General features: G+C 46.3%; 1 protein-coding gene across 3 annotated transcripts; it reads right to left on the bottom strand.

The window, feature by feature from the left end:
* Positions 1–54,596: 54,596 nt before the first annotated feature.
* On the bottom strand, positions 54,597–96,347 carry LOC142765567 (uncharacterized). Of its 3 annotated transcripts, none has more exons than XM_075866738.1 (10): positions 96,077–96,347; positions 92,692–92,789; positions 87,759–87,819; positions 80,393–80,499; positions 75,857–75,920; positions 72,837–72,944; positions 62,898–63,004; positions 61,926–61,992; positions 57,268–57,435; positions 54,597–54,967 (listed from the first exon to the last, which is right to left on the bottom strand). In XM_075866738.1, exons 1-10 carry the CDS (start codon positions 96,087–96,089, stop codon positions 54,894–54,896), a joined length of 867 nt encoding a protein of 288 aa, XP_075722853.1. In that variant the 5' UTR covers positions 96,090–96,347; the 3' UTR covers positions 54,597–54,893. The 3 variants fall into 3 exon arrangements, with proteins under 3 accessions (XP_075722853.1, XP_075722852.1, XP_075722855.1); XM_075866737.1 differs by having other exon boundaries at positions 80,393–80,502; positions 96,077–96,342; XM_075866740.1 differs by lacking the exon at positions 72,837–72,944 and having other exon boundaries at positions 80,393–80,502; positions 96,077–96,343.
* Positions 96,348–110,902: the final 14,555 nt, after the last annotated feature.

Genomic DNA, 110,902 nt, shown 5'->3' with positions numbered 1-110,902 from the left:
AGATGCACACTGCAATTTGTCATGTTTCGATAACACAACCTAACCTTTGTTATTCAATAGCGCAGCTGTTAAAGCATCTCGCTGCGCTCGCTAGTGCAAAGACAAACTGAGCCCACACGTGCTCGCTTAGTACTCATCAGCTGCATCGCTGCTACAACACGTGTGGCAATTTGTTCTGCCGCGAATTGCAATTACAACGATGGACCACTCCTTGAGTCGTCCATCGTAGTAATGAGTGGAGTGAAGGTTACGCGACTAAATATCGCGTAACGGCACATTAGAGTTGTCACGTGACTAAAATCATGTGACATCACGTAAAAGTTGCCGCATAACTAAAAACTGTGAAACATGTTCATTTACTTGACAAAAGTGTAACCATTCCACCAATACGTAATAACTATGTGTGTCTGAAGCTCACCCAAGGTTACACAACTCGTCACGTGAGTGATATCGCGAAACATGCCATAACAGCTGCTCGCGTGACCTATAACGATGTATCATTACAACTTCTAGTAGGGGAGCAAAAACTACATTACAACTGGCCACGTGACATTTTCAAGCCAAGAAGCACGCCACAGCTTGTAACTCCATTAAAATTATATTATGATGTAACAGCTAGACATGTCACAGTATCCTACAAAACCCGGCAAAATGTATAGGCAAACCAAAACATTAGTACTATAAGCAAAACCTTAGCATGCTTAGGAAAAGCCTGGTGACATTAGCAAAAACTCTGAAAAAGCAAGGTCTAACACTAGCTCCCCTGTTCATTTCTGCATTGCGCCATTGGCGAAATCTTCTGTTATATTTACTCTCATGACAAATAAGTTTGTCATGAGAGTCTTTATTACGCATAAAAATACGCAATACGTCGATTCCAGAGTCTTTTTTTTTCAACTGCTTCTGGCTTTTTGTTGTCAGTTTTTATTACAGAAATCAACAAAACGATCAAAATACAGCTTATTCAAATACAGCAACAAACGACAATAACGGGTTAATGATACCACAAAATTTGAAGCTATAATTTTAAGGAAAGCTAGCTTATGAAGCTACCAATTATCGAATACATGTCTTTGAAAGTATATTATGCGACGTTACCTTTTTTTTCAAACAAAACAATATTGGGCCTTAATGATCATCAGTCTCACTGCTATAGGCTGCAACTGACGTGCACCATTTGATGATCAAGTACTCACACTCGCCGCACCAACACCACAGGCGATGCTGCATAACCCGGATGCGGCACAATTACGTCATTAGGAAGTACTTATTACGATGTCCTAGCAGTAGTCTTGTTGATACATAAAAGACAGTAATGAAAACACCATGCAACACATCATTTGGTAGAGAATCATCACGCAGCATCACTTTGCCTCTCTGCCTTCGATGGCTTAATCGAGTTTCTCCAGGCTCTTGTATCCCGCTTTCGAAGAGTCTAATGCCCGTACTGTTGCCCCTCCTCCTTCTGCGCCTGACACATCTTTCTGCTCCTTCAATGCACGCAGAGTATCAAGTACCTCATCATCTTCCTTGAGCATCGTTTCACAATTACTGTTTGCTTTTGTCTCTTCATTTATATTCTCTTTTCTTGATTTACTCTTCTTCGTTCCCTTGCCATGTCTTCATACCTCTGCCATACTTCGCCATTCGGTGGCAGTTGCTCATGGGCAATGTCCACTGGAGCTTCCTCTGGCTTCGATTTCTTCTATCTTATGTCGACTGAAGCTTCTTCCTTCCTTTCACATTCTTTAACGTCGAGTACAACTTTCACCGATTTCATTTTCTCTTGTTTTATGCTTACTGGAACCTTTTCCGCCTTAACTTCATCGTCTTCAACGTTTAATATAACCACTTCTTTTTTTATTATCTCATTTTGAGAATTCTCATAATCATCATCATCAGCCTGACTACGTCCACTGCAGGGCAAAGGCCTCTCCCATACCCGGTCTTGTGCTTATACCCGGTCTAGTGCTTGCTGCTACCGTGTTATACCTCCAAACTTTTCAATCTAATAGGCCCACCTAACTTTGTTATACAAGCATATTTTATATTAGGACAAAAGAAGAAAATTGTGCTCAAGGTCACGCGGCGTGCGTGACGTATTTTTTTCGCCCCTGCCATCCCTCTCTGCTTAGCTTCCAGCGCTTTCATTGAGACGAGAGAAGAGAGAGCGCGTTTGCAGCGTGCGACAAATATTTGTAACTCCGCTCGTGCTGCACAGATTCTCAAAATGTTTGCGGAGTTGAATTCGTGAGACATTAGGCTCTCTCAGTGAATACTTTCCATGGTTACAAAGTGTTTAAGCGTCCTTCAAAGGTCGTCGGTGAGCGTGGTACGATCCGCGCACGCTCATCTCGTGATCGGGGTGGTTTGTAGGCCTTGTGATGGCGTTACAGTTTTCGAGAGTGCGAAGGTCGCTTTGTTCGCGACAGCAGCTTCATTTGCGAAACAAGCGTGCTACTCTTACGCAAAGAAGCAAGGGCAGCGGTAACTGTGGCAGTTGACTATCGCGCTCGCCCGTGTACCTATATTTATATATGTGTGCAGGGTAAAGAACCCCACGCAGTCAAAGTTTTCGGAGCCCTCTTCTGCAGCGTCACTCATAATCATACCATACTTTTTTAATGTACTCTCTGAAGCCCCAGGTAATATTGTAAGTTTGTGCTCATCCTGTGTATACATACATATGTTCCCCCTTCGTGCATCTTTCTTTGCGTTTAAGTAGCACGCTCTGGGTGTAGAGCTGTGACAGTCAATTCCACTTGGGTGTAGAGCTGTGACAGTTGCTAATTCACGCTTATCCTGTGTATGTTCTTTTCGTGCGACCTTTCTGCTTGAGAAGTGACCTACAGGTTTCGAGCTACTTGCCATTCTTTGCATGGCATTGCAATGTTTTGCTATGGCAATTTTTTTTTAACTTTGTGGCAACAAAATGACCGATGAAAGGTCGACAACATCGGTAAAGGCATGTTAGACTTTCTTGTTTTACCGGTTCCTATGCCAGAGGGATCAGTCATGTTTTTTTTTATTTTCTTTACTCGAAACAAGCAAAATCATTAAAACGAGCAGTGGATGCACTTCTGGCTTAACATTTGATTCTTTCGGTGCAAGAATTGAAGCTGATTGATAGTAGAATGATTATAAATTTATTTACACTCATATTACCTGCAGTTACTGAAACTCACATAAAAATATATTCTTTTATTTTCTTTTTCACAATGTAATACTAAGTGCCTTAAAATCACGCTATGTGAATTTGATGCACTTGCACAGAAAGCATCCGAAGGGGATGTGTGCTTCCATTCATAGTTGAAAATATTTTCGCTGTACAAATAAAGCGATTTCAAAGCTGCCTTTTGCATTACAGTCACATTTTTACTATAATTAAAATTATGCTCAAGCTTGGCAAAATCATTGAATTCCCTTTTTTTCAGACTTACTCATGGAAGTCGCACCACTTTTATCAGGCTTGTCCCGCATTATTTGCTTGTCATCTCAGCAGCATCTGGCGACTCTGTTGCAGGGTTAATGATGCATTACATATACGTCATTCATTGCGACATTTCGTCCTGACATGGTATATTTCATCGCGTCATTTCATCCCAACATTGTCGTTGGTTGTAAGAATGAGTTGAATTGTGTTCTGCAAGAAATGTTCCTCAGCAGAATTCCAACTTTGATCCGGCCTCAGATTATCTTGCCCGCTTCGGAACGCATATAAAACTCGTGTTGGTATTAAATAAGAGGCGAAAAAAAAGAGTACCGGCTGCGATGCACGGTATTGATAGAGACCAAGATGTATTGCTCTCGTTCATCTAGTAGAAAGAAGGTCGCCACGTAAAAAACTGATTCGTAATTTTTCATCATGAGAAGGTCGAACACATGCTACAGCCGTAGAATGCCTTTTCCTTAACAAAACCAGCAGGTGACACTCCGTAAAAAATAAAGTTCTCTTTAAAGATGTCGCTGGTATTGCAGCGTGTGGGCTTGGACTTATACATTAAGTCCCATGAAATAATCAACGATTATTTTTATGCATTACGCTCATTCAGATTACTTTTATAAACATATAAATAGGACGGTGATAGAAACAATTCATCGAAACGTTTGTATGAATGAAGTGCATTGTTTTTCACGGCACTATCAAGGAGCACTGACAGGAATTTGGCGTCCAGATTGTTTTTCTTGATATAGGTAGCTGCCGACTACGTTATCACGGCTGCAAAGCTGGCTTGCTCGAGCGCACGACATTAAAATATTTCGAGACGTTTTTATAGCACCCAGACGCAGTTTTGGTTTTCGAGAGCACCCGGTGATTTGGGGCCTTGTGTGTTTTCTGTGTAAACATAGCTGACTACGCAAGCACAGAAAAAAAAATAAAAACAGCATGCGTCTTAGCACTGCGTTCGCCACTTTTTTTCCAATTAGGGCTCCCTCACAATCGTTGTAAATATACGAGAAACCCCCAAAAATACACTGCCGGGGCCAGGACACCAGCTTTTGTAGTCCCGCGACAGGCAGTCTTCTGTTAACGCGACAGCATTAACGAGCTCGTTTCGCAGAAATTCTGATGTCGGCGTCAGCGTCCTTTGATGTGGGTGAAAAATCATCATCCTATGCGTGACCGAAAAATCTAGAACAATGCAAATAAAATAAAAAAATAATAACAACTTCCGTTCAAGAGTGTGGAACGAACCTGGGTTGTTTGGGCCCGACCTTGAATCGAGACGGGGTTGTTAGCATGGCAAGTGGATGTTCTACCATACGGCCATGTCTCTGCTTGTGAGAACAATATAAATACCTTCCCCTGCTTGGAAATACAGTGAAAGTAGTCTTCATGCCTCCCAAACACACGCGTCCTCTATACGTGCTTCATAATACAACGTGAAATAATCCAGTAATAATGCGTGGTGCCAGCTTCTATTGCCAACAGGCGTCATAATATGTCATTGTCATAATGGCTTCATGGTTGAAAGCCAGTACCCCACTACAGAATGCATACATGTTAATGAGCCTTTTCACTTAGGACTCCGTAGTGGGTGCAGGGCAAATTCGAAATGGTTTTATGCACCAAGTGCATGAAACCATTTCCGAGTGGTTTCATGCACCAAGTGCATGAAACGCACTCAGAACAGAATGTCACTATCGCGTTCAACTCCGAAAGGCAAAGCTTTAGGGACCCCTAATTTTTTTTTCGATTGAAAGGTCCGCTAGGACAGATGGCTCGCGATGATAATAGCATGAACCAGAATGAGTATTGCTGGCTCGCAATGATAATAGCATGAAGCAGGATGAGTATTAGATACTCCAGCCGCAACGCTTTGCTACGCTTACGAATATATTACACTGTGTGACTGTCAATTCTGCATTGCACACATAACTTTAGAAGCTGTATCAATAGGAACGTACAAAACCACTATAATTGCACATTTAAGAACTTGTCACTATGGATGAGTGAGTGAGTGAGTGGGACAATTTTATCTGGTCCACCAATAGTAAACGCAACGTCACCTGGCTAGGCCCGTACGAAGACAGCCAGGCTAAACCTGACCGTCTTTGCGCGAGCCCTCTGGACAGCCAGAATTTCAGAGGTCACGCCCTGGGCCTTGATGGGTTTCTTCATTTCCCCTTGTTCAAACGAGGGTGTGGCAGAGGACATGGCAGAGGACAACAGGACATGCTCTAAGTTAGCATAACCACAATAGAGGGGGCATGGGAACCATTCGGGGTATAATGTGTGCAGTGCCGCAGGGCTCGGATAGGTAAGGTAGTCTCAAGAGTGACTGCTTCGGCACTGCACAACAAGGAGTGTGGATAATGTTTGAACATCTTCTTGTACGTGCAGAACGCTCGGGTCACCCAACATATGACGCGTTACCCGGCCACCGTCAGGTCAACCTCGTGCAGCTGAGTGTGCCTACTCGTTTGGATTGAGTGGTGCATTCTCAATGATTCCAAAGTGAGCGGGTAAACAGACCTATGAGTGATTTTTCAGGTTTTTGGTTTTTTAAACAATCGGTAGGGCCTCTGGAGCTGTCATATCCACCTTAAATGCTTTGATAGCAGCCTTGGAGTCGAAATAAATTGTGTGGTGTACACTATCTGTCAATACAAAGGCAATGACAACTTGCTCCGCAACGCTGGAAATAGAAGTAAAGATGGTAGCACAGCTGATTACTTTCTATTCACAGTTGAGCACCCCTGAGGTGTATTGTGTTTTTAAGCGCATGCGAATCAGCATCTAAGAAACAGGCTTGTTCCTTGTCCAAGCACGCACTGGCGAACAATTTCTTCCCCAAAATCTAATAAAGAAACGATACAGCGCGTACAAGCTTGTGGATCCATTGGAACACGTGTATGCGCTGCCATCTTGCGAGTATCCGCAAAACAAGTACCAAAATGGCTTTCCAGAACATCCAAATGAATGTAATGAATGTTTGAAAGCAATATATTAGGAGGTTTTTATCTAAATAACTAGAACTCAGCGAAAATGAAGTGGGAACTACTAGTTCTACTGCCCCACAAAAGGTTAAGAGGTCAAATATTGTAGATGTTTGTGCCACTGAATTCAATTGATCTTTCCCCGTATACACTACAATACTTTGATGAGATGAGGTTGCCATTTAGATCACGTCCAGTTTGTTGGTGATAAGGTAGACAGAAAGGGCAAAACAAAAGATGGAAAAAATAGGGTCATTGTGCCGTGGAAGCCCAAAAGTCGGGCTGTTAATTTATAATTTTTTTTTCTGTAGCGACACCGATGTAACTCGAACACCCGAGGCATAAATAAGGCCACCTTTAAACATTTTTGTGTGTGTGTCGAAATTAATGGCGTAAAGGTCACCGCTACATTACGAAAGGGACGCTCGTAGCATCTATGCATTCATCCAGCTATGCGCATTCGCGCCTCTGTGCGATGGCACCGAGCAGCGTCTGCGTGCAATGATATAGCAAAGCCTCCGTGATTGACACGTTGCCAGAGCCGATCGTGGAGGTCATGGTTTAGGTACAGTACCTTGGGTGCCATGTTGCGGCGTGTAGTTAAAGTGTGTTGACTTCTTGGCAGCCTTGCCTAAACTAAGACAAACAGTATTATTGAATATCTGCCATTCACTTTCTCAAGGCAAGCAAAACCGAACAACCACCCAACAGGCTCATTTTACCTGCGTTAAATTGTGGCACCGTTTTTTTGTGTGTGTTTGTGTGAAAATTTTGGGCAGAGTGTCAAAAGTTCTACGTAAGCATAACAATTTATTCGATGCTAGCAGGCAACACACTTGTTACAGAGCCTTCTGTATAAGAGGGAAGCGTAATTTAATCGAAACGGGTTTAGTCGCCATATTCGTGCTGACTAGTAGTTGATAACGTGGATAGCTCATTGTTGGTGCGATTCGTCGAGTGCTGCTGTTGGCGTTTCGGGCCCGTTTCCTCGTTTTGCGAGGGATGCATCAGTGCGTAAGCCTTCCGTGACGAAGGTTGCCAGTCAGCCTTGACGGATGTGGTTTTTCTGCGAAGTAAAAGCACGAAAGTTGATAAGCCTATACTTCATCAGCAACTGATATAAACACATGTGTTAGCAATATTCATTCCTGGTCAAAGTTTATACCACTCCATCAAATGTTTTATTGGGAATTCTACAAGATACAAAGTTGTTCAGAGCTTACTTTTCTGTGCACTGCTTGTGACACAGCTTGGTTCTGTGACACGAAGTTTCTCAACTCTCTAATGTATCCTACAGCCTCGGATGGGGATACATGGCTTGAACGTGTTTCAGCCATTACCAGTTCTTTGTCACACTCATGTTCTTAAGTTTTCGGACAAACCGTATAAACAATTCCCAAATATGAGAGGACTGGGTGGGTACTGAAGAGTGTCTCTCACACTTCGGCTTTGCCTCGGTGGTGCTGCACGCACGAGCGATGTTTCCCCGCCTCCGATTTATGGAAGGTTTGGGGGTGGTACGCATCGGCTATGCCAGTGTGGAGAGTGCAAACATTATTTGATTTTTAGAATGAGTTTGAGTCCACGGATATAATTCGTTAAACTAAATGATTGACTATTCATAAAATGGCTTAGCTGGAAGATTTTTGCGTCCACCACATATGAAGAACACCAGGGATTTTTTTCATAAGTACGTTATTCTAGAATATTAGTTAAGCTGACGCTCTTACTAGTGAGAGTTCACTGCATGTGATAATAAGTTGCGATTTGACCTCTCACCACCTCACTTTTTTCTCGCCATCATTTCTCTTTTCCACCCATGGTTGTCCTACGCCTAGCTATGCTCGCCTTTTTTTATAACAACGAAGCAGTTATCAATAGCAGTAAGGCTGATAGCAGTGACTGGAGAATTAAAAGCTGGACTATAGTTCACAACTGCGCTTGAGCTTTTTTGACAAAACAGCACAACAACGACGTGCACGTTGATTGATTGATTGATTGATTTGTGGAATTTAACGCCCCAAAACCACCATATGATTATGAGAGACGCCGTAGTGGAGGGCTCTGGAAATTTAGACCACCTGGGGTTCTTTAACGTGCACCCAAATCTGAGCACACGGGCCTACAACATTTCCGCATCCATCGGAAAAACAACGTGCACGTAAGCGAAAAGATGTGCAAACGGCAGCGCTGACTCTCAACTAGTTGAATGTTTTCAATAAACATTCAGTTGCCAGTCAGCGCAGGGGTTCATCCCGCTTTTTCACTTTCGTCCGCGTCGTCTTCAAGTAAGTTGAAGGCCGTAAGACGTTCGTTAAGAAGACGCCCCTGTTTCCCTGTGCCTGTGCTAAAACAGCCAAGCCACCGCCGAGCCGCAGCCATAGCAACGGGTACAGTTCCTTACACGTGACACAGAGACAGCGATTTCAACACATGTGTAGTCTTAATGCTTTGAGCGTATTCTGCATCCATGGTTGCTGCTTATTCGGTCAAGCAAGCTTTTTTTCTCATCGCCGCCGGAGCTTTGATTACCGTGCTACACCATGACCAGAAGCAGTTCAACCAGCCTCGCTGTGCCAGGCTTTGCGAAGTTCAATGCAAACTTATCAAAACTTGTGAATGTAATTATTAGCTCGTCATAATGAACAAATTTAGCGCACCTTCGAATTCCTTCGAAGAACACACTCACGTTCAAACAACCATCCACTCAGGAATAGAACCCACACAGGAGCGCTGTGTGTGGGGTGTGTTCCCAAGTGGATGCGAGTGTCAATATGAGTGCGTTTTTCGAGATAATTCTAAGTTGTTTACTGGTTGTTTACAGGTACTTTACTTTTCGCACACACTTTTGAACTTGACTAAAGCTGCGAGGACAAGCGCGCTAAGAGGGATAGTGACGAAGCTTGCTGGAAAGGCTGAACTATTCAAATATGCACCAAGAGCTAGGTGTAGTGAGGAGGCATGGTGGGAAGGCTGAACCAATAAGAAGCGCGCTAAGAGGTGTATTAATGAGGCTTGGTGGAAAGGCTGAACGAATAAGAAGTACGCTATGAAGTGAAGTAATGAGGCTCGGGGGAAAAAGTGAACCAAAAGGAATTAAGTGCACTAAGAGGGGTAGTGAGGAAGCTTGGTGGGAAGGCTGAGCCAATAAGAAGTGTGCAATAAAACTTGTAGCTGGGCGAGTTGGTTCATAATACTGGGTAAACTGGTGTGCGCACAAAAAAACAGACAAACGACAGCAGAGAAGAGACAGGGACAAGCGCAAAAGAAGTGTGCTAAGGGGTGTACTAACGAGGACCGTTGGAAAGTGTGAACTAATAAGAAATACGCTAAGCGGGTTAGTGTCGAGCCTCGGTGGAAAGATTGAAACAAAAAGAACTGCGCTAAGTGGGGTAAGAACAAAGGCTGAACCAATAAGGAGTGCACTAAGAGCGGCAATGACGAGCTTCAGTGGGAAAGGTGAACCAATAAGAAGTGCGCTAAGAGGGCCAGTGACGAGACTGAGTAAAAAAAAATAAATCAAATTGAGGCACACAAATATGCGGAAAGGTAAGCCTCATGAACATGGGGCGCATATAGACCTCACTCTATATAGAGCTCGCACTATATGCTCACTCTATATAGAGCTCGCAAAGCAGAGCTCACTGCACTCATTTTTTTTATTGTGCTCTGTCATTCATGCTGTTTTGTTTCAGATGCTTATATAAGAGCGTGTACGGGCGTCGTGGCAGGCACAAATCAGCAGAGGACTCACTTAGCCTCCAGCGATATGGCAGCACTGGCGGCGTTCTTGTCGCGGTGGCTGACCACCAGGAGAAGCAGTATAGTAATGAGTAGACTGCCTAGCATGAGACCTCCACCGACCACCGCGGTCAGCATGTGGTCTCTGTGGCAGAACGCCGCGTCTTCCACCGGCTGACGGCGGCCGGACGTCTTCGCAATCTTATCAGGAGCAGCGCGGACGGCGCCTCCGCCATCCGCACGTGTCACCGGTGGCTCGACCACGGCGCGTTTCTCGTATACTGCCCGCTGCTTCCCTGTAAAGAGTGGAAATAGAAGTAGTGCATTATCTGTGCTTTTAACTTAAACTGCCCACCTTTACAAACTAGACCTTTTGAAACTATTTTGGGCAATTTATCAATAATAGCATCAACCTTATCAAAGAGAAAGAAAAAATGAAGATTTATTCTGCGAACTTCGTACCTGAAGACCAGTGAGGTCAACCGCATGGACCTTCCGCTAGCGGCCCAACTTGCATGTGCCTTCGTCCCATATTTTTTAATGCGATCATATGGACACTCTCGGCTGGATTTCGCCGCCGGCGTAGACGTGGGCGTCGGCGTCGATGTCATGCACTGTATATGTATACGTATATATATATATGAAAACGCAAGAAAGAAAAACTCAGAGAAAAAAAGACTTCGGTGCGCGGAATCAAGCGTGGGATCTCCGTATCGTGAATGCGAGGCGTTAACCACTGAGCCACCGAGGGTGTTTTTTTTTTTTTTTGAAGAGTCTCATGCTCTACGGACTGAGCATGAGCCACCGAGGGGTACCTCCTAGGTGGCTATTTATACGGGACAAGCTATTTATATGTACAACTTACGGCTCTTGGCGGGTATATCGGGGGAAGGGGGGGACTATCGTGTTTTCATTATTATCAGCAAGATAGCGCAATGATCGCGCGGCAGCTCTCATCTCTTACGCGTACTTCGGCCCGCGGAGAGGAGGAGAGTGGACGATCTCTCGCACGCCTTTATCTCCCGGTGCGGAGGATCATACGCCTTGGCTGACGTTGGGCTTACACTGGAATGATTCTGTTGTTGTTACGGGGCGCACAAAGGTCACTGCAATCGTTGCACAGACTCCGTTTGCGAAAAGGGAGCGCTTTTCAGAAACAGCGAAGTAACAACTTAGACACTTATTCGCATTCCTTTGTACCTGTGAGTACGATTCGCGTACCATTTGTGCGTGAAAAGCGCGGGTCATGTTTCGATCTGCTTGCCATTCTGCACGTCTCCTTCCAATCTGTTGTTATAACGTGCATTTCTTTGCCTTTGCGACAAAGATGTGACATTTTTTGTAGCATGAACTACACTGGCCAAGGTTGAGCAGTTTCGCCTGGCTTATCGAAAGCCGCGCTGCGCATGGCCGAGGAGCAGTGAAGCCACACGGCGTTCAGCTGGTGTGCCGGGGAGGGCCTGGAAGGTGCTGGAGGGACGCGACAGTAATAAAGTGGTTCTTGCCTTGTGTTACGCACCGGCGCGCTGCGACGGATAAATAGGTACGCGTGCTCAAGTCTTAATAGTTTTCGTTTTTTTCGAGTATATTTCCTTGTAAAGCCAGTAAATTCTTGAGTTGAGTTGCCCTGTACACATTATAATTAGGTATATTTAGGGGCTAGGTGATATTTTATATGCAACTTTCTTACAACGCTGAAAGAGACCAACTGCGCCAACACAAAAGAAAGTGGCTTTTTTAAAGTCACACATGTGTACTTCGCCGGAGTAGTATGTTTTTCTTGTGTTTTTGTAGATTTATAGACTATCTCACATCCTATGGTTAGCTACTTAGTTGAGGTTTAAGGCGTATAGTATCTGGTGTACATATTCATGTATGTCATTCAAAATAAGGGACAAGTTGGAAGTCATCAGTCATATTCGTAGGTTCTTTGTCTTATCGTCTACCCGTACACTGTACGCAAAGTTTAACTTACCAACAGGCGGCTCCGCTAACACACCGGAGGCGGCCGCTTGTTTGTGAACCGGGCCAGCTTCGCAGGTACAAACGTGCGAATCCCCCCGCGTCGACTCTGCCTGGTCTATCTCCGTGTCGGTTCCGGTGGAAGTGGTCGTCTTCGCTCGTCGCTCCCGGTAAGCGCATCGGCAGCAAGTGGTCCTGGCTGTTAGACGAACATCTGCTATACGCCGTCAGATAGGTTTCGAGCAAAAGCGTCAAGAAACAAATCATACCCCGCCCCCTCCCATACCTAACACCAGCGCGCATCCACGTACGCCAGCCGTTAAGTTCAAGTTACCTATCCTCAAGCACCAACTGTAACGATTCAAGCCTCATTTTTTTGCCAGCCTGACGAAGCTTGAACGTCCAGCGCCACGTTAATGCTGCCATCGCGAGTGATTCGCAATGTCTGGACAATCTGTAACCTGAGTCTCAACAAAAGTCCTGTCTTTTATTGTATAAACGTGCTGAAACGGGGTGTTGAACCAGCAGGAGTTGACTCGGCGAACGAAAGCTTTATTGAGTTGAAGGGCTAACTGAACGCAAGCCTGCGATCACAGCAGTCTTCTTCCTTTTTTTATATTCGAGCTCCATGCCCACTTCCCTCGTTACAATCCCCCCCCCCCCCGGGCGATGAGGGAGCCATCCTGGCGACCTAAGGGCAGGTGTACACAGAAGGGTCATGGTATGGCTTCAGCCGAGAGATGTGTACAATTTCTCGTCTCCGACGGCGCTTGTCCGGAGATGCATCCAGGGGTTTGACTATGTAGTTGACAGGGGATGTTTGGCATACAACTTCATAAGGGCCATGGTACCTGGACGAAAGCTTGTGGGAGAGTCCAGGAGGAGTAGAAGGAATCCATAACCACACCAGTGAGTTCGGAGCAAAGCTCATAGGCGTGGTTGACGCGTCGTGGCGACGTTTTCGGTGCGTCTGGTCATGTGACGTGAACGCACGAGAGAGCTTCCGACATTCTTCAGCGTGTGCTGCTGCTCGAGAAATGGTAGTCATCTCTGAAGGGTCCTGTCGATAAGGAAGAATAGTATCCATTTTTGATGATAGCTCGCGTCCATAAAGAAGAAAGAAAGGCGAAAATCCAGTGGTGCTTTGCGTTGCAGTGTTGAAAGCATATGTCATAAAAGGCAGTATGCTATCCCAATTTGACTGGTCAGATGAAGCGTACTTGGCCAGCATATCCCCAAGTGTACGATTAAAACGCTCTGTCATCCCATTAGCTTGCGGATGATAGGCTGTGGTAGTGCGGCGTATGATGCGACACTCGCTCAACAACGCTTTAATGGCATCGGAGAGAAAAACGCGGCCGTGGTCGCTTAGTAACTCTCGAGGTGCTCCATGTCTTAAAACCAGGTTTTGCAGTATAAAACATGCAACGTCTTTGTGGTAGCAGAAGGTAACGCAGCTGTTTCAGCGTACCGCGTTAGGTGGTCGATAGCGAAAATGACCCAGCGGTTGCTACTCGAAGTATAGGGAAGCGGACCGTAAAGGTCGATTCCGACACGATCGAAAGCTCGTTCTGGACATGGCAACGGCTGCAAGGGACCCGTGGCACGCTGAGTGGGCATTTTGCGTCACTGGCACGTAAGGCAAGACCTTACGTAACGGCGAACGAAACAGTACATACCGTGCCAGTTGTACCGCAGCTGAAAGCGAGTGTATGTTTTTAACACACCAGCGTGGCCACATTGCGGATGAACGTGGAACGTGGCACAGATGTCAGAGCGCAGATGTCGGGGAATGACGAGCAACCACTTACGACCCATCGAACTGTAGTTTCGGCGGTAAAGCAGGTTATCCCGAATAGCGAAGTGTCTTGCTTGACGGCTAAGCGTCCTGGAAACTGGAGCGGGCGTCCGGTTTGAGAGCAAGTCCAAAAGAGAAGAAATCCAAGCATCTTTGCGTTGCTGGGAAGGAGTGTCCAAAATGCTGATGGCCAAGGCAGCACTGGTGGATATAGGCTAGCCGAAAGGCCCTGAAGCTAATGGCGAACGTGACAGGGCATCGGCGTCGGAATGCTTACGGCCAGAACGGTAGATAACACGAATATCGAACTCCTGTAACCGCAATGTCCAACGAGCGAGCCGACCATTAGGATCTTTTAGTGAAGATAACCAGCAAAGCGCATGGTGGTCTGTTACAATATCAAACGGTCGTCCATATAAATAAGGCTGAAATTTTCCGATTGCCCGAATAATGGCAAGGCACTCCTTTTCAGTTACACTGTAATTCTTCTCGGCTTTACTGAGGGTGCGGCTGGCATAGGCAACGACGTACTCGTCAAAGCCATCCTTGCGTTGGGCCAGTATATCCCCTAGCCCGACACCACTAGCGTCTGTATGAAGCTCCTTTGTAGCAGACGGATCGAAATGTCGGAGTATGGGAGGTGTGGTGAGGAGCCGTCAGAGTTCCTGAAATGCGTCATCACACGCCTGCGACCACGCTGACAAATCAGAACTTCCGGCAAGAAGATTGGTCAAGGGGGCGTTAATGGAGGCAAAATTGCGGACATAGCCCCGGAAGTAAGAACATAGGCCGATGAAGCTTCGAAGCTCTTTGATGGTGGTTGGCTTTGGGAACGCCGCGACTGCCTTAAGTTTCGTAGGGTTCGGGACAATGCCGTTCTTAGAAACTACATGGCCGAGAATCACAAGCTTGCGAGCGCCGAAGTGGCATTTCTTTTAGTTAAGTTGAAGTCCCGCCGTGGAAAGGCACGTAAGAACTTTCTCGAGGCGGCTGAGGTGGGTCGCAAAGTCGCTTGAAAATACCACAATGTTGTCCAAATAACAGAGGCATGTTTTCCATTTCAGACCTCGCAAGATGGTATCCATCATCCTTTCGAAAGTGGCAGGCGCATTGCAGTGGCCAAAGGGCATAACGGTGAATACATATAGTCCATCCGGTGTTACAAGGGCTGTCTTCGGGCGGTCACCCTCTGCCATGGGCACCTGCCAGTAGCCGAAGCATAAATCTAACGAAGAACAGAACTCTGCACCTTGTAGGCAGTCCAGAGGATCATCGATGCGCGGCAGAGGGTATACGTCTTTGCGCGTTATCTTGTTGAGTCGTCGGTAGTCAACGCAGAACCAGATGGATCCGTCTTTTTAGAGGCGAAGCTCCTTAGGGCGTGGGCTGTGCGTCCCCTGTAGCCTGTATGTAGCCACCTCTAGTTTAGTTCTTGCAGTGTTCACTAGATGGCGGTACCGTCCCCTGTATGTAGCCACCTCTAGTTTAGTTCTTGCAGTGTTCACTAGATGGCGGTACCATCTCCTGTATTTAGCCACCTCTCGTTTAGTTCATGTAGTGTTTAGTAGATGGTGCTACTTGTAGCTGATGATGAAAAGATGCAAGATGTTATAAACTAGAAAGCGGTACTTGTAGTTGATGAAAGACGCGAGATCTTATAAAATAAGAATGATGTCACATATGGCGCGTGTCATTGGTTGAAGGCAATCGTTCGATTTAGTGAGGTGACGTACGCTAGGGGGAGCTTTGTAATAAAATCCGTTCGCTGTTGGCGCGCGCTCGGAGTCGCCGGATGGATAAGGCTGCACAGCGGAGAGAGCGCAAGGCGGCAGCAGCGCGCGCTCGCAGACAGAATTCCGATGTGCGAGCGCGCGAGGCAGAAGCGCTCCGTGAAGCTGCGCGACGCCGCCGCCAAGATCCTGCCGTGCGTGAAAAAGAGGCTGCAGCGGCGCGACGCCGCCACCAAGATCCTGCCGTACGTGAAAGAGAGGCTGCAGCGGCGCGACGCCGCCGCCAAGATCCTGCCGTACGTGAAAAAGAGGCCGCAGCGGCACGGCTGCGGCGTGAACAGGACCTGCCGAATGCCACACAACGGGAAGCGGCGAGAAAGCGTGCGTATCGACAGGCGAACCCCGAAGCGAGAGTTCGAGAGGCTTCTGCAAAACGCGCCAAGAAAGAACACGAAGGTGCCGACGCGCGTTTCAAGCTCGACTTCCTGGACGTTTCGTTTGGCCATAGCTGTGGTGTGTGTGACAGACTGTGGTTTTCGAACAGTCTAGTCACGATATCTTCCATCAAGAACGACCAGGCTCGGGGTAATGCCATTGCCGTGCTTCGGCGCGAGTTCCCCGCCGACGACGGCGGCAGCAGCAGTGGCGGTGACTACAATGTTTGCTCGAGCTGCAAGAATTCGCTAGTGGCGGGAAAGGTGCCTCCAATGAGCGTATCTTATGGCTACACGTACCCACCCAAACCGGATCACTTGCCGCCTCTGAACCCCGTTGAGGAACGACTGATCGCTCCTCGTCTACCGTTCATGAGCATAAGGCGGTTGACGCACAGAAGCGGACAGTACGGCATCAAGGGGCAAGTGGTTAACGTTCCGATAAACGTCCCCAACACGGTTCAATGCCTACCTCGGAACGTTCCGGACGACGTGGTCATCGACGTTCATCTCAAGGGCCGGCTCGTGTGCAAACCGTCGTATAAGAAAGGTCTCGTTAAGAAACGTAACATCCACGAGTGGCTCAAACACCTCGAGCATTCTCCGTTATACAAGTACCTCAAAATCAAAATTGTTTGGAGCCGCCTCGCGAACGTGCAAGACGACGGTGACGTGGATGACGACGAGATCGAGCCGGCGCCGGAGGTTACCGACCTGGAAGAACCTATGCAGGCGGCGATTGCACTCAACGCAATGGCGCATACCATAATCTTTGACGACAGAGCCTGCGTCATCCCTAACTGCGTCAACAGCGGCGGCGACGTTGCGGCGGAATCTGTGGCGGGAAAGGTGGCGCATTCTTCAGCTGATGAAATAGGTCTAATCGAAGGTACGCACAGTCTCCACGTGGCACCCGGTGAAGGGCAGACTCCCATCTCTCTGCTCTTTGACGAGTATGCCGAAGAGTTGTCGTTTCCTCAAATATACCTCGGTATACCTCGTAGAATCACCGGACCCAGACCGACCCCCTTCACAAAGGCGAGTAGCGAGATTCGTCGTACCGATCGTCGCGGAATGTGCCCCGATCACGTCTTCTACATGGCCATGAAGGTCATGCGTCACAACGTTGCCAGCAAGACCATGACGTTCAGGACCAACGCAATCACCAGTGCGATTACGCGGCAGCAACTTGAGAATGCACATTTCATGGATGAAGTCCTCAACCGAGATCTCGGCTTCATGAGAGGCATACCAAACACCGTACAATACTGGCAAGATCGAAGAAAGGAACTCTTCGCCATGATTCGCCAGTTGGGTAAGCCTCACGCATTTCTCACGCTCTCTGCCGCGGAACTGCACTGGGACAGACTCATCGAAACGTTGGAGCGCTTGCGAGTGGGTCCCGAAGGGGTGGCACGAGCCTTGGAAGAATTGAATTCCATGCAACGCGTCGAACTGGTCAATAACGACCCAGTTGCGTGTGCAATTTACACCCATCGAATCTTCACTGTGATTCTCAACATACTCAAAGATAACAGATGCTCCCCGTTCAAGCCCTATGTTGTGGTAGACTTCTTCAAGCGGGTCGAATTCCAACAGCGTGGTAGCGCACACATTCACACCATTCTGTGGCTCGATAACGCCCCGCAAGAGTAAATGTCTGGCAACATGCCGCGCACGCTGGAAATGGTCGAATCGTTGCTCACGCTCGACACAGACCTTCTAAAGAGACCCAGGACCCAGCTGCACGCTCATACCCACACTTGCTATAAGCGGGGACGCACCAAGTGCCGTTTCGGAGCACCGTTCATGCCCAGTAATGACACTAGGATTGTAGTCCGCTTTCCTCCGACCGAGGACGAGGCCGAGAAGGCACATCGTCAGAAACTCAAGCAACGGTACGAAAAGATGCACGACGCTTTGGAGAGGGGATCGTTCGTCTCGTTGGAAGACTTTCTCGCCACCTTCGACGTTCGGTCCGACGCAGAATACATGGACATTTTGAGAGCCGGATTTACCCGTCCCTGCGTTCTACATCGTCGCACCCCGGCGCAAAAAATGGTCAATCCCTTCAACCCCTGGATCGCCAAGGTCCTAGATTCCAACATGGATCTTCAAGTGATCCTAGACCACTACGCCTGTGCAACGTATGTCGTCGATTACGTCAACAAGGCGGATCGCGGCATGTCCAACCTACACAAGGCCGTAATGCAAATTCTAGAAGAAAAGCCAGAAATGGAATACTCTGCCATCGTACGCTCTCTGGGAGTGACCATGCTCAAAGGGGTCGAAATGTCGGCGCAAGAGGCGGCCTGGTTCCTCTTGGGTCAGGAAATGTCGGAAAAGAGCCGTGAGGTCGTCTACATACCCACGTGCTACCCAGAGGAACGAGTGCGCGTACGCAAGACCAACGAGGAATTGGCAAACGTTGGCGCCTTGTCCACCGACGTCTGGAAGCTCAACATCGTCCAGAGGTACGAGGCAGGCCGCCCGAAATGGAAGACGCTTGCCTTGCCGACTTTGCAAGCAAGTACAAACGCGGATACGATCTTCGCGAGCACCCCATCATCATCCGCTACCGCCATTACAGTGCCGCAGATCAACCGGAGGATTACATGAGAGAGCAGGTCCTCCTTTACGTACCGTTCAGGAACGAGGCTGTCGACGTTCTCGATCATAACAAATACCTCGAGACGTTCGAGGCCAACAAAGACCTGATTGCTACCAAACATCGCTAATACAACATCGGCAACGACGACGACATCGTGGCTCAGTTGATTGAAGAGCACAGGATACAGCAGCAACGAGAAGAAGATGCGGCCGCCGTTGACGCCGCGGTCGTTGCCGCCGTTCCCGCCGACGAAGACGCCGACCTCTTGCCCAACGAAGACCTGATGCGTGCCGTCAAAGACACCAGTCCTTGTGCTGCCGTGCGCAAAAGGCAAGACGTCATGGATAGAGAGGAATATACCAGACTCATGCGCATGACGAATGCGGAGCAGTGCGAGTTGCTCCGAGAAATCATCCACAGGCAAACGACACTCGGAGCACTTCCGTTGCGCGTCTTCTTGACAGGACCTGCGGGATGCGGTAAAACGTTTGTCCTAAAGCTCGTCATGGACGTTTACAACCGCTATAACGATAATGCAGGTCCATACAATGCATTCGTCATTTGCGCGAGCACGGGAAAGGCGGCCGTGGCTGTAGGCGGAACCACCGTGCACTCTGCCTTCAAGCTCACTCGCAACAAGAAGGACCTCGGATTGGGCGACAGCGCACTGAATACCTTTCGAGTTGCTTTCCGTTACGTCAAGTGCATCATCGTTGACGAGGTTAGCATGCTGTCGTCTGATAACCTCAATGCCATCGATTGTCGCCTCAAGCAAATCACCCAAAAGCTAGACGAACCCTTCGGAGGCCTCGACGTCATCATGTGCGGTGATTTGCGCCAGTTACCACCCGTCCGCGCAAACGAGGTGTACAAGAGGTGCAGAAAAGCGGTTGGGCTCTTCGGGGCCACAATCAAATGGCACTACCTCGATTACTTTCCGCTCGTCCAAGTCGTCAGACAATCTGATGCCTCCTTCTCGGCTCTGCTCACAAAGATTGGAGACGGACGAGCACTTCAGGACGATGAGGTCCGACTACTCGAGAGCTGCCTCGTCACCACAGAAGAAGTCTTGGTTCGTGCGTCCTCGGCGATACGACTCTTCTACTCCAACGAAGAGGTCAACAAATTCAATACTTTCATTGCACAGCGAGGAGGAGGAGAAGTCGTTTCACTGCAAACCGAAGATACCTACCTGGTGTGCGCCAACCAAGACGCTCTAAAGAAGGCAATCGCAAAAGTTGAGAAAATGTCACACACCGAGTTTGCAAACCTCCCTCGCGAAATTCTCATCGTCCTCGGCAAACCGTACATGATTACCACCAACATTGACGTCATAGACGGTCTCATCAATCGGGCTGTTGGCATTCTCAAGGTGTGCGAGAGAGCGGTAAACGACGGCGACTTGCCGAAACGCCTCTGGTTACACTTTGACGACGCCACAACCACGGGTACGCTTACTCGTCTTCGGTCCAAGCGAATGGTGAACGAGGCCAAGCGGAGTGGTCACGTCATCGACGCCTTCTGGGTCCCCATCGAACCTCGTGTTACCACCCTAACCTTGGATCGCAAGACTGGCGTTGCCTGCAAGAGAAGGCAGTTCCCCCTCGTTCAGGCCAGTGCCATTACGGTCCACAAGTCCCAAGGGGGAACGTACTCGTCAATTGTCTATGAATATAATAAAAGGCACCCCCAGAAGTTGGTGTACGTCGCGCTCAGCCGCTGCACCAACGTAAATAACCTGTACCTCACCAATGCAAAAAGAGACCAGCGGTTCTACCATAAAGACAAGAACGAGGACACGGCGATGCCGAACGAGTTTCAACGTCTAGGCCGACATCGATTACCGACCGTGACGCAGCAGTATCAGCGATCTCTGCGAGAAGACGTTGACTCTTCCAACGAGTTTACCATTGCCCTCCTCAACGTTCGCTCTCTCAATGCCCACGCCCTTGACATAGAAAGGGACCCCATACTGACCGCAGTCGACGTGCTGTGCTTCACCGAGACGTGGAACGTGACGAGATTGTTCATCAAAGGATACGTTCCCGTCGTGTGTACCGATGAATCAGAACGTCCTGCAGGTGGTGTCGCCATCTACGTGAGGCAAACGGAAACGGCTGAAGATCTCAGACTACCACTCACGAGTCAAAGCCAAAACGGAGTATATGCAGCCATCAAACTCTTTGACTCTGGAATTGTCCTCATGACCATGTACCTCGCACCCAACTTGTCGACCAGGAACATCAAGACATTCATAGACACTGCGTTACGAAATTATGAGAACAAATACAAGAATGGACCATTTGTACTACTTGGAGACTTTAACGTGGCTATCATAGACAATAATTGGCTTATCCAACATATGGCTTCTAGATATGCACTCAGACGTACATCGTTTGACCATATGAAACCTACCACAATCCGAGGAACATGCATAGACCTAGTATTTGCAAATTGCCCACTGAAACCCATACAGGAACCGCTTTCCCTTCATTTCACAGACCATAAAGCCGTCATAATGAAGGGACATCGCAAGCCATCCATCGTCTAAGAACAAATAAAAGTTGATTTGTGTATATACACACACAGCGTTTCTCACGTCTTTACATGATGATCGACTGGGCGAATTACACGGAAGATTCACAGTTTACCGATGAATCCCTCCGGAGCTTCGCCCATTCATCATCATTCACCCCGTGAATATGCCGTAATTTTTTTTCTTGACGAGAACAACCGGTGAAGCCCGGGGACTGTTTGAGGGCTTGATGATGCCACGTTTCAACATGTCGTCCACTTGTTCATTGATGACACGGCGTTCAGCAGATGACACACGGTATGGACGCTGTTTTAGCGGGGCTTGTTGACCGGTGTCAATACGGTGAACGACCGCGGAGGTTCGGCCCAAGCCAGACTGGTCACGATCGAATGAAGAGCGAAAGCGGAGTAGAAGATTTATGATCTCTTCGCGCTGAGTTGGTGTGAGCTCAGAGTCGATGGCATCCGAGAATACGTCGAGAACATCATTAGGCGTGTTGGTAGGAGTGACAGCACAAATTGGGAGCGAAACCGTAGAATCGGGTATAGTAGCCGGAAGAATGCACTCGTAAGGTTCGTAGCTTCCCAGGCATTCTCCACATAGTAGGGATGACGGGCTGTCCGAGGGATTGCACACATAAATGGCAGCGTGACCGTTGCGAAAAACGACGACGGCCAACGGAAGCATGATATTTCGACGGCACGCAGATGGGATCGATGGCATAAACAACACAGGCGATTTCGGGGGGGGGGGGAGGCACACGACACCGAGACAACAACAGCTGAAAAAGGCGCAATGTCAACGTCAGAAGCAGCAAACACTCTACACGAAGCGCCATCATTGGGGTCATTGCACGGCACAGATAATGCGAGTTCGGAACGAGCACAGTCGACCAAAGCAGAATTTGATGAAAGAAAGTCCCATCCAAGGATAACGTCATGCGAAGAACGGAATAAAACTACAAATGAGACGACGTACATCGCACCTTGAATGACGACTCGTGCAGTGCACAAAGCTGAAGGCTGAATATGATGGGACGTAGCTGTCTGCAAAGATAGGTCGGTAAGTTGCGTGGTCACTTTCTTCAAGTTTCGGCACAGTTTCTTGCTAATTACATATAAGGCAGCTCGAGTGTCAACAAGCGCGTGCACTTTAATGCCATCAATATAGACTTCGATTTCGTTCGGGGGACAGCAGTTAGGCCTTGAAATTTTCACTGCCAACGCAGTTCTTGCTTCCGGAACTGCGCCCGTCGGTTTTCCCCTTGCGGTGGGCTGTTGCGACGTAACATTGGAGAAATAGATCTGCGACGAGGAGAAGGCGAACGGCTTGAGCCGGATGGGCGGTGACCGGTACATACGTCTAGAGGTGGATCGGCAGGAACGGGATATCGCGGCTGAGTGGGCATGTAGTGTGAGGCCCCTGCAATGTCATGAGAAGGGAAGCTGCGACGGTGGCAGTGACGAGCTATGTGGCCTGGGATGCCACATGAAAAATATATTGGCCGATTATCCGGAGTGCGTCATTGGCTGACGGTAGCGGCACTTGTCGCCGAATAAGGTACCGGAAATGGTCGTGCAGGCGGCGGCTTCATATAAACGTTTCGAGTTGTTTCGTATACAGCCGTAGACGGGACAGTCAACGAGCGGGCAGGTGGCGTCGACGAATAAACGTGGCGAGTTGCTTCGTAGATAGCCGTAGACGATGGAGCGCGTGGCCGAGCAACAGCGGCTGCATATGTTAGTGGTGCGGTAACAGATGATGGAGCCTGAGCTGGCAGCAATGCTTCGGCAACTTGCGATTCAATGACCTGGCGAAGCGAAGGCGATAAGGATGCCATCAGCTCGGTAGTTCTGGTGATCTCCTCGCGTATGAATTGCTTTATGAGTGGCATTAAACCAGAGTGGTCGGCAGTGTCATGGCGATAGTCGAGGAATGAGAGGTTCGCAGTGTCTTGAGCAGCGCAACGTGTGGAAGCACGTTGCCTACGCAGCTCATCATAACTTTGGCAGAGCTGAATCACCTCGGCGACTGTCTGGGGACACTTCGCAGCAAGCATTTGGAATGCACTGTCGTCGATTCCTTTCATTATCTTTTTTACCTTGCCTGCCTCATCCAGAGTCGGGTTGACGAGCTTGCAGAGGAAGAGCACATCTTCGATGTAGCTCGTGAAAGTCTCATCTGTTCTCTGTACTCTGCCACGCAAGCGCTGTTCAGCACGAAGGCGGCGGACAGCAGAACGTCCAAAGAATTCCGTGAGGGTTTTGGCCAATTTCGATCAGGTACTGAAATCACATTGATGATTCCTGTACCATAGTTCCGCCACGTCGGTCAGGTAAAAATTCACATTTGTGAGCTTATCGGCTGCGTTCCACTTATTTTACGCGCTAACCAGTTCATACTCGGCAATCCAGTTGTCCACATCTTGGTCCTCTGTGCCATCAAATATGGGGGGGGGGGGGGGGTCGCGCTGCCGGAGAGCGCCAGCGCAGAAGACAGGTAGGGGTGCGAGATCTGGAGTGGCGGCCTGAGATGGTCCCGGATCAGTCATCGCAGAAGGTGGTTGGAGTGTGCGGCTACGAAGTTTCAGGGTGAGGACCAGATGTACCCAGCACCTCCACCACTTGAAACGGGGTGTTGAACCAGCAGGAGTTGACTCGGCGAACGAAAGCTTTATTGAGTTCAAGGGCTAACTGAACGCAAGCCTGCAATCACAGCAAGTCTTCTTCCTTTTCTATATTCGAGCTCCGTGCCCACTGCTCTCGTTACAGTGCTAATGATTGCTAATGTGTTTCATGAAAAGCGGTCGTTAGGGTAATGTTATGAAATAAAATGTATATGCGTAGTTACCAAAAGTGAAAGCTTGATATCTCGACCGCAAAACATAAGCACGAGAATATGGCTCATGCTCACATGACGGTCACTGAAATCACCGGGCATACATGTAAATTCTTCTTGCACGGTTTTGATGGATCTGTCATCAAAGACGCTGATATTGATACCCAATCACTGTGCAGTTGGCTGAGTTCGGACACTCTGAAGGCGCCATGTGTAAGCAAATAGACTATATAAATCATAGAAGGCTGATCTGCGTATGCTATTACAAATAATCAAAGCAGCACCATCACAGGCTTTGAAAAAAATGCGCTGAGGTAACTTGGGTATATACCATCTTCAAATGCCAGAATGGGCTCGAGCCTAAAAGCCTTTCAATATTTTTTTTGTTCTACAACCATCCGTCACATTTCGTTGTACTTCGATGTCATGATAATGCCATATAAAGAACTAGCAACGTGCAATACAGGACCCTTGAAAAGATCAAAGAAAACTGGAAAATAAAACTTTGTGTGTGTTCTTTTTTTTCAAGTCACTTCCTAAAATGAAGCTCCACTCAACATCACCTGATGGGACTGTCTAAAAAGCCTAATAAAATTTTTCTGCTTCCAGCTGACGTTATGCGGCAGCTGTATACGTTAAGGGCCTGTACACGCGCTATCCGCACACCGCACGTAGCGGGACACCTGCCGCACGCAAGCGGAGGGTGAAAGGAATCGCGTCAATATGAGTAATGAAGTGTGAATAAATATGAGTAATAAACCTTTATTAACGCGACTCTTCATATTAACGCGATTCGTTAGAACAATTCCTGACATCAAGCCTGCCTGAAGTCCAGTTTGCAAAGGATTTCCAAGCACCGAAGTGACCCAGTGGTAGAATACTGGGCTTCCAGGATGGGGTTCCGGGTTGGAACCCCTCTGTGTTCTTGGCGTGTTTTTTTTGTTTATTCTTGCGATAGTCGTTATGGACACCGGCGGCGGCGGTAAACAACTACGATGCACACGCTACCAGCGTTGTCATCTTAAAACATCTTTCACTGTGAAATAATATACCATAGCTTTGTTGGTCTGCTACTATTCTGGCTCATATTTTTCCTAGAGTAATTCACAGCGGGACACAGCGGTCGTCATTCGAGAGATGAGGCCAAGCGCGAATCTCCCGAATCAGGGGTCATCTTTCGAAACACCGAACGAGAAAGCGTGCGATATGCAAGTTCTTTTGTTTTTCAGTAATGCTAAACGTGCACCATGTTACATTAACACATACAACGCTCGCCTTGGTTCGTCCTCTTTTCAGCTGCACTTGTGGCGATGCGACCCTTCCCTGTGACCGGAAAGAGCCGGATCACGAACGAATCAGTGGCTCGAGCCGGAGTAATTCTTCCGGGACTGGTACAGACGACTTCCTGATGTGAAGAACAGGTGTAACGAGCTGTTGTATGCGATACTTTTTTAACACACTCACTATGCTTACTCATAGACCCACGTATTGTAATTAAACATGGATGTGCAAAAATGTCCTTATGTAGCAAAACTGTTACTCGAAATACTTTTTTTTTTCACAGTCACGTGCAGAAAACAGTAAGGAGCTTAACCCTCCGCCATAATTCTTCGTCTTTGAGCTGTGCTTTGCTCGAGAAAGCCTTAATAGGATGAAGTAGACATAAGAAGTTGTGGGAACGCTATTGTTAACCGCACCATTCCCCCCCCCCTCCACTGAATAAAGCCTGCGCACCCGCTTGAATGTCACGATATCAATGGTCAAAATTAGTGCATGGTCCCCTAACACAGCTTGCCTTCTTATCCCGCCTCCTTTCATGCGCGTAAAACCACAAAATTTCATTGACGCCGTGCACAGCCACGCTTAAAAGCACTGACCTGCGGCGTACTTAGCATCTCAAGTTAAAATCTTTTTGTTCCATCATGTTTGCTGGTTTCTATAAAAAGGTGGCGATCTCGTCAAACGGCATACTACACCGGCTTTAATATCGCTGCCTTTACCTTCTCGTCCCAAAAAGGAAATACGCTATCGAACTTCGCTAATCTAAATGGCGCATCCTAATGGTCACTCTTCTGCGCGACATATTTGAAATATTTCCCTGTAGCCCTTACTGATTGATTGATTGATTGATATGTGGCGGTTAACGTCCCAAAACCACCATATGATTATGAGAGACACTGTAGTGGAGGGCTCCGGAAATTTCGACCACCTGGGGCTCTTTAACGTACATCCAAATCTGAGCACACGGGCCTACAACATTTCCGCCTCCATGGGCAATGCAGCCGCCGCAGCCGGGATTCAAACCCGCGACCTGCGGGTCAGCCGCCGAGTACCTTAGCTACTAGACCACCACAGCGGGGCCAGTAGCCTTTACTGTCAAACGTGCTGTTATGTATAGACTTCTGATATGTGACCACTTCAAAGTACCTTGGAAGGTCTAGCGTTCACTTTAGGACCGCTTTCTTCAGACACGCTCGCTGGCAGCTTCGCTTTCATCGCAGTGCTCGACGCCTGCTGCCCGGGGTTGTTCAGGCGCACCACAATGCTCTCCTGCGAGTAGATGCGGGTCTTCTCGGGCTCCTTAGACTGTTGTTCCCCTCGACTCGGCATTTTCACCACCACCGGCGCCGGTACGACAGGAACGGCTGCTTCGACGGGGACGACAGGGACGACCACATCACAAGGAGCAGAGGTTTCTTGCGTGAAACCGCTGTACATGGCGGGATTTGTTTTTTACTTTCCAGATTTATGGAACAGTTTGTGGACGTCCGTGTGGTTGCAGGATCTGCGGAGGTTCTGTAACGACCATTAATTTACGCTGTAGAAAATTGCCTGCGAGATTCGCGGTGTTGATTGATTGATATGTGGGGCTTAACGTCCTAAAACCACCATATGATTATGAGAGACGCCGTATTAGAGGGCTCCGGAAATTGCGACCACCTGGGGTTCTTTACCGTGCACCCAAATCTGAGCACACGAGCCTCCAACATTTCCGTCTCCACCGAAAATGCAGCCGCCACAGCCGGGATTTGATCCTGTGACCTACGGGTCGGCAGCCGAGTACCTTAGCCACTAGACAACCGTGGCGGGACATTGCGGTGTTGATTTGGTACCAATATGAATACATGGTAACAGGGGAGAAAAACGTCATTGATCCCTCTTTTTTAGGAATCGGTATAAAACGAAAGTTAAACATGTCCTCGCAGATGTGTTTGAGCAGTCATAGTGCATTGTTTCGCCACAAAGCCGAATGAAGGATTTCTGCAGTAACAAATTGCACTGTCACGCAAAGGAAGGCGAGCAGCTCGAAACTTGCAGCCCACACCTCAAGCAGAAAGCACGCATTAAATGAGCTTACACAAGATGAGCACGGACAAAAAATTGTTACAGCTCGACACTTCAATCACGATTCTAAAACAAAAAAGAAAGACGCATAAAGTGAACGCACAGATATACACAGGACGAGAGTGGACAAACAACTTTCACATTTATTACTTCGTGTGTGAGCAGCACGCTTTTTTTGTAAACGCGGCCGTGGCAACGAGCGAAGTGACATTCGTACTCTTTATAACTACTGTAACTTTAAAAAAACGTATGGTGGAAACACAACAGAAAGCACCTGAATCCCGAGATAAGCGCGCGCGTGAGTGAGCTATTACGCTAGACAACATCAATACGCACTTCACCCACGTTATGTGGAGGCGCGCGCACAGCTACCCGCAAAGTGATGCGGCACTACGATCTTTATAGGTAGCCTTCATGTGCACGCCATTTCCGGCACGCACGTGAAGGCTCCCTTAGAGTTACTGTAAAAGCTACATTTAAGGAGCTACTTAAAGGTAGCATAACATCTAGGCTCTTGATCCAATCTTTAGAGCGCTCTTGCCCAACGCGCACCTGTCATGCCATCTAGCTAGAGTTGCCGAAAATGCGCTGAAGTTGCCAAGGTCTGAGGACAGCCAGTGGTACATGATATATATAAATTGCTTGCCGTTAAGATGTTCGACAAAGGTTGCGGTGTGGAATAGTGGTGGGGCACGAGGTCGCTGGTTCGATGCTATACCACGAGGGGCCTTTCCTTCTTGTTTTTTTTTTATCCGTTAATAAATATTTCACTTCAAATCCCTGACGGAAATGCGTCACGGAGCCATGGTGGACCACGGCATAAAACACTTTCGCATTAAAAATAACAAGGGGAGATTATATTATGCCGATATAAAATCAGGTTACATATCTAAACATACAGATCACATACACAAAAACAACGCCATACCGGGACAGGATTACCCTGTACGCGAATTTGTTTTCAAGTGTGATATGATACTGAATATGTAATTTTTTTTCATGTTTGTAAACATCTTCTGTAACGCCTCCTGGCAAAGCGAGGTTATGTATGAATAAAGAGTAAAAAAAATACCACTTCCTTAAAAACACAAGTTTCAACAAAACGAGTAACATGACCCCGTCGACTGTCAGCGATAAAATCAAGTATATTTTAGGCGTTCGCAGGTGCCCGCAATTATTGTGTATATGAAGAATACGGCATTATATTTAAAACAAAGTTGTACCCTACCGAGAAACTAGCCGTACTTTGGGTAGAGTATTAGGTCGTTTTCTTTTTGTCGATGCTGCATCTCTTCCTCTTCTTCGCTGGCGCAGGCTAGCCATGACACTACACCATGTTCATTGGCTGTGCTCGGGTGCTTTTACTCTCGCGTAGAAAACCACTGCCATTGCGATGTTATCAATCTGGACGTTAATTATTAGTAACATTACGGAAATGAAAAAAGACACGCTGCAGGTGTCCATACAATTGTTAAAGTAATCAATCGCTATTTCGCATTATGCTCACAGATATCACGTCGAAGTACTACAGTGCGCTAAGCGTATGCACAACCCTTGGGCACGTACAAGAATAAAAATCTAGCGTGTGGATGTATCGCGCACTTTATGAAGCACGCGGCTAAAAGAGTCTATGGCTGACTTCCAACTCAGCTCACCGCCGTGCAGGAACGTCGAACTGATTCAGTCGTGGTACTGGTAGCAAGCACAAAACAGTGGCAATGCAAGAGCGAGGAACTTGAACCCACATGCACAGTACACATCGGTCATTCCAGAGATGCCACATGACGAGAAAATCACGCTTAGGCCACAACCACGGCGCTTACCTCTCAGTTCAAGCCCAGTACGTTCCTTCCTACTTGCTTGCTTCTCCTGACATTGCTCTTGCCCACTACGCAAGTCATGAAGCGGTGATGATGATCAAAACTTTATTACTCCCAAAAGAGGGGACCGGCCGAGAGGTCAGTTACGCTGCGGGAATTTAAACAGTAATGACGATGATCAATGACGGACCAATTCTTTATAGTTTTCTTTAGTCGAAATATTGTACCGTACGCCACCGGCCCCAGCGAAGGGATTTTATATGAGGACTATTTAGGTAACGAACACGCACAGCAGGATGACTCAATAATCGTTGCCCGACAAGTATCAGCATGCAAAAGACTTACGCTAAGAAAGAAAAGCGAGAATGAAACTAAAAGTGAAAGCGCGTAGAAACTATCATCAGAAGTAGAGCAACTGCACTGATGAAGAAACATAGGGCTAAATGCGAATATACAGGGGGTTTCAAGAAATGTGTCCAACAAGTAAAAATTACATAAAGGAGGTATCTGCGTGCTACTTTCGTAGTTGCCTTTCTTGTGACAGAAAGCATCTTTAGATGCGGGCAAACAATAAGTAATGCGGTAATTATAGAAATTACCACAACTAACCTTTCAACCAGTGCTGATAGCCAGTCCAGTCAATTCGGTGAATTCAAGTCTTACCTACAAATAGTTCATAGCAACTTAAAATGGCGTATCGGGACTGCGCAATACTTCTTGTAAATAATGAAACCTTAGCGAAGGAATCTCTGCGCTAACAAGCATCCGACGAGGGTGTCCACTAAGCCCTCCACTTTTTGCAATATATACCTTCAGCCCTTTTGCTTGACTGTTACCAAGAACAAAAATATTAAAAGGTTCACACTACAAATGATCGAAGTGAAGGTACTTGTGTGCGTGGACGACATAGTCGAATTCTGTGAAAATCGAGAAAGTGTCCAGGAATTTGTTCGAGCCGCAAAAGCACACTGCAATTAAGCAGTCAGGATCTGAAATAAACTGGGAATAAACCATCGGTATATTGCATGGAAACTGAGATCTAATGCCGGCTCACTGCTCTTCAGCCCGGCGGATGAAGACACCTGTAAAGTATTCAGGAGTGCCGTTGCAGCACTATAAAGACAGCACAGATTCTCGGCTAGAGGAAACCGAAAAAAAAGCCAATGCACAAATCAATGCAATATGATATAGGCAGGACACCGCACCGTCTTGCAGCGGCAAACTATTGCTCATACCATATTTACAAGTTTGTTTATTTTTTTCTTCGCTGCGCGTAAGCACGATATCATTATTTCTCTCTGAACAACATTTGAATGCGCCAACGCGAAATTCAATACTGCTTTGTTTCACTCATTGCAGAATATACTGCCAGCAAAAATGCTCCGCAGACACTTAAGCATGTTATAATAAAACGCAATTTATTAGAGCAAGGAATCTCGCACGTGAATTCTAGTTCGATCCCTTCGTCTTTAAACACGCTTATAATGTGTTTACATTTTTTTCAGCGCGCGACTTGTCCATAAAAGTTTTAAACATTCTGTAGTTGTAACACTTCTGTGCAGTCTTGTATCAACGACCCAATCAAACCGCGATGGTAATAAAAACCACAGCACTTTATAGGTTGTCCTTCGTTGAATAACTATTAATGCAGTGTTCCAGCTCAGATCCCTCACGATAGCATGTTTTGACCACATGTATCGGTATGCAACAACTCGCATGCTGCTCATCCTCTACATCCATCCAGTGAGACATACACTGACTGCGTTATTCATTTCGCATTTCATGCGTAGATATAAATGCAGGTGCGTTCGGACCCTATTCAACAAGCGGCGGCATGTTTCTTTCGTATTGTGCTCTCACGGCGCCAACGAGCAGCAGGCGGAGGACGGGCCGGTTCTCTCGACGTACCAACTTTTCCCATCGTGCTCCGCGCCCCCGCGGGGCAATGTGGGATTGCTTGAAAAATGTCTAGCAGCCAACGCGTCAATCTTAAATTGATAAGCGGCATCACGCTATCTCAAACTTGATTTCATACCTGCGTTCTAACGGCGCTCCTTCAACAGATACAACGGGCATTATGTTGCAATCCGAAAGGTGCTGCAAAGTGTTGTTTAGTGCTCTACCTGATGACCATAGTGACGAATGCAAAGGCAATTTTGTTTCTCTCTTAAGCCCATTGACAGAATATGATTGCGCATTCATTAGCCCCGTTACGTTGGAAGAAATGAAGTAGCCCATTCATCAACCAGCTTGTCAAAATCCCCTGGCCCTGATGGGATTCCTGCTGATTTTTACAAATCCTATAAAATGACTCAAAGTTCCATTTTGCTGGATATAATTAGGAAAAGTTACGACATCAAGACTATCATGTGGTCCCTTCGCAAAAGTCATAGTCTTCTCATTCCGAAAAGTTCTGAAAAAGAATAGCTTCGTCCTGTTGAAGGCTATACTAGGCCAATAGTATTGTCAAACGCTGACTACATTTTTTCGCTAAAGTATTATCAAATCGATTACAGTTGGTGATGCCAATACTAATTGTTCCTTAACATACGAGGAATTATGGGTCACTCCATACAAACAAACAAACACATACATCGCTCGAACACTTCTTCAGTATTGCTAGAGTCATCAAGGACCGCTTGCTATGCTGAAAGTAGACCTTGCCAAAGCTTTTAAGCAAACCAATCATTCCTTTCTCTTTTTCCATCTGGAGCACTCTAATGTAGGCTCTGTTGTGTTGGAAGGTGCTACACTTTGTTAAAATGACTGTTCAGCGCAGCTAATAGGCCTCTTCCTAGTCCGAACAGCACTTCAAGTGGAGGTTGCCGAAATCAAAACTGGTAACTGTTGGACTCCAGGTCAATTTGGGATGGCTTCTTATAGGTCCTATATATATAAATGTAAAATCGAAGGCCTAATATCACATCGGCATGTATAATGATAACCAAACATTCTGATCATAATAACAATCTTCCTACATGGATTGACTTAGAATTGCACAAGCATTTGGATTATCGACTATTCTAATAGGGTGGGAAAACGAAAAATATCTATCAAGAGTCTTGGACCTATTATTTCCAATTGAACTTTCCCAATAAAGTTCAGGGTCCCAAGTGGTTTTAGCCGATTCCATTGGGGGCCAATTGATATGGTCAATTCAACCAAGTGACTTTTTCTTACTGTGTCGGTCTACCAAGAAGGGCAAATGGGCTAGCGTTCCAATTGAACGCTTGAGGGCACCCCCCCTGACACCTATTAGATAATGGGTCACACCAACTGGAGCCAGTTAAGGCCAATTACATTTCCCAATTAGTAATAACTTTTTTACAGGGGGAAACTGGGGAAAATCTCCTGGGCTGTTGCACGGAAGGTGGCCTTCAACGCCATGCCATTTTGCAAATGCGCGCTGGACGAAAGCGCCGACAAGGTACCTTTGTGTGCCCCTAAAATGTTGCAGAAACAGCGACGACTATTGGCCGAGCCAAACCAAATAAACAAAACAAAACAGGCAAGTGAAAAAGCACCAAGATGTCTGTTTTTGCTACAGCATTCAAAATGCTTTTCATCAATAAGCTGTGGTAAGTGATGCAGGTATCCAGAATGAACGTGCAAAGGCTGCACAAAGTGTTCGCGGTATTTATATTAGGCTCAGATTGGAAAAGGTGCAGCCGGACCAATTTGTTCAGGCGCGGAAGGACGAGGGCCTATAGGCTTAGCACACCTTTTTGTAAAACAGTTGGTAAATCAATTCTTGTTCTTCCGAGATGTCAGTGATCCTTTTCTCCGTACAGTACGCCAACTCAGGTTGGGAAACACTTTACCACATTTCGTTGTCAATACAGATAATGGTATGCCAGGGAAATTGCGTGGCTAACTCAAGGAAGTGTTAAATAGTGTACGTTTCCTGCTGTTTCGTTTCACTATTGATTACTTATCAAGAGTGAGAACAAAAGAACTGTACAAAGATGTATGTGACGTGGTTTTTGCAATGCCATTGTAGAGTTTAATATACAGCGGAATACCGGGACAAAGTGTACTGAAGCGAGTGAAATACATGCAGGTACCTACAGGGGTGAAACCACCAGAACACTATCAGTACATACATTCACAGAACGAGGCTGTTAAACACCATAGAGATCACTGATCACAGTGCTTGATATGCAAGAAGCCTGAAACAATAGATCATGTTTTTCTACACTGTTGGGAAGGGATATATTTTTGGGACGCTTTAAAAAAACATAAAAGAAGAAGTTTCCACTGGATTCACGCGGGATCAGGTATCTGGCGATACAGAATGACGATGGAATTCCATTTTACCTCGCGATGTTGACTGACTTCCACTGTATATGGCGTGCACGAATGGCTGGATACCACTACAACCCGGGTGCTAAGCCAGCAAGAATATATTTCAGGCAAAATCATGTTTGCTTTCATTTAGATGGCAAAAATACAGGAGTGCGTGCCAGAATGGCTGCCGAGTTAGAACGTCTGGCAGCCTTGAAGGAATTTTAGGTAGACAATACCAGTCCAAGTGGAACTGATCGCATTTTTTTTGTGTGTAAAAAGTATATTTATATATTTTGTAACATGTGCTTGTGTACATTGTCTCAGATCATCAACAAAAAAGTAACAGTGGCTGAGAGTTTACGCCTTCGTTTCATAGCTGGGAGGTCGGTGGTTCGAATCCAGCTCCATATTTGAACTTATACATAGTTACAGTCCTTAAAATAATTTTTTCTCAAAATTTCTTCCCGCTCCACCTGATGGTGATTTGCCGACTCACCTGGGTTCGCATATCGTCATGTCGTCGCCAGGTGGACCACGACAGGGTTTCAATACAAAACTTTATCGGGAAAAAGGCCAAGTGTGAGATTTGAACCTCCGACCTCCTGCTTTAAAATGAACACTTCACCTCTCACCTACTGCTACATTCTGCCAGTAAAGCTATAAAGTTAGGCTTAACCTTCACCTTGTAGATCTTTCGAATCTGATAACCACATATGACCTTCAATAAAACGCATCGATTTACCCATCTATGTGGCGTTTCTTTTCAATTTTATTGAAGGTTATTCGTCGTTGTCAGTTTCAAAAGATGTTAAAGGCAAAGGCGCAAAGTAACTTTATAGCTTGTGTGCCAGTGTGTGAAAGTGGCTGAGAGACAACGTCTTCGTTGCATAACCGGGAAGTCAGTGGTTCGAATCCAGCTGTCATGTACGGTTCTATTTATATTTTGTAAAAGTCTTTATTATGTTATTTTTCTCAAGTATCGTCACGCCGCGCTCCACCTGGTGGCAACTTGGCAACTCACGTGGGCTCCCATTTCACCAAGTCGCCACCAGGTGCACTGCGACAGCTTCAAAACTTAAAATTTTATTGATAAAAAAGCCGACAGTGAGATTCGAACCACCGACCTTCCAGCTTTAAAACAAACACTTGACCTCTCAGCTACTGCTACGTGCTGACAGCGGAGCTATAAAGTTAGGCTGAACCTTCGCCTTATAGATCTTTGGAAACTGATAACCACACATGGCCTTCAATAACACGCATCAATTAACCCATAAAAGTGGCCTTTCTTTTCAATTTTATGGAATGTTAGAAGGGCAAGAGTGGGGGCTAGTTGGTTGAACATTGTTGAGACTCACACCGCGCTGGAATTAAACACACAAATAAAAGACACACTGAAGCACAGGTAGGACACACACGAGCGCGAACTAACAACTGTTTATTCGATGGAAATGTGACACACACATATATAGGTTGAAAGGAGAGAAAAAGAAGAAAAAGAAAGAGCGTGAACATGCGCACTGCCCACCAAGATAAAGCGCCCATCAGTGCTAATCAAATCCAGCCTTGTCAACTATCTAAAATGTCTACGTAAAAAAGTATATTCATTGTTTGACAAATGAATAGATGGCACACTAACACATTTGTCCTCACCAAACCTGCGCATCATGAAAGCTTCAATGATTTCTCTTTCCCTTTTGTCTTCTGATCTGGATAAAACAATGGTCTTTTCAAAGTTCGGCTTACAATGACACTTCATGCAATGGGTAGCTAAGTTACTGGGGTGACTGATTTGCTTGCAGTTATAATCATGCTCGCGTAAACGTGAGTTAAGGCACCTACCAGTTTGCCCAACGTACCAATTTCCGCAAGGCAAAGGAGTACCATATACAACATTTGTTTCACATGGAACAAATTTGTTAACATGCCTAACCGAACATATGTGGTTGTTCCCTTGGTTGCCGCTGTTTACTTGGTGACAAAGCGAAATTAATTTGTGAGGTGCCGTAAAGGTCATGGGTATGCCATGCCTACTTGCAATTTTTTTCAGTCCATGCGAAATGCCGTGAACGTAAGGCATAACAATAGGCCTCTCCTCTGGCTTCTCTTTTATTCCTACGTTCGTGTTGTGCGTGCTGCCGATGGTTTTTAAAAGCCTCTCGGCCAAGGCTGTGATTAAGGCATCAGGGTAATCACTGTCCCTAAGTCTATCAATCTGCTTCATCAAACTACGTGCAACCATGTGGTCACACGACTTTTGGCAGCTGTTTAACATGCACGCATATGCAACACTTCTTTTCACAAGCTTGGAGTGACCCGAGCTGTAGCTTAACAAACTTTTATCACCTCTAACGTCATATTCCCAGCACATGTGTCCCTCACCTTGCGAAATCATGATGTCTAAAAACTTTATGCCAGAACTTGTGGGCAACTCGTAAGTGAAATCAAGACCACGAAATGTTGTTTTAAACATCGCGACAAAAACTTCGGGTTTTATGTTGGCACATTTCGACCTAGGGAAACATAATAAAAAATCATCAACGTAGCGGAAACATGCCACAACGCCGTACCCTTGCAATCGGGGTTGCAATTCACGATCTCCTTTCGCCATGTACAAATTCGATAAGATCGGCGCCAAGCACGAGCCGATGCAGATACCGTCGTTCTGAACAAAAATGGATCCATTGAATTCCACGTACAATGACTGAAGGTAAAGGCGCAGCAAATCCAAAAAACTACGAACACTAATCCCACACTCGTTTTGAAATCTAACAACCCCGTAAGTGTCAATGCCTTCCTGCACCGTAGTAATGGCCTCAGTTTGTGGGATGTTGTAGTACATGTCCTTGACGTCTATAGATATGCACGTCACTGATTGTCCCTTCTTTAGGAATTCAATAATACCGTTTGAGTTGCTCACCCCAAAAGGGTCTTCCACTGCGATGAGTTCCAACATTCCTTTGAGAAATCTAGCTAAAATGTGCTGCCAAGTACCTTTATCTTCCACGATCATCCGGAAGGGATTGTCTTGCTTGTGCGTTTTGGTAGTGAAGAAGGGTCTCAATGCGGTCCCGTTGCAACCCTTAAGGTCCTTTTCCAGCTTCTGTAGTCCCAGTCGCCTACACAAGCTAACGGCTTTTTTGTGAACATTCTGCAACGATGCGCCATCGAGATCCACTATTGAGAAGTTCTTTTCAACCGCTTCTCTAGCCTTAACCAGGTGTCGGTCTACCGCCATAACTACAAACCTTCCCGTCTTGTCCGACAATTGTAGCGTCAAATTTTGGTCTTTTAAAAATTTTACCACGTTTTTCACATTCTCGCCTCTCGGTCTGCGCAAAGGGTGTTTGTTGACACACTTGATGCCCTCTACAATGCAAGCATTCTTCACATCTTCTGGAACCCTGCGTGCCACGTCGTGAACGAAGCTCAAAAGTTTTGAAGGTTTGCAACAAGGTTGTATCGCAAATTTTGGACCTTTGTCAAGAATGGACCGTACCTCTTGTGGTAGCTCTACATCAGAAACGTTGATGTGCCCTGTCGATGCGACACTGGGTGACTTCCTCCTATTCCTGGGAAGCGACGCGAAGTGTGTGTCCTACCTGTGCTTCAGTGTGTCTTTTATTTGTGTGTTTAATTCCAGCGCGGTGTGAGTCTCAATTATGGAATGTTATTCGTGGTTATCAGTTTCAGAAGATCAAAAAGGCGAAGATTCAGAGTAACACTGTAGCTTCATTGCCAGTAGGTGACAGTGGCTGAGAGGCTACGTCTTTGTTTCATAACTGGGAGGTCAATTGTTCGAATCCAGCAGTCGTGAACATATGAATTTATATTTTGTGAAAGTCCTTACTATATTTCTCAAGTGGTGTTGCGCTAAACTTGGTGGTGGCTTGGCGACTCACCTGGGTTCTCATTTAACCACGTCGCCCTCAGGTGGAGCGCGACAGAGCTTCAGAAGACTAAACTTTATTAGTAAAAAAGCCGACAGCGAGATTCGAACCACCAACCTCCCGGCTTGAAAACAAACACTGAACTTCTCGCCTACTGCTACATGCTGCCAGCGGAGCTATAAAGTTAGGCTGAACTTTTGCCTTGTAGATCTTTCGGAACTAATAACCACATATTGTAACGGGTGCAAGAGAAGAAAAGTCAAAAACTAGTTTATTATGGGCGAACTTGTGGCCTGAAAATTATGTGCGAAAAGATGGAAGAGCCCGCTAGAGCGTTCCAAAACAAAAACTGTTCATCTGCCAACGCACCTTCTTCTTCTTCGCCGCTCCAACTCACACTGACTCGTGCCCGTGAACAAGAGGCATGAGTCGTGCAGCCCCAAGCAAGAGTGCGGACAAGACTGTGGACGCTGATTCTTCATAATGTCGGATATTGTAAACAGTCTCTGTGGCATTAGTCCCTCTTTGAAATACGCATCGTCCCGATGCGCGATGGAGGGAGGCAAACAGAGAAAGGGGGCGTTTTCATTCCCTCTCATAATAGGGCTTCATACGAACGACGTGCACGACTTCTGCGCTGTTTTGCCGCTTTGAACAGATTTTCCATCGGCGATGACTTCGTAGTTGAGGTCACTAATTCATCGGAGAACCTTATAGGGGCCAAAGTATCGACAAAGAACATTTTCTGATAGGCCTCGGCGTCGGAGTGGTGTCCATATTGACACTCGCTTGCCTAGGTAGTACTGAACTTTTCTGCGGCGCAGGTTGTAGAGGCTTGCGTCCTTGTTTTGCTGTTGATGTATTCGATGTCGTGCAAACTGGCGCGCTTCTTCAGCCCTTTGCAGAAAGTCAGGTTCAGATGGCTCGTAATTGTCGTTGTCTACTGGCAACATGGCATCGAGTGTCGTAGTGACAGTGCTACCTTAGACCAGCTGAAATGGTGTGACGCGGATGGTCTCCTGCACTGCCGTATTGTAGGCAAAAGTTGCGTATGGCAAGATTTCGTCCAACAATTTATGCTCAATGTCAACGTACATCGACAGCATGTCAGCGATGGTGCGGTTCAGGCGTTCTGTCAACCCGTTGGTTTGGGGATGGTATGCAGTGGTCTTCCTATGGCTGGTGTTAGTCATTGTCATTAAGGACTGCATCAAATCAGCCTTGAACGCTGCTTTTCGATCGGTAATCACGTCGAGTGAGGCTCCATGGCGAAGAACAATATTCTGAACGAAAAACTTCGCGACTTCCGTTGCCATTCCTCTCTCAAGGCAGCCAGTTTCAGCGTATCGTGTCAAATAGTCAGTCGCAACTATTATCCAGCTTTTTCCTGATGCCGACATTGGAAACGGTCCGAGGAGGTCTATTCCAACCTGTTGTAATGGAGACGCAGGTTGCTCTACAGGCTTGAGAAGGCCGGCCGTCTTGAGGGGTGGTGTTTTTCGCCTTTGACACTCGCGACATGGCTTGACGTAATGCTTTACGGACGCTAGCAACTTGGGTCAGTAGTATTTCTGATGAATTTTGGCGAAAGTTCGACTCGCGCCCAAGTGACCCGCAGACCGTTCATCATGACAGGCTTCTAAGACTTCATGCTTCATGGCTGATGGTACAACGAGTAAGAACTTCTCCTTGTTGTGTTCAAAATTCCTCTTGTAAAGTACATTATCTCACAGGCAGAATGAGGATAACCCTCTCTTAAATACGCGAGGAACTTGTTCGTCATGCCCTTCGAGATACTTTATAAATGGGAGCTGTTCCATGTCAGCCCGTTGATGTTCGGCGATTTTTGAGGTTTTCATCACAAAAAGGAGTGGGAAGTCCTCTTCTTCTGAAAGTCGAGTGAACTGGTGAACGTGATAAGCAGTCAGCATCATCCTGCTTTCTGCCAGACCTATATACGACCGTAATGTCATACTCTTGGAGCCTGAGACTCCATCTCGCAAGCCGTCCCGATGGGTCTTTTAAGCTCGCCAGCCAATAAAGTGAGTGGTGATCGCTGACGGCACGGAACGGCCTGCCATAGAGGTATGGCCTGAAATTGCTGGTTGCACATATGACTGCCAAGCACTCTTTTTTGGTTGCAGAGTAGTTTCTTTCCGCTTTTATGAGGGTGCGGCTAGCATATGCTATCACTTTCTCTTCTCTATTTTGCCATTGCACCAGAACCACACCTAGGCCAAGATTGCTGGAATCTGTATGAATTACCGTATCTGCGGTTTCGTCAAAGTGGGCCAGGATAGGTGGAGCTTGCAAACATTTCTTTAGTTCGTTGAACGCACTGTCTTGTTCAGTGCACCAAATAAATGGCACGTCCTGTTTTGTGAGTCTTGTTAGAGGTTCGGCAATTTTCGCGAAATTTTTCACAAACCACCTATAATAAGCACATAAACCCAAAAATCGGAGTACCTCCTTCTTGTCTTTTGGCTTGGAAAACAGCCCCACGGCCACAGTCTTCTCCGGGTCCGGGCCAACACCTTGAGTGCTGATTGCATGATCAAAGAAACGAAGCTTCTCGAATCCAAACTGGCATTTTTCCGGTTTAATCGTCAAGTCAGCTGACTGGATAGCCTGAAGTACGGAACGTAGTTGCTCTACATGCTGTTCAAACGTTGCTGAAAACACCACAACGTCGTCCAGGTAGACTAAGCACGACTGCCGTTTGAGGCCTGAAAGGACGCTGTCCATCATGCGCTGGAATGTTGCAGGCGCTTAACAGAGGCCGAATGGGAGTGCTTTAAACTCATATAGACCATCCGGGGTTACGAAAGCAGTCTTTTCACGGTCCCTTTCGTCCACTTCAATTTGCCAATAACCGTTTTTTAAATCCAATGAAGAGAAATACCTTGCGTGGCGTGGCCGATCCAACGTATCATCAATACGCGGCAAAGGATACACATCCCGCTTAGTGACGCTGTTCAGCTTTCTGTAATCAACGCAGAATCTCAGCATGTTGTCCTTTTTCCTCACAAGGACTACAGGCGACGCCCATGGACTATTAAATGGCTGTATGTCATCATCCTCTAGTATCTCTTTCACTTGGCTCGTTATGATCTCCCGTTCCTTCGGCGATACTCTGTACGGATTTCGGTGTACCGGCCTTGTAGCTTCATCTGTTATAATTCTGTGTTTAACAACCTGGGTCTGCCGCACTTTTGACGAGGCAGAGAAACATCCAGTGAAGTCTCTTAGGAGGTCTTGAATGATTTTCTTCTCGGCTGGGGATAGATTTTGGCTGATTGCAACTCTTGCCACGACATCGGGCGCAGGTTCCGAAGTAGGTGGCCCTGACACCAGACCACATAAGTCCGTCACTGTTTGAAAACCGTGCAGAAAGGCGATAGCAGTGTCCTTTGCAACGTGCTGAATTTCGTTTCCGAAGTTCGTGAGCAATACATCAGCACATCCACCACGTAATTGAATAATGCCTCGAGCTACACAAATGCCTTTCTTGAGAAGTAGTTTGATGTTTGCATCCGCTATACCTTCAGAATCAACGAATGTTTCATTTCTTACACCGACTATTACGCTGCATCGTGGCGGCCTGTAACATCACAATCTATAACACGTAATGCAGTGTATTCTGGCTCATTTGTGCCTATGGCCAGTTTGGTCGAAAAAGAGACACTAGAATTCTGCAAGTCGATTATAGCTCCGTTTGCTAGCAGAAAATTCATTCCGAATGTTAAATCTTTAGAGCATTCCGGAAGTACGACAAAGTCAGCAACGTAAGTAGCGCCTTGAATTCCGATTCGTGCGGTACATCTTCCCACAAGTGTGATGAGATGACCCCCAGCCGTGCGTATCTGGGGTCCACTCAGAGGTGTCAGGACTTTCTTTAAATCCTCTGCGGCAGCGTAACTGACAACCGAATAAACAGCACCTGTGTCAACTAAAACGGTAAATTCACACCCGTCTACGGTAACGCGTAAGTCTGAAGAAATTTTGTCTTTACCTAACTTAGTTGTAGTGTTCCGCTCGTCGTTGCTGCACTGGGACCTTGACGGAGGATCTTCAGCTGGCCGTACACCAGCGGCCTTTCCTCCATAGGTCGCTGGCTTCAGTTTTCCTGATGGGGACTGCTTGAACGACGGTGTGTTGAGGTTGAAGGTGGAGAAGGTGAACTAAATCATTGAGGGCTTGGCGATCGATAGCGAACAGGCGCTGGTGGTCTAGGCTGATGCTGGAAACCGGCAGTTGAAAACAGATGGCCAGACAAGTTTTATTCAATTTCAACGGGTCTTTCGCCAGTTCAGCGGCATGGCGCGTTCGGAGAAAACCCACGGAGACCAACTCGTCGATATGGGCACATTCTGTACAGGTGTGCAGCTTCGCCGCAGTGAAAACAGAGAGGCGTCCTGTCGGGTGTGCGCCACGCGTCGCTTTTTGGTGGCCTCGAATTAGCTGGATAGTTTGAGCCACGCGAAGCAGGTCGGTAGCCACTGGGAGCTGCAAACGAAGCAGTATGCACGGCAGGCTGGCGTACGGCATCGGCGTAAGTCGGTACGGGGCGTTTCTGCAATTGCTGTTCAAGTCGAACAGGTTGCGCCTCGGGTTCGGCTTGAAGAATGGCGTGGCGAACTTCATCTCTGATCATGGTAGTCAGAGACGAAACTGGCGTTGCGACTTGTCGGGGCAGCAGCTTCTGGAGCTCTTTCTTCACAATGGATCGCACCATTTTCCTCAATGCTTCGCTGCTGCTTCCCAGGTTTGCTGAGATGACATTCAAAGGAACACTACTCATGTCATGATTGTAGTGACGGGAGCGCTGCTGCAATGACCGCTCAATGGGGGTGGCTTCGTTGCGGAATTCAGCAACGGTACGAGGTGGGCTGCGTACCAAATCAGCAAATAACTCCTGTTTGACACCTCGCATCAAGTGACGCAGCTTTTTCTCTTCGTTCATGTTCGGGTCAGCATGTTTAAAAAGGCGGAGCTTGTCCTCAATATACATGCCAACGCTTACGTTCGTGCGCCGGTTTCTGGACTGTAGAGCGTTCTCCGCCTTCTCCCGACGATCAGTGCTGCCATATGTAGCTCCTATTTGTCGTCGGAATTCTTCCCATGTCGGTATGAACGCTTCGTGGTTTTCATACCACGTCCTCGCTGCATCCTCCAATGCGAAGTACACGCGACGCAGTTTCCTTGCTTCATCCCAGCCGTTGGTTTTCGCAACCCGCTCGAGGTGTTCTAACCAATCCTCCACATCCTCGAACGTGTCGCCGTGGAAGGGCTCAGGCAAGCATGGTGGGGACAGAATAAGTTCCAATGATGTCACCTGGTAAGCCATCGTTCCGTTGTCTGTGGACGCTGCTTGTGTTGCTGGAGCACTGGGGAGGAGTGCGAATTCAGGCGTTTCTCCTCGGAGGTGGCGGCTTGAACGCTGGTGTACCGGAGCCAGTTCGCCAGGTTCCAATCGTTGAGGATCGGGGCTTCGCTCTCTTGCGCCAAGGGGGCTTCCAATCATACCCAGCACCGTCCACCAGAATGTAACGGGTGCAAGAGAGGAAAAGTCAAAAACTAGTTTATTATGGGTGAACTTGTGCCCTGAAAACTATGTGCGAAAAGATGGAAGAGTCCGCTAGAGCGTTCCAAAACAAAAACTGTCTTGTCTTGTTTCCTAGGAAATCTTGGCTCATACTGTTTATCTGCCAACGCACCTTCTTCTTCTTCGCCGCTCCGACTCACACTGACTCGTGCCTGTGAACAAGAGGCATGATTCGTGCGGCCCCAAGCAAGAGTGCGGACAAGACTGAGGACGTTGATTCTTCATTATGTCGGATATTGTAAACAGTCTCTTTGGCAATATGACCTTCAATAAAACGCATTGATTTACCCATTTATGTGGCGTTTCTTTTCATTTTTATTGACAGTAATTCGTGGTTATCAGATCCAGAAGAACTAAAAGGCGAAATCTCAGAGTAACACTTTAGCTTGATTGCCAGTATGTGACAGTGGCTGAGAGGCTACGTCTTCGTATGATGACCGGGACATGGGTGGTTCAAATTGAGCTGTCATGGACATTTGAACTTTTATCTCGTAGGAGTCCTTAAAATATTATTTTTCTCGAGTTTTGTCACGCTTCACATGGTGGCAACTTGGCGACTCACTTGGGTTCTCATTTTTTATATTCACCACCAGGTGTTGCGCGACAGATCTTCAAAACATAAAACTTCTTTAGTAATAGGCCGACAATGAGATTCGAACCACTGACCTCCCGGTATTAGAAACGAACACCTGACCCCTCAGCTACTGTCACATGCTGACAGTTAAGCTGCAATGTTAGGCTGTACCTTCGCCTTGCAGATCTTTCGAAAGCCACACCTACGTATCATAATCGTCAGCATCATCATCATCATCATCATCATCATCATCAGTGTAACTACGCCCACTGCAGGAAAAAATCTTCTCTCATGATCTGCCAATCAACCCGGTCTTGTGCTTGCCGTTGCCACGTTAAATCCGCGCACTTTTTAATATCATCGGCCCCTAACTTTCTGTCTCCCCTTTGTTCGTTTGCCTTCTATGGCAATACAGTCAGTTACCCTTAATGACCTGTGGTTATTCTGCTTACGTGTGTGTCCAGCTCATGTCCATTTGTTTTTCTTGATTTCAATTATGATATTTTTAACACTGGGTTGTTCTCTTCTCTCTTCAGATTACACTTATCTTAACTCCTAAAGGCTAAGTTTTGTAGGGTCCTCTCATTTTTCCTTACTGACTCTCTTCATTGGGCTCTGCGTGCATGCTTGCTTTCTTGTTTTCTCACAGGCAGTTCGCAGGTTTTCTAACTAATTAGCAGAGTGTGTGGATCAAGCCTCCACTTCATAACAGGCGTCAGACCGCAATGTACATCACGGGCTTCGGGACTTCATCCTGTTTGAAACTTCTTGTTGCAGAACTGCTGACGCGTATGCGCAGCACTCGGCCCTTTCCTGTCTCTCATTGTTTCCTGGTTTGCCGCAGTGCACGTTCACAGAAGCCGTCCTCTATATCACCATGATGAAATAACTGTGCAAAACGTATCAGTGTCCATACTCACCACAGATAGTACAGCGAAATTTTTTTGAGTGCTTCCAGTCAACAGCTTTTATTTGATAGCCTCAGCTCGTGTTTTTCGAACTATTTTTTAAAATCCTACTAGATGTTATGGCATTAAGTATAGGTTGTTAGTAATGAAACCTTGTCTAGGCTACTAAATAAACCATGCAAAAGAATGGCAAATTGGGCGAGTTGGTAAAGATCTATCATGTTACTGCGCAAAAACGAGCAGAAACAACAAATAATAGAAGGCAGAAACAGGCGCAGACTATCAACTGAAGCTTTATTGCAAGAACAAGGCAACATGAAGGATAGCGTAAAAAGTAAGGGAGGACAAAGTTAAAGGGAAAAAAAGCAAGAGGAACCCATTCCAACAATAAAACCCGGGCTACATCAACCGTAGCACGCCCGTAATACAAGACAGAGGTAACTTAGCTCTTTTCCATGTCAAGCGACCGAGAGAACACTGACGCAAGGCTCGGATTACTTCCGAATGCGCACAGCCTCAATTAGTCCACGCAGTTTGAATATTTTAACGGAATAATGCAGAAGTGTCCCTAAGTAGCGATGCACAGCCACATCTTACAGTGGCCTTTCAGATAATTATAATGTTGCCTAAGTCTATCGTTCAGACAACGTCTAGTTTGGCCCACGTACACACGATTTTAAGACAGTGGAACTGAGTGAGCAACACTGGTGATACCCCGTGGCAAAGTAGACACGTCGGTCTTCGCAGATCAATTGGATAACTTGTCCCTAGAATAAAATAATACTTAGACGTCATATCATGATGCAATCTTTTTTTTAAGTGGAGGGTGAGCCAAGCACATTTAGAAAAATAGCAAATTTATTGCGCTGCACTTTCTCTGCCATGTGGCATCCATAACTGGCACCTTTTTTTTAATTTTCCTAACCAGCATCCTGCACCTTTTAACATAACATCCCGTGGGAAGCCTCCTTCTTTCAGTTTTCCCTTTAATCGGCCGAAAAAACTGGTTTCAAGTAAATGAGTGCAGGGTTTCTGATGCGCAGATCTGAAACAACAGAGAGTAATGGGATCACTTTTTATTAGTTTTGGTATCGCCCGATTCGTACTTCCCGCCACAATGGTCTAGAAGCTAAGGCACTCGGCTGTTGACCTGCAGGTTACGGGATAGGATCACGGCTAAGGCGGCTGCATTTTCAATGAAGCCGAAATCGCTCGAGGCCCATGTAGGTAGATTTAGGTGCACGTTAAAGAACACCAAGGGGCCGAACTTTCTGGAGCCCTCCAACTACGCTGCCTCTCATAACCTTAGGGTACATTTGGGACGTTTAACCCCAACACTTTAATCCCCAATCAAGGTTACCGACACTTGGTACATTCTACTCGGGTGTATTTCATCACGCAACCTAGACAGTCACAAACACACTTCACCTGGAAGATGAGAAAATCTTGTGCAACGCAAAACATTTATTAGATCAAATTAGGTACAGACTATTAATATCCAGCTCATATTATACAACTACCCCGACAACGGTCATAACTGAGCATCTTGTCCTTCAAGGGCATCTCTCCTGCGTCACGCGAAGCACCGCTGGCCATTCCTCTTCTTGGCTTCAACGCCCCGCAGGTTCTTGTAGTCGTCATTCCACATGCATTTCATCAAGCAACATTGACAGCGAGCAGAGCGATCCATTTTCGTACTGCGCTTCCGCAAAGTCTCACCCTTTTGAATACTTGCGCGCCAAGATGCTATCGTGCACGCGTCGTATAGCAGCACAAAACGACATTGTCCTTCTGCCCTAAACTTGCAAGTGTAAAAGTGTTGTGGCGATCGAACACCGCTGATGAAAATGGCTAGCTTGGCGTGTGTACGCAGACAGCCGACGCGCTCACGATCGGGGTGTACTTTCCGGTCGTGGTCTAAGCAGACAAGAGCCTCGGCATCTTCCTATGTTCCAGCGTTCTCACTGCAAGAGAGCAATCGGAATTGTCTTCTTGGGAACTGTCTGATAACCTCGTTGTCGGGCAAGGTGGTGGCCGGTCCGGGGTTTGCGACACGCGCAGCGTGTAGCGTCTTGATCGACGGTAGTCGTTTGCAGGTGGTGTCCGTTCTCTCTCGCCTTGACATCAACGGCCCATGAAAGCAACAGTGATCCCGCGATGAGTTGGTCGTCTGCGCAGGAGTCTTAAGGATGCCGGGTCTAATGCCTGGTCGTAGAGACCAAAAAGGCACGCCTTTCAGCGAGATTGTCTCTCTCAGTCCACCTTGTCGTAGAGTGCACAGACAAGGAGATAAGCTGCCGTGGACAGTGACGTGCTTGATCTGAGACAGCCAGTCGACAGCGCGAATATCCCTGTACGGTGTCAGAGGCGCGTGCTACAGACCGGCCCTGCATTTATAAAGGAAGCGAAGGAGCTCAAAAAACTGGTCCTTTACCCTAGCCTTGTTCCGTAGCAACTATAACAGTTCTTGCCTTCAGTTGGCAAGTATTACGCCAGACGCTATGGTAGTAAGTCCCCGCACTTAGCTGGTTGGAACCGACGCGGCACTGGGTCATTGGTCGGCAGCATCCAAGGAGCCTGGGACGTTGCGGGAGTCGTCCATCGCGTGCACCCATCTTTGAGTTGCATTATTCAATGCGCGCGATGGAGACAAAAATGAAACTTGCAGGCGGGGAATGGCTCTTGCTTGGCTGCTTGAGCGGAGCGCGAGTATTTCGTAAGACGACGGTTTTGAGCAGCTCTTACAACGTCCTTTGAACTTCTCCTTGCAGCTGGAAGTGTGGACTGAACACGAACGCGGGCTTCGGCAAGCTCCCGTCGTACTGCGACAAGTACAACGCAGTCCCAATAGGCGACAGCGAGTGAATATAAAAACTTCAAGCATTGATCCTTTTGTCGGGACTGCAATAGAAAAGCCCCTTGAGATTTTATAAATGACGTATTGAACAACTGGGGGCCATTTCAAGAAAATGTAAACCGCACAGCCTTTCGCTAGATTTTTTTCAAGTGTGGAAATTTTGACGTTGATGTGCGAGTTCCGTATTATAGAAGCGTATTCAAGCTTAGCCCTGATCCGGTGTTGATAAGCTGAAACCGTTTTTTTCAAGAGCCTCAAACGAGCTTTATATAACGGACCGCAGTGAGGAAATTTATACCTGCAGAGCTATGTGAAGAAGTGGGAAAATGTCAGTTGACGTTGCGGTTTGAAACGCTCTCTTTTATATATCTCCTATTTGGGCTATTTCGAAAGGCTATTCGGCGTCAGGTTTCCTGAAGCATATCGATACCGATCTGCACAATGACTCAAATCTGGATGCCGATTCTCATGTATGGAAATTTCGCTCCACAGTAATTATTCAAGGCAAGGTGACCGCGTCGAGTGCACCACAATAAAAGAAAGCTTAACACCAGGCCAGTCGGTGTAGCTTATTCTCACAAAGAGTTCCTTATTCTAATGGGCGAGAAAATAATTCGAGGACCATTCAAAGGTGTCACGAACAGTCACAATGTCTTCAGAATTCGTTCGACTCGCGCGTCCTTTATAGAATATCTCTTTAGGGGCAGTCATCCATATCTATTATGAATAGCTGCATCACGTTTCTTTTTTTAACGGAGCTGTCCCCCATCACCATGGGCATCAGCTTGTCCTCGTGGTGCACGCGAATGCGTGCCACAAGGCGTTCCATTTCACTTCGCCGTCATCTTGCATATCGACGTACGATCCACCTGCTTTAGGTCATCGATGACTTCAAGCTAGCCATTTACGTAGAGCCCTTACGTCGAGGCCTCCAGAAGACACTTGAAAACCCTGGTGAGCGCCACGAGCCAGCCGTATTCTTTATGCCATCGTTCTGGCCAGGCCTACGTGGAAGACGCCATTCTCCCCCGGCAAGTTTCATTCACCAATTACGTATCCAGTGCCCATGCTGAGATTATCGTCGAGTAATAATTCGCCATGAAGATTAGCAACCATAAAGGAATAATGCTGCCGGATTCTAGGCTTCTGAGATGTTCGCACCTATGTATACGACGCCACATGATTTGTGATGCAGTCGGAGCTCCCTTCCGGCGTGTCGCACAGTGCTTCTGTGAACGACCAGCCTCTACTGTGGCTGCGAGGGCGATGTGTCAGGCAGTTTTGGAAATCGACCAAGATACTGGACGCCGCTCAATTTGTCAACCGTCTCGAGCCGTCGCCGTCGTGCCAAAAGAGGTAAAGAAACTGAACGGAAGACCAACCAGACTGCACGTCCAGGGTACCCGGATTATGCAACGTGGAAGAATGCCAGGGACATTGTATTCTGACTCCACACACACCTCTAAGGAATCAGTGTGTCCAAGCGTACGAAGACTTCCAACAGGCCGTTCCGATCCAAGCCTCTGGTGCAGCAAGGGAGAGCGTCGCTTTCACCTGCTACAACGCGCGCGTCGTGGATTTCGCAACCTGCACGTCTTCGAGACGGCGGAACAGAACGCGAGCCACCAGACATACCCAAAATCCCTCCTCCTTGCCTGGCAACTGTTGTCGGATGAAGCTAAGGTGGCATTTTATACTGGTAATCTGCGGCTGTTCAGGGAGGAGAGAAATGTGGAATGACGCACGTGCACGCTGACAGGCTACAGGCCCGCTCCGCAATGAGTCGGTCACCAGAAGAAGGACGTCCAAGCCATGGGTACTCGTCAGACAAGACGATGACCTCTTGAGGACTTTATCCTGGCTTGCTTCCGATGTCATTGGGAAATTCATTTCTGGACTGTATTGACGTAGTTCAGCGGCGTTCAGTGGTCCAACACGAACCACGACCGGTCGGGACGTTTTACGCATTTATTGTGATGGACGTAGCTATGATTGTGACAGTGCGATTTATCGCTGGCGTTCTTTCGTCATTTCGTAGATGTATTAAATGTATTGTGAGGCGTACAAGTCTTTAATTTTGCCAGCCGCATGCACAATTTTAGGTGTCGCTTACACAAAAGGCCAAGTGCAGTTGTTAATATATAACAATGTACATCTGGCAATCTGTGCCGCGAAGATAAAGAGCAAAGCAAACGCCTACACTTGTAAAGGAGAAAAAAGCGCGGAACCACCACCTTAAAAGGGTTTGAGAAGCTGGTTTAAAGAGCGTGAGCTGCAAAGTGTAAACAAGCCACATTCTTGTGCAACAAAATATAGTTCTGTTTGATGCTGGAATTCAATTGAATGTTAAGAAAACTGCGCTTCTTTGAGAAGTGCTAAGTTGCAGCAATACGCGATACGCAAATCACGACTCGCACGTAGATCATGAGCATGTCTTTGCGTCAGTAAATGTTAATTATTGTGATGATCCCACTTCGATCCGAACTCGGGCCAACCTCGGGCGTGCCACTTGTCCAGGCCTATAAACGGTGAAATTCCAATCAATATCGCCTTAGTCATCTGACTTTAAAGAGAAGGTGTGAGCTATATCTTGTCCCTACTATTCAGATTAGCCACTTGTTCAGCGATGCGTGCTAAGCCTTGTAACAGAAAATCTGAATATGCTTGAAAAAAAAAATGCAAGACAGACACCTACACCTTACTGTCGATACATGAGGACGCAAATATAACGCAAAGACAAGCGTTGGTTTAAAACTTGGCAGCCACACGGCTCACGACGGCGACATTGTAAATAAAAAAAAACTCCCAAGCATTTCCCCGAGGGTGAACATGGTTAAGTGCGAATACACGGGGTGATGCTATGAGGGGTATTTATTAATTCGCACTATTATATTTATTAATCACACTATGGTGCCTTTATGGTGTAATGGTTCCTGGGAATCGCAATTGATCACACGGGGGAGTTTACGTTAACTCACTGGCGAATGCCAACGGATTTTAACTTTACTCCCCCTCACGACCCGCTCTCGACGGGAGACTGAGAGAGAAAGCGGGCGCGAGAGAGAGAGGGGTGCACGCGCAGCTGCAGCAAGTGAGGAGAGCGGAGGAGCGAGCGAAGGGGGAGGGGGTATAAGGCGCGTTACTGACACCGATATCAGCATCGCGTCCGTGGCTTATTCGGTAGAGCGTCGCGCTGCGGCCCGCCAAGTCCTCTTTCTTTTAAAGATAGAGAGAAGACTGCGGACGCCGCCGACGGCGGTGGATGGTTTGGGGTCGCTTACAAAGTGTATTCACACTTAAAACAGTACATTTTTTTTCCGCTAGTTAGATCTCTTCAGGTCACAGATAACTGCAAATAAATAGGTTAATAATAATAAATTCAGTGCACTATGCTGACAGTTTTGGTAGAGCAGATAGAGTTTTTGCCAGATATAGTAATTTTGAATACTTCCAGCCAACAACTCAGCGTCAACCATAACTGTTCAGCCGTTCTTCAACGATGCCATAGGTCGTATTTTATTAGCAGAGGTCACATAACATTAGGCTTGAGGGTCATTCCTGTACCTTTTGTTTTGCGACCTTATGTTGCGTTATTTTTAGTACCTAATACCGGTCCAGATTTGAATAGCGAAGTGTTCATTTTCCTCTTCTGCTCCTTTTTTTCCTCCTCTCATTGCTTACACCAAATCAGGGCATTGACCGAGTAGTACATGAAATTTTTGTAGTATATTACTCGCATAAGTTACTACTAAAAAAGTAATGAATTTAAGTATAAAATATTAGTAATGAACTAATTAAAGAATCAAGAATTCAGCTAGATATTCTTTTATAGATACTGATGAATTTCTCAATGGTAAATAAAACATCTCTGTTACTGTAGCCCAGAGTAAAGGAACCGAAAACGAAGAATAACCTATTCTGATACTTTCAGACCCACAGAATTCGAAGAGGTGGTCTTTTCGTCAATGCCGTGAACCGAGAAGATAGGATGAAGAGGTGCCTCTATTCTTGAGAAACTGTCAATGCAGGGTCTGATAAGCTTTTTCTGAATGTCAGTGTGCGGAAGCTTGCGATTGTGATGTAGGATGTAAGCGAGAAAACCCAAATGATTACACCAAATGCGTCTAAAGAATCGGCTCTTTTATTAGACAACAAACTTTTGTGGCCCGATGCTCAAAATAAATGCATACATTGAAGGTCTCCGGGAACTAGTATATTAAAGAGCTGTAGTAGAAGCATTCCACCTGATGTGTTGAGAAGAAAGTGCACAGAAGTAATGAGTCAGTGATAATTGCAATTACTGTAATTGAACTATTTATATCTTTTGTATATTTACTACTAGGGCCATAAATTCTGCTATAACGATGATCTCTTTTCTCATTGCCTAATTGGCTTTAGGCCAGGCCTATCTACGCAGGATGCTATGAAAATCATTAAGACTCATACTTTAGATAATCATACCAGAGACACAAGGGCAATCCTTGGCTTGGATATAAAAAAAGCATTTGATAATGTCCATCATGATTCTATTTTGGATGCGATCTCTAGTTTCAACCTAGGTTCCTCATTTCATGCGTTTGTCAGATCTTTCCCGAGTGGTTGAAAAACCATACTTAAAGTTGGAGATCTAGAATTGGATGCACAAGTGCTGGGAAATAGGGGCACCCTGCAGGGATCTGTTCTATCACCTTTACTTTTTAACATCGTCATGGCTGGTCTCTCGAGGCAGCTTTCTGGAATTTCAGATGTTGGCCACAATTTATGCCAATGTTATCACCATTTGGTGTAGAGGAGGAAGTTACGGCACTGTAGAGGCTGCCCTGCTAGAGGCCATCGACACAACTGGGAGTTTTCTGGAGGAACCAGGCCTTTCCTGCTCTCCGGAAAAATCTGAGCTTCTTCTTTATAACCCAGTCAGGAAGGGCCGTTGACCGCGAGGCTGGGTGCCGCCCCTAAGGGGAGACATCCACCTTCGTACCAAAAGTGGATGATCAATCCCCAAAGTCGCTTCCATTCGGATCTTAGGTATGATGCTAGAAGCAACGGGCACCAATAACATCACAATTCAAAGGTTGGCAAAAAAGATAGACAGTGTTATTATGCTCATAAGGCCGGTGGCTAATCAAAGGGCAGGACTATCAGAGGACAACTGGGTCAGGCTTATACATGCTTTTCTGCTGTGTCATTTTGCATATGTGGCAGCAATGCATGTTTAGAAGAGACTGGAAAAGAACAAGCTTAATGCAAAGATAAGGAGAGCGGAAAATAAGGCCCTTGGGCTCCTCAGCTACACCCACACTGATCGTGTCCTGCAGTTGGGAATTATGACATAATGCATTGGAAGAAATCGCGGAAGCACGAGGAAGAGCACAGGTAATTGGGCTGTCTGTCTCAAAAGCGGAGGGGATGATTCTCGCAGATATGGGTATTCCACCAGCTCGGATTGAGGCTCTGTACCAAAGGTTGACGAGGAATCAGAAGGAGAACATCATTGTCGCGCCTGCTCCGCGGAACATGCATCCACAACGAAATGTTGGAAGGAGGAGAGCACGTGCTCGGGCCCTTCTCCGCCAAGTAGCGGATCTCGACGGTGTGCCTGTTTCGTAGACGCGGTGCAATATGATGACCAGAGCGACCAATTCAGGGTAGTGGCAATCAACCACAAAGGGGTGACAATTATAGCGGCGTCGGTATGCATCGAAACTGCCTATGCGGCCGTGTAGGTTGCCATTGCCTTGGCTCTGTTAGATTAGCGTCATGAACATATATGTAGCGATTCTAGAGCTGCCATTCGTGCCTTCAGTGTTGGAACTGTGTGCAATAAGGCCAAAAAAATACTCGCTAGGTCTTGGCCTTATGTCCCATCGTACATCGTAGGAGCGGCCCGACGTGTGCTGGGCCTAGGACGCAGGCCTTTGGACTTCCCAATAAAGTTTTACCAAACCATAGAGGAATAAAATCAGGCACTCGTAATAAAGGCCACTCGAGATCAGGGCGAAATATTCCTCTGCCAGCTCTTTCCTCACATTGCGATGCGTCTGTTGCAGTAACCGCATTCTTAGGATTATTTAGGCATTCTTGTAACAGTGCATTTGAAATGCCGCGTAGTAACAATTATGCAAGAATGAATTGATGGGTGGATGGATGAAAAAATTTATTGACGTTCTGAAGGACTCCACCCTCATTTTATAGGGGCAGCTTGAACTCGAACTGAAGGTTCACCAGTTGCTCGCGCATGAACTATGGTCGGGTGGTTGAGACATTTTAGGTGGTATGCGGTTAGGTGCAAGCAATGATTGACAGTTTACATCAACCAAGAAATGGGGAGTACAGCCATGGGTAATTTTAACGCGTGAGCATCAAGAAAAATTGTTTCGCTCTTATAACCTCGAAAAGCCAGGAACCCATGGGCAGACCGTTGACAGGAGAATATCACTACATTATTTTAAATTTTTGCGAACCTTGCAATCTTGAGGGCTCAACCCAAGAAGTGGGGGAAGGGAGTTGACATTGCGGTTGGATGCCTTGACGCCTGCATTTGCACGCATTGGGGACACTGCACTGCAGCAATACTTCACCCTCTTCACCCCCCCATAGTACACCCAGCATTATACAAGATAGGGCACGCCTGTGGTGGCAATGATGAAATCTCATAACACATCGTGGTGCCAAAACGCATATTACAAGAATAGTCCGTGACCCTTGGAAGATAAATATCAAAGGGGACACTTGCAAAGGGTGTCTCCCTTAGCCTAAAATCAAGGAGAGTCATGGTAGGAAGCTACCATGACTCCTTATGAGGAACAAGACAAAAAGCTGGATGCCACTAATGCCACAGAAGCTTAATTGAATAAACATTCCATAAAATTGCATGGCTATTATTATGATATAAAATCTAAAGTTAACTAGTAGAGCGACCCACAAATGGTGAGACATCTTTTTTTCAGCTTTACAAGTTTCGAAGCTCAAGGAGTGCTTTATTATGGTAGGACGACTATGCAAGTCAGTAAAGGTAAATTTCTCAATCTGACGAGCACTGGGATTACGCCGACGTTGCATAAACTTTTATTGCATCATTAACTATGCAAATCAGAAAAGGAGATTTCACTCAAAATAAGGTTGACAGTCACTCAAAGTAAGGTTGACAGATCTTTTAGAAAGGGAGAAGACTTTGGACATATCATCCGCATAGGTGATCTTCAATTTGGACACAGTATGCTGCTTAGTTTTTAAACACTTTATTTACACTCTGTATTGGTATGTCCTTACAGCTAAAGTTCACAGCAAAGTGTTCGTCAGAGGCACTTAAAAGGTAAGGAGGCAGACACAGCATACAATCCAAGCTACCAGATTATATTTTCTTTGGTGCAGAATGCTTGGAGCCCCAATTATGTGCTGCCTCTCACATAAAAGATAAAAAAAAACGACTTGAAAGCAGTGCACTCTGGACATAGGTCAGTTGACCAGGCACAGACGTGGGCAGACAGTCGCAGATTGAAGGCACGGACGTGGAACTTGCTCAGTCCAGAGGCACACACTGAAGTACGCTTTGTGGGACAGGCTTGTCGATTGCCTCCAGGTCCACAAAGTCATCTGTGGAAATCATGGATGAGAATGAGCACATACCAAGAAAATTTTACTCGCAGCTTTGAATCGAGGCTACATTAGAGTTTAGTCATCTCGGGGTGCCATGGTTTATAATGAGGTGTCCTATACAGTCAGCTGCATTATATCTCCTTCAGGCACAATGTCTACCTTTCAGAACAAGACATTTCCATGAAAAAGCAATAAAAACATGATTTGGACTCACTTAACCCTCACCAAAATCGGAGAGATTTCACTTGTCTTCAACACGCACGTATTTTTGAAGAAACTAAGCTTTTCTGAAGACATACTCATCATTGCTGAGTGGCTCAACGTGTTATACTCACAGTTGATACCACTAATAGCAAATGACACATGTACTATTTAAAGTCCGACTACTTCTAAATAAACATATCTTGTTACGTCGCATTTCCATGTACTTACTAAAAAGAATAATTTTATGGTGTGCTTCGCAATATGGTGTGCCTCACAATTAAAGCACAAAAGTTTGACAAGACAACGCATAACAATTCACACCTTGTAGTGACAATGCATGAGGGACAACTTACACCCGCGTTATCGCCACCGTAACCTTTTATTTAGGCATTTCTGCTCATTTAGGAGTTTCTGCGCTGTAACACACAATGTGACACTTTCTATAGTATCACACCCCTATATAATGCCACTGACCTCGTGACCATAGTAATCATGTCATTCTGTTGGAATGTGAATGCATTATTCTGGCTTCAAAGACACAGTTGCAGAGGACCAGATTCTAGTACTAGATGCCTTTGATCTCATGAGATTACAATGAACAGGCAGCTTATTGTGATAAAAACAGAGACATGCACATGTAGGTATATGAGTGCCTGACGTGAATTTTTTCAATGAGAGACAAAAAAGGTGCACTACCAAGGATTAGCTGGAGATGGTCATAATATTATTATTACGAATAACCTTGAATGTATGTACCAAAATCGCAATAAGACATGGAGGCATGGCGTAGTGGAGGGCTGTGGAAATTTCAACCGCTAGCCTCAACCATTTCAACTCCATCGAAATGTGACTGCCACGACCGGGATCGAAACCGCGACCTTTGGGTCAACTGCCAAGCACCGAAACCACTGTTCTACTGATGTGGACAGCTAGGGATGGTCAGGTGAAACACTTGCACATGTTCTATCACTAATCTATCATCCTCGTCTTTCATTATTTCCGAAGACTGCACAAATACATATTTACACCAAGTGATAAACTTCAAGGAAAAAAATGATAAGAACTCCTAGGTATCTCACTTTCCCTGGTGTCGTGACACAGGCAAAGTGAAGGTGAATGTCTGATGCGATGTACTAAACTTTCACAAAAGCACACCATAAAATCGGACATAGAGCTTGCCAGGTTTGTGGCAGGAGCATAGAAAGCCTCACTATAGGCCAGATGAACGTGTGAACCAAAAGACTAAAATCTGCAACAGCAGTGCTGTCTGCGAGATGCCATTTCGCAGACGACAATTTTTAGCGTCCTGTTTGTACTGGTAATAAGAGAGCCAACAACAGAAAACCAAACAATGAGACACTTGCAACACGCTACATGTCCAGTAAGTGCAAGTCTATTCTCCAAAGGTTTTACTGCATCAATTCTGTACCAACTCGACAAGAGGTACGATAATTTTCGCATCACTATTGGTGTCCAGTGAAATCCTGACAGCAAAAGAAAACTTTGTGCGAGCACATTCGGACGATGTGCACGCACGTTTCCCGTCCCGTCGAGCCGTGTTCCACGGCAGCTCCAGCTGCCGATTTCGCCTACAATGATGCATCATCACCGCGCTGTCTGCCAGCGCGCAAAGGCTGGTGGAATTGCACCACGCTCCACCGTGAACCTCAGCAGTGCTGCGGTGGCTTGCACTCGTATCGTGGCCGGTCCAGCCAAACAAACGGCGCTGCAAGCGCGTTGCCCCGCTGAACGTATGGCACCGCAAGAGTGCACAAAAAACTACATCGATGTTGCGAGCCAAAGATCCCATGAGATTTTACAGTAGTTTTGCCATTCCAGGTTGCCATTCCAGGTTGCCATTTGCAAAAACATTTTTATGACACAAGGTAGTTTTTAGTAACATGTTCCAGCATCAGCATCACCCAGAGTGATTGTGCCAAGATAACACAAGCAAGCACGGCCGTCCACACGCATTACCACAGTGGACAACATTTCTGGAGTGAGCTTATGCTTGCTATGACACTAAATACAATGTCTCCATTTTGAAACAGCCTGAGCACTCAGCCTGGAAAAGTGATTTTTTGAGTGCTCACCTTCCATGTAGCCCAAGTCTAGCACGGGCGGAGGTGGAATCACCGGGGGCATCGGTGAAACAACCGCCATGCTGCGCCTAAGATGCATCCTCACGCCACGCAGGTCTCTAAATACCTCGAAGTGCTTGTCCTCCAGTTTGAACTCCTCTGGCAAGTCGAAGAAGCCCTCTGTAGAGAAAGCGGAGAAGTGAGGAACCCGAAAGGTATAGCTTACCACAAGCAATTTATACAGTTCGCTCAAGAAGGGGACATAGAAGTATAGTACTTCTTCGTTAGGCCCGTGTAAATACTCGCACATTTCAAATATTTGAACGAATATGACAGTATTAGAATTCACATAAATGCAAAGTTATTAAAAATAAATAAATCAGACCTGTATATGTTAGAGAAACAGGGTCCATACTTGTTTACATGGCAAAAATTCAAGAGTTTTCAAGGACTTTCAAAGCTATGTGGGCAAAGTTTCAAGGACCACATTGTCCATTGGAAACTCAACACATTTTCAGAGGAGGATAAAGGCTTGAAATAACTAGAATTGATCAAAAAAGGGTAACATCATGGAGCAGATGTTGAAAACATAGCTCAAATGATATTTTCTTACTAGACAACTTTAAATCAGTTTCTCAAACTTGCATAGGTAATCACTTTCATTATGACACAAGTTGCAAACTTTTACTCAGATAGAAAAAACTATGGAACAAATTGTGAAATGCCTTGTTGCGTTTGCCGAATGTTCATATCTCTATTCACTATCTTCTGCTGCTTGCTCTTGGCAGTCTTCCTAAGGACGTTTGGCTTGATGATGCACATCAAGTGTTTGTCTCTGCATTTTCTGCATACAAGTCTGCTATAGCTATTAATTGCTCAACAGAAGCTTCTATTTCCCTTTTTTTTTTTTGTAAGCATTTTGCACCTCCTCCTGAATGCAAGATTAATTTTTCTGTTTCCCTTTCTCCTGCTCCTGTCTTTTTAGAGTTTCCAGGAATCCACGATGTCGGTTCCTTGAAGGAGCTGCTGATCTTAATTCTTTTATGATGGGCACACTAAATATTTCACCTGCTACATTGACGGCATCACAAATATTGCGATGTCAAATGTGTAGGCTTGTGCGAATATTCGAATGCTTCGAATATTCGAACGAATAGGCGAGTATTCGGATTCACTTCGATTCGAATTTAAACTATCGAATATTTTCGAAGTATTTGCAATAAACTAATGAATGTACCATAGTCCACCTGTAAAGGTGGTTTCACTGCAACGTAGTGGTGCAAGACAGTGAAAGCACCTACTCCGGAGAAATTTGCTTTGCCGCAAAGCCCCCCTTCAGATTTAAGAGGGCCCTGCAACACTTACTGAGCATGGTCAGAAAACGCTGCCGATCAATAGTCGAGGTTACCGAAAACACGCGAGGCAAGTTTTATAGCACAGCACGCGCCCTGAAATTGACAATTATTTTTAAAGCTAAACGTTGCTCTCTTCCCACGGCAAATGACACTACAAGCTCAAAAATCACTTGTCACAGCCAAGAAAGAAAACATGGCCCTGGTCACAGTCATTGGCTGATTTGAGCATGGCGCGCTCGTCGTTACCGGACCGCCACGGGAAGCAGCCGCTTGTCCACAAGTACGTGCACAATCGCACTGAAAGGCCACATATTCGAAGAAAAAAGAGAAAAAAATGCTCAAGGTAACTATGCGCTCGTGATGTTTTTTTCTTTCCCCGTGCCATCCTTCCCTTCTTAGCTTCCAGCTCTTTTGATGGGTCGAGAATGGAAAATGCGATTGCAGCATGCGACAAATTTTTGGAACTGCGCTCGTACTGGACTGATTCTAGAAACTTGGCGGCGGTAAATTTGCGAGGCGACAAGCGTGTTTACTGGCTCCATGGATACTTGAAAAAGTGTTGCAGGGCCCCTTTTTACTCTCAAATCAATCTACTTTATTAAGCTTGATATGATGCTTTATATGATTTAAGTATACTAAACTTTAAAACGTTATGTATCTTACAGGTTATCACTCGGATCCCACCGAAACTACTAATCAAGGTTGTTTCAACTTCCTTTCAACAAAAAAAAAGTCATTTGCATAGAGCCCCTATTTCAATTCAAAAGAAATATCGTGCAGGTTAGTTAGGTTATGATAAATATTCCCTTTTTTATATAATATACATACTATTCGAATTCGATTTGAAAGTATTTGACCAAAATCGCCATTCACTTCGAATTTGCTTCGACCCTGAAATTCACTATTCACACAAGCCTACAAATGTGTGACAGTGCTTACTAAAGAAAAAAAGAAATTCAAGGATTTTAAGACATTTCCAAAAGTTACACCACTTTCAATGCCTTAAAAGAACTTTTCAAATTCAGGACCTTTGATTATTTGAAGGACCCGCATGAACCCTGAAGAAGAAAGGTAGTAACTGATCAGAACTACTTTAAAATTCAGATGATTACAGATGTCAAGTACAGCCCCAAAAAAGTAACGGTCATTACAGAAGCCTAATCAATTACTGTTGCATTACTTTCCTTCAAAAATTTATTTGCATAACATGAAAACACAAGTTAAACATTGCGGCTTGAGTGGTCGAGAGGTCTGGAGGCTTGCGTGAAGGCTGGGTGGCTTACCATGGCTGCTGCGATGTAGTGTTGCAGCTTTTTTCAACGAGAGTTGTTTATCGAAGTTGTGGTCACAGATTCTTCAGTGTTTCCTCATTAGGAGCCAAGCTGCTACACTAAGCACTATCTTAATGCATGTGCTAGAGGGAAGGGTGATGTCACAAAAGAACACCATGCGCACCAGCCTGTGGTTAAGCACTGTTTCGATGCTAGTGTCCATGTCCTCTATGAAGCGTCACGTTTTACTGTTGCTGATGCTCGGGTAATGTGTTGCAGGTAAAACCAATGAAAAAGTGAAAAAAAAAAAAGCTCCGATAGGGGGGCCCCTACAAAGCAATTGCATAAGCTTTGGGACAAAAGCTACTGTAGAAAACTGCTTAAAAGCTTATTTTGGGAAAAAAAATGTCACTAACTGTAATCAATTACAAGAATGTCATTGAATATTCCAGCATATTACAGTTTCTGAAAATTAACTAATTATATTATAAAATGTAATTGATTACAAGTAATCTAACGTTACTGAGTTATTACAACTCTGGAATGTAACCACATTTAACCCTCCTAGTAAAGATGGCTTCACTGCAGGATAAGGTGCTGTTCTGTGAATCTATAACCAACTATGCAACTCCAAACAAAGCAGGCAGTGTAGCAGTGCTAACAAAGTCATGAAAACCTGGAGTACATTACATCAAAGGACTGGCAAACAACTTCCTTGGCTTTCCCATTGTCTGTCGTTGACTGGGCTGGTGCATACTCCAAGACTTCACTTTGAGAGCTGTCACCACACCCTAATTATCAAGGGAGGCACCCCATACCTTTACTCAGTTGGAAATGCATATACAGTCGTTCCACAAAGATTTTCCACAGTAATGGCTGCCGAGGACTTACAATACTGCATTCCGAGAACTGCCTACTTCCCCCACCTTTACTCCCGACAAGCTGGAGACCAAAAGGAAGCAGTTCTGAAAAGCAGTACATATAAGTTTTACATCTGTTGTGAGGCTTATCGAGGATTGACCAAACAAAATGAGGGCGGCGGGGGTTGCAATGCAAATATGTTCCTCCCTCCAACGGACAACCATGTACACATCTATGCAGATGTCTGTTTCTCAGAGAAGTGTGCGCCATGCCTGTGATAAGGGCCAGTCCACACACAACTTTGCCACAGTTACAAGAAATTTCTCATATAGGAGTAATCCATGCGTGGCGGGCACCTGGCACACCCCTCCCCATTCGTGGACATGTAGTCTTAAATTTTTTGCCTTCCAAATCTTTCTTGCAAAATTTGAGCAGTTGACTGCACTTGTTAGCAATAGGACGTGACCAGCTTTGCTTCTGTTTTCCAATTTTTGACAAGGTCATCTTACTTGAAAAACCCAGAAGATGCGGATGGAACCAGCTAAATAAAAAAAAAAATGCAGCTTTCAAACTTTTCAATCCAAAAGCTACAAAACACTTCTGGATAGCAGGCTCATGTGACTAATGTATCTTTTCCGATGCACTTTGTGCTCGACATGATTAAAGTCTACCAAATGCCAACTCCGCGTAGACCCAAACATGCTAGAAATAGCAACAGATTGCTGCCCTTTGACATTTTTTATGCTAGCCAGGGCCAGGTGGCAAACCAGAGCTATTCGATTTTCGGACTTGCAAGCTCATTATGAAAATTAAATGTCTTTTGTGTAATGTCAACATTACCTTAATTGTGCTAGCTGCTGCATTCCTAAACACTACTATAAACCTACGGACAATAAAATAAAATGTTTCTTTTTTTAACCCTCATTTGTGACCACATATTTCACTCAAGGTTGCCGTAGCCTTGTTCATGTGTATGCTCTGCCATCTGTCTGCTAAGGTACATGTAAGAAGTTCCCATGTGCATGACTAAAGTTATCGCCTTCAACAAAGCACCTTGCCGACAGACTACTGTATCAAAGTGGTGACAGCTATAAATTTACAGTCGCTGGTTGACCTACACAGCATTCAGCAACAAATGCATCATTCTCGCATGAAAGCTTCGGAACAATGTAAAAGCACTTGCCTTCGTCGTCGTACAAATGCATGGCTTCAATCTCCAAGTCTTCTTCATCTGAATCTGCCAGCTCATCCTGAAAAGGCAAGGATGTGCACGACCAGCAAGTCTAAGATATCGCAAGCTGATACTTGTTAGATGATTGTCTTCAGATACTAAGGAAAGGTATGACGAAGTCGCATAAATAGCATGAAGTGCAGAATAAAAACATTGCACGCTTGCAGAAACTCCATTTCAATCAGCTTGAGCTTATCCCCCCTTTTCATCAACATTTCCTATATGAAAGCTGAGAAATGAAAAAAATTGGCCCGAATCTACATGTTACACTGTAAATGTCGTCGAAAGACGATAGTCTTGCGTCTGGAGAGAGTGAACAGAATGTTTATTTGATGTTCTGCGCTAGAAAATCGGTAAGTGGTATTCTGCAGGCGCTGCGTTAGAGTGCCTCGAGCGTGTAGCAGAGGCGAAAGAGTGCTTCGAGGCACGTTAAGCACAAGTGCCATCTGGCAGTTACCTTCAAAAATAAAAGCATGCAGCTCTTGGAAAAAGATGCGCGCCAGTCTAGGAGGCGTATATGTATATATATATGTATATATATATATACATATATATATATACATATATATATGTATATATATATATATACACACAGCAAAAATTTCATTGCCCTAGGCTACTGATTCACGAAAACTTTTTTTTTTCCGAATCTCATCTCCCCTTAACAGATACAGCGTAGCCTATTGTTAACTACTAACCTAATGAACTAATCCACTGCAAAATTTGTTTACGTCCCCCTGAATGCTCTTACTTTGATACCTCCGATTGCTCAATCACCATTGAAAAAATGTATATATCAAAAGACTGATGAACAAAACATGAAACTGCAAGTTATTTTCAGATTCTGCAGCAAACCAAACTACGCTCAAGAGTGCAACAGCACACGATTGCCATCTTTACAGTATCTGTGCCCTGCTTGCTTACCACACTGAGCTCCACGGCTGGGACTGGCACATCAGGGACTGGTTCCAGCCATTCAGGTGCATCACAGTGAAGATTTACAAACTCAAGCTCGTGTTGGCTTGAAAGTTCTGGAAAAATGAAAGGATGCACAACACTCAAGCACGCCTGATGGAGGAGGACTGGCACGTGTTTTCAAAACTGTGCGCAATCTATTGCACGCTGAGCTGTGCCTTGGTCTCCCTTCAAAACTGCTCAAACAGGTACAGCAGAATTCAAATAATTTGAATCGAGGGGTAACTTGAGCTGCACGGCCAAGTCAACGCAAGGTGGCACTTACCAATAGACAGCTGTGGATCAGGTTCAATAAAAGTGACTGTGTTGGTGAAGTGGCATTTCTAATTATCAAATGAACTTAAAGATATGTCCAGGTCCCTGGATTTTACCTGTGCTCTTTTAGTACCAAAGCCCTATGGTCTCCCGACCATCATGCATTTCTTGCATGTGGAATAAATGCATGCACAATATTCAGATCCACCCAAAAGTTGACAACAATCTCTTCTATCCAAAACAAACGTGAAAACACAAGAATAAAAAAGCCACAAGTGCAGTCAGAGTCGCAAGCACAAAGATTAAGCAATTATTCGTATAGCAACCATCATTGCCATGACAGCTCAACAATCGCAGTGCCAGACTTTGCGCCGGAGGATGCCATGTTTGTGTCACTTGAATGCACTATACTATATTTGCGTAAGTTTAACAGACCTTATATAAACCTCTCCCCTGTCCCCTGTTGTAATGCCAACATATTTTAGGCGACATTCACGGGTAACAATATTCGAATGAATATGACAGTACAGTGAAACCTCGTTAAACTGCACCCGCGTAAACAATAGTTTCGTTTTAAAAGTAGTGACGTAAAATCCCCGACACAGCCGCCATTGAACATAATACATTTTGTATCCGCATAAGTTGTACCAGCTTATCGCGTATGTATCGGTTAATAAGTAGTTTTTCCAATTTTCGTTGCGCACTCGTCGCGGCATGTCGCCCCCCAAGAAGGTTATACTAAAGCTTCTGGAGTAGCGGAGAGGCTCCGTGGCTGAAGCCGCCGTACCGCCGTGTTGCTCAGGGCAGAAAGCATATCGGCGCATTGTAGCGTACTAGGCTTTCGTGTTGTTTTCGTGGTAGTAATGTTGCACATGGTGCCTTTATTTAAAACATGATGGTTCTGAACACGTCTGTGATCAATTTTCGAGACGACGATGGTAAGCTCTTGGGTAAGAATCGTGGGAAGCCGAACTGGGCACAGCTTTTGATGCTTCGCTCGCTTGCTTTTCCTCACATATTTTCGCAACTACAACTGCATTTACAAGTACATAGATTTTATTTTTGCATCCAGGAGCACATAGACAATTTCAATATTTTTTGTGCGTTTCAGTATTCCAAAGACATCATATTGCGTGGCACATGAGAGTGCGCTTTGAGGCGAAAAGGTTAAGCGCCAAAAAAGAATGACGACTTATTGTGTTCTGCACACATGTTGAAGCAGGCTGCTTCGATGAGACAGGGTAAACAACGATACGAAGGGCTTGTAACATTACTACCGTGCTTGCATCATTTTCAGGCGCATGTACAAAAGCCAGTACGTGAGTGTGCCTATAATACAAGTAAGCGCTTTGTTATTGAAAGGAGTTATGATAGCACCGGCTCTGCATTCCTGGGATTTTCAGTTTCTTGTATTTGCATGAGCACTACGCTCCCAATGACAAAGTTTTTGATGTTGTGATATGCCTCTCTTTATGTAGGAGAAAAAGGAAACTATCTCCTGCGAAAGCTCAAGGGAAATAAACACTTTCGCCTAAAGCGCCTCTTGTTGATGGAGCTGTCAATTTCTCCCCTCTTCCAACCCTCCCAAGTGGTGCAGGCAAAAAAAAAAACTGAATTAACAGCTGAAAAAAAAGGGTAAGACATCGTTGCAGTACCAATGGGGCCTTTTAAAATGTCTATATTGAGGCTTTTCAGAATTTCATTGACAAGATAATGAAGGAAAACAATTATTAAGATGAAAGATTGGAAGTTCTCCAAGCAGCGTTTCCTCCGCATATCCAGGATCTTTTCAAACAAGTTCGTGAAAATGCGAATACCCCCTCCCCCCATATAAATAGAGTTCGCACACATGATGCACTGTTATTCGCCAAGGGCTCATGGTTGTGTGCGAGTGGAACTTTTAATTTCGCTGCATCTCCTCACTGGTTACTTCTGCTGTGAGGCAACTGTGTAAACATATATTGCGAATTGATATCCCTGAGTACCTCTTTTTCACAGCGAAAGCTGTAATAAGATAAGTTACCCGTAACATTATGAATGATAAAGCGTTTTAGAACATCAAAGGAACAGCCTGGGTGTTCCACAATGCGAATAGCGTAACAAGTGGGTGATCCAATGCCCCAACCCCATGAGAAAACTTGTTTTTGATCCCCTAATAACTGTGGTGGCTACCCACTTAACGCATACTTCTTCATCGTCATCAGCCACTGCATAAAAAATTGCTCTAAATTTCAAGAAGTGTGTAGTAGATACCACGCTTCTCCAAAGAATTAAGAAGGATAACATAGTTAATGCTGGTCTACTACACAAAAATTTGATTTTTTATAGCGCTGTGAGTACCCAGCGCCATAGTGTGCTTGTAGCATCCCAATGAGTTTAGAAAAAGGCTCTGAAAGGCCACTCTTGTAGCTTCCCCTGTGAATGTCCTGCGCATGCCGCGCAGGTCTGGCGTTTCTTAACATATGCTTAAAATGCTAAGGGTCAAAAAAATTAAAGCAGATGGGCATTAAAGTCGCTCCCACGTTCCTTCGCTTCTTAATAAGAAAGCGGTGCTTTAGTAGCTATAGCGAAACACCCGGCATCAAGCGCCCGGAGCACTACAAGGCAGTCGCCACCTCCTTCTGCCCTTAGCAATATAGCCGCCGCGGCTTCACTTCGATACATGGGCGGGTATGCGGGACCACCACCCCAGAAGATTTAGTATAACCTCCTTGGTCGTCCCCCACTGGACGTCTCGACAGAACAGCAAGCCCCAGAGATCGAAACACGCCTCGCTTGTTTGTGTTAATGATGATGGCCGCTGTGTTGGTGGGCGCCATCTTTTGGTTGTTTCTGCAGCAAGAAGCACTCGGCCGGCTAGGCTTCTGGTGTTGTCCACGCGATGGCGCTTTGCACAAATACGCAAAGCTTTTTTTCTTTTGCCAACCTGTGGGGGAGGTGCACGTACATTGAACATGCAAATTTTTGTAGTAGAGCTTAGACTCTCTTTTTCGTAGGGCAGGGCTCGAGTTCTGTAATTATGGAGTGAGACAAGTCATAGGAACAATTGGTGTCAGAAAGACATGGTTAAAACAGACTGTAAAGTGTTCAGGATGTGGGGTCGGTTTGAAAGTGGACGCAAGTGTAGAAGCGGATAGAGAAGAGGCTGACGCGAAGTGTAGGCAATGTGAGGTTGAGGAAAAATGGAGAAAACTACGGTTGCCTAGAGCGAACTGCTGATAAGAATGACCGAGCTCGAGACTGCGTTGGCGACAGAACAAGAGAAAACGAGGGCAATGGGAGAAAGGCTGAAGTCCGCCGAGGAAGCACTAGCCAAGGTGAACGGAGAGAACGGAGAGAGCGGTCTACGGAGAGAACAGTAGGGATCTGGCAACCAGAACGGCGGAGAAGAAAGAGCAAGCAAGTTTGAAAAAAAAGGTTCAGCCGGTTCAATTGTCGCAAGGCCGAGCTTCAGCAAAGTAGTGGTGGGGCTGGGAGGGGACAAAGCAGCCAGCGTCACATGTGCAAGTAACCCCCAGGTGCAGGGCGCTCCAGTTGAAAAGTCGCAGCATGTGATAATCGCCGGTGACTTGAATTTGAATCGATGCACAGAAGCCATCAAAGAGAGGGTAAGAGGTGACAAGAAGGTTGCAGTAGGGGCGTTCCCAGGACGCAAGCTGGAAGCAGTCATGAGGCAAGCGAGTGCAAAACTCAAAACTACAGCTGATAGACGAAACCTTGTGATAATTCCAGGCAGTTTAAACGATGTCTTAAATGAAGATACAGCAGGACTAGCAACCACACTGGCGAAAGGCGTAGATGACATGCGCACCACTTCTCCTCAGGAACAGGTAGTGATATGCACGATACTGGAGGTACCGATGCGTGATAGCAACCTGCAAAGAGCGGTTGTCAACGCAAACCAAGAGATAAGGCGGATATAGTCGAGAGAAAGGCTTTGAGGTGGTGGAAATAAACAGAGAAGTGCTTAGCTGGGGTGGTTTTCTATGAGAAAATTTACTTCGATGGGCAGCTAGGTCATGAGGTGGGTTGGCGACTTGCAGGATGCGCAGTAGCTTTTTTGGGGGGCAAGTGGGCCCTTCAGGGTGCAGGATAGCTAGTAATGAGGAACACAACCAGGGAGACTCTTTGGCAGGTGGTATGGACAGATACGATTCCAAAGTGGCACCAGTGTCTAAGATAGGTAGAGTCCGGGGCAGAAATAGACGTAGCCACGAGCGCCGAGCCAATTCAGACTTAGGGTATATTAACATGCAGGGTGGTAGGAACAGACTGAAGTGGGAAGAGATAAGAGAACAGCTAAGGGAGGAGAGGCCGATGGTATACGGTTTTGTAAAAACACATCTCAGGGACATGGAACAACCTCCTAACAATGCAGACTACGCGTGGGAATATTGTAATAGAACAGAAGGCAGCAGAAAGGGGGGTGGTATTGGGGCATTCATTCATAAATGTTTAGACCGGCAAAGGGTCAAGCAGGAGTGGAAGGAACGTTTATGGCTAAAAGAGAAAGTGGCAGGGCAAATGACACTCCTGAGTTTCGTGTACTTGTGGACGGGAGCAAAGGCCAAAAAAAAACCAGGCAATAGTAGAGCGTATATCAAATGACATTCAAGAGTTAGGAGGAGAGTGCGAGATAATTATACTAAGAGATATGAATGCGCACATAGAAGATATAGATGGGTATACAGACACGACAGGCAAAATGATCATAGATATGTGTGAAAGGCTTGATTTGATCATTTGCAACAGTGTGAAGGGCAAATAACATGGAAGGTAGGAAGGCTGCAATCGACGATAGATTTCGCACTGATGTCACATAGGATGTATGATAAGCTCAGGGGAATGCACATAGATGAAGGTGGCTCCAGAAGTCTGGGTGGGGATCACAAACGTATCAAGCCAAGTTTTGGAAGAGCAGTGAAAGTGGGAAGGAGACAAGATGAGCAACTATAGGAAAATTTTTATTCAGAAAGGCAAATTGAAATCGCCACTAAACAAATTTAGAAAGTAATCACTGAGAAAAATCAAACAGTTTGGACATACACGAATCTAACTAGACTGTTTGAGCTAGAGGTTGTTAGGGCACGTGACAAGTCACCCCGGAAAAGAAGACACAATCCCAAAAGTTGGTGGGATGAGGAAGTTAAGAGAGCCATAGCAAAACGTCAGGAAGCCTCTAGTGAACACAGACATGCTAAGCAGCGGGGTGAACCGACAGATGATGTTGAAAAAAAATGGGAAATCTTTCTAAGCTGTAGAAGGGATGCATCCCTTCTGATCAATGAAAAGATTAGAAGAAAGGGAGCTGAGTGGTTGGCAGAAGTACATAAAAAAGATAGAAAGGCGTCTGCGAAATTTTGGAACCACCTAAACTCCCTAAGAAAGGAGACTAGCCTAGAGCAGAGATTTACAACTACAGCTCATGGTGCTAGGCTAGAAGACGAAGCTATTGAATATATAAGAACAAGGGTGACAGAAAAATTTCAACAATGAAGTGCTTTATGCACCACAATAGACAAGGATGAATCAAGTGGCGCAATGGCTCCATTTTCACGAGAGTGGGAAAGAGCTGAGAAGAGGGTTCCTAGTAGTACATCAACAGGCCCAGATGGCATGCAATCATGCTGATAAGGACATTAGGTTCGAAGTCTAAGCAGGCTTTCAGAAAGGCAGTGAGAAAAAAAATAATCGATGGTGAAGTCCCCAATGAATAGAAACTTAGCAGGATGAGCATGGTCTATAAAAAAAAGGGGGACAAAGCTGACATAAGCTTAGCAGGATAAGCATGGTCTATAAAGGAAAGGGAGACAAAACTGACATAAACAACTACCGTCCTATATCAGTGACATCAGTGGTCTACAGGCTGGCGATGCAGATTATAAAGGAAAGACTCCAGGCATGGATAGAGGATAAGAGGTGCTGGGGGAACTGCAGAATGGGTTTCGGAAACCCAGTAGGTTGGAAGGCAATCAGTTCTCCCTGATGCAGTGCATCGAAATAGCAGAAAAGGAACACAGGACCCTGTGGCTAGCATTTTTGAATATCAAGGGAGCGTACGATAGCGTGGTTCAAGAGGAATCGTGGGAAATACTGGACACACTAGGCGTGGAAGGTGTAGTCACTAATCTTTTAAAGGATATCTATAAAGGTAACAAGGTAGTTATGAAGTGGGAAAAACGGGTATATAAGCCTGCAGAAGTAAAACGGGGGCTTAGGCAGGGGTGTCCCCTGCCACCCTTACTATTCATGATGTACCTACAAGGATTAGAGGCCGAATTAGAGGGAAGTGGACTGGGCTTCAACCTCTCTCATCAAACAAGGAAAACTAATGGAACAGGCACTGCCAGCATTGATGTACGCAGATGATTTGGTGTTAATGGCCGACAACAAGGAAGATTTGCAGAGGTTGATGGACATGTACGATAATGAAGGAGATAGGTTAGATTTCAGATTCATAAGGAAAAATCAGCAGTCATGATTTTTAATGATAATGAAGGTAGTGAGCTTAGAATACAGGTTACACTAGAGATAACGGATAAATACAAATATTTAGGATAAGCGATGGGGCCAAGTACCTAAGGGAAAACGAAATATACGCGACGACTAAATGTAGCAGGAATGCAGCGGTAATGAAAAACAGGGCACTGTGGAATTACAATAGGCATGATGTTGTGAGAGGAATATGGAAAGGCGTCATAGTTCCTGGTCTGACGTTCGGCAATGCGGTCTTGTGCATGAGATCAGAAGTTCAAGGAAGATTAGAAATTAAGCAACGTGGAATAGGTAGGCTTGCCTTAGGAGCTCACGGGAATACACCAAATCGGGGAGTACAAGGTGATATGAGATGGACATCATTTGAGGGCAGGGAAGCTAGCAGCAAGATAAATGTTGAGAAGTGATTGAGAGAAATGGGGGAGGAGCGTTGGTCTAGGAAGGTATTCAGCTACTTGTACATGAAGAATGTCTATACAAAATGGAGGAAGCAAACCAGAAAATCGACTGGTAAATACTTGAAAAACAGCAGGGGGCCAAACCAAAAAGAACTATCGGTTAAGAAGAAGGTGAAGGAAGCCGAGACCGATATGTGGAGAATAGGCATGATTAAGAAGTCCGCACTAGAGATCTATCGAACCTTCAAGCAGGAAATTGCTAAGGAAAGGATATATGATAATACTCGGGGTAGCTCTCTACTGTTTCAGGCCAGGACGGGAGTATTGCGAACCAAGACATATCGGGCCGAATACAAATGGGTAGACATGGTATGCAGTGCGTGTGGAGAGGAAGAAGAAACTGCCGAACACTTGATAATGTTCTGTAAAGGGCTTCACCCTATAGTTCAGAATTATGGCGCAGAGTTTTTCAAAGCACTGGAGTTTAGAGACAGGGAGGGCAAAATAGACTAAGCAGGTAGAATTAATAGAAGGAGGTTATCTGATTGGTGGCTAAAGTCAAGGCACGAGTGAAAATTAAACCCTTCACTGCATAGTACGAATCCTCAACCCCACTATTTAAAGAAAAAAAATAAACCTAGTTTTTGGTTCATTAAATGTTACGGCTTGGGGGCGCTAGCTACTGCCCGATCTAAAGGGTACAGCTATATTCATCCATCCAAACACGGTGTGCGCTTGGTTTGCTTTCATCGTTCCTTTGGCGCCGTGCATAGGTGTTCCCCGGTTGATCCGTGCCGTACAGCTCTCGCGTCGTTTTTCACGTGTTGTGTATGTGTGCTTGTGCTGCTTCGTACTTGCATCATGCCGAAGCTGGGACAAAAGCATCGAATGCTGAAAATAGAGGAGAAATTGGACATAATTCGTGCTATTGAAAGTGGAACGCAAAAGGACCTGCCGTTAACTACGGTGTGTGGAATTTGGAATTCAAGAGAGAAGTTGCTCGGCAGTGCTGCTGCAACTGCGAAAGGGTGCCGACTACGCGGTTCGACGTTTTCGGATATAGAGGAGGCGCTGGTGAAGTGGCTAAAAGCTGCACGGTCAAAAAATCTGCCTATCGGCGGACCCCTGTTCGTGGAGAAGGCTTAAGTTTTTGCCTTGCAGCTTAACCATGACAACTTCGTGTGCAGCAATGGCTGGCTGGACAGATTTAAGGCGACGCACGGCATTACCACGAGGACTGTTTCGGGAAAAGGTGCTGCTGCTGACGTGGATGGCGCGGAGCAGTGGCAAAATGGTCAGCAGAAGAACATCTTGGAAGACTACGCACCTGATGACATCTTTAATATGGATGAATCGGAGCGATTCTTTAAGCTGCTACCAGACAAAACGCTCGCGTTCAAAAGCGAGATGTGCACCGGCATCAAGCATGCAAAAGACAGAATATCAGTGGCGTTTTGCGTAAATATGACTGGAACCGACAAACCTCCACTCCTCGTGATTGGAAAGTCGGCGAAAGCCTAGATGTTTCAAAGGCGCCGGGTTACCATCAGGGGTCATCTGTCGTAGGAACACCAAAGCATGGATGACGGCAAAACTCTTCGAGGAGTACGTGCACCTCATCGATCGTCGTTTCGCGGCTAAGAACAGAAGAGTTATTTTTGACAACGCTTCGGCGCACGTCGCCCTGGACAACCTGACGACTGTGAAGTTGGCGTTTCTGCCACCAAACACAACAGCGATTGTCCAGTCCTTGGACCAAGGCATCATACGAGCTGTAAAAACAGCTCTACAAGAAGAATCTGCTGCGCAGATTTCTTCTCGCCATTGAATGTGGCAAATTATTCTCCATCGACCTGATTGGCGCGATTCACCTGCTCGAATACTCGTACTCGTGGCGGCAGGTTGAAGCAACGACAGTTCAAGATTGCTTCAAGCATGCTGGCTTCAGTGTGTGTGCGGGCGTCGCAGATGACGCCAGTGACACCATCGACCAGACTTCAGAGATCGTAGACGAACCTTGCAAAACTCTGCTAGCTGAAGTGCTGGAGCGGCAGGGCGTTACGGAAGGCATTTCCTTCTCCGACTTCAGAGACGCAGACAGCGATGTGCAGACATCTCCGGACATGTCCGACGAAGCCGTTGTTGCCTCGGTTGTCGAAGTGTTGCCAAATGATATTGATGAGGACGACATGGAATGCGACAACACGGTTGATCCAGGTCCGACAGAGGCCGAAGCTGCGCATTGCGTCAGCGTCATGCGGGTATTTGCCGAGAAGAGGGGGCTGGCGGAAAATCTGGCTAGCAGCATAAGCGAGTTTGAGGCCGCTGTCGTCGCTGCTATGCCGCCGCCGCTTCGTCAAATGAAGATTACAGACTGTCATGCGAAGTTAATTACTGCACGTTTTTTGTTCTTTCATCGCACTCCCTAAAGGTTTATTTTTTTTTACAGGTAAGTGAGCGACCTGACGCTATTTCGGTTAAGGTTAAGCAGTCCTACCGTTTAGTACGTACTTTTTCCGAGCTCCGGCCAACTACAGTTTAATGAGGTTTCACTGTATTATTATAAACCTCACCCCTTGTTCCCCATTGTAATGCTATCGTATTTTATCTCGCATTTACCTTCAAGCTAATGCATTTTTAATCTAACAGATTTCAGCACCAGAAGGCCGTAATTTCAGGTATGAGAATGGCACAATATCGAGATCTGAATTAAGCCAACACCAGAACCGCAGAAACGCACCTCCGCCAAGACGGTCCATGTCAGGCGCAGCGATTGAAGACAGCCAGCTGTCTTCCACAGCGTCATCAGCCACAGCTAGAGGCTCCTCTGACAGCACACAAAACTCATCTGCAGGCAGCCAAATGTGAAGGCGAGTGCTTTAGCAACATGTCAAAACGGACATGCGACATTCAAGCTTACCCTGCATCACAAAGGTTGCATGTTGGAATCGTTGAACTACGTCATCGTATCGTTTATTCAAACTACAGTAGACTCTCACTAAGTGGAAATCTGTTAAACAGAACTACTGCTTAAACTGAACTATTGCCTCTGCAATACTTGGTTTTAGGCTTGTATTCTGCACCCATGTTCACCTTTCAGTAAACGGAACTCGTGTTAAATGGAACATATTTTCCCGGTCCCTTCAGGTTCCATTTACCGAGAGTCTACTGCATGTCCGAAGGTTGCGGGTTTGAATCACGCACGAGTCACCACTAGCGGGAAAACTCGAGACGTTGGCTTCCCCACATGTTCTATTGATGCTTGCCTTGCAATGGAACACCCCAGACAATGTCGTTCTTGCGGACGTCTTCTTATCTCAGGCTAGGCTTGAATGTTTGGAGCAGCTGAGGCTCAACTTTGTCGTCCTCTCCTAGATGCTAACTGCTCGCTGCAGGGCCCCTTCTAGCGAGGTAGCCAGTGTGCGAAGAAGCAATCCTTATGAGTCCCTGGTGACCTCTGTTGCTGCGAAGCCTGTTTGAGCCCAGCACTTGAAGAAGACGCTGCAGGAACAACAGCGTCTGTGGTTGCCATCAATAAAACACGTGGGAAAGCAAATGCCTCACGCAATCCCACAAAACCCTACAGTGCATAAGCCATTTTTAAAAAGTTTATTTTGCAGAAAACATTAGCCAGAGCACTCCATACATGCAACGAAGCAAGCACAATTTTTCGGTGCGAAGAATGGAATCACAAAAGGTGAAATGGGCCGATTTATCAGTGTGCAAGCCAAAGAAGCACAGACAACACATGATCCAGAGTTGATGTAAATCAAAATGTGCACATTACTTAGCCACAAACTCGCATGTTTATCAAATACATCAAAGTTCTAATGTGGCTCGTATTGTAGGATTTCTACGACTGCGTTGACAGAAAGCAGGTCCACGGATTGAGCCGAAAAGTGCCTATATTCATCTGAAATATACCTGTAATATCAAATCGCTCCGCTGAGCTCTTCAGAAGGCCCGGCTAATTACTAAATAAAAGCTACATAGTCCCCATGAGATCGTTAGCCTTGGCATACCATTGCTGACATTACCTTCACATGAATGGGCTATAGCTTTCAAGGTTTCAATAAATATATAGGAACACAAGTATTGCCTGCTGGAACCTCTACACAATATCCATGTTGAGCACAGAATTTTCACCGCATGCACATCTCATGCGATAAATTCTTTAAATGGAAACGCATACAGCTTCCCATTCGGATAACCCACCTAGCGAATGATTTCATTTCTCTTGCAACGGCCTTATGTGGACACCAGATAGTTGCAAGATGCTACCGTGGTAAAAAAGCACATCAGCAGGAAAGAAGCTACGAAAAAAATGGCACAACTTTTGCAAAGAAGCCCAAAATAAACGACAATTTGAATTTTTCTCACTGTAGGGAATATATTCATAATAAAAAATTTGTCACTGAAGTACCACAGACAGTTGAAAAAAAATTCCATTTTCTACAGTTAAAGTATGTGCAACTACGAATAAAAACATGTATTTACCTTTTAACATTGCCTTCAAGATTCTCTGCATTTGTTTGAATGCGTGTTTGCCAGTGCATGGTTAATATTATTTGTCGATTCCCTCAACGTATGTTAAACTTCAACACTCACCTACATAAAGTGATCAAGCGAAGTGCTACTGGTGATTGTGATAATCACCAAAATGACTACATATTTCCTGAGAAAATGCTCGTAAGCACGAAAAACACAGCAGGTGAGCAGAAAATTGTACAACAGACTCTGCAACAAAAGAAAAAAAGGAGCCATAATCCGCTTATTATAGATAGAACTGGCTCCCTTGGTTAGGACTTTTAACGAGCATAGTGAACAACAGTACAGTGTATTTTAACTGTCTTTCTGTCAAATTATGCAAGCAATGTATGGCTGAAATGTTCGAGGCTACGTCAAATTGGTTCATCGATCAGCTGGCACCACTACCTCACTGAATAATCAGCTTCACAGAAACCACTAGACATAACCCCTCTCCTCCTTCCCCCCCTTCGATGACTCTATAATAGACACTGGGTGCATATAATGGTTTGCCGACTCCATGAGACAAATTTATGGCCGTGAATCATAAGATCAAAGCAGGCCAAAAAGTGCCCCCAAAAAAAAGCAACAGCATGCATTCAGCCACGGACGCCTTGCACAGCGAAACTGGACGTGCATGATTCTAAAGATTGATCAGGTAGCTTCTAGGTGGTCTTTATAGGCCTTAGTTATAAGTGATGCAGCTTATAGATTGCTTTTAAGTTGTTGCTAGGCTTTAGCTAGATAGTTTTTTCGTTGATTTTCAGCTCAAAGAAGTTTGATTTAAACCACAGGCAGTGACAGATACGACACGGGCACGTCATCATCAACGTAGATCAACTGTCACTTTGGAGCCTCCTCGCAGCTGCCGATGTTTTTCCCAGTACCTAGTATTATCTTGTCCTTGGCTCACCGCCCTTGCTTCACAGCCATTTGTTGTTTAGCTAAGTGTTGCCTTAATTTTAGTGGACAAGTGGTGAATAGTTAGGATTTACACTATTTTTGTGGCACATACCTCTCTAAGATAGCTTTTTAGTTCATCGGACAAGGAACGATTTGCTGAACAGTTTCCCATTTGAAAAAAAAAAAAAAAAAGCCACAGGGAATACCTTAGCGGAAATTCGAAGACCTGACACGTGGACGCTTTTGTTTAGAGTCCCCCATCAATGTGGTCTGGATGTTTATTTTATTTGAAAGAAGTTGCACAAGGCCTTGCTACAGAAGTTAGCCTACCTGAGCAATCGAGCTTGTTGTGCATCACTTCCATGGAAAGGTCGCCAGCCTTCTCTTCAGGACTCTGCAGCAAGCAGCACAGAGGCAGTCTTGAAAACAGCAAGGTGAACTTCCAAACCAACATCACACAATAAAGACATACCGATTCTCAACTCGTGAATCTGAACTGCACATTACAGAAAATGTCGCCGAGACATAATAAATTTCACTGTAACAAAACACTACAATAGCGAAATTAATTGCCAATTTAGGATTCAAACCCACTACTTTGGGCCAGCAGTCTAGCACCGAAACCACTACACCGTCGTAGTGGGAATGTTTACACACACACACACACACACACCGAATTAATTGATATGTCAGGTTCATATTTCAAAAACTCCATATGATTATGAGACACGCCGTAGTGGAGGGCTCTGAAAATTTCCACCCCCTACGGTTTCTTAACGTGAACCCAAATCGGAGCACACGGGTCTACAGCATTTTCGCCTCCATCGAAAATGCAGTCGCTGCAGCCGGGATTCGACACCGTGACCAGCAGGTCAGCAGTCGAGTACCTTAGCCACTAGACCACCACGGCGGGGCCTCACACACACAATCATTTCGAATCCTCGCCCAATCCAATGATGAAAAGATATGCCGGTCTACGTTGATTTGGTTTATATGTGGGGTTTAATATCCCAAAAACCCCATATGATTATGAGAGACGCCGTAGTGGAGGGCTCATTCCAGCACGCATAATTTTCACAGAAGGAAGTCGTGGGTCTAGAAGCTCTAGATAGTTCATTTAAGGGACTTCGTGAATAAAAGCGAGACCCATACTCTGCTGCCTGAATGATATCTGAATTTCATCAAGACCCTGGCGGTGAACGTCAGTATTGCCAAATATAATATCATCGAAGTAGCTGAAAACGACAGTTCACGGATTACGAAGACGACCTTCGTGTCTGTGAAACCTTAAAACAATGACACGGATCATGTAAGCGATGCATGGTTTCATGCATATCCCACATTTTCAGACATATGCACTCGGCCTGAAACAAAAGTACTAAGTAAAAAGACTTCTAAAGAAATACCCCAACCTTCATCATTGTCATACAACATTCAGTTTTTTACGGATTTTATAACCTGAGCATGCAGAAGGGAATAATACAGGTTTTAGGGGTGAAGCGCCTTAGGTTGTGGGTCTCTCCTGGGGTTCTTTAACATGCACCCAAATCTGAGCACACGGGCCTGCAACATTTCCACCTTCATCGGAAATGAAACCGCCGCAGCCGGGATTAAATCCTGCGGCCTCCGGGTCAGCAGCCGAGTACCTTAGCCACTAGACCATCGCGGCGGGACGTGTCGGTCTGTGTTGCTGCCACATTTGGCGTACAGAGGCGCTTTTTCACTATGCAAGTTTGAGGGAGCCTCGACAAGAGACTGTAGTTTTGTTATTTCATTCTGAACACAGCTGTGTCTTAAATGCATGCGCCACGCATGCATGAAGGATGGAATTTTCAATGAAATGCGCCAAACAGAGCCTGTGTCGCCAAAATTTAGGTGTCTGCGGAGTTGTTCATAAACAAAAAATCGTCGATTCCCTTTACCCGTGTAGTGGCCGATGTGTACACCGAGAAGGGATAATAATAAAGAAAACCGAGGAGAAACAAAGCATGCAGAGAAGGGTGTTTGAGCTCGACTAACACGAAACCTGGGGAGGGGTGAAGCGTGCACCATTTTGAGAGATTGCTTTGATGAGGCACTAGTGGCACAAAGCCTGAAACTGGGCATGCAGGGAAGGAAGTTGCTGCTGCGCTAAAGTCATCGGCTACTTGTTGGGCTAACTGTAGCCTTCACTTTCGTCGAACCGGTCGCGAGTAGTGCAATTTAGCTAAGTTTCGTGGCAAGCACCCTCTTCACGATGGACCATGACTTGATGCGCCACGACAACGCTTGACGCCGACAAGCAGACACACGAAGGTGCTTGACAACCAGTAATATCAGTTGGAATTTTATGCCCCCAAAATTCAAGGATACTTTAGCTTCACCTTCAAGAGTAAGGCACAACAGTGTGATTGGGCCTCCCACCCATCTCCTGCTGAACTGTTGACCCGTTTCAATACTTCGTGCATATCTCAGTAGTGTCGCAAGGCAATGAACAACTGTGCGCGTAACATTGGCGGTTTCAAGGCATCACTGAATGCATTTTGCAAGTACACTACGTAATTAATATTTCTTTTTCAATCAGCGAAGGTGCCCCCACATGTCCGTAGAGCAACACGCCGCAGCTGTTCACCTTGTCTATGGTTTTGGTGCTGATGACGATTGAGTACATATGTCTGAGTGCTTTGCAATGAATGGGCTTTTAGAATACCCACTCTTTGCTCAATTCACATCTTCCAATGCCTGGCACAATTCCAACTTCTCCCACACAATATATAATGTGTTAAGGAATCTCTTTCCCTTACACAACATACATAGTGCCTTTTTCCAAAGCAGTTTCAACAAATCTTGTGGCTTTGTGGTAGAACACCTGCTTGCCACCCTCGTTTGATCCCCACTCAGAACCGGAAATTTGTATTACTTATTTTATTTGCATCTTCTTTCATTTTTTGGTCACGCACAAGATTTTTTGCTTGCCACCAACGACGCTCACACTGACACCCGAATTTTCGCGAAATGTGCTCTTTAGCGCTATCATGTTTAAACCACAGCAAGAATATATGGGATGCCATAATAATGAACTCCGGAAATTTGGGCAAACATTGATTGACATGTGAAGTTTAATGTTCAGAAACCACCATATGATTATCAGAGACGCCGTAGTGGAGGTCTCCGGAAATTTCGACCACCTGGTGTTCTTTACTGGGTGCCCAAATCTGAGCACACGGGCCTACAGCATTTCCGCCTCCATTGGAAATGCAGCGGCCACAGCCGGGATTCAATCCAGCGACCTGCGGGTCAGTAGCAGAGTACCTTAGCCACTAGACCACCGCACCGGGGCAAATTTCAACAAACAGGGCACCTAGTAAATGAAAGTACTTGGGCTTCAAGCGCTTTTGCCTCCATCTAAAATGCAGCCGCCACAGCCAGGATATGATCCCGCGTCCGGGAAGTTGGAAGTCTGGCACCACGACCACTAGACCACTCAGAAATGAAGCATGGCTAGTGCACCGGCAGAAAATACAACGAGGCCCAGAATGCCATCTCGTTGCACTCAAACACAAAGCTTACGTATTTTGCAAGCTCTTTAACTCCAGTTAGCTACGGTTCAACAGTTTCACAGCTCAAATGAATGCTACAAGTGCATCATAACATTTTTCGTGCACTGCCTGTCGAATCAAAAGAGAACCGAGCCATACGAGTTAGGGTAGCTCGAATGTGGCACCATGCTAGTTGACGTTTCAGTGTGAAGGAGCACAGTTTGTCTACCGAACAGACAGCAGTAAATACTCCAGTCCCAAGAAGGAAATATTTTTAAACACTTATTTTAAACCCTTATTTTGCTCTTGGCCATACAAAAAATTGCTGAATGTTTACTTAGGATTCACAATAACTAAAAAACTGAAAAACTTGTTGCTTCACATTATTTAAATGGAATTACATTATTTATTTCAAGCAGCTGCTAACTGCAATTTCAAACACAAATTATATGTAAAAATTAATCAGTAGTGCTTTTCAGTAGTGCTGTCACCTACACTGAATAAAAATGAACCATGAGAGCCTAAAGAAAGAGATAATTACTAACCGTGATGAGATTAAAGTTATGTCTGCTGGAAAATGGCACATTAAAACGGGTTATGCACCACAGGTGCCCAAAATGACGTTGAGCATAAAGTAATAATCTTTGCACGAAAAATTCACATTGAAGATAAAAAAAATATATACATTTACCCCACTATTATGTGTGCTCGCTCAAATCAATGACCCCAAATAGGGTCACAAAGACTGAGGAAGTTAAAGTTTAAGTACCCCAAGAACTGTAGTAGGTGACCATTTAAACATCATTTATCGCTCTCCCTACACAGGCACGCAAGCCTCCAGTGATCTCGGTGGCAGTTCTTTTGACGCTACATCCAGGACAGGAAAGCTACATATCCGTAAATAATAATGAACGGATTAAGAGAACACAAGCAGAGCGGTTGTCCTAAAATAAAAGCCTTAGACACCTATTCAAACATGAAATTTGACTAGTGGCAGTGGCTGTTCTTCAAAATCTGTTACGAGTGATGCAAAAAGTATCATTATCACATGATCACAACACCATGTGGCACAAATTCTGGCGCGACATCATTAGAAGTAACGCCAGACGATGCCGCTGTAGCGCAATAGCAATTCTTTTGGCGGCAGACGATACCGGACATCGCGAGTCCTCAAGTGAAGAAAATACAGAAGGAGCTTGGCAGTGGCCCATGAGGCCACAGCTCGTGCTCCCTGCCCCCTTATACATCAACCCAGCAGAAAAAAGGAGATGGCTTTCAGCAAGTCATTTAAGTGAATACACTAAGGATCTTGTGAGTCTTTTTTAATTGCGGTAACGATACACCTCACCTGAGGAATGTCCTCTGGAACCCGCACAACAGGTTCGGGACGTGGCACATTCAGGCATGTTCGTGCTGTGGCACTGTGAACTTCCACAGGGCGCAGCTTGGTCCCATCTGCTGCAATAGATCAATGATGACATATTTCCCAAAGTTAGTCATGAAAAAAAAAAAGGCAGTTTCAATAAATGAGGAGAAAGCTGCTGCCAAGATATCCCTTGTAGAAATCAACGAACCCAGAATTTTATTTTAGTAACGACAACGACTCCTTGGCATGGCCTTCAAGAATAGTAGCAACTGTGGTGCACCAAATATGTTGGCTTGGGCAAAAAGTGAATTTGGTCGAATAATTTTGAAGCTAATTGTAATAGTGTATATATATCACATAGTATTGTAAAGAAAGAGGGGCACATTTGCCATGACTAAACTAACCTGCACGATATTTCTTGAAAATTCAAACAAAGCCTGTGCAAATGCCATTTTCTTTGCATCAAAGGAAATGGAAACAACTTTGAATAGTAGCAGAATTTGACTTTCCATAAAATGTAAGCGAAAGCCTGTAAAATATGTTAAGTTTTGAAATTTCCTATACTTAGAGTCTATAAGCTGGTATAAAAAGCTTTCAAACTGAAAATGAAAAAAATGAATAAATGTGAGGAAAATATCTTCATATAACCTTGACGTGGGGCTTCGCGCCAGTATGCCTTTCTCCTGAATACGTGTTTTCACGCACCACTTCACAGCAGTGAAGCTACTTTTACAAAAAGTTACATGTGACATGGAGTTTCCCAAAATTAACTAGACGGGACTCTGGCACTACGATCGATCAGAAACCATGGGAATGATGGGTAGTGCACAGATTTGCCTAGTCTTCATACTTGCGGGCGGCGGATCGCACTTGTGGCTTCGTTTATTACTATGTTTCGGTTTTGTTTTGAAGGACAAAACGAACGCTTTTGTAGCGGAAGCTGCTAAGCACCACCGCATTCTTTTCTATCCCGTCTGCAGCCGGCCGTCGACAGCGCGCCTACTCGCGGCGCCAGCTCCTCCTCCTCCGTGTTCGGGGAACAACGTGTTGTCGGGGCCGGCTCCGGGGATTAGACCGGCGGCATGCTACGTCTGCTCGCTTGGTGGCCCCCGTTTCCTCTTTCTTGTAGAAGAACGCGGGGGTGCCTCCTTCTCTCCCTCGTCAAGGGGAGCTCTCGTCACTCGCACGGAGTGGAAATAAACAGTCTTGCCCTGCAACTCCAAACCTGCTTCACGTCTCCTTTCTCGCTGCCTCCGGCAGCCGACATTCCCGGCCGCTACAAAATTGGTGACCCGAACGCTTCAACGAACACGCCGCGATGAGCTCCAACGACAACGCTGCTGCCTCCACGCCTGCGGTCATCGCCACAGAACTGAAGCTACCAAATTTTTGGCCGAAAAATCCAAGAGTTTGGTTCAGCCAAGTGGAGGCCCGTTTTCAACTCCGGCACATCACCTCGCAGTCGACAAAATACCTTCACGTCGTCGCAGCCCTGCCCCCCGAAATCGCCGACGCTATCGACGACATTTTGGTTTCACCCCCCGCGCAAGAAGAATATGACACCCTCAAAAAGACGGTGCTGGACCGCCTCGAGGCGCCTGAAGAAAGCAGACTGCAGCAGCTCTTGTGTCGCGAAGAGCTGGGCGACCAACGACCTTCCCAACTGCTGCACCGTATGCGGCAACTACTCGGTGTGCACGCGCGTCAGGACGGCCAGCTCCCACTTCTTCGTGAACTTTTCCTGCAACGGCTCCCCCAGTCGGTGCGCGTGGTTCTCGCGGGTTCAAATGAGACGTCCCTTGATCGACTCGCGCAACTTGCCGATCGCATCACGGAATACTCAACTCCAACCTTTGCGCCCATAGCTGCTGCAAGAACACATGAGCAACCAGATCGACTGTCGCGCCTTGAGGAGAAACTGCAACACCTTACCGAGACCATGCAGAAACTTGTGCTATCTGGCGCTCCCCAACAGGACGAGCAACGACGCAACCGATCCCCTTCAAGACACCCAAGCTCTTCCCAGAGAAGCCATGCACGAGATACACAGGATGGAGTTTGCTGGTACCACCGTCGTTTCGGCACGGGTGCTAGCCGCTGCACTCAACCTTGCTCGTTTCCGGGAAACGCTCCGGCCAGTCGTTAACGGCGGCTTACGACATCGGCCCTCCACCCAGCCGCCTGTTTTTCGTAGTCGACCGCGTAAGCAACTCGCGCCTGCTAGTCGACACGGGAGCCGAAATCTCTATTGTCCCGGCAACCCCCGAGGATCGCCGACGTAGCAAGAACACATCGTCGCTGCAGGCAGTGAACAACACTGCCATCGCTACGTACGGCTTCCGTTCGCTGACAATAGACGTCGGACTCAGGCGCCTGTTTCGCTGGGTCTTCGTGGTGGCGGATGTTAATTTCGCCATACTCGGAGCAGATTTTCTCAGCCACTTCAACCTGGATGTGAGCGTACGTGACCGTTGCCTCAAGGATAACAACACATCTCTCAAAGTACGTGGTTTGGAGTCAAACATCTGCTCATCTGGCATCTGCGCCTTCCAGCCAGTATCAGCCTACCACCACGTCCTGGCCGAATTCCCCTCGCTCACCAAGCCCCGCAACACGGAACAGCCGGTGAAACATAACGTGACTCACCACATCGTCACCACCGGGCCGCCAGTCACCGCCCGGCCACGACGGCTGTCCAGCAAAAGGCTTCAAGCTGCACGCAGGGAGTTCGAGCATATGCTGCAGCTGGGAATTGTTCGCCCTTCGTCTAGCAACCATTCATCGCCGCTACACATGGTGCCTAAGGACGACGATTGGCGCCCGTGTGGCGATTACAGAGCCTTGAACGCATCGACAACGCCGGACCAGTATCCTCTGCCACACATTCACGATTTCAGCGCGCGGCTGGCAGGTACGAAAATATACAGCAAGATCGACCTTGTAGCGGCATACCACCAAATCCCCATCGAACCGCAGGACATACCAAAAACAGCCATAACAACTCCGTTCGGCCTGTTCGAGTTTGTCCGCATGCCCTACGGCTTGAAAAATGCCGCACAGACCTTTCAAAGGTTCATGGATGAGGTCGACCGGGGTCTTCCTTTCATCTTTGTCTACCTGGATGACATTTTGGTGGCCAGCAGAACGCCTGCGGAGCACGAAGAGCACCTCCGCCAGCTCTTTCAGCGTTTGGATGAGCACGGTCTGGTGTTGAAACCTCAAAAGTGCGTGTTTGGAGTAGAGGCGCTCAACTTCCTCGGCCACCACATCACTGCTGAAGGCATTATGCCATTGGAATCGAGGGTGGAATCCGTCAAGAAGTTTCCAGCTCCAACATCTTTTCGCAAGCTGAGGGAGTTCCTCGGGCTCTTAAACTTCCACCGGCGCTTCATTCCGTCTTGTGCTCGAGTGCTCCAGCCATTGACCGACCTGCTGCGCCGAGACGACCAAAAGGCACCAGAATTTTGTTGGTCTGACGAACACCAGAACGCTTTCCAGAAAGCTAAGGACGAGCTAGCCGCGGCTACCCTCCTCATTCATCCACGGCCTGAAGCTCCTACACGCCTCATGGTGGACGCTTCCTCCACATCGGTCGGAGCAGTGCTGCAGCAACAGGAGGGCGCCCAGTGGAAGCCACTGGGCTTCTTTTCGAAACGTCTGAAGCCTGCAGAAGCACGGTACAGCACTTTTGGAAGGGAGATGCTCGCAATATATTGTTCCATTAAGCATTTCCGCTACTTCCTCGAAGGCCGTGAGTTCTACATCTTGACAGACCACAAGCCCCTCACCTACGTATTCAAAAACAACAGTTCCTCCTACTCAGAACGAGAAATCCGTCAGCTCTCATTCATCTCCGAGTTTTCTACAGACATCCGCCACGTTCCCGGGGTCGAAAACGAAGCAGCTGACGCCTTGTCTCGCGTCAATGCTTCCAGCACAGAAGTCCTGGACTTCGAAGCTATGGCCGCAACTCAGCGGGACGACCCCGAGTTGACAAGACTGAAGGGAGGGGGATCTTCACTCGTGCTCTCGGAGGTTGCACTTCCCTACGTCCAGAGCACGATAACCTGCGATACCTCCCAGGCAGCACCACGACCTTTTGTCCCACTGAACTTTCGCCGAGTGGTATTTAACACTTTCCACTCCATCAGCCACCCAGGTGTCTGTGCCACCCAGCGGCTGATAACGCCAACGCTTCGTTTGGCCCGGAGTCAACGCGGACGTGCGACGATGGGCTCGGACATGTGAAACGTGTCAGCAAGTGAAAGTGACTCGCCACAATCGGGCTGCACTACAGGAATTTCGGACTCCTGAGTCGCGGTTTGACCACGTTCACCTTGACCTCGTCGGACCACTACCGCCCTGCCAAGGATTTAGGTACCTGCTCACATGCATCGACAGGTACAGCCGGTGGCCCGAAGCTATACCAATTGCGGACATATCAGCTGAGACCGTCGCGCAGGCCTTCATTCAAACATGGGTGTCCCGCTTTGGCTGCCCCGCCCGCATAACAACCGACCGGGGACGGCAATTCCAGAGCAACCTCTTTTCCGCACTTTCAACGCTCCTCGGCACGAAGCTGCAGCATACAACCGCCTACCACCCCGCCAGCAACGGAATGGTTGAGCGCTTCCACCGGCAACTCAAAGCCGCACTGGCAGCGAAACTCAACCGCCAGCACTGGGTGCAGAAGCTCCTGCTCGTTCTTCTTGGCCTACGCTCAACGGTGAAGGAAGACCTCGGCTTCAGCGCAGCGGAAATGGTCTACGGCTCAACAGTGCGCCTCCCGGGAGAATTCTTCTCCGACCACACACCTTCCGCCCCAACAGCCTCCGATCCCATCGAGAAGCTGCGCGCATGGCTCGCGCAACTCAGGCCAACAGCACCTCGCATCGCCCGCAACAGGAAAGTTTTCACTTTTCCTGACATGGACTCTGCTACCCATGTGTTCGTGCGACACGACGCAACGAAGCCGCCCCTTACTCCGCCGTACGATGGCCCATTCAAAGTTTTGGGACGTACTAACAAAACCATTGCAATCGACGTGCGGGGGAAACGAGAAGTCGTCGCCGTTGACCGCGCCAAGCCTGCTCATATTGAAGTTTCCATTCAAGCAGCCTCTCACGTACGATTTCAGTGCTAACCATTGGACTGTGACCTTCCACTATTCAGCCAGTAACTGCTGTCCTTCTTTAAAAGCTCCGCAATCTAGGGGGGGAGCCTTTGTAGCGGAAGCTGCTAAGCACCACCGCATTCTTTTCTATCCCGTCTGCAGCCGGCCGTCGACAGCGCGCCTACTCGCGGCGCCAGCTCCTCCTCCTCCGTGTTCGGGGAACAACGTGTTGTCGGGGCCGGCTCCGGGGATTAGACCGGCGGCATGCTACGTCTGCTCGCTTGGTGGCCCCCGTTTCCTCTTTCTTGTAGAAGAACGCGGGCGTGCCTCCTTCTCTCCCTCGTCGAGGGGAGCTCTCGTCACTCGCACGGAGTGGAAATAAACAGTCTTGCCCTGCAATTCCAAACCTGCTTCACGTCTCCTTTCTCGCTGCCTCCGGCAGCCGACATTCCCGGCCGCTACACTTTTGAGCTTTGGGACCAGATTTGAAATCTTAATCCTAAAATAATAAGGTGTTGAAGCGCAACTGCTGAACATTTGCAGATTTTTGTTTCATAGAAAAACAGCTTTAAGCCACGCAAACCTAAAAAAAGCCTGATGTACGAAGATTAGACAAATCCCTGTACTACCTATCATTCCCCTGCTCCCTGAAGAGCCGTGCATTACAGCTCGTATACACACTAGCGCCAGAGCTCCTTCAAGTGTATATTTAGGAAACTATACAACATGTGAACTAATGTATACCTAGAAAGATGCTTTCACAGCTTTGCACCCCTCCACTGCGGTGAAACCACTTCCACAGAATGTTACACGTGGATTAATATGCACCTATTTATTCGTCTTGAATAATTTGAAATTTTCAATAATTTATATTCAAAGTGAATTCAAATACTACATTATTTCTTCAAATTTTCAAAGCACTTGAATATTCACCCAAGCCTAGAAATATTCTGAGGGCAACAATCTTGGGTTTTACATAACACTTTTTCGTAAATACAAGTGATGATGAGCAGTGGTAAAACAAAAAATGTTGGGGTCTTGTCCGCTGCCTTGTTGAAGACAAAACGTTCAGTTCAGCAATGTTCCTCATTCTATCATTGTTTATCGCGTCAAGCACCCATATTCACTGCGAGCAATCTTGTTTTAGACTACCACGCATAGAGTTACATTAAATTAACTAGAGAGGACTCTGGTGCAGCGCTCATTCAGCGACCATGGGGAATGATGCGTAGTACACATATTTGTCTAGCCTTCCTGCTTGCAGGTTTCAAACACATTCGTGGCATTGTTTACAGTTGCGTTTGGCTTTCTTTTCTAATATTAGAACAAAGCACTTTGAACTTTGCGACCCGATTTCTCGTGCCACTGCCAAGATCGAAACACAGGGCGCGTATCAATCTGCTAGCCATTCTTCGAGTGACCTTCAAATTCATTAATTTATTGCTATCACAATCAATGCTTCGCCTTTGCGGCAAAGCTGTGACTTTTTTTGTTCTCCAATGATCAACCAACCCACTTGAATTATAGCATACTGTATTTAACGCTTGTAACCCACATAAAATATGCACTAAACTTGACGAAAGTAATTCACTGTTGGCAATTGCAACTCATCCTCTGGGTTTGTTCTGCGGTTCGTTGAACTCTTGGCAGGTTATGCTGTTAGCTATGAAAGAAGTGATAATAAAGGTCTCTTTCCTCATTTTGCAGAGTCATTATCTTTGATCCAAGATGATTTCTACAGATGCTGTTTACATGCATCACGTATTCAAAACTTGACATGTTTTGAATACCAAATGACAAGCTTTGAATACCCTAAATGGCTTATTTGTGCATTTCAAAGTTTCTAGTGCATAACATGCGAAATTGTGGCTATGAGTGCAAGCAATACTCTGTGGCTCAGTGATCACAGATATGTGTCGCTCCACTCATTCTTTAAACAATCACATGTTTGACGCTTTGCAGATAAAATTGACAAATTTTTGCTCCAAAAGAGTATAAAACCCAATGTAGCGAAATAGTGGAGAAATATCAAATATGCTCTTTTTTTCTTTTTTTATTATGCAACACGCTATTTTTCGGTCACAAAAGCGTGAAGTGAAAAGAGCCTCCAGCTTCAACAGCAACATTATTGCAACCACAGTTTCAAGAAACTACTTATTCGGTCTACACATATTTAACGTTTGTTTTCGCCTATTTTCTCAAACTTTCGATATCTGCTCAAAGAATTGAGCTCACCACTGGAACAAATTGTAGGCGATGGCCCTTGGTCCACGCTGCTCGTCTTTTCACTGAGGGCCTGCAGAGCAAGGTTGTCAAACACAGAATCGTTAACCAAGAGGAGTTCCAAATCATACTGCCCTACTTAGAGAAATAACTTTATGATTGTAAATGCTTTGACACACTGGAGTTTCCTAGGTTAATGAAGCCTGTATACTCATTGATGATTATTTGATATGTTGGGTTTAATGTGCGGCCCCAAAACCACCATGAGAGAGGCTATAGTGGAGGGCTCTGGAAATTTCGGCCACCTGGTGTTATTTAACGTGCACCCAAATCTGAACACACGGGCCTACAGCATTCCCGCCTCCATTGAAAATGCAGCCGCCCCAGCCGGGCTTTCATCCCAACACCTGAGGGTCAGCAGCCGAGTACCTTAGCCACTAGATTACCGTGACTGGACAAGCTTGTATACACAAAATTGAAATTCTGTTGAGGTGCACCTAATAGCACAACTGACAGTTGCACATTTCTTGAGAGCTTCACAATACTCACAATCCCAATGCTTCTCAGGCTTGCTAGTGGCTGCCCTGAGCTGTGATCATGTCAGCATGGGGGCAGTATATGAAGCCCTCAATCAAATTCCCAATTGCACTAGTTCAACAAACTCAAAATGTGTACCGTACACTGTATATCCCCCTGGCAGGTGCTCTGTCTGCAAGAGCTCCTGCATGCGAGAAAAGCTGGGTGGATCTGAAGGACACCGCGGCGTGGAACAGAAGAGCTACTGAATCCATGTCCCAAACATTTGGTAGCATATTCAGACAAGTTGACCAAGGAGAAGATCGGAATAGTGCTGGGACTGCATTGTGAAATGATCGCAAAAGGCAACAATTGCAAAAGTTTCACCTTTGGTGCGATTCACTATGGAGCAAAACTGAAAAAGTAAGGGCGCCATATGGTATATTTCTGTCAATTTGACTGTGTTGCACAGTGCTTTGACATGTCTAGAATAAACAAACACCCCTTACAACCATCACTTGGTGGTGAAGTCAAGCATTTCAGTGACAGACTATAGCTTCTAAACGGCAATCCTTGGTTAATGTAAATGTGCACAACAGCGAGCACTACCTTAGCGTGCATTTAAAAAATCGTTTTGCAAAATGGTGATTTTTGTTATTTGAACATGCCAGCAGCCATGAACCGGCCATTTCTCACACGGTGCACTAGCAACATGCCGAGACTACGTCATAGCAGAACTCTCCAAGTACGCCATGCTGAACTCAACAAAAATACATTTCACAGAAGGCTGCATCCTTTGAATATTATACAGTGCTTTAAACAATTACAGAAGAAACATTGAAAGCACTTTCAACTCATTTCAAGTAGTCCAAACCGAGCCTGGCCACAGTGTGGAAGCCAGTACCTATATGCACGAAAACGCCTCGCTCGCAGTTGCCATGCGCTTGTACAGCACCGGCAAGTAGTTTACTTAGTTATTGGAGACATCAGATTCGACGCGAAAAGTGGCACTCTTGCCTTCCATGGTAGTTTCATAATACAAGCCCTTTATGTTTCGAGATAACTGACAGCAGATTTAAAACATGCTTGCTTGAAATACGAGCGTGTAACCTAACCAACTCGCTCAATCAGCCATTTCGACGAGTAATAAAACATCCTGTATTTAACGCAGAGCAAAGCCGAGCGAAAGAGTAGAGGAATGGTTGGCAATGACAACATGCAGCGCTCGACTACATCCCCTTCAAGTATAAATTATGGCGAAATGGCTCAATCTGCGCAATTTGCACTACATCCAACAGCACTTGATACTCTACAGGAAGAAAGAGAAAATAGTACCTTGATGATTTGTACAGTTATCAGTAATCAATCCTAATTAGGGTATAATTAGAGACGTATTTAGTCTCAAGTCAGTCGCGTTCTATTTTTGTGCAGCAATAATCAAATCTGGGCCCAAAATAGGACGATGATTTATTGCCAGTTAGTGTATTAATTTCGAGCAAACACAAGCCACAAATGCAGCACTGATCCTGGAATGTGGCACCGCGAACATCGTAGTGACTTCAGCAAAAGCGATCCTCTGCAGCAATATGCAGCTGAATGGAGCAAAGCGAGTAAAAGTTGTCCACTCAAGAATCGTGCATAAATGCGCATGATGCATTTGAAGGCCAAATGATGTGTTCAACAGTGCACAGAGCCCAGGCTGCGACGAGGCTGCACATGTATGCTGTCTGTTTACTTCTGGGTTAGCGCCCAAAACACTTGCACGAGCCGTTCGACCTGTCACTGTGTTCGTCACTTTGTGTGTATTCTAATCAGTGACTAAATTTTGTTTTTAATTACAAACTAGGTCAGCAAACAGTCTTGCTATAAAAACAGTATAAGGTTGCCACTGAAGAGCATATGGTGATGGCTTAGAGCACAATCACGGCACTGGGGTGGCACCCCACGAAGCTTAGACAACCGGTAGCTACCTTAAAAAGCATAAAAAAAGGTGGTTCACAAGTTTATCTTTAAGTACTGCAGAGTCATGTACTTCAGATTTTATCACTACTGGCCCAGTTTAAAAAAAAAAAGAAACTGAAATCTAGTAATCATAAACAGTAGTGAATTGATGGAAAAATAGCATTTTAGTAGCATAACTAAGATCATTGCAGGTTGAAAGCAAGAAATAAGTCGAGCTTCTTCGTGTGAAGAGCTTTTTTGTGTGAGGAGTGCTTTGTTATTCAAATCATTTGCTTATTTGTTGCACACTTAAATTATCCTAACAAGCATTTCACCCCATACAATTTTGGCATCATTAATTAGCTATTTGCTTCCCAGCAATGCGACTCCAAAGATTAAGCCAATGTGCAGCGGGTTCCCACACTGCTTAAAAGCAGTCTGAATATCTCATGTGCCGATAAGCTGGCAGCAAAAAACAATTAGTGCTATGTCTAACAGCAGCCCACTTTGATGGACTGCATGGTGGCAAGGCACTGGGAGACAACTAAATGAAGGCAAAGTACAGCTTGTTCTGATCATTGTACTAAAGAAGTGAAGCATTGAACGCAGTACTATATGCGTTCATGTCAACTTTTATAGTCAATCCTTTGCTGCACTACTGCTTTTAAAACACATTCTCGTTTTTTTTTTCTTTTTTTTTTTTTTACAGATTACCCTGTACATTGAGCAGCAGGAAGGCTTTATATGTAGCTCCAAAAATTACTGATTGATATGCGGGGTCTAACATCCCAAAACCACCATATGATTATGAGACACGCCGTAACAGAAGTCTACGGAAATTTCGACCATCCGGGGTTCTTCAACGCACACAGAAGTCAACGCACACAGAAATCGGAGCACATGGGCCTACAGCATTTTATAGCTCCAAAATAACTAAATTAACTATATCAGGTGAGTAATCAGGAAGACCTAAAACAGGCCTACCTTTAAGGTTTTATTATTGTTCACATTAAAGAACATCTGCAGTGTTAAACTCTCAAAAAGCTCGGCAAACTCGCTCATGAGTAGGCTCACTTCGATCGGGCCTTGTGTCTGAGTGAATGAACTCGGGTATGTAATATTTTGCAGAGTCCAAGCGAGTTCAGTTGAAGAAAATTTTTGCGAGTCCAAGTCAGTCTGGTTGTACAAATTTTTGGAGAGTCTCCGCCCGAGCAAGTCTTGAGTGCGTAATATAGTATTTCTTTAGAGAATCAAAGCAAGCTCCCCCGTTTTTTACTCACCTACAGTCCTATCTACTCATCCTCAAGATTACCATCAGCATTACATCAGCTTACTTTTACACTCGTGCCTATTCGCACGTACCTCCGCAAACTAGAGTACAAGCGCCACCTCAGCATTCACTGATAGGAAGGGTCAGTTAGGAGAAGTGCCACGCGCTCTCCCTGCATACATTTGCACGAGAAATTCTTGATAATGATAGCTTGTGCAAGTCGCAATTTTCAGTTTAAAAAAATGTCCTCACTAAATAGTGACCTCTGATAACTCATATTTGAGTTACTCACTCACTCATGCGCACTCCGACTGTGATGAAGACACGAGTTCAATTGATTGATGCGTGGAGTTCGACGTCCTAAACCCACCATATGATTATGAGAAAGCCGTAGTGAAAGACTCTGGAAATTTTGACCACCTAGGGTTCTTTAGTGTGCACCCAAATCTGAGCACACGGGCCTGCAGCATTTGCGCCTCGATCAAAAATTCAGCCGACGCAGCCGGGATTCGATCCCGCAACCTGTGGGTCAGCAGCCGAGTACCTTAGCCACTAGACCACTACGGCGGGGTGAGCCGCAAGCCTAAGTGCAAGCGAGTGTCAGAATAATACGTTCGTGAGTGCGAGTCCGAGCAAGTCAAGCCGAGAAAAAGTTCACAGAGTCTGAGTGAGCCCTAGGTGCAAACTACATTTTTTGAGTGAGTCTCAGTGAGCTCCAATTTTTTTAACCGACTTATGTCAATGCCAAGCCGGGAACACATGCGCTGTGAGACAAATTAGAAAACAAAGAGAAAAGGTGGGGCTCATTATTTGGAAGTGGTGTATGCGCACATCATCAGAAGAGTACTTTGATACTATCGCTGACATAAGAGGGGAGAGCATCCATTTAACAGTGAAGCATGCCTTGTGGTGGTTCGGATAACAGTGCAGTTTGCTTGCCTCTGCCTAGTCGCAAAACAGTTCCTTTTTCAGAAATGACAGTAGACAACCTCCCCAAGTCAAATACAACTTGATAAGTCTGTGGCATTTCTTCTTTTATGGTTGCACCAATCCACGCACACTCCTGGCTGATGTGAGCTGGACGCTGATCACCCCTCCCTCCTGCCCTGCCCCCTTCGTCAGGTAAGCATGGTTTCTTTGGACTTCGAGTTGCAGTGCAGTCATGCCTGCACAGATTCTGCAGTCTACAGCGCGACACAGATTTAAAAAATTACTCACACCTCCAGAGAAACTGTGGTTGACCCTGTCGGAGAGTGCATGACGCCTTCCTTGGATCAACGCAGACTTCGCTGCGATAGGGTGCGCCATGTCGAACTCTGCAAAGACAACAAATCAAGGTGTATTATGCCGGTATCATGTGACCACTTTTGAACACAATCGTGCCTGATCTCAATCAAATTTCATGATTATGATTGGGTCTCTGACACAAGCAGCAGGTCGGCGCCAGTCACTTGGGAAACCCGATCCTGATCAGCCTCGACCAGGATCGGCAGTGCACCGCGTGTCCCCGATATTACAATCGCTGACATTTGCCACGTAGTCGTACAGGGAAGCATGCTTTCCATAACCCTTTTCACACTTATCAGGCATTGTTGTGTTAGCTACACACGACAGCGCAAAGAGACTTGGTCCCCCTTCTGTGGTGCCAGACAAGCCAGTACCACTCAACACACTGCATATGTGGTGCTTGTGCAGTGTTCAAAGCCAGCAAACTGAAGTCCACAATCTGAATGCATTGCGACGAAGCTGCCTTTCATATACAGCGCCTTGCAGTCTATAACTCCACAACTTGGCTATAAACGGTCAATTCGCATGTCTATGCTTATTTGTACCTTTTCTAGGTGAGACAACATTGCTTTGGATTTGGAGAGCGAGATAAGTTATGTGGCCTCTGGCCACATAACTGGATCATTCCGCTGCTTCTGCGGTGAATAGGTTTATATCTGTGATGCCCTCCACATAATGGATGTGCCATTTAAATACGTACACATAGCACGTATATTCGATATGAAATTCATATCACATGCCGGTATTTCTTGAACATAAGAAAATAATTTCTTGGATGTAAAGCACTTTCTTTTTGGTCGAGATTTCTACAACTTAAACGAAGCATTGCCATTGAATTCGTAAGAAGTGTGTGTGGTCAGACTTGGGAACAAATAGGGCATGGGTACTTCTAGCAAAAAGTCTCAGAGGAACGACGAAGATGATATCTTGCGACTAAAGGTGCCAATACATCTTAAAATATGCTCTAAACTGGGAATGTTCTAAATACTTCTCGCTAGAAAAATCGCTTGGGCTTGTTCTAAACAGTATCGAGCAGTGAAAAGGGTGACAGATGATAGTCAAGGAAGGTTTTCGTACTAAAGCATATTTTATGCAGTTTGACATTATGAAGCGGCATGCAGCTTATGAAAGGCACTGCAGCCTGAGCCACTAGTTTCATAAGTTACCCTACTCTAATCTGCGCTAATGCTAAAAAATGCAGAAATGTATATGTTATAGGTCTGGCTCGCATGACACTGGCAGCCTACGCACTCCCCCCCCCCCCCCCCTCCCGCTTACAAAAGCAATGAATCTCGAGAACTACACAGAAAGTTAACTCAAGATGTACCGTACAATCCACTGTTAAAGGGTACACCACAATAACCACTTCATATTTCAAGCCCTCTAGCAGCAAGTGGATAAAGAAACGGTGTTTGAGCACGGCACTAGCCTGTCAAGAGGAGTCAGAACTGTCAATCACTGTTAGTTTTATGCAAATCTAAGCCATTGTGATTTTGCAACAGAGCAAAATTCAAACATGCCATGCATGCAGGTATTCCCTTTAATGGCAGACCTATATGTACGTCGGCATCTGCTGCACAGCATGCGATACCACACTTTCGAAATTGTATAAAATAGTAGACAAGCTTTGTGCCACTCCAAGAACAAAACAGTGGCAGTCCACAGCCGTGACGGTGGCCAGAACTCCAGGTAATAGTTCATTATTAGCTGTGCCAGTGCACTGCTGAAAGATAAAACATCAAACCACGTTTATAACTTTTGAACCAACATGAAAATGGGATGCAAATTCTGAACTGCGAATATGCTTTCCACTTTGGTTTTAGGTGAACACTGTCTTTGAGGCTGACAATTTCACTTTAATAGCTGGAAATGATAGTTCGAGCACAGAGCTGGAAAGCGTTTCGTACTGGAGAGCCAGCTGAAAATGTTTCCAGTTTCAGCAGGGAAATAATTTTCACAGCAGGAAACTTGGCTATTTGAGCGAGAACGTGGCATTGTAGACACAAAATAAATTCACACTGCACAAAGATTGCTTGATATACAAGCAATGGCACATGAAGTGTTGACTGCACGCAGTGCATTTGAAAAAGATGCAAGATGCATGAGGACTTAAAGGCGGCTGACTAGGCCGCAGCTTCATTGAGACACGGGCGAAGCGAAAAATTGAAGCGTTCGTAGCCCATACGTCTGTCCTGGCCATGAGCCAGAACACTTTGCAAACCACACACCAGAAGCCACCAGCGCTTGTTGTCTTTTTCTCCTGCTGGCTGGCTGCCACGAGTGCTACGCTACAGTGACTTCGAAAATTGATCATGTGATAAACAGGACACATTTCGCAGCTGCGAAACAGCCTCATCAGGCGCTAAACGCTAAGTAGAACCATTCCCAATGCAACTTGAGCTAGCATAGCTGTTTCTAAAAACAAGTAATTGCAATGTGCTCTGATACAAGCTTCTATGCACTAAACCTCTGCCGTCATAGCATACTTTGAGGTGACAAACATTATAACGCATTTCATTATATGACAGCACCTTCGTGAAGCTGGCGTGTGGTGTGAAGCTAGTAGGCAGTTTTGGGCCTGTTTTCACACATCCACCTTATTGTAAGGTTACGTGCTCATGGGGTTTTTGCGCACTATAAGTGTGTTATAACGGCACGAAAATGTTAACAACGTAAAAAAAAGAACTATGTTTTCCATGTGAATACTGACCTACATTTTTCATCAAACGCACCAAGTTCACAAGGAAAGCGCGGGGTACGAATAAGGTTGGTCTGTGAATACGGGCCTTAGAATAAGGCACGCAAAGATGGGAGTTAGCTGCGTGCCCGCTTTTCCGTCACTTAGCGGGAGTGCATACAGAACTCCTCTACAGCAGTGGAACGCGAGGCTGACGACGCTGTTGTCTGCAGCTGCTACCTCACGTTAGCTACAAGCTTCCGTTCATGCTTGAATTGCGGCACAACTATCTAGCACGCCGTATGACCATGTTCGATAAGGCGTCGTGCTTCGCGCATTTCTGCAGAAAACGGCGGCAGGAGTGGCCGGCTGGGAGCTTCAAACAAGCGCGACTCCGTCTGTACGCAAGAGGATAGCGTACGACACATGTATGTGGCGACAAACACTGTCCCAAAATAGCGTACACTATTCCAGAACTCATTATTTCAAAAAAGCCGTTAACACGCAACACTGCGGGATAAGGGGCGGCGCAATGAGCAGCGCCTCGAGCAGTGCAGTACACGATAAATTTCCACAGTAACGGCTGCAATAACGTGCAATTGCACTGCAGAAACCTGCGACAACCAAACTAGCACTCACCCGTCGTCGACATGGTCCGCTGGTGCGAGGAGAGGCTGCGGATATCCGTGGCTACTGTTTGCAGAGGCGCGCTCAATTCGTGGGTGGTTTCGGGCACTGGGCTCACTCGGCGTGTTATCTGCGGTCGCTGTGGTGCCACCAGTGTCACGACCACCAAGACGAAACGCGCTCGTGCCTCTGTGGCTTGTGTTGTCACCTTTCCGCTTCCGTTTGAATACACCGCTCAGCGTCTTAGTGCAATGTCAAGCCTGGCTTTTTTTGCGCCAACTACGCAAAGCTGTTAAAGAGCGCTGCAAGAAGCTTTTGTTTTGAATAAATTATTTTACATAATATTTATTACCTGCTATTATTACGCCAGTACCTAATAGTATATTACATTTTATTACAAAACATATATTTGTACTTTAAAAATCTGTCTTAGATTACCAGTGGCCGCATAATTTCAATCACGTTTGGCAGAGACTGCTGCTCCGCGCGGCGCAGCAGCCATCCCCACACAGAAGTGGCTTCTGCGCCGCACAGAAGTGACGTGCGCACTTTTCGGTTAGGCGCTTTGTTTAAATAGTCAGGAGTGCCTAGCGGTACGTCTAGACATAACGATAAAAGCCATTAAAATTACGTCCAAACAAAAAAAATTAACAAAAATGTTATTTAGGTTTAGCGTGACTACAATACAAAACTAGCTTGTTTGTCATCTCAAACCAATCGGCAGCAGTGGCGTAGTTGGTTAAAGCAACACATAAACTGGTGAATTCGGTGATTGAAGTCCCATTGCAGTTATCGATACTTTCTCTTTTTTTTTTGTTCACGCATGCATTGTTTTAACATTTGCGCCTCCTCATCAGCCCGACTTGTTGCTGGTGGTGGTCCCGTCCACAGGCCCTTTAATATTAGATCTTAGATGACTCTTGCAGGATTGACTATATTTATAATGATAAAGTGTTTTGCGAATTAGTGCTCTTAATCGGCGAGACGCAAAAAGACACAAACTCGACCTTTCGAGTTTTTTGGGCTAGTACCAACTCGAAACAAAAACTCGAATGCAGCTGGCTGCATTGGTTTCTTCAGCACAGGTGTCAGGAATGTTGATTTCCACGGTTTATTAAAGTTTTGATGACAGAAAGGTGCACTGCAACGTAGTCTCGGGCAACTTTCTTTATGTCGCTCAGTGTACCATCACCTGACGAGGAAACCGGCAGGCCGCTTTCTTTAAAAATACTGACGTGTCACCGCAATGTTCTCGGCGATCAGCACTTGACAAACAATGCCCAAGGGCAAGTGCCGACGGCGTTAGCCCATCTAACTACTTGTCTGTCTTGCTCAATAACATGCGCGGCCTGTGACAGCACGGGAGCATTCACGTAGCAACGGTTGAGAACGGCCGTACGTGTTCGCACTTGACAAAACAGACGGCAATGCAGTAAGTAGCTTTGGCCTTCGTAGATCACAGGCTTCGTAAGAACATTACAATAAAGTTGTTTCCATCCACCGTATGAACACTTCGCCGACGCACTGGGGTTTCATGCATGTGCGTCCGGTCAGTCACACGTGAACCGTGCGAAATCATTTATTTCATCGTCGACCTTGCCCGTTCGCGACAAGCAAAACTCGGCAGCAAGAACACTTTCACCTTTGACAACACCACGCTTGGCATTGCAATCTAGAAAGCGCAGTACGTCCAACGATTGTAATCCGCACATCATACTGAGAAACTTTATGGCGCACACACTCAGATGAAGCTGCGGTGCGGTGGACGGCCGTGCTAGCTCCAACGACCAGGTTCAACTAAGCATCCAGCAATCACATGAAGCAGCGACGACACTCCAGTCCTTCTTGGGAGTGGCCTAGGCTATGGCCACGATTTCATCGGAGTTTTATCCACCTAACACATCGCAGGCGGCAAGGTTCCTTTTGGCGTTGCATAAGTGGTTGCCAGAATGAAAGGGTGGTTGTTGCCAGACTGCAACTAAATTTGGCTTAAAAGTGTTTTCTTGTAGTTGTGGCTTGATTGATTTGTGGGATTTAACGTCCCAAAACCACCATTTGATTATGAGAGACGCGTAGTGGAGGGCTCCGGAAATTTTGACCACCTGGGGTTCTTTAACGTGCACCCAAATCTGAGTACACGGGCCTACAACATTTCCGCCTCCATCGGAAATGCAGCCGCCGCAGCCGCGAATCGAACCCGCGACCTGCGGGTCAGCAGCCGAGTACCTTAGCCACTAGACCACCGCGGCGGGGCTAGTTGTGGCTTCTCCGTAAGAGTTTGGTGCTATCCGCGGTGCATTTCTTGGCTGAAAATTTTTCTTCTGTAGTTGTGGCTTCTCCGTAAAATTTTGGTGCTATCCGCGGTGCATTTCTTGGCTGCAAATTTTTCTTCTGATTAGTGGGTTCTCCGTAAAAGTTTGGTGCTATCCGCGGTGCATTTTTTGGCTGAAAATTTTTCTCTTGTGGTTGTGGCTTCTCCGTAAGAGTTTCGTGCTATCCGCGGTGCATTTCGCGAGTGCATGAGCGACACTGGCCGTTTTAATTAACGGAATAAACCGAGCCTAGCAGAAGTCGCGCGTGGTGCTGCTGCGCAATTAAGAGGCAGTTTTAATTAACGGAATGAACCGCGCCTAGCAGAAGTCGAGCGCGGTGCTGCTGCGCAATCAAGAGGCCATTTTAATTAACGGAATGAACCGCGCCTAGCAGAAGTCGAGCGCGGCGCTGCTGCGCAATTAAGAGGCCGTTCTAATTAACGGAATGAACCGCGCCTAGCAGAAGTAGAGCGCGGCGCTGCTACGCAATTAAGAGGCCGTTTTAACTAACAGAATGAACCGCGCCTAGCAGAAGTCGAGCGCGGTGGTGCTGCGCAATTAAGAGGCCATTTTAATTAACGGAATGAACCGCGCCCAGCAGAAGTCGAGCGCGGGGCTGCTGCGCAATTAAGAGGCCAATTTAATTAACGGAATGAACCACGCCTAGCAGAAGTCTAGGCGCGTTCTCTTGCTGTGTGCGCAGCTCAGCGATTAAGATATCGCGTCTCAGTATTAGGGATGACGGGGAAAACTGAATAGTGTCGCAGGAGGTGATGCGCTGCCCCCCTCCCCCCTTACTTTTCTTTTTTCTCTCTCTCAGCTGATCATGCCGCGTCGACCGCGCGCTACGACGGGGGACGCTACGCTTCCCCTAGCTGTGTCAGCACAAGACATATCGTTCGGACTCGTATATACATGTGATGAATAAGCGTTCCAAGGCTGGTTAATCGGGGTACGTCGGATATGCTACAGCTATGTACGCCTGGAAGGCTGCGTTATCGAAGCAGATGGAGTGAATTAGGCGCGACTTGCGCGTACCTGTAAATGGGACCGAGCCGACGAGCCACCGTCGCTTACAGGGCACCACCCACAATAAGCCTAATTGTCTCTCAGCTCAAGAGCGCAGTATAAAACAATAGGGTGGGTACATAAGAATAAAATGGCATAATGTCTCACTACACGCTCATTCCTCACGATATGGCAGGGATCCCTAAACGGGATATCGGCGAGCGATCACCTCTATTAATCGAAGGAAAGGGTCTTTCACGTTGAGACGTGCAACGACCAAGTACGTCTCGAGAGGCAAAAAAAGGAGCCTTGTCCCTGTCTACCCTGCATCGTGAGTGTCCCGCGGAGCTGGGACAGCTAACTGTTTCCTGCAACCCTTGTACCTGAAGTGTTGGTCTGCTCGTTTTTTTAAGTGTGAATACACTTTATAAACGACACCAAACCATCCACCGCCGTCGGCGGCGTCCGCAGTCTTCTCTCTATCTTTAAAAGAAAGAGGACTTGGTGGGCTGCAGCGCGATGCTCTACCGATTAAGCCACCGACGCGACGCTGATATCGGTGTCAGTAACGCGCCTTATATCTTACACGCCGCTGCGCGCGTCCCCTCCCCCTTCGCTCGCACCTCCGCTCTCTTCGCTCGCTGCAGCTGCGCGCACACCCCTCTCTCTCTCGTGCGCCCGCCTTCTCTCTCAGTCTCCCGTCGAGAGCGGGTCATGCGATGGATGTCCCGGAGGCAATGCTACCATCAACAACGAATGTAGTACAACCGAATGCCAGCACTGCACCCGTCGTTGGAGGTGATGGTACCGTGGTGGTTTCGCCGACGTTGGAAGACAAGGCGGCGCTGCGAAGGGCTCGAGAGACCGAACGTAAGCGGGCGAAGCGTGCAGCGGATGCCGAACTGCGTGCTCGCGAGGCCGAGTGCAAGCGGGCGAAGCGTGCAGCGTATGCCGAACTGCGCGCTCGCGAGCTCGAGGACAAGCGGGCGAAGCGTGCAGAGGATGCCGAACTTCGCGCTCGCGAGGCCGAGGACAAGCGGGGGAAGCGTGCAGCGGATGGTGAACTGCGCGCTCGCGAGGCCGAGATGAGGCGTCAGATCGAGCCACGAACGCGGCCCAAGAAGCTGAACGACAACGCAAGCGTCAGGCGGAGAAGGGCGATGAAGGCCGGCGTCAAGACGCTGCTCGCAATCGTCAACGGCGAGTTCACGTTCCCGAAGCCGTTCGAGCCAGTGAACGTGCCGCGCGGGAGAGGGTGCGAGCCCTGGACTTTGCTCGTCCGGACGTGCGTTTCAAACGCGACTTTGTGGATCGCAGCTTCGGTCACAGCTGCACCGTGTGTGACCGGCTGTGGTTCGATAACAACCTGAGCTGCATTTCCGGCGTGAGGAACGAGACCAACAGGTTGAACGCGTTGCGGGTTCTTTGGAACGAGTTCGGAAGATGGTCGGGCGAACACCGATGCGACGACATGGATGCGCAAGATCCGCGGCTGGCTCCCTTCAGTGCGTTCCGGGTGTGTGCGTCTTGCCGAGAGTCCCTGCTGGCCGGGCGGGTTCCGCCGTTGAGCAAGAGCCACGGCTACGCGTACCCGCCTCGTCCCGCGGACCTCCCCGATCTGAACCCGGTGGAAGAGCGCCTCATCTCGCCTCGACTCCCCTTCATGAGAATCAGGCGGCTCACGCGGGGCAACGGTCAGTCTACACCAGTGCCTACTCCGGCGATGCCGTCCTGGTTGTGACCTGGCCCCGAACCTCTCGAGAGATGACGTCTTGGAGCAGATGGATGCGGCGATGGAGAGTGAGTCTGTGCGCGCGCGTCCCTCAGTTCCGATTGTGGTGGTGGGTGACTTTAACGTGGACGTTAGAAAGGACAATGGCTGGTTGGTTGACCACATGCTGAACAATTACTCGATGACGTGTCTGTCTCTCGAGTTTCCGACCACGATCAACGGTGGCTTCATAGACTTGGCGTTCAGTAGGAACTGTACGGTCCGCTCCGTCTTGCCGGATCCGCTCACCGTACGTTTCTCGGATAACAAAGCACTGGTACTAACCGTGAGCTACAATGATAACACGAATAGGTGCTAATCTGTAGTGTAGTTTGTGTGTGTGTGTGTGTGTGTGTGTGTGTGTGTGTGTGAAGCGCTCACGATGTGTGCATTTGATGCATCGTACGAAAATCGTGAAGTGTAAATAAATAATACTTTGTATATAATGTATCTGTGTACAAATGCTTCATGACAAACAACACTTAAATTTGTTAATTACACTTTAATCATCATCATCAGTAATAAAACTCCCAAGCATTTCCCCGAGGGTGAACATGGTTAAGTGCGAATGCATGGGGTGATGCTATGAGGGGGAGTAAAGTTAAAATCCGTTGGCATTCGCCAGTGAGTTAACGTAAACTCCCCCGTGTGATCAAATTGCTATTCCCAGGAACCATTACACCATAAAGGCACCATAGTGTGATTAATAAATATAATAGTGTGAATTAATGAATACCCCTCATAGCATCACCCCGTGTATTCGCACTTAACCATGTTCACCCTCGGGGAAATGCTTGGGAGTTTTTTTTATGTTTTTTTATTCCAGGCGTCTTTGCCTATCCCGTCTTTCTCCGCAGATGCTCGCGCCACGTCGGCGCCGTGACCCACCCCCTCTTTTCCCGCTGATGCTGCGTCGCGTAGGCGCCCTGTCAACGTCAGAGCGCTCTACCCCCCTTTCACCTCATGACCCTTATAAAATGCCGTAACGTTACCCATGCAAGCTACACTGTTACCAGTTCAGGAAGCGTCTCGTCATGGCCACGCCACGGATAGACCCTAGCATTGTCGAAATCGCCGACATCATAAGGTACCCTGCCGCGGAAGAGGCCTTCCTTCGTGAAATCGGAGTGTCGCCTGCGCCACCGCTTCGACCCGCAGCACATTCTTCCCGGGACGACGGTGTACAGCGACGAGTGGGCCGCGTACCAGTGCATACCCAGACTTGTGGATGCCAACGGAACACCGCTAAACTTGGACTGGCACACCGTGAACCACAGTGTCAACTTCGTTGATCCTACGACAGGCGCCCACACGCAAAGGATTGAAAGTGAATGGCAAAAGGCCAAGCGCTGTCTCGTTCGCAACAGCGACAGGACGACTACCTCACTTATGCCGTCTCACCTCGCCTTGGCTTTGGTGGAGTTCAATTAACGCACGTCCCAACGTGAAAGACCCTTTTCTTCGATTAATAGAGGTAATTGCTCGCCGGTATCCAGTTTAATTGTGATTAGCGCGTAGTGAAACATATTGTCATTTTATTCTTATGTTCATGTTGTCATTATGTTGTATTATTATTATTATCATTATTATGTTTATTATGTCACTTTATCCTTATTGTTGTACACTAAGCTCTTGAGCTGAGAAACAATACACAATCATTATTTGGAATTTGGGTAGTTTGTGCTTATTGTGGGTGGGGCCCTCTAAGCGACGTTGGCTCGTCGGCCGGGTCCACAGGTTCGCGGAAGTCGCGCTTAATTCGCTCCATCTGCTTCGATAAAGCAGCCTTCCAGGAGTACATAGCTGTACTATATCCAACGTACCCCGATTAACCAGCCTTAGAACACTTATTCATCACATGTATATACGAGTCCGAACAATATGTCTTGTGCTGACACAGCTAGGGGAAGCGTAGCGTCCCCCGTCGTAGCGCGCGGTCGACGCGGCATGATCAGCTGAGAGAGAGAAAACAAAAAGTAAGGGGGAGGGAGCAGCGCATCACCTCCTGCGACTCTATTCAGTTTTCCCCGTCATCCCTAATACTGAGACGCGATATCTTAATCGCACAGCTGCGCACACAGCAAGAGAACGCGCCTAGACTTCTGCTAGGCGCGGTTCATTCCGTTATTTAAATTGGCCTCTTAATTGCGCAGCAGCGCCGCGCTCGACTTCTGCTAGGCGTGGTTCATTCCGTCAATAAAACGGAATTAAAACGGCCTCTTAATTGCACGGCAGCACCACGCTCGACTTCTGCTAGGCTCGGTTCATTCCGTTAATAAAACGGCCAGCGTCACTCATGCAGTCGCGAAATGCACCGCGGTTAGCAACAAACTCTTACGGAGAAGCCACAACTACAGGACAAAAATGTTCAACCATGAAATGCACCACGGATAGCACCAATTTCTTACGAAGAAGCCAGAACTACAGAAAAAAACGTTTCAGCCAAATTTAGCGGCAGTCTGGCCACAACCACCCAGAAGTTTTGCAACAGATTCATGCAACGCCAAAAGGAACCTTGCCTCGCAGGCGGCTATCATCTCGCAGTGTTTACCTTTCGCAGCTGCAGCGCCCAAGGCACCCCTCTATTGAAAATACTTGTAATATGTAATTAAATAACGAACCTAGACTAATTGTCTCGTTAAACACCTGCTTGGTAAAAGGATTGTAGGTTTAACGCATCACGCACGAAGAGTTTACACATTTAACTAGCTTTAGGTAATAATTTTTTAAGTGACGTCACTTTCGTGCGGCGCAGAAGCCACTTCTGTGTGGGGATGGCTGCTGCGCCGCGTAAAAGACCGTAATGTTCGAAGTGCATCACAAACTTGTTTACATCGCAACACCAGAAACACAGGACAGGTAAGGACCAACATCGCACGCGATTAATCCCATATAAAGTTATCGTCTTACTGCAAAATGTGGGAAGCTACCACCCCTGCATTTTAGTTTGTTTTGTCCTGCCTTTTACGTGCGCTACAAAGAAAGTTTTTGTTTTTCTGCTAGAATAAGTAGCTAATATCCCACTTATCGCGGCTAGAAACCTCGTTTGTGCGCAGTGACTATAAGGATATCGAGTCGTCGTTTCGGTATGGTGCATAGGAATGGGGCAGTGTGCCGTCTTCACAGCAAACCACTGAGCTTCTATTTATGCAGCACACCATCGAGTTACAGGTTTGGATTGAAAATAACTTCACACCACTTTGTTTGACAATCGGCAAACAGGCTTCGTGGTTTTCAAGAACGTGTTTCATCCGAAGCAGTTATCCGAATCATGTACTTCCCATAATTCCCTATCCGTCCTAGTGCCGCTGAAGGGGCCCGCGTAGACACTAGCGCCATTCCCCTCTAGGTAATATAGTATGATAAACTCTGTGCAGCAAATTTGAAGGATAGAATTGGGACAGCAGCGGTCGCTTTTGCGATGACGCCATCGGCAAAGCGTCATCATCAAACGGTGTGCCCAGTGCACGTAATTTAAATTTGCATTGCTCACGTTTGTGCAGTTTTTGAGTAAAATTGTCACATCACACGATTGCAATTGAAAGTGTCGGTAAGATTAAAACACACATAACAAATATGGATGCATTCATGAGATAAATAATGCTGCTTCTGTACGGTCTGAGCTCACAAAATTCTTGTCGCAGAACAGGAACCCAGATCATCTGCTTGTTATCTGTTTAGCTTTTAAGAAGCTGAAAAAACAGAGTGTTATCCCGGAGGGTAACGTACAGTAAAATATGTTGAACAATAGAACATTTGTTGCAATCACTGGACTTTGTTGTCAGACTCAATATCTTTACTTTAATTTGCACAGAGATGGTCTGGCAGCTTCTCCCAACCGTTCTTTAGGAGGAGTATACGTGAAACAACAAAACATTATATCATTCCCTACAAAGGATATTCCACGTTGCAGAATAATGTTTTGCGTATCGTTTGGTGACTCCTTAGAATAGTCGTAAATGTAGCAAATGTGCTTTCGTACGGGCCTTTGTCCCTGGGCCAGAATGACGGGAAGGTTGCCGATGCTTTGGATGGTTTTATTAAATATTCAAACAGATTTAGATCGCAGAGCCTACTCACGCACCTACTTTATAAATTACATTTAAATTCCGAAATATTTTCTAAATTACCCAGCTCAGAGTTACTGCCTATGGTAGCACTCATTTGTAGTATTCGCAATTTTGTTGCATTACTACTTCTTTCAGCTTCACCAAAACGACATTTAATCTAATATAAAAGTTTTTTTGTTAAAAACTACCAAGTTATTAGCTGATCCCACAGCGTGGGTGTGTGCCACTGTCCAAAATTGCACTACTGCTACTCTTTCGGCCACGAATGAAAATGATTGTGAAAGTGCTCTCGCCCGCGAAAGGCAAATCGGCGACGCCGAGAAGTGGCAGCTCAGCGCCTGCGCAGATTACAGACTACACCGGAGGCGAGAGCTGTGGAATCAGCGGCAAAACTTTAACGTCGACCACAAAGCTGCTACCCCGGAGTAGAAGGCAATTAAGGGAAGCATTGGCTCGGCGACAAGAACATGTGGTATATACTGCCCACATGTTGTAACTTATTTAAATGTGTGAGTAAGCAATGCAACGGGTGATTTACGATGAGAGTGATCCCCAGTGCATCGCCACTTGTCATTCTTGTCATGCCCACTTGTCATGGGAGCTCGGAGTCACTGGCGCAGCAAGGATGGGCGCCTTTCCCCCCTGACCCCCTGAAAAGCTTCAAATTCACATGTGTATATATGCCCACACACTTACTGCGCACGTAGACAAACCGTGGTTTTATCCCCCTCCCCCTAAAGAATTGGCACGCTCTTGCCTGGAGTTCTTACAGCTAATACATTCCTGAACAAGTGGACAGATGCAACTGAACTGAACGCACAGCCGAACACTTGTGAAATGCGCTACATCGAAAATTCACATCGCTCTTGAGACGCGAGACAATGGTCCTCATGGCGCAACAGCCCCACGATTTGAGAGGCGGCTGGTCTCCCTACTGCGATGTCCTGACAGCAGTAGTGCTTGTGGTGATGGAAAGTCATGTCATCTGCAGATGGAATAATGCTAAATGATGAAGGCAGCACACGAAAAGAACAAAGGCTACGAAACATATTTTACAACTTATTATAATTAACAAACGCCTGGCATAATGTTATAATAGCGGAAGACAGTAAAAATATGGGAGAATCGCTTCAACGCCTATAAAAGAAGACGCTATGGCATGCCAGCTTCCATAAATCAGTTCCACTGGGAAGTTCGCGTGTAATAAAATTCGTGAAATCCAAAGCTAGGCCTCTGTGCAGGCGTCTCTGGCCCAGTCTTTTTCGTGTGACTATAGGGCTCTTAAACATTTACAAGGATTCAGCCGCGGTATATAGGTTGGCCTGGCTCAGGCCACGTGGAATTCTTGACAAGATGATGTCCAGCTTGTCATTTAAACGCCTTCCGGAAGAGTGGCGCAGCTGGTAAGCCAACGTTGCAGGTGGCCATCTTTAGAACAAGAACAAGACAAATGTGTGTGAATGATTACACAGATGAACACACGCAATAACATTCGCAACCCAAAGTAAGATCTACGAGAAATAAATTATGCCTGTATGGCAGAACTATTAGGAATTTGCACCCTCACATGTGACATGCACGCCTTTACGATCGCAGCACGAAACATTGTAGCACTACAAGGAATATCGAAAAATGTGTTTCTTTAGAACACATGTAGAAGACACTATGCAGGCACACATAAGACATGCATGCATGCCTTTGCGATGTCGTACCATCGAAGCACTGCGTCCCTGTAATAAACACCGAGAGAACATATATATAACACATATAGAAGACACGATGTAGACACACATGTGCCATGCGTGCCTTTACCATCGTACCGATGAAGCACATGGATCGTTATAATGAACACCAAGAGAATGTGTATGTACAGGTGCGATCAAAAGTGTGCAGACCACGGGATCGCGTGGCAGAATGCATCGACGCGCCATCTAGCGACGAAACATGACGAGACACCTGTTGCAAGGGCGCATGCGCGCCCCGTCTTATCACTTGGCTTCTCATGTCACTCTGTTGGATGCGGTTACGGCACTCGCAGACAAAGCGACAACTGGGTGTTGCTAAATTTCTTTGCTTCATCGAATCTGTGCCGTTCTTTTACGTAGCGCCTGTGACGGGTTCGATTCAAGCGCCGGCTCGTGTTGTTATTGACACCGGTTGATTAGGACAAGTAAGCATAGCGAGCATCGTACAACCTGACGAAGCCAAACGCACAAAATTAAGTTTTCTCGGGCCAGCTTGCCTTTGTAGGGTTAATCCAAGTCGCACCTACTGAGCTAGATAAGTCAAAGTTAATGTAGCCGAAATTAATCAAATGTAGTCGAGCACTTTATGACTTGAATAAATCTACTTACGTCTGGATTATTTAAGTTCATTCTAGCTTGGCGTTTCCATGTTAAGCGAAGTTTGGCTTAAATCAGCCCAGATCAGCTGAAATACGTATAACCAAAACTAATTAGGCAAAGTTGATGATGCTCATCCTTAACCTGATATGTGGGGATAAACGTCTCAAAACCATCATATGATTATGAGAGACGCCGTAGTGGACGGCTCCGGAAATTTTGACCACCTGGGGTTCTTTAAAGTGCAACCAAATATAAGCACACGGGCCTGCAACGGTTCCGCCTTTATCGGAAATGCAGCCGCCGCAGCTGGCATTCGATCCCGTGACCTGTAGGTAAGCAGCCGAGTATTTTAGCCACTATAGACCATCGCGGTGGTGCATGCTCATCCGTGACCTTGCCGTGCAAAATTAGCCGATACAAGGCAAACCTTATCACGGCCAATTAATCTATATCGACTTCCCCACGAGCCCATAGTAGTCAAGGTCTGGAAAATACTAATTACTATTTACTGACTCTGTGCTAAGTAGGACAATAAGACAATTTATGTCTAATTAGTGCCACTTATATAAAAATATTTATGACTGAATATTAGTCCGAAATCCAACTAAAGTACCCTCTTTACTGGAATTCAATGTGGCCTAATTAGGCTAAATTTGCATAACTAAACTAAATAGGCAAACACCAAATATAAAAAAATCTGATTGAGCTTGGTTGGTCACAGCATCATCAAACCAATTGGATTATAATAAGCTTTAATGAAGCAACATCTTATTAAAACACAAATAATTAACGTAATTGAAGTCGAATTCTCAGGACCTCAGTGAATCCAAGCTCAGCAAGATGCTGATTACTCCTGACCAAGTGGAGTATCATTGACCTAAATATAAATCGAATTAGCCTTAACACTATTTATAAATATTACTGAAAAATATGCATAACATTGAAGCCCACCCGAAGAACTCGAGTTTGATGTCGCAAAATTATGCAAATAACGCCTTGACCCGCCTAATGTAGACATCTGTAGCTGCATACGACGCTTTTGAGAGTAAAGTTTTTAATGCAGTGTAATTATTCAAGCTTGATTATTTCGGCTACTTTGACTTTACTAAGCTCGTTCAAGTGCAAGTTGGATTAGGCCGACAAAGGCAAGTTGGCCTGGAAAAATTTAATTTTGTGCGTTTAGCTTTGTCAGGTTGTGCGATGCTCGATGTATTTACTTATACTAATCAACCGGTGTCAATAACAACACGAGCCGGCGCTTGAACCGGCCCCGTCGCAGCCGCTATGTTAAAGAACGGCAGAGATTCGATGGAGCAATGAAAGCGACTCCCAGTTGTCGTTTTGGCTACGAGCACCTTAACTGCATCCAACAGAGTGACATGAGAAGCCAAGTGATAAGACGGGATGCGCATGCGCCCTGCAGCAGGTGTCTCGTCGAGTCTCGCCGCTAGCTGGCGCGTCGATGCATTTTGCCACGTGACCCCGGGTCTGCACACTTTTGATCCCACCTGTACATAGCACATATAGAAGGCACGGTATAGTATTAACATCTCCATGCCGTACGTTACTAGAAGCGTCTACAAGAAAAATAGGAGGCTTTTGTGAGGCAAATGAAGGTTTGGCCTGAAAGGGGCCAGTGCCCCTATCACACCATCCTGGCGACGCCTATGGTGTTATCATTATATAGCTTCGCATATAACAATTTTTCCCAAGGTGTGCTCATTTCGCAGTTGTATTTGCACTGTTGTCTAACGGTTAACATCACATGCATGGCCGTCAGCGCCTGAGGTTCACCACACCTATGTACAAGATCACGTGATGGTTAATCGAACAAGCGAGCTTTGGCAATTGCGCGAGTAATTAGTAACCCGGAAAGGAATAGCTAACTCCGCGTGCCAAAACAAAGGTGTCATCATAGACTATGACACTGTGTTGAGAACCGCATTATCCCCGACCACCTGGAACTCTTCAACGCGCGTCTAAGTCTCAGTACAGTATACAGTAAAGCAGACTAAGCCGCAGTCGCCGACTCGTAAACAAAGCATCTCACAATGGAGGAAACACGAAGCAAAGATGGGAGGAATACCTACAAGATATTTTTAGAGAAAAAAAGAAGACGATTTTGAGGACGCGCGTAGGGTGGATGTGGAATCCTGACCAGAAGCATCGTTCACACAGCATGGATTACGACGGGCGTTACAGCTGCTACCTTCAGGACCAGCTAGTGAACCGAAAAAGATCGTTGAAATCAAAATAAAGAAAGCAGTCACTAAAAATAAAGAAAGCAGTCACTGTGTCAAAACCAAGAAAGCAGTCACTAAACTATGTCAACAAATCTAGAAGCAAGCGGGATGATCAATCTGTGGTCTAGTGGGCGTTCCTCAATGGGTGTTCCGTGCCGCGCGCTGAGGAGCGAGAGGGCATAGGTTCAACGCCTGGCGACGGAACTTTTTCTTCTTTGCAGTCTGTTAGTATATATTTTACGTCATATCCGCGACAAAAATACGTCGGTAGAGCCATGGTGGGCAACCGCATGAAACATTTTCATGTTCGAAATTCTCGGGAAGTTTGCACTGCCACACAAAGCTTGGCACAGCGAAGCACTGGCCATTCACCGCTCGTACTCCCGTCGACCAACGCGTCTCGCTTCGATATGCGCGAGTTTCTCCTAGGCAGAACGCACTTTCTTAAGACTCCCCACAGCTGCCTTGCTCAATCGAGCGCATCGCGTATACCTTTAGCTGCACAGTGGAAGTCGTCTCCGTCGGAGGGTGCTGCTTAGCTTCCGCACATGCTCGGCTTGGAGAAGCGGTGTAGTGGCTGTTCGCGATGCTTGCTTCCTCTCTCCACCTTATTTTCAAATGTTTTGAATCCACTTATTCAATTACCTTCAATCAACCATGTGATGGTGGTGGTTGTGAAAGACATTCAATCTATATACGTACAAGCGTGAGACAAGGGTGCCCTAAAAAGCCGACCCTGTACAAACTCTGCACAGCAGATTTGCTCTATGGGTCCCATGGCTTTAGACTCGCTATGCATGTCTCCATCGTCACTAATCGCGGCTGTCTACATCGCGGAACACGTATTGGGCTCGGGTATCGCCAGGTAACGGCAAGAAGAGTTTTCTTTTTTGCAACACCACGCACTGCTGCTTTCATGGTTTGTCTAGTCAGTAGCATCGACGCTGAAAGCCTTCGTCAACTACAGTGAAACTTTTGGCTCACTTGAACGCTAGCTATCATGCACTCCTCAAAATGCAATTTCCTCGAGACCTCATAATGTGCGGAAGATTCGTGCACCACGGCCCGATAAACGAACACGACAAGATT

The sequence above is a fragment of the Rhipicephalus microplus genome, chromosome 6, assembly GCF_043290135.1.
Source record: "Rhipicephalus microplus isolate Deutch F79 chromosome 6, USDA_Rmic, whole genome shotgun sequence".
NCBI lineage: Eukaryota > Metazoa > Arthropoda > Arachnida > Ixodida > Ixodidae > Rhipicephalus > Rhipicephalus microplus.
The sequence above is the reverse complement of the archived record's forward strand: the minus strand, read 5'-3'. Positions and strand labels throughout refer to the sequence as shown.

Coding starts and splice junctions, on each gene's coding strand:
- LOC142765567 (XM_075866737.1), bottom strand. Junction 72,945..75,856: donor CAACAAGCTCGATTGCTCAG/GTAGGCTAACTT, acceptor GGCTGCCTGCAG/ATGAGTTTTGTGTGCTGTCA. Junction 54,968..57,267: donor AGACTTGGGCTACATGGAAG/GTGAGCACTCAA, acceptor TGATTTCCACAG/ATGACTTTGTGGACCTGGAG.